At 38.9% G+C, this 116576-nt stretch overlaps 1 protein-coding gene across 1 annotated transcript; it reads left to right on the top strand.

Moving 5' to 3' along the window:
• The first annotated feature begins 5992 nt into the window (after positions 1-5992).
• Positions 5993-106212, top strand: ndufaf7 (NADH:ubiquinone oxidoreductase complex assembly factor 7). The gene is made up of 10 exons (XM_052098625.1): positions 5993-6122; positions 19857-20014; positions 20218-20298; positions 37617-37727; positions 43124-43337; positions 43446-43504; positions 44999-45112; positions 64549-64692; positions 75195-75368; positions 105434-106212. The coding sequence occupies exons 1-10, from the start codon at positions 6083-6085 to the stop codon at positions 105620-105622; spliced, it is 1284 nt and encodes a 427-aa protein (XP_051954585.1). The 5' UTR covers positions 5993-6082; the 3' UTR covers positions 105623-106212.
• The last annotated feature ends 10364 nt before the right edge of the window (positions 106213-116576 follow it).

The raw sequence follows: 116576 nt of genomic DNA on the forward strand, positions 1-116576 counted from the left end.
ACGGTATCACGAGCTCACTCGTGATGGAAATGCAGATTAAAACGAGCGTTGCAAAGAAAAAGATGTGTGGCAAAATCATTGCTGCCTAAAAATCTGTTGCAGAGATAAAAAAGGATAAAAGATCTTTAGATTATTTTACAACAGTCATTGATTTTTGCAATTAATTACATCTTGATTTTTGCTATATTTTATTTATATTTTGCAATTCTTTATTTTTGTTTGCAAAACTTTCTTTTTTTCTCTCGATACTTTATTTTACGTTTGTGATACTTAATTTTTGTTTTAAATTTTTTTTGTTTTGTTTGCTCAATACTTTTTTTGTTTTGCAAAACTTTATTTTATTTTGCAATACTTTATATTTTTGCAAATATATGTGGCATGGAATTGATCCCATAGGATCGTTTTAACTGTGGATGTGCGCTTGCACACTGTGGTAAAGTTAGTTTTACGTATACTGTTACAATGTGATATGTAAATAAATAATAAAACAATGTGACAAGCAATACATCTTGGAAAAATGAACCTAACATTTATATACTTGCACTGTTTTAAAAAGATGCCCATCCAAAAACGTAGGTTTACATTCCATGTTTTAAAAAAAGTTACTCTGGGTGCTTTTGGATGTTATTTAAATAGAATACTTGATTTTAAATTTGTTATTTAGGTGATGGCTTAAATTTCAGAACTGACATATGTTTGTCTACAGGATGGAAGATCTAAAGGGACTCTTGAGACAGAGGAATGTCCCTGAGGAAACAATAGAGACACTGGAACATGAAACGGTGAAACAGATACAGATTAACACAGATAATGTTCATAAAAGTTTAAAAGTATTTTGTTAGAGATTAACATTTTAGCTCCAAACTCAAATATAAGTCAAATGTCAGCTTTAAACATTTGACTAGAAAAACTTGATTTTCATTTGTGCCAGCTGTGGGCAACAATGAAACTACTTTTCTCACTAAAATCTTGCAGTTACAACTAAATTGGCTGGCACTGTACACTCCTGAGCACAAAAAAAACAGGTCAAGCCCAAAATGTCAAAACATTAAGTGAGGAATATTAGCAAGACTTAAACAAATGCTCTCCTGAGACCTTCTGTGCCACCATTTGCTCATTAACTGTTTGGGGAAAAAGCTGGAAACGGGGAAATGCACTTGTTTTTTACCAAATTTGGGGAAAAAAATTATATTTCTTGTTGCTTAGTATCTCAAAAATATTATCGGTGAAGAAAAAACATATGTGTGAAAAACACTTTGTTGTCAAGTCACTTCATAGACTTCAATGTATTCTGCAGCGCTGATGCGAGTCATGTGAAAGATTCTTAATGCGTATAAATATCACTCACTTTTGCACATTAATCATTGTTCTTCACAATCACAAAAGTGACAGATTGTGGTTTCATAATGGCGAATTTCTCCGAAAGGTGAGCAGTTTAGATCCCTGAAAATATTATTATTTTCATGCATTTATTTATTTTGTGGAATTTGATCATTTTCCACGGCACACCTGACAATCTTTCACAGCACGTGGCACAGTGGTTGGGAAACACTGACTTAAGCCAATTCAACTTTGAAAACATCAACATCAGACATCAAACAACATTAGCAAGATGGACAGTGCTGTTTTGTCACAGTATAAGCTTACATTAAGCAAAAAAAATAAACGGTAGAAAGGAATAAAGGTAAATCGTCCTCCACCTGCAGCCTTGATCTGTATCTCACATAAGTAAGAGGAGGGAAGGGGATGAGGAATTTCATAGCCTTTCGAGAGAGCCTGCTGGAGATACGTCACAATATTTATTTCACAAAAATGTAACCTGAAAAATTTAATGAAATACAGAAATAAAGAAAAGAAAATCTTAAAGAAAGCCCAAATGTTAGTTTGGGATTTTTTGAAGCATTTACCTAACTGCAACAAGAAATATTAAAAAAACTATTTTGAATGTCTCAATTTACATGCTCATTTAATTGCAATTAATTTAAGTAATTTTTTGTACAATTAATCACACTGAATTAATGCAATTAATCGCATGCCCACGGACCATAATAAAGAAGATTCCTGAGAAATGCAAGCTTGTAGTACCACCTAGTAAGTGAAATTTCAGCTGTATGAGCAACGCACAGTTTATACAGTGAAGAAAACACTTTAGTAGGCAGAACAACATGCGTTAAGTTCTTGCGTTCAAAACACTTGGAGCGCAAATGCAATCTAAGGGATCTCAAGATGTGTTTAAAGATTGAGTATTAAACTATATTTAACTTGACACAGTGACCTAAACATTTTATGTTTATGATGCAACACACCCGAGACATCTGATGTAGGTGTAAATTGAAAATTTTGTATGGTCTTATCTATGATTAACTCTTCTGCTACAGGAATGTAATGCATTTTAATTATCTGAATATTTGTTTATTTTATATATATATATATATATATATATATATATATATATATATATATATATATATATATATATATATATATATATATATATATATATTTAAAGATAACTATGTATCATTATTTCATCATTATTTTAATCAATTGACAGCCCTACTTTATTTACATCGTTACTGATTTGGAGTGCACACAAGTTAGTTTCGTTGTGTCTGTTATTTATATTTGTTTCAATTTGAGTTTAAGTTTACCGGTGATGAGTGGCGATGGTCTTCAGACAAGGATGGCAGAAGCAGCATATTGTGGTGACGAAAATTAGAGTCCGGGCAGGATGAGGAATTTAAGCATTATTGGTTCCGTCCGCACATACCATTTTGCTCAGATTGCATGGGGAGGAGGAAAAACTGATATCTTTATTAATTGACTTCTTTAGTTCTATATTTATGGTATCTTTATAAAATTAGCTTTTCTTCAATTTTGATTTCATAAATGTATTTGTTGATTTGATCATGATTTAAGTGTTAATTGTTAATTGTTAAATGTAAAGTTACTTTGTTTTCCCTTCTTGTGATGTAATGGGCCCATCCTTTCCTTTATAAGCTGTTGCTTTGTTCATTACAGGGGACAGCTTTAGTTTGTTAGTTGTTTTCTATTGAATGTTGTGTTATCTTATTTTCTTTTTGTTTGTGGATTTTGTTATGTTGTAAGAAATTTATGAGTTTGTAAGTCCTTTTTTATTTGGGTTCAAATAAAGACCAATCTTTTCAGTTAAGAGCTTGTGTTCTTTGTTTCTGACCCTCTGTCCCTCACAGTAGGCAAGCTCACAGTAGTTTAATTCAGCTTCTTATCATTCAAATTCTGTTAAAATTCACCTCTGGTGCCGTTCTAAATGCATGAATGTGAACCGAACTATTGAGCATCTACATCTGATATGCTGTTCTTGAGTAGCGCCCAAATATTACGCACCACTGTGAAGGCTAAGTGACATTTTTGGAAAATGTTATCAAGGTTTTACATTTGCCTATAGTAAGACTATATAAGTGAATTTCCCCATTTCCAGCTTTTCCCCAAACAGTTAATGAGCAAATGGTGGCACAGAAGGTCTCAGGAGAGCATTTGTTTAAGTCTTGCTAATATTCCTCACTTAATGTTTTGACATTTTGGGCTTGACCTGTTTTTTTGTGCTCAGGAGTGTACAATGCCAGCCAATACATTTAGTTGTAACTGCAAGATTTTAGTGAGAAAAGTAGTTTCATTGTTGCCCACAGCTGGCACAAATGAAAATCAAGTTTTTCTAGTCAAATGTTTAAAGCTGAACGAGTACTCGATTAATCAATTACTTGTGCAACATGTTGTAATACTACCAATGTCAGTGCAAGAATGGATTTGGCGGCTTATATTTGAGTTTGGAGCTAAAATGTTAATCTCTAACAAAATACTTTTAAACTTTTATGAACATTATCTGTGTTAATCTGTATCTGTTTCACCGTTTCATGTTCCAGTGTCTCTATTGTTTCCTCAGGGACATTCCTCTGTCTCAAGAATCCCTTTAGATCTTCCATCCTGTAGACAAACATATGTCAGTTCTGAAATTTAAGCCATCACCTAAATAACAAATTTAAAATCAAGTATTTTATTTAAATAACATCCAAAAGCACCCAGAGTAACTTTTTTTAAACATGGAATGTAAACCTACGTTTTTGGATGGGCATCTTTTTAAAACAGTGCAAGTATATAAATGTTAGGTTCATTTTTCCAAGATGTATTGCTTGTCACATTGTTTTATTATTTATTTACATATCACATTGTAACAGTATACGTAAAACTTACTTTACCACAGTGTGCAAGCGCACATCCACAGTTAAAACGATCCCCAGTTGATTCATAACAGCTCGAACCCACAGGTACACACGCAGGTCTGAACACTTTCTTTCCAGCGCTCATACGCACACGCACACACGTTACTCCAATAAACCTCCGTTAGTAGGTCTAAAGTGACGCTTTCGAATCCGTAACGGAGACTTTGTACGCAAGACCCTAGGTGAAGAACTAAAAACAGCGCGCAATGAGGTTCACCCCCTGAATCCCTGACGTAAGAACGTAGTTATACTCACAAGAGCATTTTAGGAATTAAAACCTGAAAATGTCTTGAGGTGTAACAACTGTGGTATTATAAACGAGATTATTATATATTTATTTTAATAATGCACACCTCGCTTGCGGTGTGAAACCGATTCGCGAGTCACACTTGCCCAGCACTTACATCGCGCTAAATTGTTGTTATTTGCAAACCTCTTGCTATAAAACTATACTTACTTTCAAAAGAGTTGTGCTGTTGTCATTTGTGTGATCCGTCTCAATCTGAAACGCACAATTCGTCTGACTGAGCACATTGCGCATGCGCACAGTAAGTCATTATTATGAGAAAGTTTCTCATTATTACGAGATACTAAGTCATTATTATGAGAAAGTTTCTCATTATTACGAGATACTAAGTCATTATTATGAGAAAGTTTCTCATTATTACGAGATACTAAGTCATTATTATGAGATACTAAGTCATTATTATGAGATACTAAGTCATTATTACGAGATACTAAGTCATTATTATGAGAAAGTTTCTCATTATTACGAGATACTAAGTCATTATTATGAGATACTAAGTCATTATTATGAGATACTAAGTCATTATTATGAGATACTAAGTCATTATTACGAGATACTAAGTCATTATTATGAGAAAGTTTCTCATTATTACGAGATACTAAGTCATTATTATGAGATACTAAGTCATTATTACGAGATACTAAGTCATTATTATGAGAAAGTTTCTCATTATTATGAGATACTAAGTCATTATTATGAGAAAGTTTCTCATTATTACGAGATACTAAGTCATTATTATGAGAAAGTTTCTCATTATTACGAGATACTAAGTCATTATTATGAGAAAGTTTCTCATAATAATGACTTAGTATCTCATTATATTGACTTACAAAATCACCTTTTTTTATTTAACTGTGGCGGAAACCGGCTTCCATATGATACCCTAGCTTTCCTGCATAATATTAAATTGTATGGTTGCTCATTCTTCCTCATCAATCTTTGACACAAGGCTACGCTGACTTCACTTGACAACCTGTGTCTATTTGATACTGGATATAAATAACTCATGTGTATTAATTAGCCAATTAATAAGGCGCCACTTTAGGAATTCGATTATTATTTTGGGAATTATTTCTTACCTTCGTATCTATGTATATATGAAGCGGCATACAATTTAAAACCTTTCTCCAGTTTACTTGATGGGGCTTTGCTGGTCTTTTTGCAGATATGATGAACATCAACTATATTTATTTCGCACGAAGTAGAAAGCAGAAGTAGTTTGTGAACGTAAACAATTAGATTGTGTTTTAAAGGCTATTCTAAAAAGCGTTCTTCTTTTACACACATAGGAAAAAATTATATTTACATGGAGAAATGCGGATTAGGACCTGTCCTGACTGGAGTCACAAGTCACTGTTAAGTCTCGTCCAATCAGAATGTAGGACTCTGACAGGTTGGACCAATCACAGCTCGCCTTTGTATGTGTATGACAGCATGTGCTAGTGTGTTACACACGAATTTTCCGTGCCATTATTAATATTGCTGTCTACATGAGTTTAGTGTTTTTGTGAGCAACATGAGGACTCTATCTAGACTGAAACGGCTCGCGTTAGAGGGTGAGATGAGTATTATCATTGGTTATGGACGAAATGGAATACTAGCATACTGCATGTTATTTGCAAAAATTGTATTTGAACCTGTATGAAACAAAACTTTTCAAGCAGATGTGCGCTACAATATTTGTCAAATAATGATCATATTCTATGGGTTGAGGAAATGTACATACGTTTACATACTGCAGATATAGGCTTTGTTTAAGGTCATTTTTTAAACACACACACACACACACACACACACACACACACACACACACACACACACACACTGTACGATTTAATAGTCCTTTACGATTGTTGCTTGTCAGACTGTACGATATGAACGCATTGATATTGCCATGTGCGACGTTATGCCAGACTGCACGATATACATTGTAGACGACTGTGGTCCCAATCAGTGAACGTGACTAACGTTACGGGAGTGTTGCAAATAAGCGAAACGGCGAAATTTGCCCACCACGGATTAGCATTTTTTTCTCTCTCTGAAAGTCAGGACATCAGCATTCCCATTGCTCCAATACCACTACATAACGAGCATAGGCTAACATTTAAAAGAAAGATGGATATTGGCCTATAATAAGACAGCTTGATCACAAATACAGAAAATTACAGATGTTGAGAATGAACGTGAGTGCGGGAGATACTACAGTTATACACATATATACCAACAGTAATAATGAGCTACCACAAGCAAATATTAGTTGTGGAAATAAAAAGACTTGTGGCATGAAAAATGTCCATTCACAAAACAAAAAAAAGTGGGTTGGGCCCACAGTCGGCTAAGATGTGCATTGTTCAGTCTGACATAAACATTTTGCCCTAATATCAAAGGTCTTACTAGAAAAAAGAAATTATGATCCAACGTGAATTTTCTTGATAAAAAAAAAAATGATAGTGCCTGGTAACATGTACATGTAAAATGGCTAGAAATAGCATTTTAGCTTAGTGTAAAGCTGACAAATTACCCAAGGTTTATTTCTATTTCTTCTGCTCCAAACTTCAAACTTACGAATGAATGTAACACATCATAAGAAAGTGTTTCACCACTGTTGAAATGCACTTTGGATCACATCATTTAAATGTATACTTTTTTTCCCTTCTGAAAGGACTAAATATTAAATGAAACAAATGACAATAAAATGCAAAGTAATCTCTTAAGTAATCAAAATACTTTTTGAATGTAACTGTATTCTAAATGGCAATAGTTTAAAATGCAACTGTAATGGAATACAGTTACTTATATTTTGTATTTTAAATACGTAATCCTGTTACATGTATTTTGTTACTCCCCAGCCCTGTGTGTGTGGGGATGGGGCTGTTTGAAGTCTAATTTAAACATAATAATGAGATTTAAGCACTGAAACCAGCAGAAACTTCAGCGTTATAATCATCAGATTTTGAAGGTCTTATGACAGATGTCGCAGGTCATAGTGCCGTCTGGCTATTTTACCCCTCATCTGATTAAACTTGAGCATTTCTCTGATTTTTGACGCTCTCAGCTGCTCTCAACACTTGTTCCTCATCGATTTATTGCAAACCTGAACCCAAAGTCATCCTTGAAGAACTGACCTGTGATGTTTGGCTTGCACCGGCTGCTATTAGTCATCATCACTCGGAGGCACGTAACAGTGTAGACCAACATGAAGCAGGAATGGAGCTTGATCCAGCCGGTTCTGGTGACCTCAGGATAGGAGTCAGGATAGATGCCATTCAATTTATTGCAGAGCTATAGATCATGATCAATGTTTCTGGTTCCAGCCGACCTAACTAAAGCATCCTAATTGTGATTTGAAGGATAAATTAGGTGTATGCCTAGCTAAGTAGATGAGTCTCTAGTGTAGACTTAATCTGAGTGTGTGTCTGGATCTCGAACAGTGATAAGGAGACTATTCCATAGTTTAGGAGCCTAATATGCTTTTATGGATTTTGATATTCTAGGAACTATTAACAGCCCAGAATTTTGCGATCGTAATGAACGTGATGGAATATAGCATGGTAGAAGGTCACTTAAATACTGCAGAGCTAGACATTTCAAAGCTTTGTACATGGTTAACATAATTTTTCAATTAATATGAAATTTAACAGGTAGCCAATGTAACAACGTTAAAATGGGGCTAATATGATCATATTTCTTGGTTCTAGTCAGCACTCTGGCTGCTGCATTTTGAACCAATTGAAGTTTATTTATTGATCTTGCTGGACATCCTCCCAGTAATGCATTACAATAATCTAAGTATTGAGGTCATGAATGCATGAATTAGATTTCTGGCATCAGCAACAGAGAGCATGTGTTGTAATTTAGCAATATTTCTTAGGTGGAAGAATGCTGTTCTACATACATTGGTCATTTGATATTCAAAGGACAGATTGGTATCAAATATACACCTAAGTTCTTTGCTGTAGAAGACGATGTAACAGTACATTCATTGAGAGTCAAATTATATTTTAGCAGCTTGTTTTTAGATGTTTTTAGTCCAATAATTTGTACCTGTGTTTTGTCGGAATTGAGTAGAAGGACATTTCTGGCCATCCAAAATTGTATTTAATTGATACACTCATTAATTGTGAAATTTCAGAATCAGCTTTATTGCCATGAATGCTTACACATACAAGGAATTTGTCTTGGTGACAGGAGCTTCCAGTGCACAACAATACAAAACAGCAATATATATACATATACACATTAGGGCTGGGACGATTCATCGACGTCATCGATTACAGAAATACGTTGATTTGCATAACATGCGTCGGAATGGAATAATTAAATGGCAGCACCGGTTTAAGCATGGACTCCCTGAAGAACAAACTTTCCCATGGTGATCTAAAGTGTGGGAGTATATTAGCCGGAGACCCACCATAAGTCCTGTTTACTTTTTGTCCCCACCCACCAAAACATGATATAGTATTACAACACGTGTTTCTGTTAGTAGTAGTAACTTAAAATATATTTGATAAATGTTTCCTCATCGCCCCCATGTTAAAAGTAATTTCTGCACCGCTGCTAACGTAACTTTACACTATGCGTCATCTAATTTTGTTATTTGGCCGTTTTATATTTTCTGTTTACTTTAACAGCCATGCAGCCCTCTACATTGCGAGTAAATATCGCACCATGCGACCAAAAACGACTGTTATTAGCCATCTAATTTAACATTTCACTCGCCAGTGAGCGCTGAGGAAAAAGCACTTGTGTCTCATTCATTTGAACTCCAAACATCTCGGGTAACTGCACCGCTGACGTCACAAGAGCAGCTCTCTTTAGAGATGAACCACTTCTCAAGCGTTCTGATGAGCACGCCATCTACAGAGCCGTGCGCAAAACTCCCGCGAAAATTTAAACAAGGTATAAACGGATTCGTTTTGTGAAAGCAAAGCGCTCCAGTTTCACTTTACGGCCATGTAATGTCAAATATCCGTGGTCATTGTGGGTTTATTCATGCAGTTTAATAGACAGTGAGAAAGGAGATGCCTTCCTCTATTTCTGTGGAGATGATCAAATGCAAGAAACAGAATCTCAAAGTCTTCCTTCATGAGAAATAAGGGCTTGCGAGTTAACCAGAGAGCCTTAAAATAATGTGTGAAAGTGAAGAATTTAAGGCAGAAATATTTTACTATTACATAATATAATATAATAGCTATACAGGTTAGCTGGGTTACAAAAGAAGCAAAGCAAAACATTGAAAGTCCAATGGATCAAAAGTAAATCGGACAAATAAGAGAGATATATTTTAGTTATTTAGACATATTTTGATAATTAAAATATTATTTTAATAATTTAATAATTTTATTTGTTTGTCATTCATACATTTTTGAAGCCTGAAAAGGAAATCATATACCCTTATTTTATTATATGACCCAAGCTAAATTTGTATAAATGACTTTGTTGTGTGCATGAAACACACATAGTGAGTATGTATGGTAATTAATCATCATATTTGTGAAAAACCTAAAACAGACAATTAATCATCATAGACCTAAAACAGTTATCATTGTCATAATCGCAATTATTTGTTTGAAAATTAATTGTCAGCCAAATTTCACAATAGTGACCCCTAATTTTCATTATTATTATCTACCTTGTGAATTGTTTTGTTACAAATGTTTCTTTTACTGAGAGTTGATTAAGAATGCACAAGTTTTAGTTATTCCTGTTAGAAAAACATTTAAGTGTTACTCAAATTGCACTAATTTTACTGTAAAATAATTTTATGTTGGACTGCTAAACTCGAGGTTGCAAAATGTTTTTGATATTCCCCCTTAAAGTGACTTGCATTTTACATTTTGTTTAATTTATTTTGTTGTTGGATTGCTAAATGTAGATTGCACTTTCCTTTTCCTCGAATTGAACAAGTTCTTATTTAAAATCATAAAATGAAAATAAAATTAAAGTAATCTACATTTAGCAATCCAACAACAAAATAAATTAAACAAATGTAAAATTCAAGTCACTTTCAGGGGGAATATCAAAAACATTGTGCAACCTCGAGTTTAGCAGTCAACATATAATCTCTCCAAAATAAAATTTATGTTGGACTTTAAAATGGAGATTACCAGTTAAAACAGGGCTATTTTGTTTCAAAATAATGCCCTGCAAGTGCACACTTTGTTTCTTGTACATTTATTTGTGTTTAAGAGAAGAGAATTTATTAAAATATTGAAATATTAATGAGACGAGTTTTATATATTTATTTTTGGTTAATTGTTATATTAATCAAGAAATAATAATAAAAATCGGCAAATTAGTCGATCAATTGACTAATCGGAAAAAATAATCGTTAGATTAATCGCTAAAAAAATAATCGTTATGTGCAACCCTACTACACATACATATATACACATACACATGCACACATATACATACATACATTTTCGCTTGTCCATCGAAATCCGATGATGATGTCCACTCATTTAATGGTGAGATCTTTGATGGCTGAACAGTCCTATCCTGAACCCACCAGCTCTATTGCAGATGGGGCATATATATGTGGTAATAGTGGTGGTATTGATGGCAGCCATGGCTGTGTGTCTCCTGGCTCTCTCCTGTTGTCTTCTGGTTGTCCTCTCAATCTCCAGCATACGAGCCCCATCCCAACAAAGCTGTCGCCAGATGGTACGATCAGCAACAACATACTCCAGGTCCTCGGGTCTGATCTTTCACTTTCTCAAAGCAATCTTCACTTATAGCGCTTCTTTGGCCCTCCAGCTGAGCATTGACCATGATTTGCTAGCCATATAGCACTCTGCGGGGTAGCCGGTATGGGGGCATACACACACACACACACACACACACACACGCACATATATACACATATACAGACACACATGCATACATACATACATACATACATACACCTACATAGTGCAAATCTAAATACAAATCTGTTATATACAGTGCAAGAGACTGTAATGGCAGAAGAGGATGGATGTGTTGGATAAGTATAAAAAAAGATTAGACTGTGAATTACACATAATTGTTGCTCAATGGGGCAGTTTTAACTGTTCATGAGATGGATAGCCTGAGGTAAAAAACTGTTCCTGTGCCTGCCGGTTCTGGTGCTCAGAGCTCTGAAGTGTCAGCCAGAAGGGAACAATTCAAAAAGGTAGTGGGCAGGGTGAGTGGGGTCCAGAGGGATTTTTCCAGCCTTTTTCCTCACTCTGGAAGTGTATAGTTCTTGAAGGTTGGGCAGGTGGCAACCAATAATCCTCTCAGCAGTCTGAACTGTCGTTGTAGTCTTCTGATATCCGATTTCATAGCTGAACCAAACCAGACAGTTATTGAAGTGCAGATGACCGACTCAATGACTGCTGAGTAGATCTGTATCAGCAGCACCTGTGGCAGGTTGAACTTCCTCAACTGGCAAAGGAAGTACAACCTCTGCTGGGCCTTTTTCACAATGGAGTCAATGTGGGTCTCCCACTTCAGGTCCTGTGAGATGGTAGTGCCCAGGAACCAGATTGACTCCACTGCTACCACAGTGCTGTTTAGAATGGTGAGGGGGGTTAGTGAGCCGTTTTGAGAGCTCCAGGTAGTTTTGACTGCACCAAAACTTCTGTCTGTAGATGGTACAGGTACACCTGGAAGAAGATGAACCAGACCAGTGATCAGAGAGTCCCAAAGCTGCTCTAGGGACAGAGCGATATGCATCCATTATTGTTGTGTAGCAATGATCCAGTATATTTCTGTCTCTGATTGGGCATGTAATGTATTTGGGCAGTTCACATGTGAGGTTTGCTTTGTTAAAATCCCCAAGAATAATAACTGAGTTGTTCTGTGTCTGAGATCTGATCAGCCAGCTGTTGCAGCGCTGCGCTCACACATGCGTTTGGCACGATATACACACTCACCAGAATAAGCGAGGAAACTCCCGTGGCGAGTAGAAAAGCTTACAGTTAATAAAGAGCACTTCCAAATTAGGACAGCAAATCTTCTTTAACGTTGTTACATCTGTACACCAACTTTCATTGATGTAAAAGCATGTTCCACCACCACTCGTTTTCCCTGTTTGCGATCCGCTCTGAACAGCTGAAAGCCCAGCAGATGTAATACGCTGTCCAGTATGGCTTCAATCAGCCAGGTTTCTGTGAAGCACAAGGCAGCAGAATTTGAAAAGTCCTTGTTTGTTCAGCTGAGGAGGTGTTGTTCGTCTGTTTTGTTGGGAATAGAGCGGAGATTCACTAGATGAATGCTCTGCAGCGCTGTTCGAAAGCCGCGCTGCCAGAGCTTGACGAGTGTGCCTGCTCGTCTCCCTTGTCTGCATCTCTTGAACAGCACAGCTGCACCTCAGAATAAAATGTCCAGCAATGTGTCCAAATATTCAAAAACCTGGGAAAAATTGTCTGGTATATGCTGTCGAATGTTCAACAGTTCGTCCCTGGTAAAACTGATTAGAAAAAGATTACAAACACAGAACAAACAAACAAACAAACAAAAACAGCAAAAGAATAGGAGCACTCCACACCGAGGCTGGCTTCCGTGGTGCCATCATGAGATATTTTCTTTTTTACATTTCATCAGGAATATAAAGTTGTGTATCGTCGGCATAACAGTGGAAACTCATTCCATGATTCCTGATAATATCTCCCAGGGGAAGCATATACAAGGAGAAAAGCAGAGCCCTGTGGAACTCCATAATAAACGTTTTGATTGGTTTAACAATTTCTCACTTATATAGACAAAGTGGTAGCGGTCTGCGAAATTGGACCTAAACCATGCTAATGCAACTCATCAGATGCCAACATAATTCTTTAGCCTATTCAAGAGAATGTTGTGATCTATCGTGTTGAATGCAGCACTAAGATCTAAAAGCACTAGAAGTGAAGAGCAGCCGCGATCAGATGATAAGAGCAAGACATTTGTAACTCAGATAAGTGCAGTCTCAGTACTGTGATGGGGCCTAAATCCTGAATGAAATTGTTCATATATACTATTTATCTGTAGAAATTGGTAATTTTGTTAACGTCCATCCTGAATCCAAGGTTCAGGGAGTGGCACATGACCTCCCATGTCTTGGAGTTGGCATCAATTCTTTCTCTGTGAAGTGCATCGTAGTAGACTGAAGTGATGTCTGGCTGGTATAGGCTGCAGTTAGTCATCTTTCAGCAACACGTAGCGGTGGAAGTCGGACATCAGGCAGGACAGGAGCTATATCTGACAGGCTCTGGTAACCTCTGGGTATATATACACTCACCTAAAGGATTATTAGGAACCCCTGTTCAATTTCTCATTAATGCAATTATCTAATCAACCAATCACATGGCAGTTGCTTCAATGCATTTAGGGGTGTGGTCCTGGTCAAGACAATCTCCTGAACTCCAAACTGAATGTCAGAATGGGAAAGAAAGGGAAAGAAAGCAATTTTGAGCGTGGCATGGTTGTTGGTGCCAGACGGGCCGGTCTGAGTATTTCACAATCTGCTCAGTTACTGTGATTTTCACGCACAACCATTTCTAGGGTTTACAAAGAATGGTGTGAAAAGGGAAAAACATCCAGTATGTGGCAGTCCTGTGGGCGAAAATGCCTTGTTGATGCTAGAGGTCAGAGGAGAATGGGCCGACTGATTCAAGCTGATAGAAGAGCAACTTTGCCTAAAATAACCACTCGTTACAACCGAGGTATGCAGCAAAGCATTTGTGAAGCCACAACACGCACAACCTTGAGGCGGATGGGCTACAACAGCAGAAGACCCCACCGGGTACCACTCATCTCCACTACAAATAGGAAAAAGAGGCTACAATTTGCAAGAGCTCACCAAAATTGGACAGTTGAAGACTGGAAAAATGTTGCCTGGTCTGATGAGTCTCGATTTCTGTTGAGACATTCAGATGGTAGAGTCAGAATTTGGCGTAAACAGAATGAGAACATGGATCCATCATGCCTTGTTACCACTGTGCAGGCTGGTGGTGGTGGTGTAATGGTGTGGGGGATGTTTTCTTGGCACACTTTAGGCCCCTTAGTGCCAATTGGGCATCATTTAAATGCCACGGCCTACCTGAGCATTGTTTCTGACCATGTCCTTCCCTTTATGGCCACCATGTACCCATCCTCTGATGGCTACTTCCAGCAGGATAATGCACCATGTCACAAAGCTCGAATCATTTCAAATTGGTTTCTTGAACATGACAATGAGTTCACTGTACTAAAATGGCCCCCACAGTCACCAGATCTCAACCCAATAGAGCATCTTTGGGATGTGGTGGAACGGGAGCTTCGTGCCCTGGATGTGCATCCCACAAATTTCCATCAACTGCAAGATGCTATCCTGCAATATGGGCCAACATTTCTAAAGAATGCTTTCAGCACCTTGTTGAATCAATGCCACGTAGAATTAAGGCAGTTCTGAAGGCGAAAGGGGGTCAAACACAGTATTAGTATGGTGTTCCTATTAATCCTTTAGGTGAGTGTGTGTGTGTGTATATATATATATATATATATATATATATATATATATATATATATATACATACATTGTATAGGCTTCTTTAAAATGCCACTACCATCTATATAACTGATGATTTTTATCTTACATTGTGTGTAAGCATGTGTTCTGGTGTGCAACTATACGTATATAAATTATGTAAATATGTCATTTCAGACTTAGTCACAGGACCTTTTCCGATGATGGAAAAAAACAACACAACTTACACCGATCAGCCACAACATTAAATCCACGTGCTTGATATTGTGTAGGTCCCCCTCGTGCCGCCAAAACAGCGCTAACCTGATTCTTCTCACCACAATTGTAGAGAGTGGTTCTCTGAGTTAACGTGGACTTTGTCAGTTCGATCCGGTCTGGCCATTCTCTGTTGAACTCTCTCATCAACAAGGTATTTCCATCCACGGAACTGCCGCTCACTGGATATTTTTTTGTTTTTGGCTCATTTCTGAATAAATTCTAGAGACTGTTGTGTGTGAAAATCCCAGGAGATCAGCAGTTACAGAAATACTCAAACCATTCCATCTGACACCAACAAACATGCCATGGTCCAAATCATTGAGAGAAAATGTTTTCCTCATCCTGATGGTTGATGTGAACATTAACTGAAGCTCCTGACCCATATCTGCTTGATTTTATGCACTGCACTGCTGCCACATGATTGGCTGATTAGATTATCGCATGTATGATTGTTGGTGCCAAACGGGCTGGTGCTGTTTTGGTGGCACGAGGGGGACCTACACAATATTAGGTAGGTGATTTTAGTGTTGTGGCTGATCAGTGTATATTCTGGAAAATACAGCACTTATTTGCACCAAGGGCATAATATACTCAGCAATTGATTTAACAATTTGCCAGCGTGCGTTATTTTAAGACCTCTCATGAAAAGTGTGGCATGACTAATTTGCTGATTTTTCTAAAGATTTTTTATTATTATTTCTTGAGAAATATAACAATTAATTAATTAACCCAAAATAAATATAAAAAACTTGTCATTAATATTGTAATAAATTATCTTTTCTTAAACACAAACAAATGTACAAGAAACAAACTGTGCACTGCAGGGCATTATTCTGCAACAAAAATAGCCCTGTTTTAACTGGTAATCTCCATTTTACAGTCCAACATTAATTTTATTTTGGAGAGATTTTATGTTGGACTGCTAAACTCGAGGTTGCACAATGTTTTGATATTCCTCCTGAAAGTGACTTGAATTTTACATTTGTTTAATTTATTTTGTTGTTGGATTGCTAAATGTATATTACTTTAATTTTATTTTGGAGAGATTTTAAGAAAGAACGTGTTCAATTCAAGGAAAAGGTATGTGAAATCTACATTTAGCAATCCAACAACAAAATAAATTAAACAAAATGTAAAATTCAAGTCACTTTCAGGAGGAAAATCAAAACAGTTTAGCAGTCCAACATAAAATTATTTTACAGTAAAATTAGTGCAAATAATTGCGATTATGACTACGATTACTGTTTTAGGACTATGATGATTAATTGTCTGTGTAAGGTGTTTCACGAATATGATGATTCATTACCATACAAACTCACTATGTGTGCTTCATGCACACAACAAAGCCATTTATATAGCTTGGGTCATATAATAAAATAAAACTGAATTAATGACAGTCAAAAAAAATTCTACAATTATTAAAATAATATTTTAATTATCAAAATATGTCTAAATAACAAAAATATATCTCTCTTATTTGTCCGATTTACTTTTGATCCATTGGACTTTCAATGTTTTGCTTTGCTTCTTTTGTAACCCAGCTAACCTGTATAGCTATTATATTATATTATGTAATAGTAAAATATTTCTGCCTTAAATTCTTCACTTTCACACATTATTTTAAGGCTCTCTGGTTAACTCGCAAGCCCTTATTTCTCATGAAGGAAGACTTTCAGATTCTGTTTCTTGCATTTGATCATCTCCACAGAAATAGAGCAAGGCATCTCCTCTCTCACTGTCTATTAAACTGCATGAATAAACCCACAATGACCACGGATATTTGACATTACATGGCCGTAAAGTGAAACTGGAGTACTTTACGTTCACAAAACGAATCCGTTTATACCTTTGTTTATATTTTCTCGCACGCCTCTGTTGACGGTGTGCACATCAGTGCGCTTGACAAGTGGTTCATCTTTACACGCGCTCGAGAGCTGCTCTTGTGACGTCCGTGGTGCAGTACCCTGAGATGCTCAAATGAATGAGACACAAGTGCTTTTTCCTCTGCGCTGATGAGACATCATGCAGGGAAAGATGAGGCTGAATCCAGCTTCTTAATCAACTGCTTTTTATTTAGTAAAGGGGCCTCGGACACTACACAACTCTATTACTGGTGAGTAAAATATAAAAATGTACTTGCCAGTGGCTAATAACAGATGTTTTTTGGTCGCATAGTGCGAAATTTACTCGCGGTGCAGAAATTACTTCTAACATGGGGGCAATGTGGAAACATTTAGAAAATATACTTTAAGTAACTACTACTAACAGAAACAGGTGTTGTAATATTATATCATGTTTGGATGGGTGGGGACAAAAAAGTAAACAGGACTTATGGTGCTGCCATCTTGACAAGCGATTCGGGATGCTTTCGCTTCAAGTGTTCGTTCATGGTGGTTGTACGGGTGTGATAAGCCATTTCCAATTTGCATATCTTACACAGCACCACATCGTTGGGTCCCTGGCTAAAATACTCCCATGCTTTAGAGCACCATGGGCAAGTTTTTTTTAGCTGCAGTTTGTTCTTCGGGGAATCCATGCTTAAACCGGTGATGCCATTTTAATTATTCCATTCCGACGCACCGAAAATGTTAACTCTTTCTTAATATCCAGGAGATTCCTTAAATGTGTATCGTTACAAACACGCAGAAAAGTTGAGTTGTGTTTTGTTTGCATCAAACCTCTGAACACTGTCAGGGGCGTGTACATTTGCATTGATCGTCTCAGTACATTAGCGTATGAATGGCACGCTCTGCTGGTGGGTGGGATCACATTACAGATAATGAGATGGACCGGTAAAAACTGTACGTTGCTTTGTTTCAAACCGATTGCATTGCAGGAGAATATTTGTTTTAAATTTGAATTATTTTATTTAAAAGTAGACATTTTAAGCTTTCTTTAGACATATGTTTCATGTTTGTGTGATAAGTATTCGCGAAGTTTCAGTTAATTTTTGTGACATGTTTCTGAAATATCGTGAACACAGAGACTGCTGAAAGCTCACCCTTTTTATTTTCTTTATTTTACAAAAGCACAAGATTTTGTTGTTATTGTGAGTGTGCACAAATAAAAGTAGACCCTTTATAGTCTCTAATGATGTCTTACACTTATCTGTATACCCAAAAATTATGGAGTATTTTAAATTGTTTCTGCTGTAATGACGAAAATATCCAGCAGGACGCACCGGCTGGATATTTTTACCGAGAGGGTTAACTCTTGACATTTTGACACATGAGGTAAAATAGATTGTGTGTCAAAAACTAAATTATAAAGACCACATTCCAACATTAGTGCAAGAATCAAACCCCGAACTTCCCCCAGAACCAAACAAACAGAAAAAAGAAAAACGTGTGCATTAACCCTGCTCATGACAGTTCCAAATGCCATCCCTCTAAACTCAAACAGTCCATGTATGCCTACGAGAGCCCCTGCGACAAATTTATTGTCGGATTGCTCAAGTCCAGTGTTTCTATACAAATTTTGTGAGACAGAATTACACACCAACAGATAATCTATAAAATGAACTCCAGCCAATAGGCAGAATACATTTACATTTATGCATTTGGCAGACGCTTTTATCCAAAGCGACTTACAGTGCAATTATTACAGGGACAATCCCCCTGGAGCAACCTGGAGTTAAGTGCCTTGCTCATGGACACAATGGTGGTGGCCGTGGGGTTAGAACCAGTGATCTTCTGATTAACAGCCCTGTACTTTAGCCACTACGCCACCACCACTCCAAATAAAAACAAAGAACGTGTAGATTCATCCACATAACTGTCCACATAACACAACCGGTGTGTTGTTCCGCAAAGCTGCTTGGTGGAAACAGCTAAAACAAAACAAAGGCGCTAAGTTTCCTTGGACAGTCAAAGGAATGTTCAGTGAGCCGACTCATTTGGCTACAACTTGAGTACCACAAAATACCTTACTCACTCCATTGACTTTATGAAGGACATCGCTTCTGCCTCAGAGCAGGTTAGCCTTGGAGTGTCACTAAGTCACTATGGGGTTGAATACCGAACACAACCTAAACTCAAACTTACCGGGGTAGCCACTGAAACTGCTTTGTGAGACAGGCCCCAGAGCTGTCAGTTGTACTGATGTAATACTTTCTGTTGTAATGGTGCAGTATTGTAATGATGGAGTGCTTTCTGTTGTAATGACGCATGGCTGATGTAACACCAGGGCTGGACCGGTAGTCTGACATACCGGGCATTTTCCCGGTGTAAAACGCACTTATGTGCCGATCAGGGGCGGAATGTCCATCGGGAGAACCGAGCAGGCTGGTGGTTTGGCCGTGCAACATGCCGAATGGCGATAAGCAACAATGAGCCGCCGTGTTATGCTGAACGGACCACAAAATGGTGCCGCAATATGCAGAAAAGGACAGCGAACACAACAACATTTGGCTCACCCTCTACAGTTGGGCCAGTTGCCATGTAAAATCCCGGACCGATTTCTCTTCCTAGTCCAGCCCTGTGTAACACGGTCTATTTTAAAGATCCAGTGCTGTCTGTTATCTGTTGTACTGATTGTAATGATGCAGTTGTGTCTGTTGTAGTGCCGTGCATGTGGCGGGATGGATGCTGCTGGAACTTCTCTCTACGGAGACTGCAGTCAAATATGTCTATGCTCAAACATCTCACTTCTAAAATCACAGCCACTGGTCCCATTTCAGTGGCTGAGTACATGAGAGAGGCACTCACCAATCCAGTGTCAGTATGTATCATGTCACAGTTCATTTCGGTCCCTGAATTCATAATCAGCAGACAGATAGATATAACTGCTAGACACATCCACCTATCTGTCTACACACTTATTTAAACAGTAGGCTTTGTTATATTATGTATACATTATAAATGATTGTTAGATTGGAAGTACTCCACCACCAAAGACCAAAAGTTTTTTGTCTATGTTTGCAGGGGTATTATGTGAAGAATGACATGCTCGGAGTGGACGGCGATTTCATTACATCACCAGAGATCAGTCAGATTTTTGGCGAGGTAAGCATTTGCTGCAGATTAATAAACATGGTTAATATGCATGAATCATGCAATGGGGACCCACTGATGAAAGTCTTAGACAACTAGTGAAAATTATTAGGTTTTCTGATTTAAATGTTTTTTTCTTGATACATTTTATTATCAGTGTCAATTTCAGTAAAAATTTAATAGACCTTTTTCAATGTCTGTTATGATGCGTTTCCACCTTATTTAGCAGCGTAAATTTAGCAAACATTTTTATATTATCTTTTTAATTTTTTTTATTTAATGGAAATTTATAACGTTATGATTTGTTATATTACCATGGAATTACATGGAGTCCAAAATAAAATAACATTTCAAATGCAGTTAATTGTGCAACCAAAATCCAAATGATCACCAAGCAAGCCTGAAATACTTTGGGGACTCAAATTTTTAAATGTCTGTGCTCCGAGTTCCTAGATCATCATTCAACAATAGTAGTTAATCTGTTATTGCTTGTCATGAATGTCTGGTAATCCTGTATTATTTATATATATATATATATATATATATATATAGATGGATAGATGGATAGATAGATGGATGGATGGATAGATAGATTATGATGTTCTGCTTTTGTTGGCAAAGTTTAGTATTCATAAATGTAAGTATGGTGGTTATAAACCATTAGTTTTAATTTTTAATTCAGAGGTTCAGCAATACCTAAGAACAATTTCCAATTTTAGTAACAAGAAAGCTGTTACTAAAGTGTATTGAAATATGTAAACAATTTGATATTTTTATTAATCTGTTTATATTTATTTTCCTTTTTGTTGTTGTTTGTTTTAATATACCTCTTGGCTCTAGATATAAAAGTTTTGTAAGCATTAATAAAAAAAAATGTCTGACGCAGGTGTAAATTTACGAGTCCTTTAACAAGCCCTCATAATAAATCTCGAACTGATTGACAAATTCATTTGTGAAATGGATTGCTGTGAACTGTATGCCAATGATTGACTGATGATCAATAATATGGTAGTAAACAATACATTTTATTCTAAAACGGCATTTTGTATTGTCTTATAAATGATTAACTCTTCTGCCACAAGAATGTAATGCATTTTAATTATCTGGATATTTTTTATTTATATATATATATATATATATATATATATATATATATATATATATATATATATGTATATATATACATATATATTAGGGCTGTTGATTTAACGCGTTAATTCAGTGCGATTAATTTACCAAAAAATAACGCGTAAAAAAAATTAACGCATTTAATCGCAATGCCCCCCCGGACCATAATAAGGAAGAGTCCTGAGAAATGCAAGCTTGTAGTACCACCTGTTTACTCCAGAGGGCAGTAAGTGAAATTTCAGCTGTTTGAGCAACTCAGTTTATACAGTAATGAAAAAACTTCAGTAGGCAGAACAACACGTTTTTGCATTCAAAACACTTGGAGCGCAAATGTGAACTAGGGGATCTCAAGATGTGTTTAAAGATTGAGTATTAAACTATATTTAACTTGAAACAGTGACCTAAACATTTTATGTTTATAATGCAACGCACTCGAGACACTACACAAGCATGTCTGACGCTGGATTGAGATGGTGCAAAATTCGCAAATTACCCCATAAATATTTAATCACGAATAAAATAAAAGAAATTTCCTTCAAACTTATAAGTGCTACCTCACTAATTATTTTCTTGTAGAGAGATTTAATCGTGATGTCGATATATTCTGTACATTTTGTGGTTTGCAGGAGGAAATATTTTTTCATTTATTTTGGAGTTGTCCCTACTCGTTTTTGGTCTGATTTCTGCAAGATTGTTAGAGATCATATCATTCCCAGCTTTCAACTTTGTTTTGAAAATGTTTTATTCGTTTTTTTTTAGCTATGACATGTCTCTTCATAAGGAATATTATTTGATTAATGTTCTGCTTTTGTTGGCAAGGTTTAGTATTCATAAATGTAAGTATAGTAGTTGTTAACCATTCGTTTTCATTTCAGCAATAAGAACAATTTCCAATTTGAGTAACAAGAAAGCTGTAAAGTGTATTGAAATATGTAAACAATTTGATATTTTTATTAAACGGTTTATTTATTTTCCTTTTTTTTGTTGTTTGTTTTAATATACCTATAGATGTAAAAGTTTATCATTAATAAATGTAAGCATTAATAAAAATAAATACAAACATCATTATCTATATAATCATTATACAGGTGAAATTCGAAAAATTAGAATATCGTGCAAAAGTTCATTAATTTCAGTAATTCAACTTAAAAGGTGAAACTAATATATTATATAGACTCATTACAAGCAAAGTAAGATATTTCAAGCCTTTATTTGATATAATTTTGATTATTATGGCTTACAGCTTATGAAAACCCCAAATTCAGAATCTCAGAAAATTAGAATATTGTGAAAAGGTTCAGTATTGTAGGCTCAAAGTGTCACACTCTAATCAGCTAAACACCTGCAAAGGGTTCCTGAGCCTTTAAATGGTCTCTCAGTCTGGTTCAGTTGAATTCACAATCATGGGGAAGACTGCTGACCTGACAGTTGTGCAGAAAACCATCATTGACACCCTCCACAAGGAGGGAAAGCCTCAAAAGGTAATTGCAAAAGAAGTTGGATGTTCTCAAAGTGCTGTATCAAAGCACATTAATAGAAAGTTAAGTGGAAGGGAAAAGTGTGGAAGAAAAAGGTGCACAAGCAGCAGGGATGACCGTAGCCTGGAGAGGATTGTCAGGAAAAGGCCATTCAAATGTGTGGGGAGCTTCACAAGGAGTGGACTGAGGCTGGAGTTACTGCATCAAGAGCCACCACACACAGACGGGTCCTGGACATGGGCTTCAAATGTCAAACGTCTTACCTGGGCTAAAGAAAAAAAGAACTGGTCTGTTGCTCAGTGGTCCAAAGTCCTCTTTTCTGATGAGAGCAAATTTTGCATCTCATTTGGAAACCAAGGTCCCAGAGTCTGGAGGAAGAATGGAGAGGCACACAATCCAAGATGCTTGAAGTCCAGTGTGAAGTTTCCACAGTCTGTGTTGGTTTGGGGAGCCATGTCATCGGCTGGTGTTGGTCCACTGTGCTTTATTAAGTCCAGAGTCAAAGCAGCCGTCTACCGGGACATTTTAGAGCACTTCATGCTTCCTTCAGCAGACAAGCTTTATGGAGATGCTGACTTCATTTTCCAGCAGGACTTGGCACCTGCCCACACTGCCAAAAGTACCAAAACCTGGTTCAATGGTATTACTGTGCTTGATTGGCCAGCAAACTCGCCTGACCTGAACCCCATAGAGAATCTATGGGGCATTGCCAAGAGAACGATGAGAGACATGAGACCAAACAATGCAGAAGAGCTGAAGGCCGCTATTGAAGCATCTTGGTCTTCCATAACACCTCAGCAGTGCCACAGGCTGATAGCATCCATGCCACGCCGCATTGAGGCAGTAATTAATGCAAAAGGGGCCCAAACCAAGTACTGAGTACATATGCATGATTATACTTTTCAGAGGGCTGACATTTCTGTATTTAAAATCCTTTTTTTTATTGATTTCATGTAATATTCTAATTTTCTGAGATTCTGAATTTGGGGTTTTCATAAGCTGTGAGCCATAATCATCAAAATTATATCAAATAAAGGCTTGAAATATCTTACTTTGCTTGTAATGAGTCTATATAATATATTAGTTTCACCTTTTAAGTTGAATTACTGAAATTAATGAACTTTTGCACGATATTCAAATTTTTCGAGTTTCACCTGTATATTGAATTATTGTTATATAATGGGCTTTCTCAGCAAATATTTGTATATGCGATTAATCGCGATTAATTAATCTGGACGCCATGTAATTAATTTGATTAAAATGTTTAATCGATTGACAGCCCTAATATATATATATATATATATATTAGGGCTGTCAATTGATTACATTTTTTAATCGAATTAATTACATGGTGTCCCGATTAATTAATCGCATATACAAATATTTGCTGAGAAATCCCTCATATAACAATAATTCAATATATAATGCTTATACATATATATATCGTTATATATAAAGGTATACATAGTTATATTTAAATATTAAAAAATGATATGTGTGTATATATATATATATATATATATATATATATATATATATATATATATATATATATATATATATATAATAAAAATATTCAGATAATTAAAATGCATTACATTCTTGTGGCAGAAGAGTTAATCATTGATTAGACTATACAAAAATCGGCTTTAGAACACAATGTATTGTTTACTATCATAAGTCAATCATTGGCATACAGTTCACAGCAATCCATCTCACAAGTGAATTTGTCAATCAGTTCGAGATTTATTATGAGTGCTTGTTTAAGGTCCCGTCAATTTACATCTGTGTCAGACATGCTTGTGTAGAGTCTCTGGTGCGTTGCATCATAAACATAAAATGTTTAGGTCACTGTGACAAGGTAAATATAGTTTAATACATAGAACACATCTTGAGATCCCTTAGTTTGCATTTGCGATCCAAGTGTTTTGAACGCAAGAACGTAACGCGCTTGGATGTTTTTGTTGTTCTGTCTGCTGACATCTTCACAGTATAAACTGCACGTTGCTCATACAGTTGAAATTTCACTTACTGCCCTCTGGAACAAACAGATGGTACTACAAGCTTGCATTTCTCAGGAATCTTCCTTATTATGGTCCGGGGGCATTGCGATTAATTGGGTTAATTTTGTTAACGCGTTTTTTCTTGTAAAATTAATCGCACTGAATTAACGCATTAAATCGACAGCCCTAATATGTGTGTGTATATATATATATATATATATTATATATTTTATCTAGTACACTGTCAGTAAAAATAAAAATTAAATCAACAATCAATAAAGGTTATGTAAATTAACTTTCAATTAGGTCTATTGTCAATCAGTTCGAGATTTATTATGAGTGCTTGTTTAAGGTCCCGTCAATTTACAAATTAAAAATTTGTCTTTTTATTACATCTCATATTAGTAATTGTGCTTCAGTCTATAATCGTGACTGAATTTTTGACATGGATTGCCATTTTTAATTTTCCTTGTTAAAGGAATAGTTCACCCAACAATGAAAATCCTCTTATCATTTAATCACCCTCATGCCATCCCATATGTTTATGTTTTTCTTTCTTCTGCTGAACATGACCAAAGATTTTTAGATAGCACAAAAAGGCAGTATAAAAGTGATCCATAAAATTCCAGTTTAAATCCATATCTTCAGAAGCGATATTATTATTATTATTATTATTATTATTATTATTGTGGATGAGAAACAGATTAAGATTTAAGTCCTATTTTTATTATTAATCTCCACTTTCACATTCTTCTGTGAAATTTAATTTTGTGTATTTTCTAGAGATGCACCGATTGCAATTTTCTTTCTAAGAACTATTATTGACCGCATATACAAACAAAATCTACCTTTCTTCAATGCAACATTTTATTTTCATAATAAAATATATTATTAAACATTACGATTTCCCCCAAACTGCACTAAGTTACAGGATCTTCTCTCACTTAAACAACTCTCAAAATAAAGTGCTCTGTGACTGGAAAGAGGTAGAAATAACAATTAACTGCAAATGAGTTGCTTTATATAACAGATGTCATTTTCCACTATTTTTTATAAATGGACCTTTTTCTCTTTATTACTCATCTAACAAAACAATTCTAAAGATCTGAAAAACTGAAGTGTCCAATACGCTCAACTTACGTTAGATGTCCAAATATCAGTTGTAAAACTGAGCACTGCTTCGGGAACGGCTTGTAACCATACCTGTCAACACTCCCGTTTTTACCAGGAGTCTCCCGTTTTGTTATTTCTCCCAAAAAAACTCCCGTAATTTGTATGGCCCAAACCACGTTATACGAATAATCACATCAATATATTATTCCAAGGTGGTCCAGTTGCCAGATCTTGAATGAAACGCATCCTACTCACACAATCGACACATCATACAAATTACAAATCATTTGGGACCTCAACCTGGCAACCTACAACCCATTAGCGCTGTTGATATCTGCTCAGGCAGTAGACACAGGATGTTAAATCAAGCATCACTGGTAGATGGGAGGAGAAGACTCAGCTAGTGATCCGGTGAAAAAAACAAAATATGCATGTACATTTAACAACAGCTGGATGGAAGAATTTAATTTCATATCCCGAAGCCATATCGACAATGCCCACGCCTTTTGCAATGTGTGTCACACTGATTTTAATATCGGACACGGTGGGAAAAATTACGTTACTCAGCACATTAAATCACAACGGCACAATTTGTGTAGTATTTAGCCTGCCTCTGCATCCAGCAACCCACTTTCCCTCTCCCGGATTTGTGTACCCAAATGTTGACAGGTATGCTTGTAACCGGCTGCGTGTGTGACATGACACGAGATTAAACAAGTCAGGCAACGCGACGTCGGAAAGTACCTCCTCCTCTGTATCGAGGAAATTTATCCGATTTCTGATCCCTCTGTCCTCAACTATGGAGAACGGCTGGTCATCCAGGACCATGAATTCCATAATTTTCCTCGTAATTGCTTTGGTCTTTTCCTGCTCATTCCAAGGAATGATAGGTGAGGCTGCTGACTTGTGGCTTGCTCTGGCTCTGGCTAGCTTTAGCTGCTTTCACTTTTTAGCTTATTTTTTAAAATGGGCATTTTCAGCTGGGTGATGGTGTTTTAAATGTCTAATTAGGTTTGTTGTTCCGAAAGTTATTGTGGTGGTTCCCCCACGGTTTACTTTGGCCTTACAATTATTACACATTTCGAACTTTATGTATACTTCACACACAGTGAAGATCTTCCACGCCAATGACATGTTTACATGCGGATGTGACGTTATTGCCTGCGCCGCTGGCAACAAAACGGACCGGCTTGGAATCGGAAAGACGTTAGGCTGACCATGCGGAAAATCGGCTAATTCCGGTCCCTGGCCGGTCGATCGGTGCATCGCTAGTATTTTCTTTTTGCTAGCCAGGCCTTTATCGCATTACAAGCCTTTTATTCAGAAAATTATTGCATTCAGAGCCTTTACTATATTAAAGGACAAAAGAGGACCATTATATTTGTGACCTCAATACTCGTGACCCCCCCCCCAGACCCAAAACTTACCCCCCCCCCATATGATAATGAGAATAATAATAATAAAACACTTTCTGAATATAAACACTGGCCATAGCGTTTGATTGCAGCAATGACAAAGGTATGTTTTTGGGAGATAGATCTATTAAAGCCACAAGGGAACAAGGTTCAATAGTTAAATATATCAGAAAAAGAATTGAAAATAGCATCCCAAAAAGAGGTCAATGCTGTGCGATGCTAAAATGTATGAATTAAAGTGCATCAGGGTTTCATTTGATAAATGTTGTCTTTGACAAAAATAACTTAAACTGTATTAATGAATGATGGACACATAGAGGTGGTGAATAGGACAGAGAGCCTTTGACCATTCCTCATCTGAATAAATATAATTAAGATCTGACTTCCAATTCTTTATTTTGGAAAGAGATGCAGATGCTACGATTGAAACTATTATGTTGTAAATATGGGAGACACTTTGATGGACCAGCAACCTCTAGTTATAGGTCATCTCCACTTTTTCTCCCCAAATTGGTATGCCCAATTCACAATGTGCTCTAAGTCGTGGTGGTGGCGGCATAGTGACTCACCTCTATCAGGGTGGCGGAGGACAAATCTCAGTTGCCTCCATGTCCGAGACTGTCAACCAGCACATCTTATCTACTGTAACAGATCTACTACAACAGTTGTGTTTTATTATTATTCATTTTGTCTGTCTTGTTTGTTGTTTGTTTGATCCTCTGTCTAAAAACAATTCCCTCCATGGGGGATGGACGATAAAGTTTTATCGTCACATGGCTTGTTGAGCATGTTACCACGGAGACAGAGTGTGTGTGGAGGCTTCACGCCATCCACCGCGGCATCCACGCACAACTCGCCACATGCCCCACCAAGAGCGAACCACATTATAGCGACCATGAGATGGTTACCCCATGTGACTCTACCCTCCCTAGCAACTGGGCCAATTTAGTTGCTTAGGAGAACAGGCTGGAATCACTCAGCATGCCTTGGATTCAAACTTGCGAGTTAACCTCTTTTTATAGTTAAAATAAAACTGAAAAGGCAGATAGATTTATTCTAATTAATAATCTAATACAATTAAATTAAAATGATTAACAATGCTTTAAACATATAAAGTAATTTCATATTATCAGGTGAATTATTTTATTTAATAGTATTTAGTGTTTTGATAGAGAACTAATGTTTATTTTCCTGTCATTTATTTTATTTTGCTTTAAAGAGGTCAGTGTTTATCACTTTTTATGGTGACAATACTGCCATACTAGGTCCCACAGTAATATTTTAGCATTATGCAATGTTCTACTGGGTTCCAAAAATGTAATCATAAAACTTGTTCATTGGCAAAACATTTTTAAGTAAAAGTATATAAAGGTAAATAATGCCTTTTATTAGGCTACTATTTATCATTGAATATATGATAATATATGCCTCTCCGGGAACCAGCACCTTATCGTGGTGGAGAGGTTTGTGTGCCCTTATGATCCTGAGGGATGTGTTGTCTGGAGCCATGTGCTCCTGGTAGGGTCTCCCAAGGCAAAGTGGTCTCAGGTAAGGGGCCAGACTAAGAATGGTTCACAATGACTCTATGGAAAAAATAGAGTCATATGGGCGGCAGTGAAGGCCGTGGGCCTCGACAGACCAGACCCGGGCAGCAAAGGCTTGCTCTGGGGACGTGGAATGTCACCTCACTGGGGGGAAGGAGCCGGAACTGGTGAGGGAGGTGGAGCGTTACCAGTTGGATCTGGTGGGGCTTACATTGACGCACAGTTTTGGCTCTGGATCCGTACCCCTGGATAGGGGATGGACTCTATTCTTCTCTGGAGTTTCCCAGGGTGTGAGGCGACGGGGGGTGTGGTGATACTCCCGAGTCCCCGGCTGAGCGCAAATACGTTGGAGTTTACCCCGGTGGATGAGAGGGTCGCCTCCCTACGCCTATGGGTTGTGGGGGGGAAAACTCTGACTGTTGTCTGTGCATATGCACCGAACAGCAGTTCAGAGTATTCGGCCTTCTTGGAGACCCTGAATGGAGTCCTGAATAGGGCCCCAGTAGGGGACTCCATAGTGATGCTGGGTGACTTCAACGCACACGTGGGAAATGACAGGGACACCTGGAAAGGCGTGATTGGGAGGAACGGCCTCCCTGATCTGAACTCAAGTGGATGTTTGTTATTAGACTTCTGTGCTAGTCATGGATTATCTATAACAAACACCATGTTCGAACATAAGGATGCTTATAAGTGTACGTGGTACCAGAGCACCCTAGGCCGAAGGTCGATGATCGATTTTGTAATCGTGTCGTCGGATATGAGGCCATATGTTTTGGACACTCGGGTGAAGAGAGGGGCAGAGCTGTCAACCGATCACCATCTGCCGGAGGATGATGGGGGATCAGATTCTATTTCCCTGGGGGAGGTCACTAAGGTAGTCAAACAACTCCGCAGTGGCAAAGCCCCGGGGATTGATGAGATCCGACCAGAAATGCTGAAAGCTTTGGATGTGGAGGGGGTGTCATGGATGACACGCCTCTTCAACATTGCGTGGAAATCTGGGACAGTGCCTAAGGAGTGGCAGAACGGGGTGGTGGTTCCCCTCTTCAAAAAGGGGGATCAGAGAGTGTGTGCCAACTACAGGGGTATCACACTTCTCAGCCTCCCTGGTAAAGTTTACTCCAAGGTGCTGGAGAGGAGGGTTCGGCCGATTGTCGAACCTCGGATTGAAGAGGAACAATGCGGTTTTCGTCCTGGCCGTGGAACGACAGACCAGATCTTTACTCTCGCAAGGATCCTGGAGGGGGCCTGGGAGTATGCCCATCCGGTCTACATGTGTTTTGTGGATCTGGAGAAGGCGTATGACCGGGTCTCCCGGGAGAGACTGTGGGAGGTGCTGCGGGAGTACGGGGTGGGGGGGGGGTCCCAATCCCTGTACGTCCAAAGCGAGAGCTGTGTCCGGGTCCTCGGCACGAAGTCGAGTTCATTCCATGTGGGGGTTGGTCTCTGCCAAGGCTGCGCTTTGTCACCAATCCTGTTTGTGATATTCATGGACAGGATATCGAGGCGTAGTCGGGGTGGGGAAGGTGTGCGGTTCGGTGGGCTGGGGATCTCATCGCTGCTTTTTGCAGATGACGTTTGCCCCAAGTGAAGGAGTTCAAGTACCTGCGGGTCTTGTTCACGAGTGAGGGGACAATGGAGCGGGAGGTTGGCCGGAGAATCGGGGCAGCGGGGGCGGTATTGCATTCGCTCTATCGCACCGTTGTCACGAAAAGAGAGCTGAGCCGAAAGGCAAAGCTCTCGATCTACCGGTCAATTTTTGTTCCTACCCTCACCTATGGTCATGAAGGTTGGTTCATGACCGAAAGAACTAGGTCGCGAGTACAAGCGGCCGAAATGGGCTTCCTCAGAAGGGTGGCGGGCTTCTCCCTTAGAGATAGGGTGAGGAGCTCAGTCATCCGTGAGGAGCTCGGAGTAGAGCCGCTGCTCCTTTGTGTTGAAAGGAGTCAGTTGAGGTGGTTTGGGCATCTGGTAAGGATGCCCCCTGGCTGCCTCCCTAGGGAGGTGTTTCAGGCACGTCCAGCTGGGAGGAGGCCTCGGGGAAGACCCAGGACTAGGTGGAGAGATTACATCTCCACACTGGCCTGGGAACGCCTCGGGGTCCCCCAGTCAGAGCTGGTTAATGTGGCTCGGGATAGGGAAGTTTGGGGCCCCCTGCTGGAGCAGCTGCCCCCGCGACCCGACTTCGGATAAGCGGTTGAAGATAGATGGATGGATGGATAGAAACATAAAATGCATATATGTGAAATTTATAAGATCTCTTATGGTCTATAAAGGTCTAAAGTCTATAAAAACAAATATGATGCTACTGAGGAGTGTTGGTGGTGTAGTGGGCTGAAGCACATAACTGTTCATTTAAGCGCCATCTACTGGTTGCAAGATACAAAAAATAAATGGCTATTTTTATTGATAACTTCTGAACGGTTTGTCCAAAAATCATGGAGATGGATTCTTTAGAATTTGAGGGGCATACAAATGATTCCAATTTTGCCCTTGTTGGACATTTTGGGTGTTGGCCATTTATAATTTTGATATAAAATGTTTTATTTTACAAACGCTTTGGCGTATCGTTACGAAACTCTGTATGTGTCATTGGCACAATGCCCTGAATGTGCTCAACAAGTTTAAGGACAGTGCTAGCTTGGGGTAATAACTAAATATATAAAATGTTAATAACTTTTGATAATTTTAGCCTATAGCTATGACACTGGTCTTGCTAGATTCCTTGAGTCAGGCCGAGTTCAATGATATCACATTTGTCATGGTCGACCAAACTTCCTGTTGGCCATTATTAATTCTATTGAAAACCAACTTTTTTAACTCCTTCCACAGCAATAAATAAGTTTTCACCAAATTTTGCTCAGATCATCTTCAGACCATGCTAATCAAAAGTTTTTGTGAGCTTGCAGTCTAAACTAAATGTAACAACACCAAAAACAAAAATATCTTCAAGCAGCGATAGCGGGGTCTATCTCCTGACCAGTAGGGGGCAGTTTGCCAAAACACTGCAGGTAACCTCAGGCCCTAATGGTGATGACACATTATAAGTTTCATCCCAATCCCTCAAAGATTTGCGGAGATACAGCCTCAAGTAAAATTTTGCGTGTTCTTCGTTGAATTCATTGAAGTGCCATTCGAAAACGGTATGGTTTATCAAAATTCTGTTAATTGCTTTTTTTTTGTGAGTACCTCTAGATGATTTAGGCCAATTTTCATGCAAATCGGACAAACAGTCTAGGAGGAGTTAAAAAAAAGTAGGTTTTCAAAACATTTATAGATGGTGGACAGGAAGTTTGCTTGATCATTACATAATTTGTATCATTGTTCTCCGCATGAACCATGGAATCTTATCAAGAACTGTCTCATGATAGTAGGCAAAAGGAGTCAATAGCTATTAGCATTTTTAGAAATGGCATTATAATTTTTGACCACAAGGTTGCGCTGTCCCGAATCTTTTTGAGTCCATTCAGAGCATGGTGCCAAAGACGTATACCGAGATTCGTACTGATACGCCAGTTCGTTCATTAAATACAGCATTTTATGCCTAAATTCAAGTTGGCCGACGTCCAAAATGGCTAACATTTTTTCATGTCGCTAGACTCGCTATAACCCACTGAATCTAATGAAATGTTATGATTTTATGACAAAATGTTCAGAAGTTATGAGCAAAAATGAGCTTTTTTCATATCTCATGACCACTAGGTGGCACCGTTCCGAAACTTAGCAGGCACCCTCGAGTCATGATGCCTATGACAAATAATATGTTTGGTATGAATAAAGCTTTAAAATGTTAAGGAGATATACCCTCACGTCCATTTTGGCGTGCTCTTCGTCAAATTCATTGAAGCACCATTCAAAACAGTATGGTTTATAAAAATTCTGTGAATATCTTTTTGTCATGAGTGCCTCTAGATGATGGAGACAAATTTTCGTGCAAATTGGACAAACGGCCTAGGACAAGTTTGAAAAAGTAGGTTTTTCCGAAAATTCTAAACGGCGGAAAAATTTTCATGACGACCATCCCCTTAAAACTATTTGTTTGGCAATCATGATGCTGGTTAGGACCCAATTTTCTATGTGCTTATTCTCTATATTGATGACCGCCCCATTGCCTAAAATACAGAGTCTGGGGCAAGTACCCAATACATCACACTATGAACCTTCAACCAAAATTCAATCAAAATGTAGATGCAGACTTCATGTTTTAAATCCTAGCTCACACTCCCTCCTCCAATACCAAGTTTAAATCTTTCTCCCATAATATTTTGATAGAAGTTGAAGCTCCGTCCCAGACTCTGAATCAGTAGGGAGTAATATACTGATGCCTCATGACCTTTTCCAAAAGCAGTAATCACCACTCCCAGAATATCTGCCGCTTTAGGGGGGTGTATGCTACTCCCAAAAAGGAGTCTCAACAATCCACTCTCATATAGGTCACTGAGTGTTTTAACCCCCATCTCAATCCACACTGACCAGCAGAAAGGGGATTTATTAATACATAACTTTGGGTACAGACATATGCTTTAGGCAACATTTAAATAAATGTCTGAATTAAAAACTCTTCTCCGGTTAGTTTGACAGAAAGTCTTTGCAAGAATTTCTGTTCAATACAAAACCTGAGGGGGGCCGTCTCAGGTGGAAGCGAAATGTCTGAGATGAATACATGATAATAATAATAAAACCAAATCTTGGATAGGCCTAGCCCACCTTTGTCAATCGGCCTGTGCATCTTACTGAAATGTATTATAGGAACGTTTACCATTCCAAATGAATGACTTCACTATGCTGTCAAATTGCTTAAAATAAGAGAGGGGGACATCTACAGGGAGAGACTGTAACAGGTAGTTGAATTTTGGAATACAATAAATTTAATAACATTAACCTTCCCAATCATATATAAATGTAATGAAGCCCACCTGCCCACATTGCTCAAAAACCTTTCTGTTAAATGGTCAAAATGAACTCTGACTAAATCAGGCAAATTTGCTGGGAATAAAATACCCAAATACCTAATGCCCTGTTTGGGCCACTGCAAGGCACCCGGCTGAAAAGCTGTTATAGGGCAGTATGCTGTCAGAGCCAAAGCTTCGGATTTAGACCAAATAACTCTGTATCCTGAGAACTTGAATGGAGGCAAGGCATACATCTAGTACGGTCGGAGATGAATAATAAAATATAATTTGTGTAAAGCAAAAGCTTATGCACCCTTCCTCCCACCACCACACCTGGAAAATCATCTTCCTTTCTTATCGTAGCTGCTAATGGTTCCAGGGCAAGACAGAACAATAATGGGGAAAGAGGGCAACCCTGCCGGGTGCCCCTATCCAGTGTAAAATAATCTGAAATTAATCCATATGTTTATACTGCCACTACCGGATGTCTATAACTTAATGCATCCATTAAAAGTATTCCTGAACCTGTATATTTCCAAAATCTTAAAAAGATAATCCCATTCTACCATATCAAATGCCTTTTCTTCATCAAGTGAGATGGCCGCGACCGGAGTCTGATCATTTGCCACTGACCACATGATATTGATGAAAAGCCTAATGTTATCAGAAGAGCTGCGGCCCTGAATAAACCCCACCTGATCTGTATGTATAAGAGATGTCCTATCTTAATCGGTTAGCCAAAATGTTTGACAATATTTTGACGTCTATCTAGATCAAGGAAATTGGATGGTAACTCTTATTCTCGCTTGGATCTTTGTCCTTTTTAAGAATCAGACTGATCGGGGCTTGTGTCATGTTTCACGGAATCTTTCCATTCTTTAATGATTCCATGTAAACTTCTAATAAAAGTGGAGCCAGTTCTGTTGCATAAGATCTAATAAATTCAGCGGCAAAGCCATCTGGGCCCGGAGTCTTGCCTGTAGGCAAGTCCTTAATTAACTCCCCAAGCTCCTCCAAGGTTATTGCAGAATCGAGATAATTTTTTTTGCTCAGTCGTCGATTTCTAATTGTTCCACAAAGTTTCCAATATCTTCATCATTAGATGAAGACGTGGAACTAAAGAGATCAAGAGAGTATTCTTTAAAATCATTATTAATATCAATGGCTGAGGTAAATATTTCACCACTAGCAGATTTTGCTGAGGGAATGCTTTATATATCTATCCAAAACTAGATAAATAAAATCTTGTGTGACTTAAAGCATGTCTGTCTTTCCTTGAATAGCCAAAACTCCACCTTCCATGACAAAATACTATTAAATATGTATTTCAATAATGTCAGTTCTCTGAGACCACATTATAAACACCACATTCCAACATTAGAGCAACAATCAAACCCCAAACTTTGCAAAGTTTGGGAGCAAGAAAATGCTGTGGTTTTCCTAAAGCCTTCCTTTACTCTTCACCTCACGTAACATGAGATCTTTATCGGATGATCTTAGAAATTTGGCCAGAATTGATCAGGGCCTGTCTCCCTCAGCAAATCGCCAAGCTGGATCCCTGTGAGCTCGCTCGATTTACAGCTTATAGCCTGTTATGTCGAGCAGATTTGGAAAGAGCTGTTCCAGGAATTCCACCATATTATTACCCTCTGCTCCAACAGGAATTCTAACAATAAGGATGTTATTTCAACGATCATTCTCCATACCCTCTAGCTTCTCCCAGATGCACTCCAAATCTGCCTTGGTCCCTAGCGGATTAGCAGATAATTATTTCTATGACTCCAGATAATCGATCCGTTTCTCGACATCCACTCTTGAAACCACACCGGTAAACTTCGCCTCCATGGTAGTCGATGTATCACAGCAACATCCTCCAAGTCAGCAACAACCTTTGTCAGCATTGCCGACATGTTCAACATCTCTCGCCGCATTTCCCGCATCTCTCCTACTAAATCGACTCCCAGGCTCGAGGCCTGCTCGGGGGTGTCAGCTTCAGCACGCAAGTATCTTTTTTAATTCTTTTCAATATTGTCCTCCTATAACAGTTATGGAACAGAGTGTATCGAATCTCACCGTTGTTGGACAACTTAACAGCAGAAGGTAAGTAAATACAGTGGGGTTTCTCCTGGCACAGGTAGCCATTTCAATGCTTTACAACTTCACAAATTCGTTAGATTCACAGCAGGTAGTCAAACAAACACATCAGCTTCACAGGAACATAGTAACTTCAATACATCAGCTTCACAAACATAACAGATTAAACAGCCTCAGCTTCAGGAGCACCGGGGCCTTGCATGTGCCAGACTCTCACTCTGTCTCTGCTGGTGGCATGGCTATTAATATGCTACTCACCCCATGCTCATTGGAATTAGAGACATGTGTTAAACATCATCTAGCTCGGGTGCAAGCACCCTTACCGCTATCTCTCTCTCCAGTCGGACAACGCCCCTGCTGCCACATATCCCCACCACCCGACTCAGGCCAGGGAGATATCCGGCCTGTCTACCACAACCCCCCATTTCAGGAAAGGAAGTTGGCGACAGCCATCTGCGCTCCCTGTCTGTGGACCACCTTGGTGTTCTTAGTCTCCCTCAGCGAGAGCTTGCGGCTAGTGTACAGCACCAGGCGCTCCTCCCCCTCCACCACCTGCATGAGTATGGTTCCCAGCTCTCTGACTGAAGCGTCCATCTGCAAGACAATAGGGAGAGGGACATCTGGTGAATGTTAAAGCAGCCCCCGCAAAGTGCGGCTTTAATCTGCATGAACGCCTGTTGACACTCAGCATGCTGGTGACATCCAAGTAATTAGGCACGAATCTTCTATAATAGCCACACTGGTGACATCCAAGTAATTAGGCACGAATCTTCTATAATAGCCAGCCAGCCCCAGGAACTGTCACACCCCATTTTTGGTCTTGGGCCTTGGGCAGGTCCCAATCACTGCAGTCTTGTCAATTTGGGGATGCACCTGCCCGTGACCCAAGTGGAAGCCCAGATACCATACCTCCACCCGCCCAATCACGCACTCCTTGGAGTTTGCTGTGAGTCCCTCTCGTCGCAGTGATCTCAGAACCGCCCTCAGATGCTGCATGTGCCAATCATTACTGTAAACGATGATGTGTAGGCAGTGGCATACGGCAAATGCGGTCTGAGGATTCGGTCCATGAGACGCTGAAACGTAGCTGGGGCACCAAACATACCGAATGGAAGCGTCACTAATTGGTGTAATCCAAATGGTGTGGAGAAGGCCTTTTTTCATGTGAAATTGGTGTCAAGGGGATCTGCCAATAACCCTTTGTCAAATCCAATGTCTAATAAAATTACTCTTGTCATGCACAAAGTAGATGTCAGTAAAAGGATTAATGGAAAGGAGGAGGCAAGAACCGGCTTGACAATATCAATAATATTTTAATTATAAACTTGACCAATAAGACAAACACACATACAGGTGTCGACAGCTGTCCGTAAATCTCTCTCTCTGTCCCACTGCAGTCTCCAGTCAGCCTTTATCCCTCTCTGAGGCTTGATTAGACTGATTAGGAGCCAGGTGTGTGGAATCACGACCTGGCCCCACCCTCCTTCCTTCCACATTGTCCTAAACGATTTGTTAAAGCTATATATCTGAAGTCGAATGTTCTTTGCTATTCCATGAATTGATGTGTGTTGGGCTATCAGACATCTTGGCATGCGACTTCTAAACTTATTGCTGTCTAGGAGAAAGAATTGAGATATCTAATTTGTTATTTTTATTTCAGCTGCTGGGTGTGTGGTGTGTCAGTGAATGGATGGCAGCTGGGAAATCTAGTGAGTTGCAGTTAGTGGAGCTGGGACCAGGCAGAGGCTCACTGACCAGTGACATTCTGAGGGTAAAAGAAAAAACCTTTATCACAACATTACAGGAAGAAGACCTATGTCGTGCACTTCAGATGATACTGGCAGCTGCTCACAGTACAATTATAGATGCAAACAGCTATAAATGAACAGCTAGATGAAAACTATATAGACCATTTCAAGGACTATTTGTTGGTTTAAGGAAGTGACGATTTGTTCCTTGAACATCCAAAACAATATCGGGAGATACTTCATTCATAGTGACCTTAACACAATACACATTGCTAACTTTAACATGATTGTTATAAAATGTCATTCTTAACATGTGCACCATGCTGTTTGATGGTTGGATATTCTTTGAGAAAGTATGTTAACTCAAGAGCCTCATTTAAGGGATCCGGTAATGATGCTCCCAGGCCAGAAGCGTTCTAAGTCCTTTGTTATTGTTTACATCCTTGAAATGGTCTATTGAGTACCAAAGGAATGTATTACATCAAGTGCACAGGAATACTAGGGATGCACCAAAATATCAGCGACCAAAAATCTTCAGCTTAATATGCCATGAAATTTGATGCTCTGGCGAGACACTAGCAGATATATCTGAATGGACAAGTGCAAGACAACAAACTCAATTAATTCTAAGGAATAATACTGTGTTAACATTTCATATGTGATTTCAATTTAATTTAAGTAAAGTATTTCATTTAATAAAGTCCCTATGCCCAGAAGAGAAATCACTCCCATGGTTATTAGGACATTCATTCAATAAAGTAACATCTAATCTGTTTAGAATAGAGGTTTTTTTTTCGATGCAATGAGTATTGTATTGAACAACACATGAATAACTGCACTGTTTGTACATTTAGAGTTGTATAATATACTTTAAACTTGTTTTTAAGTTGCTGGAGCATAGATGCTTTTGTAGTAATAGCAACTGAAGTGTAATAATTTTTTTTTTGTTATTAACAATTTTATTGATTCCATAGATAAAACATACAAACACAACATAAAAAATGGAATCAATTATTCACATTACCCCCCAAACACGCATTACTGTGGTCACCAACAACTAGATCATCAAAATAAAATAAATACAAAAATACATAAAAAAAAAGATATTCGTTCAAACAAATTCAATAAAACATATACCCAACTAAATAAAAAAAATCCCTCTCCACAGACACTCCCCGAGAACCTTCCAAAAAGCCAAATCCCCCACACTTTCTGACGAACATATCCCATTTCCCCAGCCTTCTAAAGAATATCTGCTGAAATGCCTCCACCTCACCCATCGTCTACAGATTGGCACCGCCAGCAGGCGACCTAAGACCCAACCTATACAATCTAGAGGGGGTCCAGTACAACCGATGCAAAATCTTAAATTGCATCAGATGGACCCTTGCATCTCTAGATGTAGACTTGATGCTTTTTAGGATCCTTGACCACACTCCAATACCAAGTTAAATCTTTCTCCCATAATCTCTTGAGAGAAGATGAAGCTCCATCCACTAGACACTGAATTAACAGGGAGTAATACACAGATGCTTCATGACCTTTTCCAAAACCAGTAATCACCTCTCCCGGAGTATCTTCCACTTTTGGGGGGTGTACACTACTCCTAAAATGTTGAATCAAATTATCAACAGATCTCAATACTCCACTCTCCTATAGGTAACCCCCCTCCCAATCCACTCTTACCAACTGAAAGGAGAATTTAGGGTTCAGCCATATGCTTGGCTACATTTAAATAAATGTCCAAATTAAACACTCTGGCCATACCGCGTGCAAATGCGAGATAACGGCGTTGTGACTTCATCTCTCCGGTTAGTTTGATCGAAAGGCTTTGCAATGGTGAAATAAAGCAAGGACTTCCTGTTCAATACGAAACCAGGGAGGGGGCTCTCTAAGGTTGAAGTGACCAATGAGCCAAATATCTGAGATGGAATGCATAATAATAAAAAAAATCTTGGGTAGGCCTAGCCCACCTTTGTCAATCGGCCTATGTAACTTATTGAAATGTAACCTGGGATGCTTACCATTCCAAATTAAGGACTTTTCTTTGCTATCAAATTGTTTGAAATAAGAGAGGGGGACATCTACAGGGAGAGTTTGTAGCAGATAGTTGAATTTTGGAAAACATTAACAAATACAATACATTAACCTTCCCAATCATAGATAAATGTAATGAAGACCACCTGCCCACATCGCTCAATGTTTTTAATAATGGGACAAAATGAACTAAATTACATAAATTTGCTGGGAATAAAATACCCAAATACTAAATGCCCTGTTTGGGCCACTGCAAGGCACCCGGCTGAAAAGCAGTTACAGGGCAGTATGCAGTCAGAGCAAATGCTTCGGATTTAGACCAATTGAATCTGTATCCCTAAAATTTAGAAAAGGAATCTATAATTCTGTGGAGGCAAGGCATAGATCAAGTGGGGTCGGACATGAATAATAAAATATCATCTGTGTAAAGTAAAAGCTTATGCGTCACACCTCCCACCATCACCCCTGGAAAATCATCCTTCATTTATTATCGCGGCTGCTAATGGTTCCAGGGCAAGACAGAACAATAATGGGGAAAGTGGGTAACCCTATTGTGGAGTGCCCCTATTCAGAGTAAAATAATCTGAAATGAATCCATTTGTATGTACCGCCACTACCGGGTGTCTACAACTTAATCCATCCAATAAAATTATTTCCGAACCCATATATTTCCAAAATCTTAAAAAGATAATCCCATTCTACCACATCAAATGCCTTTTCGGCATCAAGTGAGATGGCCACGACCAGAGTCTGACCACTGTCCACATGATATTAATGAGATGCCTAATGTTGTCAGAAGAGCTGCGGCCCTGAGCTGACCCCACCTGATCTATATGTATAGGAGATGTCATAACTAACTTAATCTAATTTTTTGACCATTTTTACATCAAGGTGGATTAGGGAAATTGGACGGTAACTGTTACACTCGCTTGGATCTTTGTCCTTTTTAAGAATCAGATTTATCTAGGCTTGTGTCATGGTTGGAGGAAGCTTTTCGTTCTTTAATGATTCCGTATATACTTCTAACAAAAGTGGAGCCAGTTCTGTAGCATAAGATCTAAAAATTTCAGCAGCAAAGCCATTTGGTCCCAGGGTCTCAAGCTGCTCCAAGGTTATCTCTGAATCAAGATAATTTTTTGCTCAGTCATCAATTTAGGGAGTTCTTATGGTTCCACAAAATTTCTAATATCTTCATCAGTAGATGAAGACGTGGAACAATAATAGAATTCTTTAAAAGCATTATTAATATCAATGGCCTGGGTAAAAATATCACCACCAGCAGATTTCACTGAGGGAATGGTAGACTCACCCTGCTTTTATATATGTATAGCCAAACGCTTCCCTGCCTTGTCCCCTGACTCAAAGTATGACTGTCTTGCCCTGAATAACCAAAACTCCACTTTCTGTGACAAAATAGTATTATATCTGTGTATTTCAAATGGGTCAATTCTCTGAGGCCATCAGACAACATTTGGCGCTTCAGCTCTGCCTCTGCACTTTTAATATTCCCTTCCAATTCCACGTGCTTTGGATTTTTTGGTGAATGAGGCATACTGAATGATCCAACCCCTAATAACTGCCTTAAGTGCCTCCCAGGCCATGCACACAGAAGATACTGAGGACCAGTTGGTCTCCATATAAACATTGATTTCAGATTTTTAACATTTGTTGGAAATCAGGATTCGCAAAAGGGATACATTAAAGCGCCAACAATATGATTTATTTTTCTCTGTATGTGGCAACATCTCTGAACTCACCAGGGCTTGATCTGAGACTAAGATGTTTCCAATTGTGATGAAAACAATTCATAGTCCCTACCAGATGGGTTCAAAAGTCACTAGATATCGGTAAGACAAAGAAGCGTCAATGTTGCATTGGGGGCTTACAGACTTTTGCTTCACTATGATCAAGGACTGAGTCAATCAATAGATTAAAGTGGCCTTCCTTCTTTTTATGGGGTGCCCCAACCCGTTCACATTCCATGTGGAGAAAGATAACCCACCCATATTAACATTTGACATTTTGATATAATAGACAATACATTGTGTCAAAAACAAGATTATACAGACCACATTCCAACATTAGTGCAACAATCAAACCCTGAACTCATGCAGAATAAACACAGTGAACGTGTAGATTCATTCACAGAACTGTCTCGAAGGTGGGTTCCTCCACAAAATAAATTCTAGCCGATGTAAAGCTGTTCAGTTTCCTCGGACAGACAAACAAGTATTCAGTGAGCCTTTTGTTTATGAGTGCAGCAGATGATGTAATCTTTCCAATGTCCCGCAAAAATACTCCACAAAACAAACTCCAGCCAACAGGAGGCATAAGCACAAGGAACAAACAGATTCATCCACAACTGTCCTGAAGCAGTGTTACAAAAAGAACAAAACAGACATCCCGTTTCCTCGGATGGTCAAGAGTCAAATTCACTCGGGAGGCCACATAAAAAAAAAATACACCATGACTTACTCAGTCCGTCAACTTTATAAAAGACATCCATTGTGTGGGCATGTAGATATATTGCGGCCATCCCCAGCATCCACTTTCAATCTGGTCGGGAACCCCAGTGCAAATGCGATCCTCAGTCAATGCAGAAGTTTCTTGAAGTAAGGGTTATTCCACAAAACATACTCCAACCGCTAGTTGGATCCAACACAAACAGAAACAAAAACGGCACCCGATTTCCTCAGGCAATCGAGTTTATGTTCAGTGAGTCAATCCACTCACATTAGAAACACCATATGGCTTACTCACTCCAATGTATTTAAGAAGGACAGTGCTTGCTTGGGACACGTAAATATTTGCAGCCATCCTTTGTATCTATTGTCTGGAAACATCAGTACAAAAGCTATCTTCCAGTTTCTTACACTCCTTGAATTGATCGCGTTTCTCTCTTGTCAAATTTGCAAAGATCGGGAACAAGAAAACATTGTGATTGGCCTGTTATGTCGAGCAGACTTGGGAAGAGCTCATCTTGGAATTTCACCATATCTCTGCCTTCATATTCAGGAAATCCAACAATCCATATGTCACTGCTTCAACTCCTATTTTTGAGATCTTATTTTCCACGGCTATTTTGGTCGCGAGCGGATTAGCGGATAATTTCCTTTCTGATGAATCCAGATAATCGATCCCTTTCTAAACATCTGCCACTCTAGTAACCAACTTAGAGAATAATGTTTCCATCGCCGTAATTGATCAACGTATTACAGCGAGATCCTCCAAGTCAGCAACAACCTTCATCGGTTTGGCTTTTTTCAGTTAACATATTCAAGTATGTAAAGGATTTTCGGTATTGACCAATAATTACAATTTTGTTACATCAATAAGGGCTACTTGTGAGTATGGGATGTTTGTATGTGTGTGTTGGTGGCAGGTGTTCAGTCAGCTGAAAGCTGTTTTGGGTAAGGTGGATTTGTCCGTTCATCTGGTGGAGATCAGTCCAAAGTTAAGCCAAGTTCAAGCTGACTGTCTAACTGCAGACCAGACACAGGTGTTTGACGGTGATGACGTGCCAGTTTACCGCAGCGGCACCACAAACACAGGCCTGCCCGTGTACTGGTACCGGCAGATAGATGATGTCCCACGGGGTATGCGCACGTTAAACTGACTGCACATGTAATCAGTCATATATGCTCTGTGATGGGAAAATGAAGCTTGTAGTTTGTTTCAACTAAATTCTATTCTCCTCTTGTCAGGATTCAGTGTCTTTATCGCACATGAGTTTATAGATGCTTTACCCATTCACAAGTTTCAGGTAAACTAGACACCTCGCCTAATTCAATATAATTCACACACCATATTTGCATATGTTCAAATATTCAATTTACAGCTAAATGTAACAGCACTGTTTACAAAAACAGTTTTTAATCCTTAAGGTGAAGTGTGTTAAAGAAATACTTTACCCAAAAATTTTAATTCTGTCATAATTTACCTTAATGTCTCTTCAAACCAAGATTTGACTTTCTTTTTTCAGAGGGACATAAAAGGTGAATTAAAAAAAAGTATTCACTGGGTTTATTTGCCATATAATGAAAGTGAGCAGTGCGTCAGGTCTGTTATGGTTGGAAAAGGACACACAAACATTTTATGGGTGGGTTGCACCAACAAGGATTAATCTTAAATTGTGATTTATTCAAGGTTTCAATTTTGTTTAAAATAGTCAGGGATACATTTAAAACATCGTTTTGATCCTGGTTTAAATTTCATAGTAAATCTATATTAACTTTAATCCTGTTGCTCCGTTATTTTAAACTCTGATTTAAATCTCAGTTAGGGATTAACTTTACATTTGCAGATGAGGTGGTTCAAATAAAAAACAGACCTACAATTTAACATGCAAGACGAGGTAAGCGAACAGTTGATGTTTATCATATTATTTATTTTAGCCTACTATGGCCCAGCCCGTGCCACTCTTTATTTTAAATTATCTGTCCTTTTTTCTTAAATTAATTTGCCCTTAAAGCTTGTGACAATGTACACACTGCTGCAACATTTTATCAGCCTGCATGATCAGCACTGTGGACTAACAATCTAATACAGCTAGGTCAAAATTAATCGCAGGTGAAGGTTTTAATCACAGGTTAAAAATGTTATCTCTGATTTGTTATACTGCATTTGCATTTTAAGTGGTGCAACACAACTAATTGGGAATTAAAGTAAAAGTTGGATCAACAAAAGAAACCTGGGTTAGCTCTAAACTCTGCTTAATTTAATCCTTATTGGTGCATAAGTACAAGCAAGTAAACCTGTGAACCCTTTTAAAAAATTCACAGGAAAATTTTTTTCGAAAGGAGAGAGATTTGGGTGGGGATAAATAATGACAGAATTTTCAACATAAATGGAATCAAACATTTTTGGGTGAAATATTCCTTTAATTTTTGGAATGTTAAAATACTCCAATATCTGTTTTGACATTCCAAAGCTCAAACAATGGCAGACTGGAAACCTGTTTGAAAAAAATCTTTGTTTTTTTCCCAAATTAAAATTCATTAATTTAAATGGATAAAGCTAGTGGCACAGAAAGGATATACAAAATAGTTCATAGTAAGGTATATTGGCAGCATGTGACATGATGTTGATTACCACAGACAATAATTCTGCCTTTTTTTTTTTTTTTTATAAAACATTAACAAGATTTGTGTGAACAGTAATGTTGAACAAATATTAAACATTAATATTATCATCAAATAACTTAGCAGATAAAATTGACATAATGCCATAGTATTTATTTATTTTTTCTTCCACATAGAGAACAGAGAAAGGCTGGCGAGAGGTTATGGTTGATATTGATTCTGAGCAGCCGGATAAACTAAGATTTGTGCTCTCTCGTGGTCCTACATTGGCATCCAGCACACTTATACAGGTGAGCTCTCCTATGTTTTATGTGTTTTCTTCTAAATTCCTAGATCTGTGATATTATTAACACCGTATAATAAATAAAAATAATTGATCAATTGTCACACATTATACATACATTTCTGCATATACATGGTGAAATTATTTATTTTTCACATATCCCAGCTAAGCTGGGGTCAGAGTGCAGGGTCAGCCATGATATGGCGCCCCTGGAGCAGATAGGTTCAAGGGCCTTGCTCAAGGGCCCAACAGTGGTGTCTTGGTGGTGTTGGGGCTTGAACCCCTGACCTTCTGGTCAGTAACCCAGAGCCTTAACCACTGAGCCACCACTGTCCCGTGCCCACTTTACAGTAAGGTTTCATACACACTTGGGTGTATTGACACAAAACTTGATGTTTCCTCACCACCATGACCTGTGGGTGCATGCACATTTTTTGGGGACAGCGCCACCTAGTGGTGAAGGAATCTGTAAAAAAATGTAATAGCTGAGTACTTGAGACTCATGAGGTCTCTTTTGATTTGAGTGGCATTTTCCTATAAGCCAGGGCCAGGTGGTAAGATGTTCTTTACGCATAGTTTGGAATAAACAATGTCCACACATCAATATCCATTTCAGATGCTTTGTTGTCCATTTAATGAAAAAAAAAAAAATATATATATATAGAGTGCAACACGTTGCTCTATGGTAAGAACCATATGTTCCCGCCACCTGTGTCCTGATACAACCCATGGGAAGTTTAAATACCAAGCTAAATTAACAGGTGACCACACCCACACCACTAGTGCACACAATTATTTCATTTGGCTCCTACTATATTTTTATATATATATATATATATATATATATATATATATATATATATATATATATATATATATCACACACATATAGGTGCTGGTCATATAATTAGAATATCGTCAAAAAGTTGATTTATTTCAGTAATTCCATTAAAAAAGTGAAACTTGGATATTATATTCATTCATTACACACAGACTGATATTTTTCAAAAGTTTATTTCATTTAATTGTGATGATTAAAACTGACAACTAATGAAAATCCCAAATTCCGTATCTCTGAAAATTAGAATATTAAGACCAATACAATAAAAGGATATTTAGAAATGTTGGCCAACTGAAAAGTATGAACATGAAAAGTATGTGCATGTACAGCACTCAATACTTGGTTGGGGCTCCTTTTGCCTGAATTACTGCAGCAATGCGGCGTGGCATGGAGTCGATCAGTCTGTGGCACTGCTCGGGTGTTATGAGAGCCCAGGTTGCTCTGATAGTGGCCTTCAGCTCTTCTGCATTGTTGGGTGTGGCGTATCGCATCTTCCTCTTCACAATACCCCATAGATTTTCTATAGGGTTAAGGTCAGGCGAGTTTGCTGGCCAATTAAGGACAGGGATACCATGGTCCTTAAACCAGGTACTGGTAGCTTTGGCACTGTGTGCAGGTGCCAATCCTGTTGGAAAATGAAATCTGCATCTCCATAAAGTTGGTCAGCAGCAGGAAGCATGAAGTGCTCTAAAACTTCCTGGTGGACGGCTGCGTTGACCTTGAACCTCAGAAATCACCGTGGACCAACACCAGCAGATGACATGGCACCCCAAACCATCACTGACTGTGGAAACTTTACACTGGACTTCAAGCAATGTGGATTCTGTGCCTCTCCTCTCTTCCTCCAGACTCTGGGACCTTGATTTTATATATACATATAAATGTATAAATAAACACTTCTTCCTCCTTTTATAATTTTCTCTTAATTTGGAACTGGACAAATATAGTCATAGTAAAAAAAAGAAAGAAAAAAGATTTAAAATTAGTAAATATGGAAAATTATTTGGTGGCACTGAATGTCTGACACCTGTCATCAAAGCTTTTGAATTTATACCATCTGTATCAAAACTCCCTATGCATCTAAAATTACTGCAAAAAAAAAACAAAAAAGCAAAACTAAAATCGTGGATTACTGACATGTGTGAGTCTGGTAAAACAGTGAAGTATTTTACTTGCTATCACTAAGCTACGTCACTTAGCACTGGGCAGAGCTGGTGAAAAAAGATACTTGCACGACGCATGAGTAAATGCATTTTTTTAACTGCAAAAATAGGGTTATTTCATTGCATATTTTTCTGACCTTTATGACACAACCATTTTGGTGTTTCTACACTAGATGACATACAAAATAATTTATGCCAGTGGGAAATACATGAACTGGATTTCAATTTTGTTTTAGACTGTGATGACATTGAAAGAACGGTAAATCTCAATATTATTCGCATACCCCCATTGTCACCTCACGTACCCCCAGGGGTACGCGTACCACAGTTTGTGAAACACTGCTATAGAGAATATATAACTATCTGAAGGCAAAAATGCCCAGATTGTTTCCTAATATCTAATATCATTCAAACAGAATTTTTGTAAGTGTGATGATATGGAGTTTAACAACATAAATTTTGACTCATGACACACTGTATTCCTTGTTAGTTGTGGTTAGAATGTTGGCCTGTCTAGCCGAGATGTTTGACTTCCTTTATAGCACTTTGATGTAAAAAAAGAAACTATTTTGTAGAATTCAAATGGGTCATGTAAGATTTGTGGTCTTCGCCACAATTTTGAGTAGGCCGAGTGATCCAGCTCTGCGCTCTCCTGTCTCTGGAGCACAAATATCGAGAATTCTGCTGGACTCATCTGTGTTTCATGCTCGCGATACTCACATGAAACAGTTGAAATACAGTTGCATATTACTTCCGATTGTTAAAATGGACCATCTACATTCAAATTCCACCTATTACAGTGGTCGCCATCTTGGATTCTGACATTTACAGTTTAAGCTTATAACATGATTCAAAGACTGTCTGATTTGCCTTAACAGTGGCTCAAATTAATCTCTAGAGCTGCACAATAGTGATATAGTTCTGAAATTATGCCAATGCAAAGATAACAAGGTCGACGTGAAACAGGAATTTAGCCTGTATCTCTGCAATGCTTTGTCCTGTCGAAACAATACGTTGTATGCTTCATTAGGACACCTGACACCTGAGTACTGTACATGCACTGGGTTATGGTTACGATACTACATTTTGACTTTTTTTATAAAAAGTAATATATCTTTTGAATGCCTTCTCGGATTTAAAAGTGAATTGTTTGCGTCCTTGACATCGTGTCCTGAGGGCACTTGAGCAGTTTGGAGACAGTGTCACTTTTAGTTCAAATATAACTAATTAATACCTTTGTGTGCTGACTTGTCATGGTTCATGGTTCAGTCATCAGCCATGTCAACTGAGTGCTTCAGTGTGCAACATTCTGGGCTACAGTAGCCGCACAGAAATAATAATACCAAATTTAGTTTTGACTTTGTTAAAAAGTTATGCCAATACGGAGTTGACCACTGTGCTTGGCTGTTCTGGATCTCAGCTTGGGATGTCACTTAGTGGTTATTAGTTTTGTGGCAGTGTTGTGCAGTAGATAGTACGTAGAATTGGTATGGGTTCAATCTTTTCCTAAGGCGACTTGCGAAGTGGTGTTGGTTTGATTTGCATGTCATATTCTGTCCATGAGTCCTTTATGTCCTGCTTAATTTGGTGTAATGCTTGCTGTTTCAGTGCTTTACCACGTTATTGCTGCTTGCTGCTATATATATATGGGCCAAGCAGCAATGGTGCTGTGGCACATTTTGTATCCGTTTTCTTTTCATTATTATTCTTCCTCCCCAATGGGTGTCTTTGGCATACTTATGAACTGTTGATTGGAAAATGCTGAATTTTGGCACACTGATAGGTGTGGGTATAAATAGCCCCCAGACAAAATTTACTCTACTACTCTATACCCCCACCTTCAGTTCAAATATTAACTTCTTTTGCGTGTATCTGTTTTTCCTTAATTTCCTTAATGATTCAAATGGTCCCCTTAAATTAAAACTCTGTTCCATTACAGTTGCCACCATCTTGGATTATGATGTTTGCAGTTTAATGGTTTCATGTCCTTCGCACGTCCGATTTGCCCAAACAATGGCTCACAATAATCTCCAGATCACGCCTCACAGAAATTATATTACATCATTTAGGTTTTACCTTTGTTTCAAAGTTACGGCATCTCAAATTTCATTTTTGGCCTATCAAAATGAAATTTAGTATGCTTTATAGGGGTGTAATGGTTCAAAACTGACAGTGCGCATCGTGTACATAGGACTTTGTGGCAAATCTCTGCCTTCCCTACAGAGGAAACAGGAGCCAGGTGAACATCCACACGCAAGACTTTAATTAGACAGTTCAATTGGACACAACATAAAACTGCTTTTCAGCACACACACACACACACATAGCTCAACGTGTCGCTCACACAAGCGCAAGTTTGTTGGCTGCATGTGTCTCTCTCTGGTGTCTACGGTTCCTCTTTATAATTCTAATGTCAAATGTCATGCCTGATTTGATTTAATCAGTAAATTATTATTATTTAACTGGGTAAGCATGCACTTCCATTAAATATATATTTTTTAAAAGAATATTTAGATGTTGTCAGAGACTATAATATTTTAGAAAAATACAATGTTAATTTTAAAATATTTTAAATGTATGTAATCAGTGACTGTATCATGCTTGCTGTTGATACGCATATGCAACATATGCATCTAACATAATTCCGTAGAATTAATGGCTAATATTTCCATTTGGGTTCACCATTGCCCCCTTCTGGGCTGATTTTAAGTCCCAGTACATCTATGATGGATCAGTTAGCACTTTTAAGAACAGTACTCCACCACTAGCTCAAAACTTCCTATGATTTTAATGTACCACTGAACTGTTGGATTGTGATGTTTCAGATAATTTTCATTCTGAGCTACACAAAAATGACTGAACAGAATTTAGATTTTTTTTCTTTTTCCAAAATGTGTATTTTGACCTTTTGTTTCCCCATGGTTGTTTTCCAAAAAATTGCAGAAAAAAAGTTGTTACTGAATGCTTTTAATTTAGATAGCATGACGTGCAACAGACTTGAGCACTAGAGTCACACACACAGGTTACGTTCACACACTAAATACAGGATTGAAAAACGTATTTACTTAGTTATCTAGTACGATTCCGTTCACACAGCACAGGTTTGCCGGGAATGCAGTTGCGAGTCCTGAACATTTGCGGGTGTCAGTTCGTTATAGAATGTGGTTGTCATGCTCAGAAATAACCAAACTGCGTGTGAACGCAACTGTATTAAGCACTCAAAACAGGACTGACAACCTGTTTCTGCTGCTGTGTGAATGTGGAACAGATAAGGCCCATTTTCAATCAAGCAGGGCCACATAATTAAAAAATTGTTCTATATAGCCTATACAAATTAAAATCGGTTAGTATAGTATAAAGGCTGTTTTACATGGTATGTGGTAACTAGTTTTAATAGGAAAGAGGCAGCAGGTGACAGAAAGGAGACTGCTCTGCTTGTTAAGCACATTCATGAAAATTCTACAGCCATATGCTTTACTTAGCAGTAGCAAGTCTTCGTACTTCCTCTGGAGCAGCAGCATAGCTGATCTAGTCTGCCAAGACCAAATCCTATTCAAATGTCATACCCTCATTAAAAGGAAACGTTTACCCAAAAATGAAAATTCTCTCATCATTTTCTCACCCTCATGCCATCCCAGATGTGAATGAATTTCTTCGGTTGAACACAAAGATCTTTAGAAGAATATCTCAGCTCTGTTGGTCCAAAATTTTTACCAAAGTGGGTATCAAACTTATGAAGCTCCAAAAGCACAAAGTCAGCATAAATGTAATCCATAAAACAGTGGTTAAATCTATGGCTGTTTCTCAATGTGAATTCTTTTGTGTTCTTACATTCTCATGGACTTGTTCTACATCATCGTGTCGTTGAAATCGAGGCTGCATCGGGGTGGTAACTTGTGGGCAAGAACTCTGTAGTACGGTTTCCTTGAGAGTTTCCTGTTGTAATCTCACGAAAGTCTGACTGATATAATCTTCCCTATACAATCTAGAAGGGGTCCAATAGAATCTATGTAAAATCTTAAATTGCATAAGGCACACCCTTGCATCTCTAGATGCAGACTTTTTATAGTCCTAACCCGCACTCCCACCTCCAATACCAAATTTAAATCTTTGTCCAATACCAAATTTTAATCTTTCTCCAAAAATGTCTTTAGAGAAGTTGAAGCTCTGTCCCCCAGACTCTGAATTAGCAGCGAGTAATACACTAATGCCTCATGACCTTTTCCAAAAGCTGTAATCTCCTCTCCCAGAGTATCTGCCACTTTAGGGGTGTGTGTGCCACTCCCAAAAACAATACAGAGCAGGTAGTGCTGCTGTAAATACCTATAGAACTGAGATCTGGGAATCCCAAAATGTTGAACCAAATTTTCAAAAGATCTCAACACTCCACTAGGGTTGCAGCGGTATACCAGTTTCACGGTATACCACGATTTCAAAATTGATGGTTATCATACCATGTACATTCGCTTATCTACGGTATTGAGAAAAAAATGCAACCGGACGGAGAATCTCACATGCGCATGCGCATCTCCTTTCCTCCTCGTCTGCCTGTCAGACTCGTCAACTTGCAACACACACAAATGCAGCGGAGAAAATGTCAGAGAGAAGCGAGCTGAGGAGGACTGACGTGTGTGTGTGTGTGTGTGTGTGTGTGTGTGTGTGTGTGTGAGTTAAAGCAGTGCTCCTCGACTGGTTTATTGGGACTGGGGACAGCAGGGAAAGAGCAATGCCATGGTTCTCCCATTGAAGATATTTCAGCGGCCGCCAGAGTGATAGACTATTTAAGACTGCTGAGGTAGATTTAATGATAATCTCGCAAACAGCTAAAGCAGACATGGCAATTTACAGCCTCATTTATCATAAAAACCTTTTTATTTTTCATTGGATATTTCATTTAACTTGCATTGGGACGTAACAAGTCTCCACAAGCATTTACCATGCTCATGGTTGCCAGATAAGAGACGAAACACCCCCAGTTTGAGATTTATACTTGCACGAATTGGAAATATTCTGCCTAATGTAATACTTATTTTGTGCAATCTGGCAACCATGCACGTGAGTGCGCTATTTATATCTGGCTTTCCCCTTTGATCAAACTTAGCGATCTGTAGTGCAATATTCTGCTCATGGAAAAGTGTTATACAACTACTCTGTGTTCATTCTTGAGGCTGCTTGTGATGTTTGGTGCTACTAATTTTGCAGGTAAACCTTCTCAGTGATAAAAGTAGATCTCGGCATCATTGACACACAGAGGAGTAATCATTGACATGAGACCAAAAGCAAGCCAGAGACAAATATGTAAATGTATTTATTATTTGTGCAATTTAGAAATGTTGAAGTACCTTCACGCCTGTATGTTAATCTAACTCTTGCAGTATTCATTTATCATAGTCATGGAGTCTGTGTAATAACAGTTGTGTGATGAAAGTCAAACGTTGACATCAACAACAAAAATTGACATAAACAACAAAAATAATGTCACTTGATGCATGTCCTTGTACTGGAAAACCATGAACAAAACTATGCAACATAAAAGGAAATGCAACCCAGGATACATTAAATACAGGTTATGTTTAATCTATGGCAGGTCGACATTTGATTTCCAATGTAAAATCTGTCCTGAAGCAAAACCAGTTGAGAACCACTGAGATAAAGGGACAGACTAGCAGTTTTGACTCACTGTCGCGCACCTACAGTATATGTTAACTGTTAATAATCATAGGACATTACTAAAAAAAGCTCACACAGCTGATGTTATTTTTCATTTAGTAGTTAATTTAACATGTACACTAACATGCTTTAGTTATATAACATGTTGTAGTTACAAGCTATTTTTTTTTATCATGTTTATAATTCAATTTATTATTATAATTCTGTTAGTTTTCTTATTTTTTCCATTTATTTATTTTATTTTCAAAAGGGAGACTTTTTTTTTTTTTTTACACATACTTCAATAAAATAAATGGTTTCAAGTTTCAATTATAATAAAGTGTTTGCTCCAAAAAAAAAAAAAAATAACCCTTCTGTTTTCACTGATAATAGTAGTTGTGTAATACCGTATACCGTGAAACCGTGATATTTTCTGAGATGGTTATTTCGTGAAAATCGCATACCGTTGCAACCCTACACTCCACTCTCATATAGGTCACCGAGTCTATTAACCCCCCCCCTCACAATCCACACAGTCCAGCAGAAAGGGGACTTATTAATACATAATTTATGGTTCAGCCATATGCTTGAGGCTTACATTTTAAATAAATGTCTGAATTAAACATTCTGGACACTTTTGACCATACTAAGTGCAAATGTGAGATAACGCTATGTAATTAAATTTTTTCAACTAGTTTGATAGACAGGCTTTGCAATGGCAAAATAGGGGCAAGAACTTCCTGTTCAATACAAAACTAGGGAGGGGCTCTCTCAGGCGGAAGCGACCAGTGATCCAATTTTCTGAGACCAAATGCATAGGGGAAAAAAAAAACAATCTTGGGTAGCCCTAGCCCACCTTTGTCAATTTATTAAAATGTAATCTAGGATGCTTACATTCCAAATGAAAGACTTCACTATGCCATTACATTGCTTGAAGTAAGAGAGGGGGACATCTATAGGGAGAGATTGTAACATTTTGGAATACAATTAATTTTAATAACATTAACCTTCCCAAATAAATGTAATGAAGCCCACCTGCCCAGATCACTCAAACCTTTTTATTTAGTATAACACTATAACTAAATCAGACAAATTTGCTGGGAATACAATTCCCAAATACTTAATGCCCTGTTTGGGCCACTGGAAGGCACCCAGCTGGAAAGCCGTTACTGAGCAGTATGCTGTCAGAGCCAAAGCTTCGGATTTAGACCAATTAACTCTGTATCTCAAGAACTTAGAAAAGGATTTAATAATCCTCGCCACTCAAGGACCAGGATGATGAATGTGATGCTAGCAGTGTAGCGAGCTCATCAGGCAACCCATGCGGCGCTTCCCAACCTGAAGAAAGTTGTACCAACACTGGCCAGAATCTGGATGTGATCCAAAAGTTGGACATGATGAAAAGTGACTTTACGACAAAGATAGATGGCGTTCTTAACACGATTCATGAGGTAAAAAAGGACATGAGAGACTTCTTGGGACGCATGGATATGGCCGAAGAGCGAATTAGCAACTTAGAAGACCCAGTTACTACGGAGAAGGGCAAGATGGAAGAGGTAGTTAAACGCCTAGCCTTCCTTTCACATAAGCTAGACCAGGGGTTCCCAAACGTTTCCATGACAAGGCCCCCCAAATACCACTAGGTTCTGGCCTAGGCCCCCCTTTTCCATGATGTGTTATTAAACCCATCGACAATACTACGGCAAATGTAGAAATAAATAAATAAAACATTTAGGTGAACATCCATTAACCTTTATTGGTGTTGTAATAATAACATTTGTATGTCAGATCTTCATATATGGTAATTTCAACATCTTCAAATCTGGTACAGTAATTTCAACATTCAAGTATCTTTGTGTGTCAGTGAATGGAAAAAGAGAGAGATCTTAACGAGAGGGTGTGTGTGTGTGTGTCTGTGTGTGTGAGAGAGTGAGAGAGAGAATATCAATGGGAGGGCTGGGCCTGGTGGCAACATTCAACAACATTGTGAGTGAGTGAGTGAGTGAGTGAGTGAGTGGGTGAGTGAGAGTGTGTGTGTGTGTGTGTGAGTGAGAGCATATCAATGGGAAGGCTGGGCCTGGTGGCAACATTCAACAACATTGTGTGTGAGTGAGTGAGTGTGTGAGTGAGTGTGTGAGTGAGTGTGTGAGTGTGTGAGTGAGTGAGTGAGTGTGTGAGTGAGTGAGTGTATGTGTGTGTGTGAGAGAGAGCATATCAATGGGAAGGCTGGGCCTGGTGGCAACATTCAACAACATTGTGTGTGAGTGAGTGTGTGAGTGTGAGAGAGAGCATATCAATGGGAAGGCTGGGCCTGGTGGCAACATTCAACAACATTGTGAGTGAGTGTGAGAGTGAGTGAGTGTGAGAGTGAGTGAGTGTGAGAGTGAGTGTGAGAGTGAGTGTGAGAGTGAGTGAGTGAGTGAGTGAGTGTGAGTGAGAGCATATTAATGGGATGGGTGGGCCTGGTGGCTCCTACACAGTTTGTCAAGCCTGGGCTTTATGTCTGTCAGTGCAACACGCATGTCACTCTCCACATTTAGATGTGCTCTGTGTTTTGTTTTAATTACTTTTAAAGTTGAAATACCAGACTCACACAAATAAGTGGTTGCAAAAGGAAGAAGGCATTTCAGAGCACTCTCGGCTAGGATGGGAAAGTCATTTCTTACATACATCCAGTAGTTAGAGAGGGAAAGAGCCTCAAATTTCATTTTTAAATCCCATTAAGTAGTCATCTTAATCAGCTCCTCCTGTGATTTTAAGTCCAGACAAGAGCCTACATCAGGGGCAGATGGGTTCCTTACCCAGTTTAGATGGGTGCTGTCAAGGTCAGGGAAAAAGTCTCTGAAATATCCCTGGAGGTGCTCCAGGTGGGATTGTATCAGTGGAGAAATGGTGTCCAACTCGTCACCAGATGACTGCAGCTCTTGGTGTAATAGTGGGAACATTTCTGTAATTCCCTCCTGAGCTTGTTTGACCACAGCGTAATCTTCAGGGAAAAAGCACGCACTTTGTCTTGCATATGCACTATGTATGTGTCATGCCCTTGCATGCTTTGGTTAAGCACATTCAGATGACAAATGTCAGCCATATATGCAAGTTTGAGAATCCAGGCTGCATTTGTAAAACGGTCAGCCAGCTGATGTTTCTCAGACAAGAGAAACTCTGCGACCTCCCTCCGCAACTCATACACATGGTTCAAAACTGCCCCCTGTGAAAGCCAGCGTACGTTTGAGTGAAGCAGCAATCCATCAAAACGGGCTCCCATTTCTTTACACAGAAGAGCAAACAGTCGGTGTTTCAAGGGGCGGGCTTTAATGAAGTTTACTACTTGTATTATGTCCTGTAGTATCACTCTGATCACTCTGATTTTGAAGCCAAGAAAGCCACCTGTAGAATGTGGGTCATATAGACCAATTTCACTTTTGAATACGGATGCAAAAATTATTGCTAAAGCCTTGGGGATGAGACTTGAGAAGGTCCTACCTCTGCTGGTGCACTCAGACCAGAATGGCTTTGTTAAGAATCGTCAAGGGTTCCACAATGTTAGGAGGGTACTCAATTTGGTACATACCGGGTACGGTGCCCCTGACATGGCCATCCTGTCGCTCGATGCCGAAAAGGCATTCGACAGACTTGAAAGGCCGTATTTGTTGGAGATTCTTGCGCGGTTTGATTTTGGTGATAATTTCCTTAGATGGATGGAAATTCTATTAGTTGATTCCACTGCGGAGATACTCACTAACAATCTTATCTCACAACCATTTAAATTAAGTCGTGGTTCCAGACAGGGCTCGCCCCTTTCGCCTCTACTCTTTGTATTATCCATGGAACTGCTTGCAATAGCAATTAGATCACACCCTATAATTCGCGGTATTCATTCAGCAGATTTAGAACACCGTATTGCCTTATATGCTGATGATACTATAGTGTTTCTATCAGAACTTGAAAAATCGATACCTTCCCTTTTAAAGCTTATGGGCATGTTCAGTGTTTTTTCTGGGTTTAAAATAAATAAAGACAAGTCATCAATCATGTTTCTAAATGAGCAAGAGAGAATTAATCCAAAAATAGTACATCCTTTTGTTAACACTGTTAATGGTTTTGATTACCTAGGAAATAAAATAACCCCCAAAATAGGCTCACTTAGTTCAGCCAACTATGAACCTTTAATGGCGAAGGTGTCTGAGGAGACGACTAGATGGATGACACTGCCCCTGTCTTTAATGGGAAGAATAAATGTGATTAAGATGAACGTATTACCGAGATTTTTATATATCTTTCAATCGTTACCACTTGCCCCTCCTCCTACTTTTTTTTCCAAAAAGTGAGTAAGCTTCTTTCTAATTTTGTCTGGAGTATCAGGAAGCCTAGACTTCGATTGTCCCTTCTATATTTGCCCTATGACGGGGGCTACAATTACCAAATTGATTGTGGTATTGGGCTGCTCAATTGAGGGCTGCAATGTTCTGGTTCTCTAGGGATACGAATATGCCTTGGTTACAGATTGAAATGTTGGCTGCAAAAGGCTTCTTACATTCAGCACCCCTTAAAGAACTAAAAAGAAAAACAGACAATCCATTTGTGAAGAATACTATTATGGTCTGGTACGAAGTTCATAAATTTCTTGGAGAGGCCCCATTGTTGTCTTGCTTCTCCCCGATTTGGGGGAATGAATATTTCACTCCAGCTAAAAATGATATGGGGTTTAAACTATGGTTGAATAAGGGAATAGTTAGATTGATGGACTTATATGAAGACAATATTTTAATGTCATTTGACAATCTGGTATCAAAGTTTCTTATACCCCGGAAACACTTTTTAAATACCTGCAGCTCAGAAGTTTTATTTTTTCAAAACTAAAGAATTCTGTGCAACTCCCTTCATTATCCACACTGGAAACCTTTTCCACGCAAGACTGTTTCAGTAAAGGGCGAATTACCCAATTATATAATATACTGGTACAGAATCATAAAGAAAATTCTGAAAATAAAAGACGAGCATGGATGCAGGATTTAAATAAAGACATTTCATTAGATGAGTGGGGTACAATATGTTTAAAAGCACAAACTCAAACTATAAATAATCGTTTAAGACTGTTACAATATAATTGGATAATGAGAACATATATCACACCTGTGAGATTAAATAAATTTAACCCTAGTATTCCTGATTTATGTTTTCAATGCAATCATTTCCAAGGCACATTTTTTCATTGTGTGTGGGAATGCGGTGAGGTACAAAAGTTTTGGAGGAAAGTGACGCAGTATATATCTCAATTTACTACTTTTCCTATCTCTTTAAGTCCGGTAATATGTGTATTGGGTGTCTATGTGGACAATTGCTCTCTGCCCGTCAAAGAGAAAAAACTGGTGGATTTGTGCCTACTACAAGCCAGGCGTTCAATTGCCCTTTGCTGGAAGAATACGAGTTGTCCTTCCCTTGGACTTTGGCTGAAAAACTTGATATCCAATTTGGCCCTTGAGAAGCTTACGTATGTGATCAAGGGGAAGTCTTCTGAATTTTATGAAATTTGGGAGATTTTCTTGAGATTTGTTAAAGAAGGAGATATTGAAGGGGCTATAGATGTGTGAAGTTGTAGCATATGCTTAATGCTGAATAGGAGTGTGTGATGTAAAGCACTGTATGACTGCCAGGGTTAATGTGGAGGGGGAGGGATTTGAATAAGTTATGTTTGTATTAAATATATGTTATGTTTTTGTGTTAAAGGTGTTGTAAAATTCAATAAAAATATGTCAGCAAAAAAAAAAAAAAAGATAATCCCATTTTACCATATCAAACGCCTTTTCAGCATCAAGTGACCACGACCGGAGTCTGATCATTCGCCACTGACCACATGATATTGATGAGACACCTAATGTTGTCAGAAGAGCTGCAGCCCTGAATAAACCCTACCTGATCTGTATGTATAAAAGATGCCATAACTTAAGTTAGCCAAATCTTTTACAATATGTTAATGTCTAGCTGTATCGAGGAAGTTGGACGATAACTCTTACACTAGCTTGGATCTTTTCCTTTTTAAGAATCAGTCTGATCTGAACTCTGTAAAAGCATTATTAATATCAATGGCCAAGTTAAATATTTCACCACCAGCAGATTTCATTGAGGGAATGGTAGAAAAAGACTCTCTCTGCTTTATTTATCTAACCAAAATCTTCCCTGCTTTGTCCCCGAATCAAAGTATGACTGTCTTGCCCTGAATAGCCAAAACTCCACCTTCTGTGACAGTAGGATTTGTATTTAGTATATTTCTATAAAGTAGTATATCTGTATTTCAATCGGGTCAATTTTCTGAGGCCATCAGACGACATTCGGCACTTCAGCTCTGCCTCTGCACATTTAATATTCCCTTCCAACTCCATGAGTTCCTTGTGCTTTGGAATTTTTGATGAAGTGCCTACCAAGCTAAACCCACAGAGGAAACCGAGGACCAGTTGGTCTCTATTATAAATATTGATTTCAACCTTTAACATTAGTTGAAAATCAGGATTTTGCAAAAGGGATACATTAAAGTGCCAACTATATGATTTCATTTTCTCCATATGTGGCAACATCTCTATTATCATCAGGGTGTGATCTGAGACTAGGATGTTTCCAATTGAACAACCAACAACAGATGAAATGAGGGACTAAAAAAATCTATTGTAGAATCAATCTTATGTACTGATGAAAAAAATGTATAGTCCCTTTTAGATGGGTTTAAAAGCCTCAAAATATCTGTAAAAGCAAGATTTTTACACATCCTGTGACACGCCAGTGTTGCTCTAGGGGGCTTACACACTTTTGCTTCACTATGATCAAGGACTGAGTCCATCAAAAGATTAAAGTATCCTCCCAATATTATATCATGAGGGGGTGGCAGCGGCTTGCATCATCCCTTCAAGATCGATAAAAAAGCCCTGATCATCAGCGTTACGTGTTAATATTAGCCGAAATCAATCTTTGCCCCTGAATTTCTGCTAAAACAATAATGACTTCCTAATTTATCTTTAATCTGAGACATTTGAATTGAAGATGTTTACTTATCAATGTAATAACTCCCCTGCTCTTACTTGTACTAGCACTAAAGAAAACATGTCCACCCCATATATTCCAAAAATCTCTCTATATGAGAGCCCCCACAGCAACTTTGCCATCGGATTATTCAAGTCTGGAGTTTCTATACAAATTTTGTGAGACAGAATGACATGACATAGAAAATAATCTATAAAACAAACTCCAGCCAATAGGAAGAATAAACACAAATAACATGTAGATTCATTCACAAAACTGTATCGAAGGTTTATTCCTCCACAAAACAAATTCCAGCCAAAATCAGTTTCCTCGGACAGTCAAACGAATGTTCAGTGAGCCGGCTCTTCTTGAATGCAGCAGATTACCTAATCCTTCCAATGTCCTGCAAAAAATACTCCACAAACAAACTCCTGCCAATAGGAGGCATAAGCACAAAGAACGGGCAGATTCATCCACAACTGTCCGGAAGGAGTTTTATTCCACAAAACAAACTCCAGCCACTAGGCGGTACCAGCACAAAAAGAAACAAGAATGGTGCCCAGCTTCCTCAGACGGTCAAGTGAATGTTCAGCGAGACAAGCTCTCTTGGGGGCCACATGAGAAACACCAAATGGCTTACTCACTCCATTGTCTCTATGAAAGACAATGCTTGCCGTGGTAATGTAAACATGGGACCCTGATTTCCAGCTTATGACCTGTTATGTCTAGCAGACTCTGGAAGAGCTCGTCTAGGAATTTCACCATATCTCTACCTTCTTTATGCTTAGGAATTCCAACAAATCATACATTGTTTCGTCGATTATGATTCTCAAGGTCTTCTAGCTTTTCCCATATGCACTGCAAATCTACTTTGGTCTAATTTCGTTGTTCGCACGTCCGACCCTCGCATGGCACCATGCAACTCTCACTGGTGTGATGATATTAATGCTTTCACTGGTGTGATAATGCCAGTACTCACTGGATTCAAATGTGCTGTGACGGTTAATTGCGCAACAGGAAGGTCGCAGCACATCTCAAAGCTCGCAATAGATGTGTTCTACAACTTTCTGTCCTTTCGAGTTCATTCTTCCAAGGTAGCTTGTCAAGACTGGTCTTCATAAGAACACAAGTCCATTCTCTGCATTCTTAGAATTGAGAAACACCCTATTAGGCGGTGGGCCGGACCTTGAAATTATGAATTTAATACTTACCTCACAGCTGTGTAAGTCTTTTTTTGCTGAGGTCATGTAATAAAATCGTATAAGTACTACAGACATTGTTTCCAACTTTGTTGTTTGCACATTTGACGCAAAATGTCCTTACAAACTCTTACTTTTTTAAACCGGCAAATAAGCAGGAGTACTAATCATAACGATAGAAAACCTCCCGTTTCGTTGACAACCAGTGTAAACAATGAACACAGATGATCAGGAAGCTGCGTTCTTGAAATTACAATTTTGCTGTAAATCATTAAAAATGTAAATTTAGTTCTGTAGTTCAGTAATACTGAGGTAAAAATGAGGTGTTTTATCCATTTAGCCTCAAATGTAAAAAGCCCTGTAACCCCCCTTTCCCAGACAAGTTGGGCAAAGATTGTTCAATGTACAAATTTATGGGTGAACCTGCAAACCACAGAGAGTACAGTAGCTGAAAAAGCCGTATTGGCATTTAACTTAAATTCGAAGACGTCCAAGATGTGCCAGCTAATGTTGGATTTCACAGAGAATGCTACATGCTCTTCACCAACAAAGAACACATAAGAAGAGCACGTAAGAAGATAGAAAATGCAGCTAACAACAGTGAAGGTTTGTATCAAATGTATAATTTTTATATAAAACGTTTCATTTATATACGTTTAACCCCTTACTAGTCAGCCCCAATTTTGGCAAGTGATGCATTCATGACATCCCCAAAATAAAAAGGTTGCTGCTCAGAAGTAATTCTGAATATACACATAACCAACATATTTTTAGAAAGCCAACCCTTGAGAGTTTACATTTCAAGACTCAAAATTAACCAGACTGTTATTAATATTGAGATATATAAGCTCAAACATAGAAACAAAAACAACAAATATTAAGAATATATTTATAAAATGTATAAAAATATTATGTGAATTTAGAATTGCAACTTATAACCACAACTAAAACATGGGGATTTTTTAAAGACAATCATCCCGCACATCCTATTCAATATTCTATAATAAAATCAACTAATCGAATATTCGAAAATCGTGACTCATCCCTAATTAATATAGTATTTCAGTGCAAGTGGATGACATGACAAGTAGCAAAAGGCAGTGCAATATGTGTGTAAGTGGGGTCAAATGTTCATAGCAAATTTAAAAATAAAAAAAATAAACCAATGTAGCAGCATCATAGTGTAAACTACCAGTGTATTTGTGCAAGAGTCAATCAGCTGCCCTTAGGTTATTGGAGGGTGGGGGTGGAAGGAAGAGGCTCTCTATGATTCCCCTATAGAAAGTTAAGAGGATGGATTTGTGTGAGATGAGCCTTTCTCAACTGTGGTAGGAAGTGCAGAGGTTTTTGGACTTTCTTGGCCAGGTTCTGTTGGTGGTGTCGATAGATCAAGTTGGGTCATCTGTGATGTGGATACTAAGCAACTCCGTGATCTTGACCTGCTCCATTCATGGTGCTGTTGATGTGATGATTGTCAACGATCATCTCTGTAGTCATTTGGGTGTGGAGAGATATGATGTTGTCCTGTCCGTGTCTGTGTGTTAGATAAACAACTGAATTATATTCAGATAAATAAATACAGAAAGCACACATTACTAGATAATTTTAAATCACATTTTTCATCTTGACATTTGTATTAAGATGCTAACCATCTTAAACGAGCTTGACAAGACTACTGCAGTTCTGACCACAAATAATTTTGTTAAATAGCTCAAAAACAGCCATCTTTAAATAAATACCCCCGCCGGTACAGCATGGATGGAGGATGGAGGGAGAATACCTGGTATTGCACTGGATGACACTGCCCCCAGCACCACAGAGTGTCTTAGAGCTGGTGCACTGCCAATGCAAAACCCTTAAATGTGTGGGAGGGAACTGCACTTGCAAAAAGCATAAGCTGCCATGCACAGAATTGTGTCATTGTATAAACTGTGCCAATCAACCATAAATGGCTTATATAACTCCATGACTACCACTATAAAGTTGATTTGAAATCATTTCTTTGTTTTGCTTTGCACTCTTTTTAGCTGATAATTAGTCTAGCTTACTTGTAGCCTAGGTAGCTTGCTATAAACCAATCCAACCTTGACATACCTGTCAGATTATTTCCTACTGTCTTCCCGTTTAAATATTTACCCGTAATTATCCCGTATTTGAATAATCTTTGCTTGGTTCATTGTGTATGTACCGAATGATTTGGATTAGCCTAAGCAACATACCGTTAGACCTAGCTTTACTGCTCCACTACCAACATTCTTTCGTGGCTACTGTTCTCATCAACGACAACGCATATATTCACGACGAAGTATAGCTTGCAGTCTTAAATACAACTTATATGAAAAGCATTAAGATATAGGGGTGTATAATCATTGTAAAACAAATCTTACCTTGACGTTGTCTTGCCGAGACACACCGGTCTCTCCAGGTTGGGTTGTAGACTAATTTGGCTTCAGACTGACGCGAGTCACGCGACGCCGGTTCAACGAATAACGTGATTGGCCAAATCAATTCAACAAGGTAACAACACAAGCGTTGATTGGATCTCACTCCGGCCAACGTTTGTGATCAGCTAGCGAAATTAAATCTATTTTTATACTTTAATGTGCAACAATTGGCGTTGGAATTAATTGGTAATCTTTTTGTGAATTATTCATACAGACAAATAAAAAAAAATGAGCCAGACAGCTGCTGGGTAACTAGCAAATCAAAAACTAAACGAGATAGACGGACTCGGCCCACCGCCTATATGTCTTCAGAAATATGATTAGTGTGGGTGAGAAATAATCAATATTGAAGTCCTTTTTACTTTAAACTTTGCTCAGTTGGTGGTGATATGCATGAAGAATGCGAATCAACAAAAATACAAGAAGATGAAAGTGGAAGGAGATTTATAGTAAAAAAGGACTTAAATATTATATCTGTTTCTCACACACACTTATCACATCACTTCTGAAGATATTGATTTATCCACTGGAGTTGTCTGGGTTACTTTTATCCTGACTTTATGTGCTTTTGGAGCTTCAAAGTTTTGGTACCCGTGCACTTGCATTTTATGGACTAACAGAGAAATTCTTCTAAAAATATTTGTTCAGCAGACGAAAGAAACCCTCATGCCATAACAGATGTGTATGACTGAGTAAATGATGAGAAAATTTTCATTTTTGGGTGAACTAGTCCAGTATGCTAAATCTTTCCTGAAGTTGTCATGACTGAAATATATTTACACAATGTCATGAGTTAATATGAGAACGTTTTTAATATAAAATTATGAATTTAAACATAAATGGATGAAAATATGTAATTATACTTTTAAATATGAAATTAAATAAACATATGCTCTAGGACCACAACAAAGTTTAAGGATGCTCTGATGCTGCATTTAATTTACAAAGATCCTAAGCAGCATCAGAACTGCATATGATACTAGGAGCTTAGGTGGGTCAGAGTAGGCAAAATTTAGTCTGGCATTTATGTGGCATTGGGTCTTTAAACAGAATTTCGAGCAGGCACAGAGCAGCTTTAATTTGGCTGTGTCAAGACACTGTGTAAAGCAATATTGAATATCTTATCATTCTTTTAGGATGGTGAGAAAAGGCATCATGTGGAGGTGTGTCCAGATGGCGGAGTCATTGTTCAGAAACTTTCCAATCGGATTACAGAGGACGGGGGAGCAGCCCTGATTGCGGATTATGGGCATGATGGGACGAAAACAGACACTTTCAGAGTGAGTAATTCATTTTTATCTTTCATACTTACCAGGGTTCTTCCTTTTACCGATAATTTTTCAGGGGCAAATTTAATGATGTTCATTTGCATATTGTGAAAGCTTGATTTGAAGCTTGGATTTCCTGCGAGTGTGATGTGAACCATCACAGAACCACTCAAACTCAAACCGCTGAAATGATCTGCTCTCCTCTTACTTACTGTATCTATGGAGCAACCGGGCTTCCCTCGATATCACAGTGCACAACACAAAACTGATGTGACCCATTTTAATTCTCAATTTTTACCTCGCAAGCAGTAGACAGCTTCAACGCACACGTGGGAAATGACAGGGACACCTGGAAAGGCATGATTGGGAGGAACGGCCTCCCTGATCTGAACTCAAGTGGATGTTTGTTATTAGACTTCTGTGCTAGTCATGGATTATCTATAACAAACACCATGTTTGAACATAAGGATGCTCATAAGTGTACGTGGTACCAGAGCACCCTAGGCGAAGGTCGATGATCGATTTTGTAATCGTGTCGTTGGATCTGAGGCCATATGTTTTGGACACTCGGGTGAAGAGAGGGGCAGAGCTGTCAACCGATCACCATCTGGTGGTGAGTTGGGTCAGGGGTGGGGAAAGACTCTGGACAGACCTGGGAAGCCCAAGCGAGTAGTGCGGGTGAACTGGGAACGTTTGGAGGAGGTCCCTGTCCGCGAGATCTTCAACTCACACCTCCGGCGGAGTTTTTCATGCATCCCTGCGGAGGTTGGGGACATTGAACCGGAGTGGGCAATGTTCAAAGCTTCCATTGCCGAAGCCGCGGTGGAGAGCTGCAGCCTCAAGGTTTAGGTGCCGCAAGGGGTGGTAACCCTCGGAACACCGTGGTGGACACTGGTGGTCAGGGAAGCCGTCCGACTGAAGAAAGAGGCCTTCCGGGATTTGTTGTCCCGGAGGTCTCCGGAGGCAATTGCAAGGTACCGACAGGCCCGAAGGGCTGCGGCCTCGGCCGTGAGGGAGGCAAAGCAGTGGGTGTGGGAAAAGTTCGGAGAAGCCATGGAGAAGGACTTTCGGTCCGCACCAAAGTGCTTCTGGAAAACCGTCCGCCACCTTAGGAGGGGGAAACGGGGAACCATCCAAGCTGTATACAACAAAGATGGGATGCTGATGCTGTCTTCGGTGGAAGGAACACTTTGAAGAACTCCTAAATTCCAACACGCCCTCTATGGTAGAGGCATAGGAGGCTGATGGGGGATCAGATTCTATTTCCCTGGGGGAGGTCACTGAGATAGTCAAACAACTCCGCAGTGGCAAAGCCCCGGGGATTGATGAGATCCGACCAGAAATGCTGAAAGCTTTGGATGTGGAGGGAGTGTCATGGATGACATGCCTCTTCAACATTGCGTGGAAATCTGGGACAGTGCCTAAGGAGTGGCAGTGGTGGTTCCCCTCTTCAAAAAGGGGGATCAGAGAGTGTGTGCCAACTACAGGGGTATCACACTTCTCAGCCTTCCTGGTAAAGTTTACTCCAAGGTGCTGGAGAGGAGGGTTCGGCCGATTGTCGAACCTCGGATTGAAGAGGAACAATGCGGTTTTCGTCCTGGCCATGGAACGATGGACCAGATCTTTACTCTCGCAAGGATCCTGGAGGGGGCCTGGGAGTATGCCCATCCGGTCTACATGTGTTTTGTGGATCTGGAGAAGTCGTATGACCGGGTCCCCCGGGAGAGACTGTAGGAGGTGCTGCGGGAGTACGGGGTGGGGGGGTCCCTTCTTAGGGCAATCCAATCCCTGTACGTCCAAAGCGAGAGCTGTGTCCGGGTCCTCGGCACGAAGTCGAGTTCATTCCATGTGGGGGTTGGTCCCCTGCTGGAGCAGCTGCCCCCGCGACCCGACTTCGGATGAGCGGTTGAGGATGGATGGATGGATGGATGGATGTTTTTAAAAATCAGCTCATAATGAAAATATTTTCGTACACAACCTCTATACTCTCTCACATACCCCCTGGAGTTTCCTCAAGAATACCCAGCCGCCAGGGGCCAGTTGTTCAAAAGTAATCTGATCGGATTATGGCGGATTGGATCAAATCTTGAAAATGGGTTTTTCAAAAGAAAAAAAGGATTCTAAAATCGGATTAGATCCAATCCAATCTGGGTTTTGAACTGGATCAAATCGTCTGTTTGTGCTGCTCAACTTTTTAGTAAGATTGGCATACTTTTGATCCAAAAAATCAGGATTATACTGATCACAGAAGGGTGGATTTCAACAACAAAAATGTAATAAAATGTAAAAAATACAGTATCATGTAATTTATACAAAAATTTAGATTTTTTATTTTGCTCTTACATTTATTTTGATAAAGTATACAAGTAAAGTACACACTGGGTTACCAATTAAGCCTTTCAGTAAAGTGAAAAATAATTAAATATTTTGTTCCTATAAATAATCCCCCAAACAGATGTCAATAGCAAAGAAAAATATGTTATTTTAACTGTCATTTGTCACCGTATATTAATTACAATCATTCATCAGAGATCAAAAGTGGTTTTTAACAATAAAATCCCTTATTGCACGTCCAGTCAGTCCCTCATACGGAGAGAATGCTATCACAGCCACTATGCTATCACAGATAGGGACATTTAGACTTTTTATGATTTAAAACATGTGCTAAAAATATCCACATAATAAATAATGAATATTTGTTTGTTTTATTTATTTGTTGTGGGTCAGATGAGGGGTCTGACTGTTTAAAAGAAATTGAAAATGGAAGAGGATATTTTTATTGTTTTATTGTGCCGTTTTCTTTCTCTTAAAAAATAAATAAACACCATGCTGGCTATTCTAACTGTTTTTCTTTACATAGGTGCTATTAGTGATAGTGATATTTAGTCCCATTTAGAGCGCTAAATCCTGAAAAGTTTGTATCTGGATCAGAGTGATCCAATGCAATGTTGCTTTAAAAAAACGACACAAAAGTAAGATAGATTACCTGATCCTGGATAGCAAAACATGGGATTTTCCAATCCGGATCATTCTGATGCTATTACACATCATTGATTACTCATCAAAATTTTTTATTTTACAGTAGTAACAGTAACTGGTATTTTGACAAAAATGTTATAGTTTCATATTAAATAATCTATTAGGTGGAATATAGTACACCTTGTTTTTATTACAACTGTGGCAGTTGGAGTTTAATTTTCTAAATGTGTTTAGGCTACTATTTTTCATAAATGTGCTCTCATATATATATATATATATATATATATATATATATATATATATATATATATATATATATATATATATATACACATGTACACACACACACACACACACACACTGTACCTATTGACTATACATTGTGATCAGTTGAATGCCACTTTGGGGAATAAAAGTACAATTTCTTTCCATTAGAGCAAAATCTGTACTTTATTCCAAACTTTTGGCCGCTAGTATAGGTGAAAGCTTTAGATATTGAAAGACCCTTAATTATTTTTGTATTAAAATGTTCTGCCTCAGTGAATGCAATAAAACTTATCGAAGCTTAGAATAGACATACAATAAATCTGTAAATTAAAAACACAATTGAGGATTCATTAATTAGGCCTGTTGCCATTTATTACATTGTGTGATATTTAAATCTGGTATATGGCTATATACGAACAAGTACAATTAGAGATCATATATTTGAGCATTTATGTACACATTTAAATTCCACAAGTGTTTAAAAAACATGATACATATATGAAAATTGCTATTTTTGTCATATTGTCATATACTGAATATTGTATATCTACTGTATATAATAAAAAAATGTATATCAGTAAAAACATTTATGAACACTTTCAGCATACAAATATATTTCCGAAGTGTTAATAGCACTTCAAATTCTAATCCCATTTTATTTCACAACAAATGGCGATTTTAAGTAAACGTTAGGGATTATTTGTATAAATGTGGGTTTTTGTGTCTCATTCTCAGCATGCAGGGTGAAGATTGAATGCTAGCTGTGTTGTATTTATGCTGTCTGCGGTCCGTGAAAGTTTAGAAGGGTTTTGATTGTGAACGCACAACGTGGAGGAGACGCTTCACTGTTTCTATGGAGATCAAACAATAGCTGCTGTGTGTTTGTATATGTTGCGACTGCTTCAGGCTTTTCAAGCATTTGTTTTGCCACTGTCAAACATGAATGAAAGCAATGGGATTCCCTCAGATTTATGTTTTTTTTACTGAAAATTTGTGGGAATTATAAAAAATGGCAAGCTATCGCAAATAATGTGGAGATTAGTTGAAAATGCAATTGCTAGAAGGGATCCCTCTTTCCTCAACTTCTCGAACATGCTTTGTATAGTCTAAGTATGTGTAACTGTGTTTATCAAAAAAATGACATATAAAGTTAAAGATCAGTTTTAGATGGCTATCAAAATAACATTGGCATGCTCATGAAACAGCGTTTGAAGTCGCACAGCAGCGATGAGCGCTAGTAAAAAGATTAATTTAAATGGTCTGCTTTGATAAAAAGTCCTTCTTGATCAATTCAAGCTCTAAAATAAATATTTATCTTACATTTTATAACTTCATCTGTATGTGTACTATTGTCGGTCATGAGATATTGTAAGTCAGTGGAGAATTACATCAATCAGCTCTGGTATAAGGAGTCTGACTAGTTGGTCAGTGAAAATGAGGTTAAAGGTTCTAATCCATCCATATGATACTATATATTTTAATTAATAAAGATTGCATCAGCACCTCAGTGGATGTATATGGTTTGGTAAGGACACATTTATTTGGATTTTTCAATGGGATTCAACTGGAAAAGAGTGCAAACTCATGAACTCGCAGCAACGAGGAGCACTCGCCACCCATTCTCGATCCCACAAGTACATTATTGTGGCGCATATCTTGCTATCATCTTAATACTGTATAAGTAACGCTTACAATGTTTAAAATTAAAAGCTGTTCTTGAGCATGATATTGTTATTTTGCTAGCCTTCTTAAATGGATCTTTAACTTTATCTGTCATTCTTTTGATAGACATAGTTAACTGATGGAACTATTTACAATTACTTAGACTATGTATAGACAGTGCATATGCGAGAGGTTGACAAAAGAGGGATCCCTTCTAGATACGCCCAGCAAAATCATTTGACTCAATTCTGATGTAAATCACACTATGCACGCAGAAGATATGAGACACTTCCTTTTTTCTCATTTTTTTTTTACCCTTTTTATCACGTGGCTATGTCAACACTGTTCGATTTATCAAAAATCATTTCGTAATTTAGCATTGTCAATGTCTTGGCATGATGTCGCCCGCATTTGGTACCTGTAACATGAAATCCCTAGGAGGAGTATTTCAATTTCCAGAGCATGCATTTTTCAAACAATGCTAAATTAAAGTAATTATTGTTAGTTTACACTTAACAAATACATTCCGATATTAATCTGACTCCAATTTTACATGGAACTCTAGATCAGTGATGGCTCCTGAAAAAATTCTCAGGGGGGGCAATTTTTCTGATAATGATTAAGGTGACCCATTCAATGGGTACCGATTTCCCCTCTAGCTACATAAGTTACAGGTGGAAAGCGATATAAGAAATTAGCATCCAGGAGCCTTCATAAGCAAAAATGACATGGCTCCACAATTAATTATTCCACTTATTCATTACTTACATTAATCCAATATTGTGTGAAGTAAAATAGCTAAACAGGACACATTTTTAACAAGATATGTCCAGCAACAACATAAAGACAGGGGCAGCATATATGTCAATACCAGAAGCATTTATTGACTGATCTCAAAAGTATTGGCTTACAAAAGCAAAATAAGTTATCACAGTACAAATGATCATGGGTGTTCTTTCACATTCCTCAACACTGCATAAACAATCTGCATTTCCATAAATGAAATATCAGCTGAAAATACAAGTAGACAAATTGTTGAGAGAAGTGGATCTTTAGAACTACATTTTCTGGAATGTAGGATATCACCAAAGTGCTACTTAATAAAAGCAAAGTAACGTTGTCCAAAATAAGTGAATGAACAAGAGAGGCTTGACCTGGTGTGGTATGTGCATCTTGGCTTTACACATTGAAGACCAAACCAGAATGATGAGGTGCTGCCAAGTTTAACTAAAGAATTCTGATATACACATTAAATACCTACTTCAAAAATGCCCCATTGTTGAATTGGAAGTATGTGCACCAGAGCATAATTCACAACAAGCGAGCAGGGGCTTTCGATAGAGGCTACTGAAAACATTGATGCAAGTTATTGGTAATAAGCAATTTGTATAGACTTCCATATTCTGCTCTCTTGTATAGATTTGTGAAAATGAATAATATATTCTAGAAAGGTAAACACAGCTATTTGTATGGCTTTGTAAATATGAACAACCATATTCTGGCCAATTGTATAGATTTGTAAAAATTAACATGAACAGATTTTTTTAAAACTTTTTTTGAATATACTATATAAAACAATATATAAATAACTATTTAAAACAACATCAACTGTGAACTGATTTGGTGTGTGTGTGTGTTAAAGAGACAGACAGGGAGAAAGGCTACATTATTTGTACTGAAACTGTGCTCTTCTCTCTTTCAATGCAGCAAAGCGGTCAATGACTTTCTCATTGAAATCAGGCATGTTGCGGACTAGTTCCCTCTCCATGGAAAGCATGGCCAGTGCATTCAGACGTTCCTGGCCCATTGAATTTCGCCGGAATGTCTTAACTCGTGTCAAAGTTGAGAAACATCTCTCAGCTTCAGCTGCTGTCATGGGAGTAGTTATGAGGATGTTCAACAGAGTCACAGTCTCAGAGAATGTCTCCTGGATGTTGTAGCTCATGAGAACCTGGTACAGTGCCAGTGCACCACAGCAGCCTTTGAATTCAGCATTCTCGTAGATCAGAGAGAGTTCTGTCTTAAGCTTTGCCTTGTTCAGCATGGGGTATGCGATCACAGTGGCATTCAGAGCCTCATCAGGAAATGAGTGGTTGTGGTGTAGTGGTCTAAAGCACATAACTGGTAATCTGGTAATCAGAAGGTCACTGGTTCGATCCCCACAGCCACCACCATTGTGTCCTTGAGCAAGGCACTTAACTCCAGGTTGCTCCGGGGGGATTGTCCCTGTAATAAGGGCTCTGTAAGTCGCTTTGGGTAAAAGCGTCTGCTAAATGCATAAATGTAAATGTAATTGAATGGCAGTACCTTTCAAACATATCTGCTAGCAGTAAGGTAGCACTCACAAGGTGGCCAGTGAAAGAGAACCTTGCTTTGGTGTGATCCAGGATGGTGTTGCAGACCTCTTCAGATAGCCTCTGCTTCTCTTCTTCTCTCAAAGCCATTCTGGGACTTGCTACATGCAGCTGCTGTTGAGAGTAGTCCCTGAAGGCAAACAGAACAATGTACAGTACTGTAGTCTATGTGATGCACAGGTATATGCAATTTATCTACGTATAGGACAAAGATTTCATTTCCACTTAAAATGGGCAGGGATGCATGAAGTCTTTAGTGTTTAAGTTAGCCTTTGTGTCTCACCTAGCCTGGATGTTCAGCACAGTATACAGTATATAAAGTGAGCTAGATTAAACCACTGACCATATATAATGAGAATAATGTAATTTTTAACACAAATTCAGTCTCCTTTCATGCATACACTTTCAAATGACAAATCTCTGCTTTGAGAACGATCGAATTATATTGTTTAATCTTACCTTATGGCCTGCACACTGCTTGTGAAGCTGTCGAGGGCACGTTTGATGTCCTTCTTCTGGAGCTTCTGGTACAGAGTATCGACGTGGGGCATGATTTTGTGAAAAAGCCACAGGAAAAAAATGAAATCATCATGTAGCATCCTCACGTAGCCAGATGCCTCTCTCACGGTGGGCTGGTCAAATGAACCCAATGAACCCGACCTGATAGCTTCAAAACATTGTATGAGGTCGTCTCGATTCTCATAGACAGTGTTCACGACTCTGCTGTTGAAGTTCCACCGTGTGGATGAAGTTCTGTGCAGTCTTCGTGCAACAGTCTGGTCAAGAATGCTGGTCTGTTTGGGTGACCGGGAAAAAAAATGTTGCTATCCCGCTCAGATCGGAAAAGAAAATATTAACTTTTTTGATGCGAGAAGTAACTTGCTGCATGATCAAATTCAGCTGATGCGCATAGCAATGCACATAATGGGCATTCTTGAAATGCTCACGCACATTTTGCTGCACACCAGCCTTCTCTCCCCTCATCACACTGGCTCCATCGTAAGCTTGCGCAATAAGTTTGACTTTCTCGTCGTAGGCAAAAAGACCGTTCAGTCTCTCCAAAAGCACACTGGCAATTGAGGTTGATTCCGAGATAGTAAGAAACTCAAAAAAGCGTTCCTGCACTTTATCGTTAAAAATCTTTTAAGAACACAGTCTTTTACAATAAAGGCTCTTATGACTCAACATAAATTATTGCACTGAAATAATCACTCATTGACTTAAAGATATCTTGATGATGCCAGTAGTAGGCCTGCAATACTTTCTCATGTAAACCCATCTCTGTTTGTTTGTGTACATATATTCCCTCTTTCTCTGCCAGTTTCTTGCTGGTTTATCTCTGAACATTCCTGTTTAGTGTCCAGTGTAGGAGCGATCACCCACTCTCCAGATTTATTTACACTGACTATAGAGCGATATATACTCTCTCTGCTAATCAATTACTCCTGTAATTAATTTTTTTTTTTTTTTTGAGCGGCCAGCAGTGGTCACGCTCATCTTCTGCCTCCTGCTTGGGCAGAGCCTTGTCCCTGGGCGAATCGTCATTGCGAGTTCATCAGCGACCCCTCTGCTACACATGCGCGTGTACTGTCTGCCTGATCCTCACTCTTGCCCTGCGGGGCATTAATTAAAGGGGCTATTCCACTGCATGGCTCGACTCAACACGACTCTGCTCGCTTTTTGGGGGGGTTCACTGTGGATAGTACCTGGTACCTGATACTTTTTTTAGTACCACCTCGGTCGAGGTTCCAAGCGAGCCGAGCCGATACAAAATGTGATGTCAAAATCCTGCAGATCACTGATTAGTCAGGGAGAATCATCACTACCAGTCACTACTATCACTGGATTTCTGACACGTGACATCAACCCGCTAGTTTTAAAGTTAGCAACAGCGATAACAGTATCGTTTGTTCGTGTGACTTTAGAATTGTGAAAAAAGAAATGACAATAAACAAGGTGCAGACATTCCACTCGTTAGCAACAAGTGAAACGAAAATGTATTTCATGAAGTGTCTCCGCTGTTGGCCACACATGGCTACCACCGGACCTAGCAACATTGTAGGGAAGGGAGAGTGCCCTGGACTCAGCCATGATGGAGGATGGTACGTTAACTCTATAGTCTGCTTGAAAGCTTCACTTTATTTAGTTGACCAGCTACTAGAAAGCTTGCTTCTAAAACAACCAGGCCAATTTAACTGTTACACATGTGTAAAATCACCATGCAACAATTGCTTTATGCGGCACAATGAGCTATTAGCTAACAGCTAGCAGTCGTGTTATTGTTTTGATCAGTTTGTGTCGTGTTTAATATAATGTCACGGCAGTAGAGGTAGCGCAACTATGACGACCAGCCTAAAATTCCACCTACGTTGTGATGGCACTAAACTGCAGTGGAAATGCAAAGATCGGAAACGTAATGCGAGTAGAGTAGATTTAAGGCGAGTTGAACCGTAACGTGCAGTGGAAAAGTGCCATATGCCTCAATAAATCTTGTTTATGATCATCTGCATCTGGGTCCTGCGCACTGTGTGTCTTGACAGAAACATAGTTTGTTAGCATGACTCTAGTGCAATAAAACCACTTTTGTTTGTGTAAAGTTACCTAGTATTCCAACTTGGTGTCAAGACAACATAATGCTAGTAAACCATGTAGGCCTAAATCCCTTTCACTTTCACACGATGTAAAGGATACCAAAAAGAGAGTAGACATGACTAAGTTTTCTTCTGTTTTTGAGCAAGTCATGCGGCCAAAAAACATGTTGGCTCTGGTCAGGTTAATGCCTGTGGTCTGATTGATCTCACCATCTCTCACATCCATGGGTGTTTTTAAAAACAAAACTTAAAGCAACGTCATAACATTTTAGCTATATGTGTAAACTCTTGAGATTGGAAGGAGAGTACGCCTCTACGTCATTCAATTCTGAGCATTTCTCCATATTATTCATGAGAAGCTATGCTTCCATTTAGTCACTGATCTGAGAGTTTAAAATGGATGAACGAAAATCAACCAACCACCACCCCCTCAGCTGGTCAGAGATCTGCCACCCCCACACCAAAGTTAACAACTCAAATGTCTAAAGGCCTGAGTAGGCTTCGGATGTTAGCTTTGCTGGTCGCTCCGCACACCGTATGCAGGACATAAATTCCATCATCACCAACATCCACGTGAAATACAGACCAAAAGCGCTTGTGTCATTTAGTCTTATTGATGTGTGGCTGTAGAATTGTAGTTAAAGTCTCTTTTCTACTCCAGGGCTTTAAAGGGCATCAGCTCCACAATGTTTTGGAAGCTCCTGGCACAGCAGATCTCACAGCAGACGTGGACTTCAGTTACTTGAGGAAGATGACAGAAGGTCATGTGACCTGCCTGGGACCAATCACACAACAATCCTTCCTGAAGAACATGGGCATTGACACACGCCTTCAGGTGAGTGAGTGAGGTTACATTGTTTGGGGCCTTTCACAGAGGACCAATGAGAGGTGTAAACTGGTGTTAAATGTATTGGCATTAAATGTCATGTGACCAGGTTTGGGCAGAATACTTGAAAAGACTGAATGAAAAAAGAGTCATGGCTGAATAGTAAATACTATTTACTATAGTAAATAATTTTTTTTTTTTTTTTATGTTATCAGTGACATTAAATTACACACACACCAAAAAAACAATAATACTCAGAATACTTTTAGACTACATGGAAATACTTATTTGGTATGTTCTCCCAGTGTTCCTCATATTTGCATTTATCTGTGACATGTTTGCCTTGTGTTATTATCATTGAACTTTACATATAGAACATGACAGACATTCACTGAATCAATGTTAGCGAATACAGGCATATTCATTGAAAACAATTGATTGAATAGTGCAGGACCATTAGAGCAATCCTAATATAATTTTCTAAAGGAATTCACCAAGGAAAAATTACTTGACATTTTAAAACAGTCAGGACATTGTTGAAAATAATTAACAGGTAAGCCAAATCTACGAGAGAAAATTTGCTGAAAAGTGAAGTGCATTAAGGTGGTCGCACACCAGGCGAGAAGCGCCACATCATGGCTAGAACAGGACGTGTAGATGCGGTGAAGTTGGCAGTCTAAAATTTCAGAATAGTCATCATTTCTCTGTATGTAGCCTTGAATGGGTTTCATTCAAGCTATAAAACCACAAAAATAAATATTTGTAACTGAAAATATAATGTATAGGCTATTTGAAAGATACATACTCACAATACATCATCCAGTGATGGCTAGAGTAAATAATCTATGTACTTTGATAATGATTTGCATCGAATTGAATGGAAAACTATGCAAGTCCCGCTCCGTGGCATGGCAGAAATTTTTATTTGTAGCTGGGTGAGGCCGACAGATGCCGAGCGGCGGCGGTGTGTACTTTCTCAGAAAATTTGGGGATGCATCCGTGCGATCCCCTTTAGCCTATGATCTAATATGACAGCTGTTCGGTTAAGAACATTAACCAATAACAATTACGATGTGAAGAAAAATAAATAACAATGATAGAAAAAATAGGCCTGTGAGAAGTGTACAATAAACCTAATGTAATGTTCTTAACATGGCATGCACACAGAATAAGAGTTTAACATGTTAATCAGTCGGCACTTTGTTGAAAATAGCCTTCTTGATCAGCAGTGTAAAAATTGTTTGGGCAAAAAATAAGTAATTGGCACACCTACCTTGCCTAAAATAGTCATTTTTTAGGCTACATAGAGCATTAATTTTTGATCTGCAAAATTAACATGTCCAGAGAAAGATGGGATATGACTCAATTATTGATTATCCTGCACTTGAAAAGCCCGCTCGGTGGGAAATAATGTTCATGCACGCACAGATTTAAAGAAGACTCAAATGTGAAGACATCCACAGCGACTTGCAAGCTAACGTTTCGGAAATACACTTCACTCACCACCACCAAATTGATTTCTATGCTACTTTGTTCGTCTTGCAAGAGAACATTTTCCTGCATGCGTGAGACATAGAAGCGAAAGAGATGTGCTGCCTGAGGTGAAATTAAACTTTGTATACATCTGTTCCAGATAATAATTTTACAGTATTGTTAATTATATTTAAAATGTCACATTAACATGACAGTAATTTAAGCACATCTTTTGTACAAAAACGAAACAAAAATTATATATATATAGAATTATATTGAATTAATTACATGGTATCCCGATTAATTAATCGCAATTAATCGCATATACAAATATTTGCTTAGCCCATCCTATAACAATAATTCAATATATAATTATTATACATATTTATATCAATATATAATTATACATAGTTATCTTTGAATATTTAAAAATGATATATACTGTAACGGTCTAAACGTTACCTGGGTTTATTGTTGTATTTTTTCTGGCTATTGCCTAAAAAGAGGTAGCTGGGTCATGTGTAATACCACGTGGAGCTGCTTGAGGGCACTAGTGCACAGTGGCTACCCAGATATAAGCCTGATAACCCACGAACAAGACAGTTATGTTTGGTCGAGGGAAACCGCATGGTGCTACCTGCTTACTCATTTGAATTCCTGTTTGAGAACTCGTAGAGTTTACGCTCAGATAGAGGACTTTTCATTTTATTTATATATATATATATATATATATATATATATATATATATATATATATATATATATATATATATATATATATATCAGTTCACTATTGGACCATATCAACTCTTGTTGTGCTATTTCACCTATGTTCATTATATGAGCCTTTGTTGGGATGATCCACTACACTTCTCTGGGAAGCGAGAAGTAGGGATCTGGGTGTTACCACGCTGTAGCGAGGCAACAAACGCCATTGGCTATCTTCACTTCACACTCATACTGGATTATATCATTGCGTCGCTCTCAAATAGCCTTGTGGACTTATACTCATCTCATCAAACATCATCTGTGAAACTCATCTAAAGACTGGACATTGAAGATAAGTTTCATTCATTATATTGTCACATTCACACTGAGACAAAGACTGATTGTTTATGTGTATTGTTTTTTGTTGGGGCAATTATATATATACACGTGTGGAATAAAATAGAGAAAAAAAAATTCGTGAAGTGGTTTTATCTTTCAGTACCAGTCGAATTTGGTTGAACACCTAAAAAGAAAAGGGGGTGTTACAATACAGTGCGTCCGGAAAGTATTCACAGCGCTTCGCTTTTTCCACATTTTGTTATGTTACAGCCTTATTCCAAAATGGATTAAATTCATTATTTTCCTCAAAATTCTACAAACAATACCCCATAATGACAACGTGAATGAAGTTTGTTTGAAAGCTTTGCAAATTTATTAAAAATAAAAAAACAAAAACAAAATCACATGTACAGAAGTACTCACAGCCTTTGTTCAGTACTTTGTTGAAGCACCTTTGGCACAAATTACAGCCTCAAGTATTTTTGTGTATGATGCTACAAGTTTGGCACACTTATTTTTGGGCAGTTTCTCCCATTCTTCTTTGCAGGACCTCTCAAGCTCCATCAGGATGTGGCACAGCCATTTTCAGATCTCTCCAGAGATGTTCAATTGGGTTCAAGTCTGGGCTCTGGCTGTGCCAACTACAAGAAACGTCTGACCTCTGATTGCCAACAAGGGTTTTGCCACCAAGTACTAAGTCATGTTTTGGAGAGGGGTCAAATACTTATTTCCCTCATTAAAATGCAATTCAATCTATAAAATTTTTGACATGCATTTTTATGGATTTGTTTGTTGTTATTCTGTCTCTCACTGTTCAAATTAATCTACCATTTAAGTTATAGACTGATAATTTCTTTGTCAGTGGGCAAACGTACAAAATCAGAAGGGGATCAAATAATTTTTTCCCTCACTGTGTGTGTGTGTGTGAATGTGTATGTGTGTGTATATATATATATATATATATATATATATATATATATATATATATATATATATATATTTTTATACACTGCCATTCCAAAAGTTTGGGGTCACTTGACTGAAATTTTTCTCATGATCTTAAAAATCTTTTGAGTGGTCCCACGTAATGCCATCCGAAGGGCAGATGTGTGAGAGATAGCTCTGCGCACTTTGCTAATTTTAAATATTTTCATGATATAATCTGGTGAAATTCGATACACCCAGTTTCACATTTGCTGTTTGAGGGTATCAATGCAACGAATTCAAAATCATCGGGCTCTTGAGACTTTAAAAGACACTTACGTGTTCAAGATGAAAGCCCAGACATGCCTATGGACCGGGGACTCGTTTTGGGCGGCGTGGCGGGAGAAGAAATCCAGCGTCAACTGTCCAACATGTCGGTTATGCTGACAAAGGTAGTTGCTGACTTGGAGGATCTCGCTGTAATACGTTGATCGATTATGGCAATTGAAAACAAATTCACTGAGTTAGTCACAAGAGTGGCATACGCTGATAAACTAATCGATTATCTGGAGTCTTGGGAAAGGGAATTATCCACTAAAATTTTGGGAAAAATTGGAAGATTTTGTAAATCGAAGCCGAAGGAATCATTTGTGGATTATTGGAATTCCTGAGCATGAAGAAAGCAGAGATATTTTGAAATTTCTGGACGAGCTCTTCCTGAGTCTGCTCAACATAAGTTAAAAATGGAGTGGGCTCACGGAGTCCCGGCTCGGAGATCTGCAGAAGGAGACAGACCAATCCTCACAGAACAATCCTGGTCAAATTTCTGAGATCATCTGATAAAGATCTTGTGTTGCACCAGGCGAGAAGCAAAGGATGGCTTTCTTGGAAGAATCACAATATTTTCTTGTTCCCAGACTTTGCGAACTCAACAAGAGAGAAACTCGATTGGTTCAAGGAATGCAAGAAACTCTTGCATCAATGTAAGATCGCTTTTGCACTGATGTTTAAGGCCAGACTGAGAATAAACACCAAGGACGGCAGCAAATTATTTACATGTCCGCAACAGGCGCTGGCTTTTATTGAATCAATGGGTTAGTAAACTGGGTGTTTCTCATATGAGGGGGTCAACTCACTGTACTTACTCTGGCTTTCTGAGAAAGCTGGGCGTAATTGTTGTTTCTTTTTCTGTTGGCTCAGCCTAGCGGCTGGAGTTTGTTTTGTAAATAACACTTTTCCTTAAAATAACTTTTGCATTGATGGAAGATCACTTTTACACTGAAGTTCCCGACCATTTTGAGAATAGACACTATGAATGACCGCAAAATATCTACATGCTCACACAAAGGATGTCTTTTATAAAGTTGACTGACTAAGTCATGGTATATACTTTTATGTGGCCTCTGAGTCAATTGACTTGCACTGTCGTACACCGGGTTAATGCCCACTCTTTTCTTTTTTCTGTGGGAGCAGGCCGTGCCAGCCACACCTTTTCTCTCTCTATGTTTCTCGCATAGAGTTAAAGTGGCTTGGGCCATTTTAATCACACTCATCCATTTCTATCACACTCATCGGGGAAGGCGTTATTTTCCAACTCATATTCTTTCAGGGGGGGAATACCCCGCGGAGACCACCACCTGCCCAGGCTGGGGGTGGTAAAGTGTGGCGAAACACGTCACGTGGGTTTTCAGGCCACATGTGGAAATGCCGCTGTGGTAGATCCTACCTGCTGCGAGGGAGGAGTTGCTACAAACACGGCGACCGGGGGCAGCGGAGACTGCCCAAGGGAGACGCGGGCCCGCCAGTAGGGGGACCTTACCACAAAGGCCCATTCTGTGGAGCACCTATTCCAGTACAGAGTAATTTTAGTACCCATAGTGGGTCTGGTTGTGGAACTCCTCTGCTGAATTCGCAGACTAGAGGGCTAGGGAGGAAGAACATCCAGGGAGCGTGAGTTTAGTGGACTCTCCTGTGTGAAAAGAGTGCAGGTGATCACCACAGTGGAGGGGAAAAGTGCTATGTGCAAGCGGAACACCCGGCCAGACGTTCCGCATTCCCGAGTTCTACGTGTTCGGACCTGAGAGAACACTGGATGACACGACTCAACCCTGAGATTGTAAAACCTTGTAAAGGTATTGGGTGTTGCCCAGCCCACTGCTCTGCAAATGTCTGCTAGGGAGGTGCCATTGGCCAGTGCGCATGAGGATGCCACACTTCTCGTTGAGTGTGCTCGAACCAGCAAGGGGGCGGGTGCAGCCTGGGTGTGATAGGCCAAAGCGATGGCATCAAAGACCCAGTGGGAAAGCGTCTGTTTGGAGACAGCATTCCCTTTCCGCTGTCCACCAAAGCAGACAAAGAGCTGCTCAGAACATCTAAAGCTCTGCATCACACGTTAGAATGTTTCTGCGTGAGCACCTTTGAGCGGAAATCTGTGTGAGGCTCAGTTCAGAACTCGCAGTTCCAAGATTGGCTGCCATGCACCGCCTGTTTTGGGTACAATGAAGTGAGGGCCGTAGAACCCTGGTTTCATCTCGGCTGGAGGAACTGCTCTATCGCACCCCAGTGGGGTGAGTGCCTGGCGAACTAAATCGCGTCGCCGAGTCGGATGGTCCCGACCCGCCAGCGTAAGTGACACGTCCAAGCTCTGAGCGGGGGGGAACTAAGGGGACAATCATGTATGACGTACCCGGTTGGGCTTCGCAGCGGGGGAAGCAGGTAATATGTCGGGGAGCAAAGTTGCATCCCGAAACCTTTGTGCAGAGGAAAAAAACTCAAAAGCACTTACCTTGTTCCATGTACCCGGCTGGGGTGGGAAAGTGACTGAGGAGGAGGTCCTATGGAGGCATCCTCTAGACTCATCAGAACCAGCCCGCCGGGAGTCTACAGTCAAGGACGTGGAGGCGAGGGGGCTGCGTCCATGGTGCCGTGACTGTAGGTGCTTGGGAGGCACATAAGGAAGGTCTTAGGGGTTGGATCGTACATTATACCTCATTCATCAAAAAATCCAAAGCACGAGAACTTGTGGAGTTGGAAGGAAATAATAAAAGTGCAGAGGCAGAGCTGAAGCGCCGTATGTTGTCTGATGGCCTCAGAGAATCGACCTGATTGAAATATAGGTATAATACTATTTTGTCACGGAAAGTGGAGTTTTGGTTATTCAGGGCAAGACAGTCGGGGGACGAAGCAGGAAAACATTTGACTAAATATATAAAGCAGAGAGAGTCTTTTTCTGCCATTCCATCAGTGAAATCTGCTGATGGTGAAATTTTTACCTCGGCCATTGATATTAATAATGCTTTTAAAGAATTATTTGAATTATGAACAAAGAAAACTTTGATTTCTATAGTTCCATGTCTTCTTGATCAGTGGAAGGGAAAAAAACTGGACTTTTTTTTTGGGGGGCACATTTTTTTTATCACTAAACTACTGTCATAAAAAGTTATAGTTTTGTATATACATAACTCCTGAATAAAAATTAAAATGCGTTTGGACTGATTAAAAAAAAAAAGTTTTGAACAAATTTGATTGGTTTGTCGATAGTGAGCGCAAATGCAGGTGATAAGCAATCGGTTTCATTAAGCGAGTCATTGAGTCGTTCATTCAAACGATTCGTTCAAACGGCCGATTCATCAAGAATGAGACAGTGTTTGTGAATGGGTCATTGAATCTTTGACTCAACCGATTCGTTCACAACACTGAATTATTCAAAACACGATTGAGTATTGCTGTGAGATGCGCTATGGCTATGCTGTGATCTTTGTTTGGATTCATCGGATCTATTTTCACTGCTAAAATAGACCAAAACAGTCATTATTTCGTCTAAAATGTAAGTGACTTAATATTATTAACTTGTTTGTTGAACTGTCATATGAAATCGGTGTCACATTTTCAATCGTGAGGGGATGGTAAATTAAGTGATGGTCAATTGTCAGCTCTCTTGGTCGTCAGGTCGTGTGATGTATGTTGCTGAACTGTATTCAAATGTTATAAATATAAAAACACCACATTTTGAAATTTAACTGCAGTATGTCAATTTAGTTTATTTGTGTGTGCTGCGCTCATAGACTTTAGAAAACGGCGCTCATTTGTTTGATTTCAACCTGTCTTTGCAAGGCCGTGAAACTCATATTTTGCTAATTGCAGACAAAGTGCACGCCTTCACACAAAAACTAGACCTCTGGCATGGCCGCATCAGTCGAGGGAACTGCGCCATGTTCCCCAGCCTTGCAGACTTTATCACTGATGCAGGCACGTCACACGATTTCTCCTCCCTATTTCAATCAGTGTCTGAGCACCTGTCAGCAATGAGAAAACAATTTGCGATGTTCTTTAAAGAGGATTATCGCTCTTTTGCGTGGGTTCGAGATCCGTTTGTGTGCACAGCAAACAAGCTATCAGTTGATATGCAGGAACAGCTTATTGAGCTGAAGAGTGACAGTAGACTGAAGGAACTCTTTAGCTCCTGCCCTCTTTCGTCATTCTGGGCAGCATTGATGCAGGAATACCCTGAACTCTGACGTCGCCTTGAAGATTCTCCTTCCTTTCGCATCGACATATTTGTGTGAGGCAGGATTCTCAAAAATGACTGCACTCAAAACGAAATACCGCAATCGTGCACAAATCGAGGATGATTTGAGGCTATGTTTATCAAACATTGAGCCAAGAATTGAGGATCTTTGCAAGGCAAAGCAGGATCAGGTCTCACATTAACATCACCTACCAGCAAGCTTCTGTAAAAAATGCAGATGATGCCTACTATTAGGCCTAGTAATAATAACAATAATAAAGCATAAATTAATATCAGAGGTCTGGTGCCAATTCCCAATTATAGCAATAGCCTAGTAATGATAATAGGCCTACTGATGATGATGATGATAATAATAATAATAATAATAATAATAATAATAATAATAATAACAACAACAATAAAGTATGTAACCTCATATAATTATATAGCAATAGCCTAGTAATGATAATAGGCCTACTGATGATGATGATGATGATAATAATTATAATAATAATAACAACAATAAAGCATGTAACTCATATAATTATATAGCAATAGCCTAGTAATGATGATAGGCCTACTACTACTCATAATAATAATAATAATAATAATGCCTGCAAGCTCACATTAGAAGTCTGGTGCTACTGCCAATTATAATAATAATAACAATAAAGCACGGGGCGGGGCGGGGGGCACTGGGGCCCCAACTGCAATGAACCAGCTTTGGGGGGCCCAGCTTGCAAAAGGTTGAGAACCCCTGTTCTTGATGAAGACATTAGAAACTTTGTGGAACCATTAGAACTTCCTAAACTGACGACTAATTAAAAAAACATTATCTTGATTCTGAGATAACCTTGACGAGGTAATTAAGGCCCTGCCTACAGGCAAGGCTCCGAGGCCTGACGACTTTGCCACTGAATTTTTTAGATCTTATACTACAGAATTGGTACAAACAAATGGACTAATTTTGATTATTTTACTCTGGATGGGGGCACCTGGCAGGGTTGCCCTCTTTCCCCATTATGGTTCTGTCTTGCCCTGGAACCATTAGCAGCCACGATAAGAATGGAGGATGATTTTCCAGGGGTGGTGGTGGGAGATGTGGCGCATAAGCTTCTGCTTTACTAGATATATACCATGCCTCCACAGAATTATTAATTCCTTTTCCCAAGTTCTCAGGATACAAAGTCAGTTGGTCTAATCCGAAGCTTTGGCTTTGATAGCGTACTATCCAGTAACGGCCTTCCAGACAGGGCATTAAGTATTTGTGAATTTTATTCCCAGCAAACTTGTCTGATTTAGTCAGAGTTAATTTTGATCCCTTAATAAAAAGGTTTTCGAATGATGTGGACTGGTGGGCTTCATTACATTTATGATTGGCAAGGTTAATATTATTAAAATTAATTGTATTCCAAAATTCAACTACCTGTTACAATCTTTTCCTGTAGATGTCCCCCTTTCTTCAAGCAATTTGATAGCATTGCGAAGTCCTTCATTTGGAACGGTAAGCATCTTAGGTTAAATTTCAATAAGTTCAATTGGCCGATTGACAAAGGTGGGCTAGGCCTACCCAAGATTTTGTTTTACTATTATGCATTCGGTCTCATACATTTGGCTCATTGATCGCATCCACCTGAGAGAGCCCTTCCCTGGTTTTGTATTGAAAAGGAAGTTCTTGCCCCTATCTCGCCACTGCAAAGCCTTTCTATCAAACTAATCAGAGAAGTTAAGTCACACCATGTTATCCTGCAATAACATGCACTATGAAAAAAATTGTCCAGAGTGTTTAACTCTGATATTTATTTAAACATAGCCTCGAGCATATGGCTGATCCCTAAACTATGTATTAATAAGTCCCCCTTTCTGATGGTCAGATTGAATTGTGAGGGGTGCAATCGGTGACCTTTATAAGAGTGGAGAACTGAGATCTTTTGAATATTTGGTTCAACATTTTGGTATTCCTAGATCTCAATTTTATATTAAAAGTATTTACAGCTGCACCACCCACTCTGCACTGTTTTTGGGAGTGGCACGCACCCTGCTTGTGTGGAAGATACTCTGGGAGTGGTGATTGCTACTTTTGGGAAGGGTCATGAGGCATCAGTGTATTACTCCCTGCTAATCCAGAGTCTGGGAGACGGAGCTTTAAATTCCCTCAAAAGATTATGGGAGAAAGATCTAAACTTTACATTGGAGGAGGGAATGTTGTTTAGGGTCCTGAAAAACATCAAGTCTGCATCTAGAGATGCTAGGGTTCACCTTATGCAATTTAAGATTTTACATAGATTTAATTGGACCCCCTCTAGATTGTATTGGCTTGGTCTTAACACTCTGGGGTCTGAGGGTGTTTTGGTCCCTGGAGAAGTTTTGACATGCCTTGACATTTGTGCTTTGTTCAGTTGCTTAATTTGTGGCCATTAATGGCTAATGTCTGATAACACTGTATTCAACACAAACTGGGCTACAATAATGTGTGAGCAACATGTGTGTACATGTTTGTATTTTTGAGAAAATAACGTTTATGCATGTTTTTTGAAAAAACAAAATTTTTAAGTCATTGAAATAAGGCCATATAACACATACTAAACATTTGTCCACAAGCCTTTTGAGAACTGGATCTTGTAGCCTAGAGTTTTTGCTACAAAATTATATGAAATCCATCCTGATCACTCTTTCATACAAAACAATAGAGTAATTGAACTTTTGTAAGACACTTTTAGTGTTAGAAAGGTCATATGCGAGGAGTCGTGAATGATCATGATAATTGATTGTAATTCACACCTGAGGAGACAAAAGACCCCTCCCCTGGGCCTATCAATGAGTAATGTGACCGAAAGAGAATGAATATGATGCGACTTAATTATCAATATCAAGTTTTAAGTTAAAAGAAGTAATCTGACTATACATATTCTTTACATAAAGTTTAGACCTACACTACAGTTTTAAAGAAGTCTCTTCTGCTCACCAAAACACTAGTTTTTGAGTGAAACTAATATGCTTTTTATTTTACTAGCTGATAACTTTCCAACATTATACCATTTTAATATTTGTATGATGCTTTTACTTATTTCCATCATGATTATATGATCCGATTTAATAAATTATATAATAGAACTGTCAGATGAGTTCTACATTTACATTTTATATTTAGTCATTTAGCAGATGCTTTTATCCAAAGCGACTTACAAATGAGACTCATAGCAAGCAATTTGTCATACAAAATTTAAAAATGTCTGCAGTATAGGACTGCCAAGTTCTCACAGTGGCTGGAGTAGTAAAGATGCTTGCACAGAAGAAAGAGACAGGTTTTTTTTTATCCTCTTTGGGATGGAACCACCTGGCATTGCTCATTCATAGAACGCAGAGAGCAAGTTGGCGCATAGACCCGAAGAAGTGAATTGAAGCAAGAGGGTGCGGTTCCATTGGCTGTCCTGAAAGCCAGAGTCTAAGCCTTGAATTTGATGCAGGCAGCTACAGGTAGCCAGTGGAGTGAAATCAAGAGTGGGGTGACATGAGCCCTTTTTGGCTGATTAAAGAACAGATGCACTGCTGCAGTCTGTACCATCTGCAATGGCTAAATTGTGTTAGCTGGAAGGCCAGCCAACAGAGCATTGCAGTAGTCTAGTCTTTAAATGACCAGAGAGCTGTGTAGCATATTCATACTGGAAAGGTTTGATTTTCCTGATGTTGTAAAGCACGAATCTACAAGCCCGGCGGTTGATGAGATGGTGCAGTGAAATTAAGCTGGTCATCTACTACCACTCCTAGGATCCGGGCTGTTCTGGTTGGTGTTCGTGTAGTTGAACCAAGATGAAAACTGAGGTTGTGGTCAACAGATGGGTTGGCTGGGATCATGAGGAGTTCTGTCTTGGGAAGGTTGAGTTGAAGGTGTCGTTCATTCATCCAGGCCAAAATTTCCAAGAGGCAGGTAGAGATGTGAGCTGAGACAGTAGTGTCATCAGGCTGCAACAACAGGTAGAGCTGTGTATCATCTATGTAGCAGTGATAGGAAAAGCCACGTGCCTCCATGACCGGTCTCAGTGATGTTATGTACATCGAGAGAGGGGGCCAAGCACTGATCCTTAAGGAAACCCAGTGGTCAGCTGATGTGTCTTGGACATCTCTCCTCTCCAGAAGACCTTGAACAATCTGCCAGTGAGATATGACTGAAACCATCTAAGCACAGTTCCTGTGATGCCCAGGTCAGAAAGGGTGTTCAGGAGGATCTTTTGGTTCTCTTTGGTTCTTTTTGGTGTCAAAGGCAGCAGACAAGTCAAGGAGGATGAGGACAGATGATTTGGAGATATCTCTTTCCAGTCGCACGTTTTCAGCTACTGACAAGGACAGTCTCTGTTGAGTGTCCTTTTTTGAAGCCAAAGCAACCTTTTTTGATGTTTGTCGAGTTGGTTGTTCTGTGAGAGGAAAGAAGAGAACTGGTTGAATACGACCCTGTCAAAAGTTTTAGACAGGAAGGGTTGGAGAGTCTGTATTTGTCGATTACTCTGGGGTTATGTGTTGTTTTTTTTTAAGCAGTGGGGTTACTCGAGCCTAATTGATAGTATTGGGAAAGTGTCCGGTTGTGAGAGATGCGTTGATAATGTGTGTGAGTGTGGGTAAGATCGATGGAGAGGCAGATGGGAGGGGTTTAAGGTCAAGTGGACAGGTGTTAGGATGGTTAGAAAGAAGCGCTTTGGAGACTTCAGTCTCGGAGAGAGGAGAGAAAGAGGAAAACAGAGAACGGTATGTTGGAAGAGAGTAGTGGTGGGTGTTCGGTATAGAGAACTGGTTGCTGATGCTCACTACCTTGTCAGTAAAAATGTGGCGAAGTCATCAGCAGTCAGAGAAGTAGTAGGATGTGGTAAAGGAGGATAGAGAAGAGATGTACTGGTAATAATCCACTCCAAAGTGGAGAGAAGTTATTGACAATTACACAGGTCAACAGGGTCTTTTGACTTTCTCTCTGCAGCCCTCAGCTCAGTTCAGTGATCACAAAGTGTCTCCTACAGCCAGGGGCTGGAGGATGTGGCACGTGCTGACTTGGAGGTAAGAGGACACACTATCAAGGCAAGAAGTTAATGTATGTTTATTTGTAGCTTCAATTAAATCAAGTGAAGAGAAATGGTTAGTGGAGGGAAGTGATGCAGAGACTATGAAAGAGAAGCGAGTGAGAGAGAACAAAGGTTGTGGCGGAAGGAGACAATAGGTCAGGGCTCCAGACTGTGACTAAAATGGTCACAAATGCAACCAAAAATAATTGGTTGTGACAATTTAAAATCTAGTCACCACTGGCATTCATATGCGGTTTCATCAGATATCATCTTCTGAGTTATTGAATATATTTTTGCACAACCAGTGTATCTCGTGCCACTTTTCACCCATTCTGTTTCTGATGTGCTCGCTTCAACAAACCCAGCATGAAAGAGTCATGAACAAATTACTCTTTTGAACCAGATCTTTTTCATGAATCACCCGAGGGTTGAGCTCAGGTTAGCAGTTTGAATCGGATTCACTTTCTCAGCAAATTAGCCTTCAGTGAGTTCACAACTGGGAGCGCAGACATTTCAAAATAAGAGTCCAATGTGTATTTTGGGTTCATAATATTTAAAAGTCCTGTATTGTGTACCACTTTTTTCTACTGGTAATTATTTATTGGGATTGGAGTAGCACAATAAACTGCATCTGGTTTTTCATTCAGTTTGCACTGTTGTAGTCTCTGTGTATGGGGCCATCCAGTAACAGTAAATAAAGAATAAGGAAATATTTTAAAATAATTAAAATTATTTATATATATATATATATATATATATATATATATATATATATATATATATATATATATATATATATATATATATATATATATATATATACATACACACACTCACCTAAAGGATTATTAGGAACACCATACTAATACTGTGTTTGACCCCCTTTCGCCTTCAGAACTGCCTTAATTCTACGTGGCATTGATTCAACAAGGTGCTGAACGCATTCTTTAGAAATGTTGGCCCATATTGATAGGATAGTATCTTGCAGTTGATGGAGATTTGTGGGATGCACATCCAGGGTACGAAGCTCCCATTCCACAACATCCCAAAGATGCTCTATTGGGTTGAGATCTGGTGACTCTGCCATTTTAGTACAGTGAACTCCATTGTCATTTTCAAGAAACCAATTTGAAATGATTCGAGCTTTGTGACATGGTGCATTATCCTGCTGGTAGTAGCCATCAGAGGATGGGTACATGGTGGCCATAAAGGGATGGACATGGTCAGAAACAATGCTCAGGTAGGCCGTGGCATTTAAACGATGCCCAATTGGCACTAAGGGGCCTAAAGTGTGCCAAGAAAACATCCCCCACACCATTACACCACCACCAGCCTGCACAGTGGTAACAAGGCATGATGGATCCATGTTCTCATTCTGTTTACGCCAAATTCTGACTCTACCATCTGAATGTCTCAACAGAAATTGAGACTCATCAGACCAGGCAACATTTTTCCAGTCTTCAACTGTCCAATTTTGGTGAGCTCTTGCAAATTGTAGCCTCTTTTTCCTATTTGTAGTGGAGATGAGTGGTACCCGGTGGGGTCTTCTGCTGTTGTAGCCCATCCGCCTCAAGGTTGTGCGTGTTGTGGCTTCACAAATGCTTTGCTGCATACCTCGGTTGTAACGAGTGGTTATTTCAGGCAAAGTTGCTCTTCTATCAGCTTGAATCAGTCGGCCCATTCTCCTCTGACCTCTGGCATCAACAAGGCATTTTCGCCCACAGGACTGCCGCATACTGGATGTTTTTCCCTTTTCACACCATTCTTTGTAAACCCTAGAAATGGTTGTGCATGAAAATCCCATTAACTGAGCAGATTGTGAAATACTCAGACCGGCCCGTCTGGCACCAACAACCATGCCACGCTCAAAATTGCTTAAATCACCTGTCTTTCCCATTCTGACATTCAGTTTGGAGTTCAGGAGATTGTCTTGACCAGGACCACACCCCTAAATGCATTGAAGCAACTGCCATGTGATTGGTTGATTAGATAATTGCATTAATGAGAAATTGAACAGGTGTTCCTAATAATCCTTTAGGTGAGTGTGCATTTTAGACTCGAAACATTTCTTTTGCAAATAGAATAGAAGAACAAGGAGTTCTGCAAAAGATGGCATGGTCCCCACAGAGCCCCCCACTAAATATTGAGCAGTTCTGGGATTACAAGAAGAGACAAAAGTAATTGAGACAGCCTAGATAGAAGAACTGTGGCAAATTCTCCAAGAAGCTTGGAACATCCTATCTGCCAACAACCAAGAAAAACTGTATCCAGGTGTACCTAGGAGAATTGTTGCTGTTTTGAAGGAAAGGGGGTCACACCAAATATTGATTTTACCTTTTTGTTATGTATGCTGGACTTTGTAAACTTACTTGGTAGGTTTCATTAGGAGAAAAAAAAAAAGCCTGACTATCGCAGCACATGGACATCGGAGCAACTGGTGTTCGTGTCTACCATCGCCAGACACTACTGAAATATAAGACTCATGCAAAAACCAAGCTGCATGATGACCTGCAGGAGGCGCTACGCGTACTCTGCTTGCTGCGGAGACCAGGCCTCCAGTCCTCGCCGTCGCCTGATGCCGGTGGCCGGGGGAGAGGACGTCGTAAGCGGTGTGCGAGAAAGCGGAAGCGCGGAAAGAGGGCGGGGGTCCATGCTAGGCTAAAAACAAACCCTAGCCGACCGGCTCTCCCGTCTATCCTGCTCTCAAATGTTTGCTCCCTGGACAATAAACTGGACTATATCTGACTCCAGCAGGCTACGCAGCTTGAGTTTAGAGACTGCTGCGTCTTTGTTTGGCTCAGCAACAGAGTTTCGGATGCCGCCATTCAGCTAGACGGGCTCGCCTCATTTCGTGCTGACAGAAATACAGCTCTCTGCGGTAAGACTCGTGGTGGTGGCTTGTGTCTTTACATCAACACAGAATGGTGCAAGAACTCTATGCTAGTCTCTAGTTACTGTTCATCGCTGTTGGAGCTTGTGACTGTTAGATGCAGACCTTTTTATCTACCACGGGAATTCACCACTGTTTGCATAACCGGAGTTTACATTCCCCAGCGCTTACGCTAAGGAAGCGCTCTGTGAACTGTATGGGGCTATGAGCGAACTGCAGAACGCTCACCCCATCGCCGGAGATTTCAACCATGCGAATCTCAAGACAATGCTCCCTAAATTCCATCAGTATGTGGACTTTGCAACGAGAGGGGCGAACCCGCTTGATCTTGTTTACACAAACATCCCAGGCATGTACCGGGCGGAGCCCCGCCCCCACCTCGGCTACTCAGACCACATCTCTGTTATGTTAATTCCAGCATACAGACCGCTCGTCAGATGCACAAAACTGCTTCAGAAGCAGGTGAAAACCTGGCCAGCAGGAGCCATCTCTGCTCTTCAGGACTGTTTTGAGTGTACTGACTGGCACATGTTTAGGGAGGCTGCAACATATGGCGATTGTACCAACTTGGAGGAATACACAGCATTTGTGACCAGCTACATCAGCAAGTGCATTGATGATGTCACTTTCTCCAAGACCATCACCACACGCTCCAACCAGAAGCCATGGATGACTGCGGAGGTGCGCACGCTGCTGAGGTCCCGAGACTTCGCCTTCAGAGCAGGCGATAAGGCAGCCCTAAGAACAGCTAGGGCCAAACTGTCACGGGCAATCAGAGAGGCAAAGCGTGCACACGCCCAGATAATCCACAGTCACTTCCAGGACAGCGGTGACACGTGGCGCATGTGGCAGGGCATCCAGGCATCACCAACTACAGGACAACATCAGTTGCCTGTGACAAAGATGCCTCCCTTCCAGATGCGCTGAACGACGTGGTGGCGAGGAAGACCACCCCTCCTCCCAACGACCAGATGCTCTGTCTTACCATGGCAGATGTGAGGAAAACTCTACGTAGAGTCAATCCACGGAAGGCTGCTGGACCAGACAACATTCTTGGCAGAGTGCTCAGAGGATGTGCAGACCAGCTAGCAGATGTTCTTACCGACATCTTCAACATCTCTCTGAGCAGCGCCGTCGTTCCAACGTGCTTCAAGGCCACCACCATCATCCCCATGCCAAAGAAGTCTTCAGTGTCCTGCCTCAACGACTACCGTCCCGTCGCACTTACACCCATCATCATGAAGTGCTTCGAGAGGCTCGTCATGAGGCACATTAAGACCCAGCTGCCCCCCTCACTAGACCCACTGCAGTTTGCGTATCGTCCAAACCGTTCAACGGACGATGCCATCGCCACAACCCTCCATCTGGCCCTCACCCACCTAGACAATAAGGACTCATATGTTCGAATGCTGTTCATAGATTTCAGCTCAGCATTCAACACAATCATTCCCCAGCACCTGATTGGAAAGCTGAACCTACTGGGCATGGACACCTCCCTCTGCAACTGGATCCTGGACTTCCTGACTGGGAGACCTCAGTCAGTCCGGATCGGGAACAGCATCTCCACCACCACCACACTGAGCACTGGGGCTCCCCAGGGCTGTGTGCTCAGTCCACTGCTGTTCACTCTGCTGACTCACGACTGTGCAGCAATGCACAGCTCGAACCACATCAACAAGTTCGCCGATGACACGACCGTGGTATGTCTCATCAGCAAGAACGACGAGTCGGCATACAGAGAGGAGGTGCAGTGGCTGACGGACTGGTGTAGAGCCAACAACCTGTCCCTGAATGTCGACAAAACAAAAGAGATGGTTGTTGACTTTAGGAGTGCACAAGGTGAACACACTCTGCTGAACATCGACGGCTCCTCTGTGGAGATCGTCAAGAGCACCAAATTCCTTGGTGTTCACCTGGTGGAGAACCTCACCTGGTCCCTCAACACCAGCTCTATCACCAAGAAAGCCCAGCAGTGTCTCTACTTTCTTCGAAGGCTGAGGAAAGCACATCTCCAACCCCCCATCCTCACTACATTCTATAGAGGGACTATTGAGAGCATCCTGAGCAGCTGCATCACTGCCTGGTTTGGGACTTGCACCGTTTCGGACCGCAAAGCCCTGCAGAGGATAGTGAGGACAGCTGAGAAGATCATCGGGGTCTCTCTTCCCTCCATCAAAGACATTTACACAAAACACTGTATCCGCAAAGCAACCAGCATTGTGGACGACCCCACACACCCCTCACACAAACTCTTTATCCTCCTGCCGTCTGGCAAGAGGTACCGAAGCATTCGGGCCCTCACGGCCAGACTGTGTAACAGCTTCTTCCCCCAAGTCATTAGACTCCTCAATACTCAGAGACTGGTTTGACACACACACACACACATACACACACACACACACACACACACACACACACGTGTCCTGAGTTGCACTTTAATTACTGTCACTTTATAACTGTCTGCTACCTAAATAACTGCTATTTGCATAGAACACTATCTTATAGTATGTTATGTTTACGTTTTTACAAACTGTCATCTTTTTGCACTACTGTGTACTGGTCGGCGCTGCACTGTGTCTATTGTCCTGTTCATTGTCAGAAATTTGTTGTACTGTCCCGTACTTTTTGCACATGTTTGCATGTGCACTTTATATAGGTATATATAGGTATTTTATTTTGTTGTGTAGTCTCATGTGGTCCTGTGTTGGTCCTTTGTTGTTTTTATGTAGCACCATGGTCCTGGAGGAACGTTGTCTCGTTTTGCTGTGTACTGTACTAACTGTATATGGTTGAAACGACAATAAAAACCACTTGACTTGATGATCTAAGGTTTCATGCCAAATTTGGTGACAGCACCACCTATGGGCCAATAACAAAAAAAAAAAAACATTTATCCATAACTTTTGAACCATTTGTCTTAAATGTCCTTGGGTTGTATGGAATCCAGTGATATCAATTTGTTTCATGATTGGCCGGATTGCATGTCCACCATTTTGAAATTTGTCAAAAAATGATGTATCGAAATGAAACTTGGAACACATTATTAGCACCATATGCCCTAAATTAACCTGAGCCTTTTGGGTACTGTGCCTTGTGTTAAAAAACTTTTAACTTTAGAAATACATTTTGCATAAATTCATGACTCTAGTCTATTTAGATTTCTTCTGTCTTACTAAATGCAATGATACCATCTTCCCAAAGTCTGCAATATTGCATGACTTTCACTGTCACCTGCTGTTTTGAACTCGACCTACAGCTTTCATTAGGTGTTTCCCAAATTTTGGTCAATTAGTCTTGAGAAACAGCTCGTAATAAGTTATCAAAAGATTTTTCATATTCCAAAGTGTTTTCCTGTCACATGCCAACGAAATTGACCATGAAGATTTTATCTTGGCAATGCTTTGGCCAATTCTCACATTTGGGTCAAATGATTCCCAAACCATGCCAGACAAAAACTATCTAATGGATAGTTAATTATAGTTTGCAACATCAACATCTTAGCAAGGGTTTTGTATGCTCACTCTCATATTGGTATGCCTCTTCTGCAATTTATAATATTTTTGTGTGTGTGTCTGGTGTGACCGTGTGTCTGTGTCCTGACTTGCCATCAACAAGACATTGATGTTAAGCCATGTCTTGAACAAGATCATAAATGCTTCTGTTGTTCTCGACTGTGCAACTTGCTGCACACAATTTAGACTGATTTCATGGGCTCAAGGTCTCAAGTAATCAAATAGATGCTTTAATAAGTGGTTCTCAACTCAGGTGTGTTAAACAAAAGAGACATCCAAAATGTGCAGTGCTATGGGTCCCCAGATTCAGAATTAAGAACCACTGCATTTAAATTAATGACAGATTGCAACTGCGGTATCTTACGGTATATTTTGTTTATTAACTCTTGTATTGGTATGCCTGTTCCACAACCAGCTAACAGTGCCTCCAGTGTAGCGCTATGTGTTTGTGTGCTGACTGATCCTAAGGTTGTGAATTTGAATCCTGTCTTGATAATAAATACTTATAAATGCTTTGGTTGTTCTTGTCTTGTCTTCTTGCTGAGCTCATGGTCTGAATGAATCAAATTGATGCTGTATGATGAAATACTGCTGTCTTTATCTTAGGATATATCACTGGCATTTTTGAGTGGTGTAGTGTGTAAAGCAGTGAGCTGACACTACAAACACACCCCAGTTGGGTTTTCGAGTCATACCTAGACTGTGTCTGTTTACCTTTGAGTCCTCATGTTATGCATACTGCCACAAATCACTTGCTTTATATATGCCTGACCCTGATAATTGCTGGTTGGTTTTATTTTTTTTTTTCCTCTTTTTTTTCCCATGTTTTTATTTTTGTTTATTTTTTATTCTATAACATAACCCCAAAAACGTATATACAGTTGAAGTCAGAAGTTTACATACACCTTAGCCAAATACATTTAAACTATTTTTTCACAAGTCCTGACATGTAATCGTAGAAAACATTGCCTGTCTTAGGTCAGTTAGGATCATTACTTTATTTTAAGAATTTGAAATGTCAGGATAATAGTAGAGAGAATGATATATTTCAGCTTTTATTTCTTTCATCACATTCCCAGTGGGTCAAAAGTTTGCATACACTTTGTTAGTATTTGTTAGCATCGCCTTTAAACTGTTTAAATTGGGCCAAAGTTTTGGGTAGCCTACCATAAGCTTCTTACAATAAGTTGCTGGAATTTTGGCCCATCCCTCCAGACGGAACTGGTGTAACTTAGTCAAGTTTGTAGGCCTCCTTGCTCACACACGCTTTTTCAGTTCTGCCCACAAATTGTTCAATTGTTTACAGACAGAGTGTTTCACTTTTAATTGACTATCATAATTCCAGTGGGTCAGAAGTTTACATACACTAAGTTAACTGTGCCTTTAAGCAGCTTGGAAAAGCACCAAATCTCTGATAGGAGGTGTACCGAATTTGAGATATACTTGTGGATGTATTTTAAGGCCTACCTTAAAACTCAGTGCCTTGTAGGGTATTTGGTATGCTAAATTTAGAAGGCAACCGTTAAAGTGCCCTCATTCTCACACCATTTATATGTAAGGGAATTCAGGGTCTTGAAATATGTGTGCTATGAACTAAATTAAACTGTTCTACATTATTAGGAAATGCAATGTACAATTAGTCGCGTTCAACAACCATTATAAATTAGATAAATGACAAATAACTAGATTATTTGTCTGAATAAAATTCCCCACAATTAAAATCATAAAATAACGTCTCGTTGTAGCCGCTCACAATTTCTACTCTAAGAATTAGCTTTGATTAAATCTCTTATTGGAGTAATATTATTCTCATGGCTTATTGAAAATAATATCACATGTATTTAGGTACAGCTTTGAAGTGAAATCTTTTAGAAACAGGGATGATATTATTTATCAAAGTATACCACAGTCAAATCATCTTTGAATACAGACAAACTTTATTGCTATTCTAAACATAAATCTAATCTAACACATACACTTACCTAAAGGATTATTAGGAACACCATACTAATACTGTGTTTGACCCCCTTTTGCCTTCAGAACTGCCTTAATTCTACGTGGCATTGATTCAACAAGGTGCTGAAAGCATTCTTTAGAAATGTTGGCCCATATTGATAGGATAGCATCTTGCAGTTGATGGAGATTTGTGGGATGCACATCCAGGGCAAGAAGCTCCCGTTCCACCACATCCCAAAGATGCTCTATTTGGTTGAGATCTGGTGACTGTGGGGGCCATTTTAGTACAGTGAACTCATTGTCATGTTCAAGAAACCAATTTGAAATGATTTGAGCTTTGTGACATGGTGCATTATCCTGCTGGAAGTACACTGCAAAAAATGATTTTCTTGACAAGTATTTTTGTCTTGTATTCCTGTCAAATTATCTAAACTTTCTTAAAACACGATTTATTTACTTGTCAAGCAAAATGGGATAAGATATTAAGTCTTGTTTTAAGATAAATCTGACTAAATTTAGTGAACTTTAGACTCAAAACAAGAAAAAAAATCTGCCAATGTGGTAAGCAAAATAAACTTAATTTAAAAGGAAAACAAGTTTATTTTGCTTATCCCATTGGCAGATTTTTTTTCTTGTTTTGAGTCTAAAGTTCACTAAATTTAGTCAGATTTATCTTAAAACAAGACTTAATATCTTATCCCATTTTGCTTGACAAGTAAATAAATCGTGTTTTAAGAAAGTTTAGATAATTTGACAGGAATACAAGACAAAAATACTTGTCTAGAAAATCATTTTTTGCAGTGTAGCCATCAGAGGATGGGTACATGGTGGCCATAAAGGGAAGGACATGGTCAGAAACAATGCTCAGGTAGGCCGTGGCATTTAAATGATGCCCAATTGGCACTAAGGGGCCTAAAGTGTGCCAAGAAAACATCCCCCACACCATTACACCACCACCACCAGCCTGCACAGTGGTAACAAGGCATGTTCTCATTCTGTTTACGCCAAATTCTGACTCTACCATCTGAATGTCTCAACAGAAATCGAGACTCATCAGACCAGGCAAAATTTTTCCAGTCTTCAACTGTCAACTTCAATTGTAGCCTCTTTTTCCTATTTGTAGTGGAGATGAGTGGTACCCGGTGGGGTCTTCTGCTGTTGTAGCCCATCCGTCTCAAGGTTGTGCGTGTTGTGGCTTCACAAATGCTTTGCTGCATACCTCAGTTGTAACGAGTGGTTATTTCAGGCAAAGTTGCTCTTCTATCAGCTTGAATCAGTCGGCCCATTCTCCTCTGACCTCTGGCATCAACAAGGCATTTTCGCCCACAGGACTGCCGCATACTGGATGTTTTTCCCTTTTCACATCATTCTTTGTAAACCCTAGAAATGGTTGTGCGTGAAAATCCCAGTAACTGAGCAGATTGTGAAATACTCAGACTGGCCCGTCTGGCTCCAACAACCATGCCACGCTCAAAATTGCTTAAATCACCTTTCTTTCCCATTCTGACATTCAGTTTGGAGTTCAGGAGATTGTCTTGACCAGGACCACACCCCTAAATGCATTGAAGCAACTGCCATGTGGTTGGTTGATTAGATAATTGCATTAATGAGAAATTGAACAGGTGTTCCTAATAATCCTTTAGGTGAGTGTATATGCATGAGACATGTTGGTGTGAAGAGTGACAGAATGTGAAATAAATTATCAATACAGTGAAAATTAACTTTATGTAGTCTGTTGACAATGCCTTAAGAACCAATTATCCTTCTTTGAGTCTACATCTATTTGCTATCAGATTACCCAAAGTATTTAACTAATACACCAGCACTTTGAGCACAATACCATGTACGTGTCTTTGTGTTTCTTTGGTTCTTTGTGTTGCTTGGTTCTTGGTCGAAAGTTCGTTTTTGGCGATGTTTTGGACCTTTGTAAGATCAGATAGTTATTGTCTGTATTAATGATGAGGTTAGCTTTAAAGCAAGGCCTTCTCATGGAGGATCTGCGACTATGTGTGAACTGTAGAGATTAAGAGGCTTCCTCGGGACTTCGAGTCCCGAGCTTACTTGGACCTCACATGGCATGGATCTGGTTCCGAAAAGATCCAGAGAAGACCACGAGGGAAGAGCCAGAGCGAAGTCTGAGCAGTCAGAAGAGCAGAAGAAGAGTGCGTGTTCTTCCTGTTTGGAATAATTTGAACTGAAATTGGCCGCATCCCCAAAGGTGTCCTGCGCCAATCAGAAGTGACTTTTCAGAGTCATGGTCGACTGGGCTGTCCTTTCCAACAGTTGATTTTATGGTCCTTTGTTTCGGAGTCTTACAAATCTCCCTCTCAAAAATAGTGCATGTTTTAATCATTAACTTCTATATCTTGCAAATGGTACAAGAGGCATGACATTCGTTGTCATCAGCTTTCTCTATGTAACCAAGCAAACCTTTGCATACCAAATTTTATTATTTTTCATGAAAATTATACATGTAGGTAACAAAACATGAAACTCCCTGTTTATAAATCATACTGGTTATTTCCTTGTTATACAACATGGATAAAACATTACACACATTTTAAAGAGGTACACCAGGCTATAATCATTCATTTGTCAGTTATACAAGTTACCACAGTTCAAAGCAATTGTCAGAATTATCTAGCAAGGCTAGATATCCTGTGGGTCCATGCTGTCTTGTATATTTTATAGGATTGAATCAGCAAAGTACTGTGATTTTGTGTGAGATGTTTCTGGATTAAGGAATGCTTTTATGATGCTGTTTGCTGAACAATGATCACGATGTCACGTGATCTGATGACTCTAAGTGTAGCAAATTGGTTTATATCGGAGGACAGAATCTTGTGTGTCCTGAGGCTCTTTGGAACTCCAATAGTGTGTGTTCTCTGTCTTTTATTGCTTTGAACTTAGGGCCTCTTTGCAGAGAAGTTTTCAAGTCATATGGGATCTGGACAAGTCTGTTTGTTAGTTTTATTGGCCAGATGTGAGACTCACTGACATCTTCATTTTCATTCATGAAGGCTTTTCATTTATGACATTGTGGAATTCCTGGATTAAGATTGGGTTTTTCCTGGATTCAAATCATGTTGCTGCAATTCTTTTGCATGTATAGGAGTGGTGTACTGTAGGAGTGGTGGTGGCGTAGTGGCTAAAGCACAGGGCTGTTAATCAGAAGGTCACAGGTTCTAACCTCACGGCCACCACCATTGTGTCCTTGAGCAAGGCACTTAACTCCAGGTTGCTCCGGGGGGGATTGTCCCTGTAATAATTGCACTGTAAATCGCTTTGGATAAAAGCATCTGCTTTAATGTAAATGTATAATACTACGGCCTCTTTGATTGACATCATGGGAAAATGAAAAGAAATCAGCCAAGACCTCCACTAGTCAGATTCATCCTTGGGAGCAATTTCCAAATGCCTAAAGGTACCACGTTAATCTGTACAAACAAGTATAAACACAAGTATAAACACATGGGACCATGCAGTCATCATACCGCCCAGGAAGGAGACGCATTCTGTCTCCTTGAGATGAACGTAGTATGGTGCAAAAAGTGCAAATCAATCCCAGAACAACAGCAAATGACTTTGCTTATTCCCTCCAGCTTCTCCACAGACAAGTATCCATATCAACAGTAAAACAAGTCCTATATCGACATAACCTGAAAGGCTGCTCAGCAAGGAAGAAAATGCTCCACTGCTCCAAAACTGTCTTAAAAAATCCAGACTACAGTTTGCAAGTGCACGTGTGGAAAAAGGTCTTATTTTTTGGAGAAATGTCCTCTGGTCTGATGAAACAAAAATGTTACTGTTTGGCCATAATGACAATTGTTACAGTCAGGTCCATAAATATAGGGAAATCGACACAATTCTAATCTTTTTGGCTCTATACACCACCACAAGGGATTTGAAATTAAACAAACAAGATGTGCTTTAACTGCAGACTTTCAGCTTTAATTTGAGGGTATTTACATCCAAATCAGGTGAACGGTGTAGGAATTACAACAGTTTGTATATGTGCCTCCCACCAAAAGTAATGGGACAGATTGTAAATCAAACTTTCACTTTTTAATACTTGGTTGCAAATCCTTTGCAGTCAATTACAGCCTGAAATCTGGAACGCATAGACATCACCAGACGCTGGGTTTCATCCCTGGTGATGCTCTGCCATGCCTCTACTGCAACTTGCTTGTTCTTGGGGCATTTTCCCTTCAGTTTTGTCTTCAGCAAGTGAAATGCATGCTCAATCGGATTCAGGTCAGGTGATTGACTTGGCCATTGCATAACATTCCACTTCTTTCCCTTAAAAAACTCTTTGGTTGCTTTCGCAGTATGCTTCGGGTCATTGTCCATCTGTACTGTGAAGCGCTGTCCAATGAGTTCTGAAGCATTTGGCTGAATATGAGCAGATAATATTGCCCGAAACACTTCAGAATTCATCCTGCTGCTTTTGTCAGCAGCATCATCAATAAATACAAGAGAACCAGTTCCATTGGCAGCCATACATGCCCACGCCATGACACTACCATCACCATGCTTCACTGATGAGGTGGTATGCTTTGGATCATGAGCAGTTCCTTTCCTTCTCCATACTCTTCTCTTCCCATCAGTCTGGTACAAGTTGATCTTTGTCTCATCTGTCCATAGGATGTTGTTCCAGAACTGTGAAGGCTTTTTTAGATGTTGTTTGGCCTCTGTATTCACTCTGGTGAAGTCTTCTCTTGATTGTTGACTTTGACACACATACACCTACCTCCTGGAGAGTGTTCTTGATCTGGCCAACTGTTGTGAAGGGTGTTTTCTTCACCAGGGAAAGAATTCTTCGGTCATCCACCACAGTTGTTTTCCGTGGGCTTCCGGGTCTTTTGGTGTTGCTGAGCTCACCGGTGCGTTCTTTCATTTTAAAAATGTTCCAAACAGTTGATTTGGCCACACCTAATGTTTTTGCTATCTCTCTGATGGGTTTATTTTGATTTTTCAGCCTAATGATGGCTTGCTTCACTGATAGTGACAGCTCTTTGGATCTCATATTGAGAGTTGACAGCAACAGATTCCAAATGCAAATAGCACACTTGAAATGAACTCTGGACCTTTTATCTGCTCCTTGTAAATGGGATAATGAGGGAATAACACACACCTGGCCATGGAACAGCTGAGCAGCCAATTGTCCCATTACTTTTGGTCCCTTAAAAAGTGGGAGGCACATATACAAACTGTTGTAATTCCTACACCGTTCACATGATTTGGATGTAAATACCCTCAAATTAAAGCTGAAAGTCTGCAGTTAAAGCACATCTTGTTTGTTTCATTTCAAATCCATTGTGGTGGTGTATAGAGCCAAAAAGATTATAATTGTGTCGATGTCCCAATATTTATGGACCTGACAGTATGTTTGGAGGAAAAGGGGTGAGGCTTGCAAGCCGAAGATCATCATCCCAACCGTAAAGCATGGGAGTGGCAGCATTATGTTGTGGAGGTGCTTTGCTGCAAGAGTGGGTGTACATCACAAAATAGATGGCATCATGAGGAAGGAAAATAATGTGGATATATTGAAGTAACATCTCAAGACATCAGCCAGGAAGTTAAAGCTCATCGCAAATGGGTCTTCCAACTGGACAATAACCCTAAGCATACCTCCAAAGTTGTGGCAAAATGGCTTAACCTCTTCCCAATCCTGTAAAATTAGCCTAAAACGCCTAATCAAGGCATACCCAAAGTAAATTTAAAGCTGTTCTTGAACCGTTTGGAGTACATGCATGGAAGCCTTACCTATTCCAGGTTCAAATGTTATAACAATACCATAAAAAATTAATATTTTACACATGTTTTTCTAAGGGTACACCCAGGCGTTTTACAAAAGTGCCTTTTGGATACTCCAAAAGGACCCTTTGGTAACCTAGGACAAAAAGGCTACTACTTTTGAACGCTTCAACGTACAGTCATAATTTTGGGCTCTAATGAAAGATGACACTTAGAGCTATCATATTCCATATCCAGATCCACTATTAGTTTTGCTGACACAGAGTAACTGATGCATAAACACATTAGAGTGCCTTTTCCCTTCTTGAAACTAAATGTTGTGCATATAAAAGAGTCAAAACTAGTGCTATGGTGGACAATTTGTTTATATAAAAAATACACAACAAACTATTTACATGAATTTTTACACAAAGTATTTACAAACCATTATAAAATTGTACATGTTTCTAGCAACATGCTAGTCATTGTAGCAGTCACATTTGGGTACAAAGCACAAAGGCACATCACAGGAAGAGTACTTGACTGGTGTCTTTGCATGACACTGCCTGCACTTCAGACGACCAGCGGTGCAAGATTTGGTGATGTGCAACGGCCTGTGATGTGCTCTTCGTGGAGCAGGAGATACGGGTCTGGCTGTGGAGTGAGACCCCAACTCTGCCAGCTCCTCAGCAAGGGTCTCTCTGAAAGCCCTCCTCTCTTGATGAGGTGCTGTCCTGCTGCTCCACTTTATGTGGCCCACATTCCGGCTCCCAATCGCTATCTGATTCAGTGAGAATAAATAAATGTAATTTACAAAGCTAGACACAACTTTTCCATCTTTTCTGTATTCTATATATATATATATATAGTTTTTCTTTTCGACTGTGTAAATATGTATTATTGTATGTATATTTACTGTAAATACTGTATACTTTGCCAATGTACTATGGAACAAATAGATGGGCCTACACCTCCCCCCATGAATTCAGCATTGTAACAAATAGATGGGCCTACCCCTCCCCCACCTCCCCGCATTGTAACAAATAGACTCAAACACAACATATATTCTTATTTTCAACTTATATTTATTGATTTATTTATATATATATATTTCAGGTCCATTTATATATATATATATATATATATATATATATATAAATACATATTTACAGTAAATATACAAAACATCTATATAGCATGTCAGTAGATCTGAAACAAACAATGAACTAAAACCTCACACACGCACAAACAAATACAAAAAAACACGCACAAACGGTTCAAACACTCACTGAGGAAACACACGACAAATGGTAATTACAAAATGTGTATTCATTATTCAAACTAAAGCTTATTTATGCGGAATATACAGTATATATGTTATAAAACACAAGAAAACACTTACTTGTCCAGAGCAATGTCTCATCTCTCCATAAACATTTCCTCTGCCTCCGAATTATCCGTATTGTTTTCAGAAATTTCATCTCCAAACTCATCATTTCCACAGTAAATGCCTTCTTATATCACATCCTGGGGTGAAAATCCTGTTTTTCAAGTCCGCTTTCACCATATTTAAATCGCCAAATGTGTAAACAGTTCCAAAACAGCTCTCCAATATTTTTACGCACAGACGCACAAAAAACTGGGTAATGGCAAGGCAATTTTGCGCACACACATTACAGAACCGTGCTCTAATCTTCCCACTAAAGCTGCATATCACTGTTTTCAGAATTTCATTGGCTATACGATGCGTCAGTCATTTCCACTCTTCGATGTAATTGGTTTGATCAGTAAACAAAGGAAAGTGGGTATGCCCTTACATTCGACACAGACTGTGGTATTGAAGGCTTTGGACAGGACATGGAAGCTCCTATTGGGTCAAATGAGGTGTCAATCGAAAGGTCAGAGTGCGTGCTTCCATTTTGATACCGGATATAGGAAATGTTTACATCTGAACTGAAGTTATTACCGATAATATGTGAAAGTTTAGGTACAGCTGCCAGGTGCTTTGAAATGATGCAACAAGAGTCTGTGGATATTTATTGATGTAATAATGTGATTTGGACTAAACATTTTACTTGATTTGATCATTTGGACATTTGACAATGAAACAACACCGTTTTTGTCGGGAAGTTATGGATCAGTGGAATACTATGATGCTTCATAGGTGAGTTGCCTAAATTTTGTTATTGGTTGTTTATATGTTGGTGGTCTGACAAAGATATAGATTGTACCTGCTGTTGTGATTGTATCTTAAAATGGTTTATATCAATAGAAAATCAAGAAATTTAGCTTTCCAAAGATATGTGGCATGTGTACCAATGTAACACACAGCAGTTTTGTTTATCGCATACTTTTATTTTGTACATTTAAGGGCCCGTCCGCGGGCTGTGAATTCTATCATGTTAAGGACAACAAAGTCAAGGTATTGGAGTGGCCATCACAAAGCCCTGACCTCAATTCGATAGAACATTTGTGGGCAGAACTGAAAATGCATGTGCGAGCAAGGAGGCCTACAAACCTGATCAGTTACACCAGTTCTGTATTCCAGCAACTTATTGTAAGAAGCTTGTGGAAGGCTACCCAAAATGTTTGACCCAAGTTAAACTATTTAAAGGCAATGCTACCAAATACTAACAAAGTGTATGTGAACTTCTGATCCACTGGGAATGTGATGAAAGTAATAAAAGCTGAAATAAATAATTCTCTCTACTATTATTCTGAAATTGAAAATGTTTAAAATAGTGATCCTAACTGAACTAAGACATGGAATTTTTTTTTACAATTAAATCTCAGGACTTGCAAATTTTTTTAAAAGGTATTTGACTAGGTGTATGTAAACTTCTGACTTTTTTTTAAAATATGTATTAATATAGAATGGCAACTTCTCTCAGAATGACAGCAGAATCCAGTCTCCATGCTAAATTCTATATCCTTACTGATTTTATAACCCATATCCTTTGCTTTGTCATGCTCTCTTTCAGATCCTCCTGAGAAGTTGTCCTGACTCATCCAGCAGAGCTCAGCTCATGCACGGCTATGACATACTGATGAACCCTGAGAAGATGGGCCACAGGTTCCACTTCTTCTCTGTGCTGTCCCGAAGTCGGCTAGCAGCAATTAAAGCGACACTGCTCCCTGTGGCGGGATTTTCAGAGCTGCGCCTGCACTGAACAATCTTTGATGTGATGCATGTAATGAATGTCTGATTTTAGTCAAGAAAATATGGGGGTGTCACTGTGTTATACATTGTATAAAAGAATTTAAAAATATATATTTTTATGGAATGGCACATAGAACTGCTACCTGACAGATAAATTGAATGAGGTTTCCTGAATAAACCACCTGGCTCAAATCCTACCCTTGGATTTGATTCTTTGTTTAACCAGAAGACTTTCTAGTTCTAAGACGTTAACATTCTAAACCCTGGGTAAACGGAATCCTGGGTTATCCTGTTTAATGTTTCATACTGTTCAGGCTTTACCATGATTAAATATTAATCATGTTTCAATGTTTCACACTGTACATTTGTAAACCCTGGGTTAATGTTTTTATTTGCATATTTTCTGTCAAAAACAATGATTGGACGAAATCAGCTCACAACAGTCACACGTAGCTGGGGTATGTGAAAAAAGATGTTAAAAAATGTAGAATGTGTGACAAAAATAATGGCTTCGACCTGTCAAATGAGCTGCTCTTCTGTGGAAACATTGTCAAGCAAATCAACTCCGTTTGTCTTTTATCTTCTGAAACATGTCACGAAAACACAGAATACTGTCTCCATCTCGTATGTTGCTAAACAACTTTCTGTAACATTCTAACACTGCATGATTTCACACCTTTGGCATCGCAATGTGGGGTTAACCCTGCAAATTTGGTGCTAACCCTACAGGGTTTTTTAACCCTGGGTTAAAAGATTTGATATCCCCCTTTCAAAATTACAAGTGTGAAATGTTGCTTTACCCTGGGTTAAAATGATGATAACCCAGGGTTAAGTGATCACATCAAATAAGTGATGAAAAGCCCATAAGTCACTTTTGTGCATTCACAGGGCAGCCCACATATGCAGAGCAGGAAGCTGAGGGTGGGATCATTTAAGTTTTACACCATATTCAGTTTCAAAATGTAGGCCTAGCTTATATTTCCCTGGTAGTATATTTGTTGTCTCGATTTAGTTAACATTTTCAGTTAAAAATGACAATGCGTAATACGCCTGTCAGCGTATTTTTCTGCAGCACAAAAAAAGCTGCTGCAGAAATTGGTGCAACTGAAGCAACTTTTGAAATATTACAACAATAATAACGTGAAACAGAAGAACTCCAAAGACTTGAGGCTTAAGATAAAAAGTGAATAGCAGAACAAGATGCTGAAGCACCATCTGGAAAGAGAAGTCAGAATGCGTGTTAAGATTTAAGCTGAAAACCTGTCAGACAGAAGACAAGCACAGAAAGCTAGAGCACTTGGAGACACTAAAGAAGTTAAATTATGAGATGGTGCGGATGCAAGTTTATGAGCATAAGGAAGACATGAAACAAGAGAGCTACTTAGTGACTGTGCACCTGTGCAGAAGCATGCCCTTAACCCAAGCAGCTCCTTGTTTCATTGCATGTCTCTACAGCAAAATGTGATGAACTCAGATCAAGAAAGCACTGCAGAACTAGTTAGGGTGTTAGCAGAATCCAAGTGCAAGTTGTCTCCCTACCAGAACCTGCAACATTTTATGGAGACCCACTCATGTTCAGTGACTAGAAAATCTAATTTCAGACTTTGATCGTAAGGAAAAACATACCAGTAAGTGAGAAGATTTACTACCTACAAAGGTATGTCGGAGGACCAGCAAAGAAGGCCATTGAAAATTATTTCCTGTTGGGCACAGAGTCAGCTTACCATGCAGCATGGTGTATTCATGCAGAGAGAGCTCAAGCTATTGACACAAGAAAGGAATCCATGCAGCTGAAGCTATCAACAATAGTATCCAAGAGTACAGTCCACAAGAGAGAAGATTTTATTTAAATAAGAAAATCTCGTTGCCAGTGACTTATTCAAGAGAGTTCATCCATGCAAATAGAACTGACATTCCTACATCCAAGACTGCAAGAGCATGGCTTCATCAGGTGCATGTAGCTGGTGACATTGGCCTCCTATTTGGCTATAACTTTCTTCAAGCTCTCAAACCTAAAGTAGTTGTGTCTGGTAAGAAAAATTAGCCTTTTGCTCAAGAGAAAGAAAAAGGCTGGAGCATAATTGGCTTTGGTAATCTCTGTGTCGACCATGTTGATGCCATTGGAGTAAGTCATCGGATCATAGTGAAACAAGTAATGCCAAATCTGCAACAACCTCTCAATCCCAGTAAAGTTCTGAACAAGTCACAGATCAAGGAAATAGTCACACTACCAGACATCAAGAGCTCGAGTCCGACTTCAATGACCGCATCAGTGTATATTCACATTTCTCCTGAAGACTTATTGTCTTTGAATTATTTGTTTATTTATTGTAAAAAATGGAAGGACCCAGTTTATACCCAAGTTTATTTGGCAAGATGAACTTTCCATTCGAGATATTAAGTTGGGAGAGATCACAGTCAGTGACGCAGAGTTTCAAAATACCCATTCATAATACCCAGATAAAGGAAGAAAGATAATTGCTTGATCGCTTCTACAGTTTTTCTGATTGGACAAGATTGGTTTGCCAATTTTATACTTCATTGATCATATGGTTGCAGAGTTATGAGCTTGTTTTTGTTGTAGCGCCTCCTATAGTGGAAGGTGGTTTCAAATGCGAATGAAATCTGATTTTTTTAGATGTGTCTCAGTCCGGACGCTATAGCTACTCAAATCAGATTTCAAATGGTCTTTAGCATTACTCTTAACGTGACACACAGCGATGATGGCTGTGTCTCGTTTTGAAGGCTGCATGCTAGGTAGGACGTGTCCTATGAAGGCTGCAGTATTCCGAGCATCCTCCTTTAAACAAGTCTTGTATAAACTAAACAGCCTTCATAGGAGAAATGGAAACGGAACGTATCATGGTTGCTATGACAGCATGCCACACTTTAACAAGTGTGAGCGCTTTGAGTGACAAGGGAACAAAGTCCTTCTGGAAGGGAATTTATAAGGTACATTTTAGGAGAGTTATAATGATGTAAAGTGAAAAGACAATAGATTTTACAGGTGTACTTTTAGAATTATATATTAATATAATTATGCATATTATATACTCTGCACCATCTACTTAGGTACTTCAACTTGGGAATTAACATTACTTGCGTTTTTGAACATCACATTTACGGGCAAATTGGTGTTATTTTTTTTGACATTTCTGTTGAAGCAAAGAATTGTGGGTTGTGAGTGCCCACGAAGGATACACCTCATCCATCCTCCAAATTCCTGTGAAAGAAGGTTGCATTCGAAGGCTGCATTTGAAGTGTCCTACTCACTTTTCTGAAACGAGACAGCCTCGATGACGTATGCGGCCAACAAATGCGACATCTGGAGAACGCAGCCTTCCAAACGAGACACAGCTGACATAAAAAATTGGTGACTGAAGCACGGAACATCACAATATTTACCAGTCTCCTCTGTCGCTGAGTTTTTCTTGTGCGACAGTGGAGTTCTGCGCCGCGACTGGACAGGGCGCTTATTTGGAGAGCGAGATGATGCACCTCCATTTTTCCGGCATCTGTTTTGAAAGCATCGTCACGTGGGTATGCTTATGTCATTACCAGAGCCATATAGAGAGAGAGTTGCGACAACGGAAGTTCTAAATGCTTGATCGTCACGTGATTCACGTAGACTTCAGATAGTTCCAGGAAGTGCTTTGGCGGGCATTTCAAACTGTTAGAGTGACAGAACTGCGATTTCTGGTAATTAGTAGTCAATAAATGCATTTATTTTATATATTTATGTAACACCGACATATGTATGTAGCATGAGTATGTTGTTACAGCGATGTTGTTTTTTTAAAGATCAAATCAGCTAATATTTGAGGATTAGTGTTCGCTTACCGTTATTTGCCTCAACTTATTTCAGGCTAGGGTTTCTGTTGCTTTTTTTATGTTACCTCATGTTCATTGTTTTCACTAATCTCATGGTAACTAATGTCATATTTATGACTTTTCAGATAGTACAGAGACAGGCTGGTGACAGGTGATTTCCAGCTCGCACCGCACAATGGGTCAATGAACTATTAACTATTAGCAGCAGTTACGTAAATGTAAAATTTAGTGAAATGAAGCTTATTGTTTACAATTCTTACAATTCTATATATAGTAATATAATTATTTATGTATTATAAATATTATATATCTAATGTATAATTCTTACAATACTTATTCATATACACAATATATTCAGCTTTAAAACAACTTAAGCATACTCGTATATAAACTGCCATTCAAAAGTAATGAGGCTGAAAATTCAGCTTGGCATCACAGGAGTAAATTACATTTTAAAATACATTCAAATAGAAAACAGATATTTTAAATTGTAATAATATATTATGATATTACTTTTTTTAAAAACGATGGATGAAACTGAATCAAGAGAACAGATTTTACAATTAATAGGGTGTTCGTTACTAACTTTATCCAGCTCCAATCCTTGCCTAATCTGTTAGTTATCCGATAACATCCCTTATCTCCTAATTTAATGAGGTTTTAATCTCAACAATAAGGTTTTAATTTACAAGTTATTTTTATTTAGATGTACTGATAATATACAGAATAAGATAATATTATTCTTTAAACGTCTCACCTTTTAAAAGTGCGTCGCAAACGGTTTGTTCTGCTGCATCTCTATGGCGCGTCATGTGTTTGCTGCTACTTCCGGGAACTATTGAGAGGCTCCACGAGCCGCCATTGCTGTAAAAAAAAAACGTTCCATTGGAGTCAATGGAGTTGTCGCAACTCTCTCTCTATATGGCTCTGGTCATTACCAAAGAAACCCATGCAGATAGGTTGGTTATGTCTGAATGGGCAAATCTGATTTGATCACTTGCAATTAATAGTGTGGACAGTCTGCCTGAAAAGATCTGATTTGAGAACAAATCTGATTTGCCTTCTGTCTGAACATGTGTATAAGGTTTCGTAAGATTTGGCCTTTTCATTTGGTAGTTATTGGTCAATCCGTACAAAATGGAGGATGCCTGAACAATTTTTAGGGTTTTATCTTTGCAACACTGACTAATCAAAATTCCTTTGATATTTTTTGTCAGGAGGGTTCATAGTAGATACACAATCTTTGTGCAAATCGGACATAAGGGCCTAGGAAGAGTTATTAGGAGAACTATGCAAATTAACTAAAATATTTTCAAGACTAAATGAAAACGTTTTGTTTGCCTTGAACTAAGGAATCAAATGATGTTAGACACTTGAGTGTGCGACAACTAGTGTAGGAGTTATAGGTTAAAACGTAGGCTAAATATGATCACTATAGCGCCACTGACGCCAATCGGGCCGAAACTTTGATATGCTGTAGTATTTTGGGAGCTACCTTCCCTCAAAGTTTCAGCTCTCTGCGACTTACGATTTGGTCTGCACGATCAGTTTTAAGGCATAATAAGGCATAATAATAATAATTATAAAAATCCTTACAATTACAACATAATAACTTAATAATAAAACGGTTAAAAAACGACTTTTCTTAATGTAACGTGATTCAAGGAATTAGGCTACTCTTTATTTATTAGTAATTAAATAATATTTTCTGTTCTGTTGTTACTTGTGTTATAAGTATGATTTTAATTTGATCAAAATGATTGTGGTCAAAGTAGGCCTAAGTTTTGACAATTTCGTGTTCTATTTAAAAGTTGAATAAAGAGAATGGGGAAAACGGCTCATTTTTAGTTTTTTCGTTTTGTTTAAGAAACGGAAAAACAAGAATTCGGCTCGATTTTTCTTTTTATGTTTATGGCTTGAATATTTGATTCACACATATGCACTGAAACGGTCCGTGTAATTTGCGACCATTTTTTAACCCAAAAATGTATTTATTGGTTTTAAGACTGATAAATGAAATAATACAAACTCATTTCATGTTGACCATTTCATTTTCTATATAAAAAGGAATAAACGAGATTGGTGGAAGGCTCATTTTTTGTTTTCCTTCAGTGTTTAGGCTAAAACATTTTTTTACGCCTTGAATATTTGATAAGCACAGGTAAGCTGCACTGAAACACCCCTTTCATTTGATTGGTCAAATTGCCCCGTCTTCTGTATCCTGCTGCCTTCAGCTAGAATTAGATTTGAGATCGCTCTGCAAAGTCTCAATTTTCATTAAATATTTTCCCGATCCACCACTAACTGTAAACTATGCATGCCATATGTATTAGTATCTTGCTGCTTGGCACATAATGGTGTTGCTTGTAATGGACAATGCGCGAGTGAGAGATCGCAAGCCACATCACTAGGTTATGCTGACAGGGAGCTGGTCTATATATTACTTTTATATTTAATAACATTGTATTATTTTGTAATACAGTGTATCCATGCCCCAATAAAAATGTAATAAACTCTTATTCTTGCAGATGGGATTAAGGCAGTACTGGTAGCAGCAGTTGTAAATTTTGTTCATACCAACTAATATTTATAAAGTTACTATAGTTAATATTTATAATATTATTAAATGTGACAATTCATAAATGTCTTTACGAATAATTTACACAAAAATAATTTCTGCTCTTAAATGAGAACCGTTATACGGTCCCTGGCGTTATAAAACTGTTATTTTGAGAATTGTACATTGTACACTATTTCAGAGGATAAAAAAGTGTTGGGGGAAAAAAAAATCACTTTTGAAATCAATAGTCTCTGCAGTCTGCGCATGCGATGTGAAAGGTTGTGAAAACGCCCATTGCTGGGTTATTTGGGAACCCAGCGCTGGGTAATATTGGACAGAACATGCTGGGTTATTTCTTTTTATTATATACATTAACCAGTGTGCTGGGTTGTTTTTTTGACACAATGCTGGGTTAAAACGACTACATATTAAAGGGTTACCATTTTAGATGATAATGATGATAATAACAATAATAACTATATAATAATTGTTAACTAATTCTATAACTAAAAAAAATTCTATATTTCAAATAATACCAAAGGGTTCACATTACAATATTTCAAATATGTAAATAAATAGACAAATGTAATTAAATAAGTACAAAGATGCTACACATAGACTTGCATTTATTCATTAACAATTTAGTCATCTGCAGCATAGATGTTTTGTCGAATTTTAGCGTTTATGCTCATTGATTACAAAATATAAAGGTTCACGTAACAAAATTCCAAATTGATCAACACAAAAACATTTAATTGCCTTCATGTATATTGTGGAGCGGAGGGGGGCGGGGCCGGTGTGGAATATCGCGCGCCCGGTCCCCAATCGGCCTGATGAGGCGCGTGACGATGGTTTGAGAGAGAGAGAATTACGGGCATGTCCGTCATGTGTGTGTTTCTGTTTATGTTTGTGCTTTTGGTTTAAGTTTGCATTAAATTATGATTTATGTTGACAAGCCGGTTCTTGCCTCCTCCTTGCCCATCCTTAACAGTGTTACATATATACATGGATATTCACAAACATTAAATATTTTAATTAACACCCTGATAACACCCAGAAGTCTGAAAACAGAGACCGGCTAAACCCTTCTCACCTTTGTTAAGAACTTGGAAATGCTGTACAATTTTTGTGGTTTTTAAGGGGGAAGAGGCTCTAGAAACAGCCAACTTTCCTCAAGGTTATGGATGTGCATTGACAAACAACAGTACACTATCCAAAGCAATGTGCCCCTGTTTGGGAAGTTTTGCAAAAGGTATATAAAATGCCTCGTATACAGAAAATTCAACAATGCGTTTTTTTGCAGGCCTCAGTTTGATTTGCAGAGGACTAAAAAATTGCCCAGATAGCACGTACATCAGAGATGTCTGTTTAAGAGAGTTTCATCTGGAAAGTATCATATTTTATTTACCATCAGCTAAATGTCTTAGATCAGTTTTACAAACATTTTTTATCATAGACGTCTCAAAGACAACTGCTGAATGTCTTTTGACATCAGAGAGGAAACATCTTTTAGTCTTTCAGATGTAAACACACAACAAATTGAATAGTTTGTCAGAGTGATGCAAAAATATGTTTTTGTTTTCTTCTTCTAACGCATCCTCTGCATCATCTAGATAGATATATAGCCAATATAATTACACAATTAATTCGTTATTATACAATTGTTTTTTCCCCGGCCAACGTATGTAGAATACATGGCTAGTATTGACCCTTCGCTAAGCTCCGCCCCCTTGGTTACGGTTTCTTGCTCTTGACAAGCTCTGCAGAACTCCCCTTGGAATGAATGGGAGACTGAATAACGATGTTTTGGCTAAATATTCTCATAAATGGAATGGATAATATTTTACTTGGCTGGTATGAAGTCTCATTGTAATGCATATTTATCTGAAGGTTTTTGTAAAAGTAATTGTTAAATTACACAGTAATTTGTTTAAAATGGTAAAATTATTACAGTAATATTAGAGTTTATAATTTTTTCATTTTTTATTTTTAATACATTTGCAAAGATTTCAAACAAACTTCTTTCATGTTGTCATTAGGGGGTATTGTTTGTAGAATTTTGAGAAAAATTATTAATTTAATCCATTTTGGATTATATATAAGGCTGTAACTTAACAAAATGTGGAAAAAGTGAAGCACTGTGAATACTTTCCGGATGCACTGTATATACAGGTATCTTTGTAATAAATAAACAAAGACGAAAGTGATTAAATCATAAGGTAATACAAGACATGTTCACCTTGAACCTAAAATTTAGTTCTATTTTTTTTCTTTAGGCAGCATAAATGACCAAAACGGAATAAAAACACATTTGATAAGAACACACATTTGGCAGCATTGTTTGGGAACCCAATACATTTTTAGGCTTATTTACTATGATGATTATGATAATTATCTTTACATTTATAATTGTCTTTATTTTTTAAGTCGTATGCTTGTCATTTTCACCTGTTGCTGCATACTTGCGTGATGGCAAATGGAGCTGTTGGAAATGTATGGATTTGGGGATGTGGTTATATAGAGGATTTTTTTTATCACTTTGTTATTTTTATTGCTTTTTAGTTTCGTATAAAGTGCAATTTGAATTTCAATATATTAAATTTTTAAAGCAAAACCAATAAAGCAAAAATATTCACCAAACTTGGGGATTCACCATGAAATCGGATATTGATATTTTAAATGCGATTATCATTAAAATGTTTTTTACATATCGCCCAGCCCAAAAGGGAAGTAAAATGTTTCATGAAGTAAAATGAAGTAATTTTATGGAGACCCGCACAAACACTTGTACTCAATTCCATATTGCAACATGTTACATATTAATATTTGCATATTTGTTTGTTTTTGAGTAGTCTATGGGAAATATAAACATTTTATTTTATTGAATAATTTTGTTTTTGAAAATAGTAAATGATTCATTTGTGGAATGGCTCTTTTGAAAAAACGCATCAACCAAAAATGTAAAAATTGGCTCCTTAGTGAAAAAAGGTTCAAGACCCCTGGTTTAGAGGGATGTCGTGCACGGGATTAATGCACATAGTTTTTTGAATGTTTGAATGTTGCTCTAATGTTGGAATGTGGTCTTTATAGGTTATTATTTTCTTAAGCGTAAGAAATATGATATACATCTTTCCCCGCAGGAAGCTGAAAAATTTGGTAAGATATGAGGTGGACCGGTTTTCTTTAGTGCTGGCTCAAGTAAGTGCAGGGGAGTCATTACACAGGTAAGTAATCATCTACAATTCAAATGTCTCAAACAGATTAAAGATAAATTAGGAAGAGTCATTATTGTTTTAGCAGAAATTCAGGTGCAAAGGTTGATTTTGGCGAATATATATGCACCTAATGTTGATAATCAGGGCTTTTTAATAGATCTTGAAGGGACGTTGCAAGCCACTGGAACCCCTCATGATATAATATTGGGAGGACACTTTAATCTTTTGATGGACTCAGTCCTTGGTCATAGTTCAAGCCCCCTAGAGCTTAACAGGATGTGTAAAAATTTTGGTCTTACAGATATTTGGAGACTTTTGAACCCATCTGTGAGGGACTATATGTTTTTTCATTTATCCATAAGATTAAATCTAGAATAGATTTTTTTTTAAATATCTAAATCCCTCATTTCATCTGTTATTGATTGCTCAATTGGAAACATTTTAGTCTCAGATCATTCCCTGGTGTGTTTAGAGGTGTTGCCTTGCTGGCGCTTTAATGTATCCCTTTTTGCAAAATCCTGAATTTCAACAAATGCTAAAGGCTGAAATCAATGTTTATATGGAGACCAACTGACCATCAGTACCCTCTGTGGGCATGGCTTGGGTGGCACTTAAGGCATTTTTTTAGGGGCCGGATCATTCAGTATGCTTCATTCACCAAAAAATCTAAAGCATAAGAACTCGTGGAACTGGAAGGGAATATTAAAAGTGCCGAAGCAGAGCTGAAGCGCGAGTGTCATCTAATGGCCTCTGAGAATTGACATGATTGAAATACAGATATAAAACTATTTTGTCACGGAAAGTGGCGTTTTAGCTATTCAGGGCAAGACAGTCATACTTTGAGTCGGGGGACAAGCAGTGAAGCTTTTGGCTAGATATATGTAAAACAGACAATTTTTAAAACAATTTTTTTTCTTTTTTGACCATTCCCATAGTGAATTCTGCTGGTGGTGAAATATTTACCCCAACCATTGATATTAATAATGCTTTTAAAGAATTCTATCTTGATCTCTATAGTTCCATGTCTTCGTCTACTGAGGAAGATATTAGAAACTTTGTACATTTTCAAAATCGTACAAGGAAAAGCTAGTTTAAATGTATTTTGCTTCTAATTCTGTGAATTGACGGCTGCATCGCGTTTACATCATGTTTATTTGTGCCGTTCACGGCTGCGATTCTCTTTTCCCCCAGCAGGTAGCGCAGGGGCTCACTTGTGGTCCTACAATAATTTTGATTGTATGTGTGTAGCATATATAAAATATATATATATATATATATATATATATATATATATATATGTAGAGGAGGAGAGAGACGATGGAGGTGGCGTTGATAATGAATCTGATTCAGATTCAGAA

The sequence above is a fragment of the Xyrauchen texanus genome, chromosome 30 (genome assembly GCF_025860055.1).
Source record: "Xyrauchen texanus isolate HMW12.3.18 chromosome 30, RBS_HiC_50CHRs, whole genome shotgun sequence".
Lineage (NCBI taxonomy): Eukaryota > Metazoa > Chordata > Actinopteri > Cypriniformes > Catostomidae > Xyrauchen > Xyrauchen texanus.

Coding starts and splice junctions, on each gene's coding strand:
- ndufaf7 (XM_052098625.1), top strand. CDS start 6,083: ATGAGGACTCTATCTAGACTGAAACGGCTCGCGTTAGAGG. Junction 6,123..19,856: donor GAAACGGCTCGCGTTAGAGG/GTGAGATGAGTA, acceptor TGTCTGTTGTAG/TGCCGTGCATGTGGCGGGAT. Junction 37,728..43,123: donor TGACCAGTGACATTCTGAGG/GTAAAAGAAAAA, acceptor TGTTGGTGGCAG/GTGTTCAGTCAGCTGAAAGC.